At 43.7% G+C, this 144,179-nt stretch overlaps 1 protein-coding gene across 2 annotated transcripts; it reads right to left on the bottom strand.

Moving 5' to 3' along the window:
- Positions 1-26,283: 26,283 nt before the first annotated feature.
- On the bottom strand, positions 26,284-120,013 carry KIF26A (kinesin family member 26A). Of its 2 annotated transcripts, XM_088539614.1 has the most exons (16): positions 119,767-120,013; positions 117,569-117,814; positions 85,867-86,361; positions 68,923-69,089; positions 49,503-49,686; positions 40,865-41,074; positions 39,270-39,363; positions 38,525-38,787; positions 38,105-38,288; positions 37,659-37,818; positions 35,847-36,009; positions 31,923-35,307; positions 29,300-29,490; positions 28,820-28,840; positions 28,309-28,459; positions 26,284-27,747 (listed from the first exon to the last, which is right to left on the bottom strand). In XM_088539614.1, exons 1-16 carry the CDS (start codon positions 119,899-119,901, stop codon positions 27,569-27,571), a joined length of 6,228 nt encoding a protein of 2,075 aa, XP_088395740.1. In that variant the 5' UTR covers positions 119,902-120,013; the 3' UTR covers positions 26,284-27,568. The 2 variants fall into 2 exon arrangements, with proteins under 2 accessions (XP_088395740.1, XP_088395741.1); XM_088539615.1 differs by lacking the exon at positions 28,820-28,840.
- Between the last annotated feature and the right edge of the window lie 24,166 nt (positions 120,014-144,179).

The following is a 144,179-nucleotide window of genomic DNA, read 5'->3' on the forward strand; positions in this document are numbered from 1 at the left end:
TCTTACTTCCAAGATCAGCAAACAGTGAGTTACCAGTTGCTGCAGAATAACTGCATAGTCTAAAAAACCAAAGACCTCCAAGAAACAGCTGATAGAGGCCTGAGAAGTTCTTCACCATGGTAGAAATTCCTCTGTAATCTTCATTCTAGGGTTTATGACTACTTTCTCTTTAAAATCAAAAAGTCTCAGATGCACTTTGCAGCTAGCTTCTGACATGTACGCATTTTCACCTTAGTAAAAAGGCAAGATCAAAAGAGCATAGCCAAGGGGTGTAATTTTCTCCTCTTTTGTCACAACCCAAAATGTTAAGTACACCTTCCTTTCCAGCAGTCCTCATACAAAAGGATGAAATGAGCACCAGTGAACTTCAGTCTATTAAATGTCACCCCAAAATAGGTAATTACCATAGGCACATTAAACAGATACAGTCCTTTCCTTACAAGGTTCCTTTTTACTATCTAATATATTACTGTACCTTAATTGGTGTGGCACTGAAATCTCTGGGAGCCGCAATTCAAAGACCTCCAAGACTTTATCCAGCAGCATATTCCAAATAGCATCAACAAAGATATGCAGTATTTTTTAATAATATTCCCTTGGTAAAGACATGTACACAGAATATGCAAGAGCCAGAGTCACAAGCAGATCTTTAAATTCTGTATCTTTACCCGTTAGGATCACAATAAAGTACAGATCCATGAGCATCAGCACCTTATGCAGAGCAGGAAGACAGGGTAAAGGAGTGTTAGCAACAGGCATCAGTTGATCACTTCTAACCAAGACTTGATGTCTTGCCCACATATAAACTTGGAGACTGTGCATGAAGCTCTAGCACTTGATGCATTTACTGAGTAGGGAAAAAAGAAAACCACACATTTCCATTCTATATATGACTTCTGTCTCTAAATACTGCTGGATTTTAGCAAGAAGATGATTTAAGTTTATTCCAAAGTATTTTGGATGGAATCTTTGCTGAGATTTTCTTCACCAACTATATGAGAGCACATGAAAGAGAATGATCCAACAGTAGCTGTGAGAAAACTCTTTAAATTAGATATAAAAGAATGGAAAGTACTCCAGTCCAGACAGGCCAAAGCAAGAAGCCATATTACGTCACATTCTTTCAGTTCAAGATGTCCTAGCCAATTTTGCTTGTGTATTAAATGACATAAAGCTCATATGTTTCTGCTTATATCATTTAATAAAGTAGAGGGTACTTATAAAATATGCTGATGTCTGAGAGGCTGAACAAACACTGGCATGTTCGAAAGCAGGTGATCCATCACCTCCAAATATTCAGCTTCATCCTTCCCAAGAAGGCAGCTGGCAACTAACACGAATGATAAAGATCATTCTAGAGAAGTTCAAGAATCTGAAGCTGTTTTGAAGCAACTGAAGGATACATCTATACATATTCTGATATGCGTAAGTATCACTGATCAGTTCACACAAGTTTCCAACAAAAGCAGGAAGAAAGCCATAAGAGTAGGCTCTGTGTTAGCATCTTTCCAGTAAGGTTCCTGAATCCTACATCCTTCCGTGGACTCAAAATATTCTCTGATGCTCAGTACTCAAAAACTTGTAAAATTATTCTCCCAAGCCCACAGCTTTTTCTGCTTAGCTATGAACCTTTCCTAAAAGTGCTTGTGTAATTACCTCTGCACTCCGTGGGAAATGGGTCTCCCCACTTCCTCATTGTATTCCCGTGTAGAAAGCATTCACCTTGGCCCCCAAAACATGTGAAGAACAAGAAAGAGGGCAAAGAATTTTAACTCTTCAGTGTTCCTCTATAGCTAGAGGATAGACTGTTCAAGAGCCTCTGTTGGATCTGTGGCAGAAGGAGCTACAGTGGAGTGCAGGAAACTGAGAATAACCCAAAACACTGGGCCTCTTGGGAGACTTGCCACAAAATTGACACTAACATGGGGGAGGTTTCAAATCTAGCTGCAGCTCACAAAATAGTCAATACAAGAGTGGATCTTTCCACTTCTATTCCCATTTGACAGCTTATTTCTCCATATAAGTCAAAACAGGGCTTGGCCAGTTCCTGAGAGCAGACCACGTCCAGCTAGTACTGCTAAACTCAGGCTTGGTGCACCAGGCTGCTGTCTTTGACATGAGCTATTATCCCTACTCCACAGACCAACTTTCTGCAAGAGAAGAGATAAAGTGCACCACTAAGTAGAGGGCTTTCCCTTTCCCACAAAGTTTTCAACACAAACATTTATGCAGTGGAGTAGCCCCCACCATCATCACAACGAACTCGGAAAACTAGGCTTGCTGATCCACAGCAGGGAGTAAAGAGCAGAAAGGAGCATAATAAAATTAAGCAACAGCAGCACAACTTCACACCCAAAACTTTCTGTGGGCCACCTCCATCCCAGCTGCCACAGCATTGCTGCTCTCTCAACACAGGCACGAGGCCCTGGGCCCACACTGCCTTCCATCTGCTCTAGCCTGTGGGAAGCTTGGAAATCAACCATGGATCAACATGGATCTCAAGCATCAGTTCCAGGTAGTCCAAATTTCACAGCTGTTCTCAAGAATGTGAGCCGCAACTCAGGAGCTGATTCATCTGGGGATGTCTTGCCAATTCCCACACTTGATGCTGCCTGAGGAGAGCAGCAGCGGCAATAAAAGAGGTCATGACTACCACTGTTCAGCACACGCGTTTTCTGTGCTGGAATAACACATTTACAGGAGTTGCACAGGCAGAAAACAATCCCTTTCTCCAGGATGCTGGCAAGGAAAGTGGTTTCCTCTACCAGGGTGCTGGCAAGGAAAGCTTTTACACGCCAGTGCTTTTGAATTGGAAATTTTCCTTGCATCAGGATGCTGGCCAGCATAACACAGCACTTAAGTACCTCAAGGCTGACTTTTTATTTTGCCAGCAGTAACACTGAAATCTTCCAATACCAACTTAATTGTACAAGGTAAGTATTATTAATGATTTTTTTAATATACGCTTTCATCTCCCTTGCTCTTGCCTTCATATAGGCAAATTTTTAGGCATATGAATCATTCTACCATAAGGTTAAGAACACAGGCTGAGAGAGCATAGATTTAGTTTTGTTTTGTGCTTGTGCAAAGAGATTAATCTAGTCAGATGGAACTTCTAATGGATTTGTTTGCAGTGTAAAATTTTTTTTCATTCCACCTGAACAGCCGATGCTCCCACAAGAGTTCAAGCAAATCATTTATACTGGGACAGTACTCAAGGGTCCCAACAAGTTAAAAACACCTTTCTAAGTCATGGAGAAGCATTTCCCCCAAGCTTTTTCTCCTCTTGGCTGTACCTCACAATTGAACTCCAGATACATTGTACCATGCCCAGTGCTGGCGTAGCTGAAGTGACTGAGTCACTGCAGTTCTGTTAAGACTTGCTCAGGAGATGTGTGCTTGTCATTGACTCATGCTGCCCATTGAGACCAATCCTCTTTTCCAACCCATAACTTAACTTTGAAGGAAGAACATTCTTAGCTTTGCTACAAACCACTAGACATAGATTGAAGTAACATTTTTTTTTAAACCTCTACCTCATATTATATTGTAAAAAAAAAAAAAAAAACAGACCTACAAGAGATAACTCGCATTCTTCTAACAGTGCAGAGCTTCCAGTATATAGCATATACATTTCTACAGGATTATGGATAAAATACTATGGAAGTGAGAATTGGCCTGTATTTTTTTTCCTGCCTTATAAGAAACTGAAGCTCATGTACTTGTAGTCTACCGCCAGCTCCAGAAAGTCCCTCCACCCCACCACATCATGTGTACTGTACACTGCTTCTCAGCAGGTTTATTAGATTAGGTTCACTGACATTTGCACTGCTTTTACACAGCAGCAGGCTTGGTACACAGGTCCATTACTGTGCAGACCACACTGCTGACTGATACCTGTGTGTACAGGAATACAAACTAAAGGCTCTTTCTGATTTCAAGCAAGGCAGAACCACACTGAGTTTAACAGAAGACTTTTACAGCCAAGATCTTCTGCAGACAGTTACTTCCTGTGAGATGAAAGCAAACTCCCCGGACAGCAAGGAGCTAACTCCCTGCAGAGTTAGTGCTCTATGCCCTTTAGATTAGTGAAATCGCAGATTTGTTTTCATTATGAGAAATAAACTGATTAGCAGATGGCTGTTCATTTTTCCCCCCTCTGTCAACTCTAATGTAATATAAATGGAAATCTTACTTAAATGAACATTCAGAAAGCTCTCAGAAAAATCAAAATTCCTGTACATTAAGTGTCTTTTTTGCAAGTGAAGTTAATTTGTCTTTTTTTAAAAGGGAGTTTGCTTTCATATTTGACTAATACTAAACAATATGATCAAAATATATTGACCTGCAAGCTTTAAATAAATACGACTTAAAATTAATTCAGACATTAGATTCACACACTTCATTAGCTGGGCTCTACACACTGAATGGATATCCTTCAAGTTGTGAAGCTGCCCATTTATCTTGGTTTTGGCTCAGTGTCCTGGGGTGCAAGGGACTTCACAAGCACAAGACAACGAGGAAAACAACTCTGAAAGAGACTGTTATACCACAGGGTGAGCTAGTCAAGGCAGCACAAGTTAAGCATCATGACTTGCTCCTCAGATGAACATCATTGCTTTCCTTTCCTTAAGGCTAGCTCCACAACTCAGGCAACCCTATGACTGTCTTGGTGCCAGGGAGTTGCTAGTATCTTCACTTCTGTGGATGTGCCCTCTTCATTTTGCAGAGGAAACTGCAGCAGCAGCTCCCAGGGTTCGGTTTGTGCTAAAGAACTAATCTGGTCCTTCATCCCTTCATTAGATCTGTGTTGTGCTCCTACAGCTTTACATCTCTACACAAAATAAGTCTTAAAAAGCCTGCCAGCAACTGCACCCTGCAGAATTCAACTGAGTGATGTTACTCCTGTGACAGAGTTCCACCTTTTAATAGGGTTTTAAAACACAATAAGTTCAATATTTTTGACAAATATTTAAGACAATTTCTAACTCATGGAAGGGAATTCATTTATTAGAGTTGCAGTTCCAGCTTAAAAACTTTGCAGCTAAGCTAAGGCAGTAAGCTGAGTTCTGCTAGTGGGTCAGCCTGACTTTCTTTAAAAAACAGATTTGCTCAGTCAGCAGCTTTAGTCTGGGAACTGAGAATATGTTGCATCAGACTGACAAGTTTTTTGTTTTTGTTTAGTTGTTGTTGGGGTTTGTTGTTGTTGTTCCCCCCGCCTCCTTTCCCAGAGAGGGGGCAAATGCTGCACCAAAGAAGGAAGGGAGGAAGAGAAGTGCAAAGCCACTGGGTATGTCAGCAAATACCAGCCATAGACTAAAACTGTTCACACACAGAATCAGAATAAGACCCTGTAAGCTACCACAACAGAAGCAGACCCCATAATCAGTAATACCAGAGGGAGAGAGAGAGGCTCTCTCCATGTCTATGTTATTCTTCTACACATGGCCAGGGCCTAGCAGTTCCCAGGACTTGGAGAAGCATCAGAGGTCCACATTTTTCCAGAGATACAGGGACCTGCTAATGCCTCTGAGATCCTTCTGTACTGCCCGACCAATACTCTGGTCTCAGCAAGGAGGTGAGAACAAGCAAACAATCACTAAGACAAGAGATACCACTTACACTTCAGGTCACAAGGGATCCTTTGGAGACAAAACCAGTTTGGTACAAGAGCTTCATGCTGACAGTGTGATTACAAAAGCTCCCCAGACCATGAAACAGGTATTGCTCCTTTCACAAGGGGATTTCCTAAGGGTATGAGGTTGTGCTTTGCTAAGAAACTATCACTGAAAAAGGACAATATCACCATTATGCTGATGTCCTCTGCTATCTGATCAGTAACAACAAGCTCCAGCTTCGCTGTATTGCTACATGCTGGCTGTGGAATGTTGTGGTATTTTCATATTTCTATCATGCTTTCACCTAATTTTTGCCTTTTCCATCCCCAGCTATCATACACAGAAGGAACTGTCATCAGATACATTCTCCCTGACCAATCTAAAATATTAAAAGTTTTTATACTGTAGTAGCAAGTACAAATCTGGACCAGACAGAAGACCAGTGAGGCCAGACACCAGCATGCCTGTCTCTCATTGGGAATATACCTCTACTCAACAAAGCACTTGCACACATGTGTAAGTCACACTGCAGACAGTGAGCCTTAAAATGATTAAGTGCTTTTTCAAACAACAGCTTAAGGAGAATATAGTAGAATTCATTATTTTCTATCAGAGAATATTTCAGAAGGGCCCTTGATTGAAATAAGACTGTTTGTTTTGTAACTATTTGACTCATGGCTTGAATTTCCTGCTGTATAACATTTCCCTAAAGAACACCTGAAAACAATGAAATATAAAGATTTGTCTTAATAGTTATTTCCAGCCTTAGAGTAAGGGCATCAATAATATGTTTCCTCAAAGTCAATGAATGAAAAATTGGCATCTGGGAAAAAAAAAGTCAGTCAGCTGTTAAAACACTCTAGAGCAGAATAAGATCTAGAGCTGTCAGTCTAGCCCAGGATCTGGGAAGGAAGTGGTCCTGAAGTCCTCAAGAGCTCTGCAGGAGCAGACAGGCCATACAGCCTCACAATTCCTCCTTCACTCCCAGTATCTGTTCCTGGTCATGCTCCTGTAATCCCCATGGTGAAAAATGCAGTTGCTGTGCCCCAGCTGACAAGATAGGGAGTCTAGACACCCACTGCTTCCCACTCTTTCACCCTACTATCCCCAAGAAAATTTTGAACTCCCATCTTAACTTGAGATCTGGAGGTCTCTGGAAAGTGAAAAACTAGGGAACGCTTGATATTTAAACTCTAAAGCAATCATCTACGTGACTGTTTCAAACAGGCAGGCTTGGCTGAGCTCAGCTCTGAACAGCAGCACTTGTCCCTCCCCACCAAGGAGGGTGTGGGCTCAGAGTCCAGATCACCTCCAGCCACCCACATAAGGGATGCTGGGCTGCAGGACCTGGCACATCACCCTCATCCTGAGGCCTGTTCCTCATCGTGTAACGTGGGCCCCTCCAGGGTGACATTGTCTCCCAGGACTTTTATGGCTTCTTTGGATTCACATGGAGTCAGGCTGCTAGGAAGGCCTTAATCTAAGCCTCTCTTGAATCTAAGAGAAATAAAGAGTTAAGAAATTTTAAAACCAAGAAACTGGATTTTCACTGTGTGGGATGAATTCAGTTAAATACACCAACTCAGTGGATTCCTGAGACCTCTAAGTCAGCCCCTACGGCAGATAATCTCTTCTTAATCTGTTCGATGCTCTGATAAATCAGCTCCTGCTTCTTAGCAGAGAGAGAAAAGTAGCAACTGAGTCAATACTCATTTGAAACACAATATTCTGAGATAGGAATTATTTGTATATGTAAATGCCAGAAAGACCCTAATTTATAAACAGGCAATTCACTTCTCTGGCAGCTCCATAAGTCTGTTTGTCTAATCTTGGAGCCTTTTGAGAGATTTGATGTTGCCCACGTGCATATCATCCCACTCGCCTGCGCTGCAAAACCCACTCAAGTGTACAAAACATATAGCAACTTGTTGGGCTAAGTAGGACTAATAATCCATCTAATCACAGTCAATTCAGCTGCTGGCTGCTTATGGGCATATTTTACAGATTAATTTCAGGACTGAATAAGCAAGATCAGAGCAGCTATCCAGCAAAGTATGGTTCTGCTTGCCTTGTTTACATAGCAGGTGTCAAGCCTCCTCCAGCAGGTGTCAGGAGGTGGAGGAACACGGAGCAGCTTCTGCTGCGCTGCTCTGTGGTGTCACCTCAGAGCGGCTGCTGTGTCCTGCAAGGTGACTGCGCCATGGGCCTTTGAGGATGTCTGAAATCCCCTCAGGGTGGCTACCCTCAGACATGAGGTGACTGTGGGCCATTGTCCCCTCATAGTCACCTCTTCCCAGGTGTGGGGTATCTGCAGGGTCTTCAGGGTAGCTGTGCCTTGCACTGCCCTTTCCAGAGCACCCACACTGCTGGCTGACCACAGTCTCCTCTGGGGAGGCCACATCTGGGTGCAGGGTACTCATGGGTCCCTCAGGGTGTCTGTGGTCCCCTCATGGTCAGCTCTTCACAGGTGTGGGGCACCCACAAGCCCCTCTGAGTGGCTATGCCTCAAGTTGTCTTTTTCAAGACATCTGCACCTCAGACTGTGCACAGTGTCCTCATCCTCTGGCATACCCTCTGCTGAGGTACCCCTGGGTCACTTAGGGGTGCCTGCAGTCCCCTCAGGGGTTTCTGTGCCTCAGGGGAGGCCATACTGTGGGCCATTCACAAGCCCTTGAGGGTGCTCATAACCCTGTACTGGAGCAGAGTCTACTTCTCTCACAAAGGTCCCCTGACCTCCACACTTAAGGGCACCATATGCTACTCCAACCCACTGAAGCTCTGACACACAGTGGGTTCCTTTTATGTTGTTGTTTACAGTTGCCTCAGAGGTGGCCACCCTCCCCTCAGCTGTGAGCCACACACAGCCCTTCATGGCCTGCTCCCACTTAAGTCACCACAGCAGCCCCTGCTTTTTGATCCCACTTGTGTCCCTCACACTGTCATACCAGGACAGCCCATAACTCATGGACTCAAGGATGAGTGGGGAAGAAATAAGGGTCAAATATCACCCTCAGAGAAACAAGTCGCATGAGGTCTGGCTTTCTGCAAAGGTGTTGCCACAGGCAAAGCAGCCAGAGATGGTCAGTTAGGCCCACTTGAGACACAGCCATCTGACTGCAGGAAAAGGGGCACCCTCACTACTTGAGCCATGGCCTTTCTGGTATACACTACTAAGATAAGTCAAAAAATAAGTCAACAGGGGTTCCTGTGGAGACATGAGTGAATATACAAGGCGCTAAGGACCACTAGTTCACAATGAAATCTCACACATGCGAAGAGATTCAAGACATGTTTCCCATGACTTTTAGCTTTAAAGGCAAAGATGGTGAATGCAAAAGAAACAAATTACAGTGATCAAAAATAGATATATGACAGAAAGCAAGTCAGATGAGTAACCATGACCACAAACCTCTACCTTTGCACTGCAGCAGTTTCTAAGTTTCTTTAAAAGAGTTCCTGGAAAGCACTCAGCAATGAGGCATTCAAGAAACAGATTTTTTGTTACAAAACTAAAAGACTACTACTTTTTACTCAGGAAGAGAATTTCCAGTCTGTTCACACTCAACTATATGGCTCTGCACAAGTAACATATCCAATTTATACAGAGCTGTTCACAGAATAAGACTTACTTACATCTGGCAGGTGGAAATGAGAACTTAGAATTGAAACTCTGATTGGAGAGGAGAAGGGGTGAAGGGGAGGGGGAAAAAAAGCAGAAGTAGTATGGGCCTAATCCTTGAGTGGCACAAATCCTTGTAATTTCACTACTGTTAATACACTGGTTCATACCAAATGAAAGCTTGGTCTAATAAACCTTTTTTTTCCCCTCTCTCTCATTTACATTGAGAACTTAACCTGAACTAAGTGGGCCCAGCCTTGATCTCACTAAACATTCTCCATTGAAATCCATTTACATAAAATCATAATTTTACTCTTAAAGTGAAGGGCTGAGGCACAGCACCAGTGCTTGATCCAGTTACCCAGGGGTGACACTTAGTACTACATTTTTCCACTTTTTAAGCATCCCATTGGGCATGTTTAGACTCAGTGGTCCCCATTGGGCATGTTTAGACTCAGTGGTCTCATGTCTTTTGGCATACCAAACTATAAAGGGACTGGATAAGGAATCATCAGTAGGTAATTATTATTCAAACACAGTGCAGGTTTCATCTGAAACACAAAAAAGCACCAAAGCAATGTAGAGACTAGGTTGTACTGCAATCTACATAACTTCATAGAAAATGGTGCAATTACTTACTGTACAGAGAACTTATTCGTGTATTGCTAATTCTGCTGTCTCAGGCTGACTATGGCAGGTTTCACTCCTGCTGTGTCCTCGGTCAGGCAGCTATTGTTTCTGATGCCCTTCTGGACAGGAGACAGGTGCATCACATGCCTTTCTGCAAACACTTGTGACAGCAGCTCCCCAATGCCTCTCCCTGTTTGAATCAATGCACTGTACTCCAAAGCAGACACAGCATCTGCTACTCAAAAGTACTAGCTGCAATGAGCAGAGGAGGAGGAAGGGAAAAAAAAAAAAAAAAAACACAAGAAAAACAACAACAACACACACACACACGCTATGCTCATCATCTTAGAAATGCCCAAAGCAGCCACACCAAAGTTTAGCAAGTAACAGAATAAAATATTAGAACTATTTACTCCAGTGTGTTGCCAGACCTGGCTCTCAGAGTAGATGTTGCAAAGACATTCTAGGAACCTAGACTATTTAGTCTGAAAACATCTACAGGTTTGACAATACAAACCACTTGCGGAGGAGTTGCACTGCACCATCATGAAGTTCACCACATTGCTAACTTGTCTTATAACACAGCAAAAGGGGTAAATCATGCCAAAGTCAGAAAATGCCACTAATCACACTAACTGGGGAAGATGGAGACTTGCCACAGTAGATCATTGAATCTCAATTTTATGAGAGTTGGAATGAAAAGGTAGAGAGATGATAAAGTGATATTGGCTTTGGCTTCATAATCTATTGAAGCTCAGTACTCAAAGGACTTATTATATAGTCTCATTAGAAGCAAATTTTAGATGTATATGTATAATTTATATGGATTTGTAAAACACAAGGTTGGTGTCAGCCTTTGAGATGCTTCCAGCACCGCTGCAACACCATTCATGTGTGTTAGCTGCAGCCTTTTCATTGAATCAGCTATCAAATGCTACATATTTTGCCATATATTGAGATCTTTCCTTCTTCTCTACAAAGCAAAATCTTAAGATTAGAAGACAAGACGCTCAGGTCACACTTGAATAAAAGGACAGAGAGATGATTCAACTTTTCAAGGTTTCCCCTATAGCCTATATGTTCTTCTACAGCTCTCCAAGTGAGTAAGCATCAGTCTGTTCATCACAGGGGAAATTACATTTGATAGCATATTTAGTTCACAGGACTAGCACAGTTACATTAAACAGAGGCTGCTAATAAAACATTACATCTCTCTCTCCCTGGCACTCCATTTGCCATGATGTAAAAGGCAGACACCCCATAGAGAAATTAATCAGAAAGAAGGAGAATGAATCTAAGGAGTGAAAATTAAAGACCCCATGACATCTACATTTATGTCCTACATTCACATGAAATGCTGTTCCTCCCAAGACTCAAGGATGTATTAAGATCCTTCCGAGAGATGGAAGTGGTTGTAGAATTGAGCATATTACCATCATCAATATAAATTATAGTTATTTAAGTAGAAAGATTCCTCTTTGCTCATCACTGAGGCTCCACAGAGAATGCAGTATCTCTTAGATGAAAACACACACCTGTTTTGCTCAGAAAAGTGATGCAAAGACCTAAAGCTGGAAGGCAAGATCCTGCAGAGACAGTGTTAGTCCAACTTCAGTTAATCTGTGCTCCTTTCCCACCACTAAGCACACAGCTTAAGCATTTGCACTTCTCCCATAAAGGGAAACTGAAAATGGTCTCTGGTTTTGAGAATGGAGACATGATTGAGTGTCCCCAAATCCTAATACTTCCTCAGTTGCTCTATCTGCCCTCAAAGTTTTCAGTCAAAGAATCAATTTAAGGTGCTTCTCCAGTGAATGTCAGAATTATTCCAGCATAAGAAATGCCTTAAGGTCTTAAGGCCATCTTTGCTTTCCCTTAGTCCCTAGCAGACATTTAGCATCCATAGGAGAGAGAGGAGAAGAAAAAAAAAATTCCAAGTCAGTCCCTCAGAGTCACTTGAACTCCTAGATGAGTCCATACAGAGAAGGGAAGATTAAAATAAATATATAAATACTTACACACACACACACACACCCCAACACGCACCCCTTTCAGTACCTTATGTCACCCAAAAGGGTGACTAGAAGCACATCAAAAAAATATCAAGAAACTCCTGAAACTGAGTTTTTTAATCAACCCAGAACTTGAATGTATATTTTAATATGGGGAGGATCACAAACATCTGGGATAATAATTTGGCTGAAACATTGGAATGGATGAACCTGCATGAACTGAAACAGAAGTATCTTGGCTTTAAGCACATGCACAGCACTAACCTTTGTCAGCTTGAACTGACAGTTTACTGTACTACTTGAACAGATAGTAACTATCTATAGTTACTGCACTAATAGTGCATCTTTACTCAGCAAGGGACATAGCAAAACTTGGGACAAAGGGCAGGTGTTCTGCATCATGTACTTTACTGCATGTTGTAATCCAGCACACAAGTAGGCAGTGTTGTTAACACCCTAAATATTGGGATCTTAATCTACAGAATGCAAACAGAGGTATAGGAGAAAACCTCCTGAGCCTTAGCTGTTACAGGCCCAGGGCAGGGTACTGTACTAGGTTTATGTAATGATGCTCTGAGCAGCCTGGGAATCGTTCTTCCAGCAAATCCTTTTCCCATCTCCCATTGGAAAGAATCTCTCACAGCTAAAACTTCCTTGGGAACATCAAGCTGAAAAGGATACAGAAAGTCTTCCTTCTCTGCTAGAGTTAAGCATCTGGTTAACAAAAGATCAGTACCAGAAAAACAGATTATTCTTAGTGCCCTAAGTGACCTAAATAGAGCACTAGGTTTTTTGATAGTCTGAGAGGTTTCTTTCCCCCAGTCTCTTACTTCAGAGATTTTACACTTTGCATAAATATATGGGCCAACCAAATAGACCACTGAATGAGCACAGGTGGTGAGGGGGGGGACAGGGGAAACACACACACCCACACACACACACCACAGCAGCACCGCTCACATCCCCTTCACCTCAAGATCAAGTCTTGTATAAATCAGGCCTAAAAAATTTGAAACATCTCACACTAAGGAGACTCCACTAAGTCAGTATTCTTCCAGGAATAATAATTAAAGAAAAAAGAAAAAGAATACACACACAGAAGACAACCCCACAAAAAAGGGTTCCTGGTGTAATTCAGGGACAATCTGTAAGAGCTTGGAGATATTGAAGAGCTTTAAAAGGTGGGAAAACTATTTTTCCACATGCTTCCATCCAATATTGTATCTGGCTAATAAAGCAGCAACTGTTGGACTGAAGTCCTCTCCCATTTGGCCGTAGATATTATTCTGTAAACTAGGGAAGTAACCAGAGCTGAAGCTATAATCATCTCTCCCTGCTATAACTGTAGGACCCCCTTGTAAGAGGTGTCCCCATGACTAAGCACTAGTACAGTTGCAGAGTGTGATTTTTCCCTGTATTGTACATAGCACTCCAGTTCCTAGAGCTTTAGGGTCAGACTGGAAACCTTCAGAAGGTTGAACAGCCTACACCACACATCTTTCATCAGCCCTTTACTGCAAAGGCTCAGAAAGCATCAGAAGGCATCATCATGGTCATCGTTTCATATTGCTTCTCAGGTAACAGTCTAGAAAGTTCTAGACTGACAGAAGACAGCAGTCACTCCTCTTGGATACAGATTGTTCCACATCTAGGCAACCTTTGCTGATAGCTGCTATATTTGGCTCTTCATGGGGTTGTTACGCCAACTTTCAACCAAGGGTGAAAGAGGCAATTCTATCAGAAATGACAACTCTGGGTACAGCTATTTACTCCAAGCGTTTGCAGATTAATTAGGCTGAATCAGGTGCACAAGGCTAACACATTTCATTTTGATTTATTTTAATTTCTACTTAAGCTCACCTCTTTTAGAGGTGCATAGCAGCCTTAACTTGCTTTAAGGGAAGCTGCAAAAATCTCAGCAGGACAAGAATTTCTAGTGCAAAACTGCTTCTGTTCTCGTCCCCCAAGCTTGTTCCAGTTTTGGCAGTCTGGGGTCAGAGATTGCAACTGGACCCCAAAAGATTATTAAATCAGTATTAAAACATTAAATCAGTATTAAAACAATGAGGACTATAGTGAAGATTCTTACTTTCTATTCCATAAGTTGTTACTTTTCAGCAAGTGGCTGCATACCAGAAAAGATAGATATGAAATAGCAATTTTAGAGTTGACTTTCAAAAAATGTCATTATTTATTCAGAGTGAGAAATGCTGCTCTTATAATTTGCTGCCTTGAGAAGAACACGATGATTTGGTCTTTCTCAGGAAAGACGATAGCATTGGATTCTTGCTGAGGGTGGAAAGAGCCCTACCTACTTGGAATTCCTGTTCATATCCAGATTCCGGGTCATATCTGGATTCCATGGTCACAGCAGAGACTGCGGTGACATAACAATAAAACAGGCTGTGCTCCCATCAACTCTTACTGGGACAAACCAACTACTGCTTTTTAAGGCAGAAAATTTCAAATTAGTTGAAAGTCCAGTGGGTCTGTGTAGTTTCATCCACATGCCTCCAAAACCGTTTTCTAGCAAGACAAATACCACCATCTTCAATGGTACCAACCCAGTACTTTAGAGGAAGAGGAGAGAAGGGGGGGGGGGGGGGAAAAAAAAAAAAAAAAAAAATCAGATCACCTTCCTGAAAACACAGGTAGCAACAGAACTTAATTTTCAAACTTCTGCTTTTAATGACATTTTCAAGAGGTTTAAATCTTCTAAGCAGTACAGAAACTGAAGTCTCCTCCCCCTTTGTTAAGCAAAATCTAACATATCTAACATTCAGACACTGAGGATTACTAGTTACACTCTGTATCTTTGTACACGCTCAAATGGCCACTATCCACACAAATCAGCCAAGAAATGTAAAATATGGCCCGAAATTTTAAAAAAAAAAAAAAAAAGTGTCCCGCAGCAGCCACAGTTGGTAGAGAGAGGAGGAAGAAAGAAAGAAAGAGGGGAGGAAAAACAAACAAACAACAAAAAAACATGTCCCATGATTATTGCTGATTTTGCACTGCCTCATACGCAGTGTAAGGGAGGAGTCCTAACGTGCATTGAACCATATCCATGAGTCACTCCTACTTGCCTATTAGAGTCAGCATCTCAGTTAAGACCGCCACTGAGATTACTGTCACAGATGGACAGACTGCAATAGAGCGACAGACTGCAATAGAGCATCATGACTATGGCCAAGACTACTTACCTCTGTGCAATGACATTTATTTTTGGTTCTAAACATCTTCCTGCAACGACACTTTCAGTATCAAACCTTATTCCACAGTACTTGTAGCTGGGCACTCTCCTAGTTCCATAGTAGAAAGGAACAGTAAAGAGGGCACATAAAGGTAACACCAATGAAGTTATTCATGCCAAAGTTGCTTTGGGAGTTAAACATCTGAAATGCATCCCATAAACCTTGCATTACTGCCATTGTAGGAGAGGAGCAGAGAAGTATTACAGCATGCCCGAAGTGTCTTGCCTCCCATGAAGAGAAGGGGGGCAGTTGTAACAAGCATCGTAATGAGAGGTGAAGCTGAGATGAATGGCTGTGCTTAACTGCCATTTGAAGGATGTTTTATTTTCCTTTTTTTCTTTTTTTAAAAAAAGAAAGACTGAATCTTAAAACTGATCAGCACTACTGTGCAAGGAGTCGGCAACATATTAACCAAGTGAAATAAAGTGAGTTAGAATTTGTCATGTGCTTACAAAAATCTGGCATTACCCAAAACAGTAAGTTAACTCTCACTGACTTACTTGACCCGTTCCCCTTACTTATTTTTCAAAAGATATTTCAAACCAAGCATTCATTACGATGTTCAGCGATACCATTACAACATACTCTGTATGGCTTTTGTATCTCTTAAGAAAATGGTATGGCCTCATAGACCTTTTCTAAAATTTACGCCTTTGGCGTGTGAAATAGCTCCCCAGCAGAGCAGGCATAGTCAAGATAAAGACTTAAGTATATGAATAACTTTTACCTTATATAAGGCTGAAGTGAAGGGTAACTTCACAGAAGGGTTAATAAACTGCCCAAGGTTAGAGCCTATGTGAAATGTCAGTTTTTAATCTAAAGCTATAAGAAAAACTTGTTCCAGCTTTCAACACCAGCAAATAAAAAAGAAACCCTTATTTTAACTAGTTCACAGAGCGTAGCAATTTTGTCGTTACACAGTTTTCTGCCTGAATGTACGTATGTCTGTGCGTATGCAATAAAAGGAATCACTTAGTTCCCATCGGCTTTCCTAGAAATGTGACAATACGCAATTGTGGAAAGACCAAACTCCTACCTGAGGCAAGCTGAGCAGAACTCAGATTCGCTAGTTTTACAGTGACGGGATGAGCATCCCTTTCTCAGGAGCTCCTTTTTTGTCCTTGCGAAAATTACACATTTGTTTCAGCATGTTTGGACAGGTCCAGGGAATGTTAGAGTGGGATCTATTTTCTAGTAGCCAGGGAGAGGAAGAGGGAAGCCGAATCCCCTACCTGTTGTCCTCACTCTCTCATGGGCCTTCTCTGTGCCTCAGCTTCCCTATCGATAACACTCTTCTAATAATCACTTGCTTCCTAAGTTTCAGTGGTGTTTAACAAGCGATAACTGGTATTTGTAAAATAGGCTTAAGTACTAGGCACTTTGCACCATAAATATAATTCCTAATAATTTGTCTTCAAAGCAGAAGACACAGCTCGGGAACTGACAAGTATATTAGCATGCCAAAAAAAAAAAAAAAAAAAAAAAAAGAAGTTTAACTGGAGGTGCCTTCTCAAACTAAATGCCTCAGTTCAGAGCTACAACTACTCTGGGAAAATTATCAGCCACTCCAGGCTAAGTGGTATTTTGAACTAACGTAGCTTTTTGCACTTTGATGAGAACAGACAACCCCAGTAGGAAACACACACATCAGCACTTTTTCTTCCCCTGTAGCACAATGCAAGCTTTGAAGTAGCAACAAATGAGAACAGGTGTATTTTGTAAACATTTTTTACATCAACTTTCAAGTGTAGATTACCATGTAAAATGATTAAAAGGCTCAATGTCTTCCTTTCTGCAAAAGCTACCATAAATAAACAATTATTCCTTTTTTGCAAAGAAATTAAGTTGATCAGTTAAGTCTCCTGCAGAAAAACTTGAATCAGTCTGATTAGTCTCAGCTACTTAAATTCAGAAACAGATGCCTCATTTTGCAAGCCTAGAGATGAAAGGCTGCATTCACAAAAAAAAAAAGAAAAAGAAAAAAAAAATTGGATTACACACACTTAAGACAATCCCTAACACTTTCCAGCCCTCACCCTGCAGCAGATGGCCACTACAATTAGCGACTTCAAAAAATTCTGACTAAAACTCCTCCTGAGCTAAGACATGGCTGGCCTCACTTCAAGGGACAAAGGTACATATGAGCCAAGAGAATTTTCAATGTTTTTGTCACATTAGGACTTGTCATACAGGTCAAGAAAGGCATTCAGTTCATTTACATAGGAGTGTAAGTCAAAATAAAGTACTTACATGTTCCCCGAAGAGTGACCCATATGGCCACCAGCAGCACAAAAGAGGTAAAAGACTAACACAGCTCACCAGACAGTAAATAAAACCCACAGCTCACCCTCATAAGGCTCTAGCCAGCCAGAAAGCAGGGACTCAGAGGCACAAAGTAACTCATTATCCACCCCAGAAGGCACTGTCCTGCCAAAGGGTTCTTCATCAAGCCCTTAACAGGTGTAAAATTAGCACTCCTTGTTAAGGACAATGGCGTTACATGCATTGCCAGCAGCTGAAGGAACGTGCTGGAATTGTTTCCACCTCCAGTTAATTCACTACCATTCAATAAGGAGCACGAGGCCCGTAAATTAGCGCAGTGCTCGTTGTGGTGAGTTAAGGCCGTGTGTAAGCAACTTTCCCAAGAGCAAGTGCCACACTCCACATCACATTTCCATCCACGCTGGTATAAGTTTAGATGAGCTAAATTCACTTGAGTGTACTTTTTCCAGATCGGCACTGATATAATCTGTAACCAGGATCTAGAGCTATAAAAATCCTCCTAAGCAAACTCTGCCACAGTTATTTTCAGCTTTTCTATCCCTGCTGAACATAGATCTACCAGCTGCACCAATATTCTCTCAATTACTTTCAATTCATTCCCAGAAGTGGTGAAAGGAGTTATTTACAGAGAGAAGCAAGTCTCTATCAGATGTATCTCATTACAGATGACGACCTCAGGTTTAGGGCTAGAAGTCCCTGAATCACTCTCAGGAGTACACAGCCTCATTATATATTTTTCTCTTTTAATAATGTGCTGAGGTTTAAAAGCAAATTATTTAGACTCCCACAGTGCGTAGGAGCTTCTCCAACTGCTGAACCATTTTTATTCAAGAGCACAGTGCGTCTCACCGCTCTCCCCATTACCCCTAGCAAGCTGGAGAACACTGCCCAACATCAAACAAATCTGAGGAAGGGCAGGAATCTCAGTGATAATTACGTTCCCACGGGGTTTCATGCAAACTGGCAGTGAGATAGAGGAGGAAATTAGCTGCTCCACGAGCGAAGGGCGGGCACAAGTCAGGCATTGCACAGTCCTTGGGCAGCCAGACAGCACCTGAGTAGCTCTGCACCAGCCACAGCCTGTGTTATCTTTCATCTGCCAACGTTATCGCAGGGAAGCTGTCAGGAGCTTGCGTTTAGCAGGAGGAAATGGAGGGAAGGTGTTTATAAACTGGTAGGAAATCATGCTGTTTTGTTTCCGTTGCCAGACACCGTGCACAGCCCAAAATCCAAACCATGGACAAAGCTCTCTTGCATTAATATATTCTGCTGTGGCACTGTGTGGTAATGGCACTAAGCAAGAACAGTGAACTCGGAGAGGGTTAATAGCCACAGGTTCTCTTCTGTTATGGTTGTTTTGCAATTTTCCTATCATTGTTTTATGATGCAGTCAGAACATGTCTGAAACACCCAGTACAAAAAGCAAACTGTTACCGTGTCTGTATTCAAAGGCCTCTGAACAAGTTCAAGACTGGACAAAATTGAAAAAAAGTTTGCTGAGGTACAAAAAGCTGATTGCTGCTGGTGGTTCATGGCACACCTTAGAAAAGGAAAGTTAAAAAAAAAAAAAGGCAAATGAAAATAGCCATTTACCCTCACACAGAGCAAGTCTCTGTCCCTCGTTGGATTGGTAGTGAGTTGCCAGCAGACTGCACGGCCGTGTCAAGCTGGCTGCACCCGATCTGTGTCCTTCCACGTGGCCACCGCTCCTTCCTCGGCCTGTGTACAGCAACGAGAGCCTTCTCAGCACTTGTTCCAAACACATGGCAAGGTCTGTTACTTCTTCATGGGTCTCGCCTCGCTCCGGGCTATGGGAGTGATTGCCATTTGGTACATGTTAATGCTAACAAAACACCCATTTTGACATCAAGCTGTAAGACACAAGTACAGCAACTGTGGTGCAATAGGGACAAAAACTGGAAAGGCTCCAGGTGACCCACAGAGCGCTGCCACACTGGAACTGAAATCAGGAACACTATTTAAACAAGGCCGGGGTCTTTCCAACATAGCAGGAGAACTTGAATCATAGTCTAGTTACCACAAATGCTTCCATCAACCAGGGAAGCTACTCAGTGGTGCACTGATCCTCTCCTGTGAGCACACACTCCATAAATAAAAAGCAGCAAGATGTCCTTTAGATGAGCGTATGCCAATGCACTGCAGGCTGGCAAAACCTGTCAGTCATTCACTCTGATACAGTGATAGCACGAGAGGCAAGGCTGATTCAACACATGTGTAAACACACAGCCACACTGCCTATGTTAAAGTATTGACACATTTTTAACTTATATACAAATAGTAAAACTACTGTCAGTGCAGCCCGTTGCTGTGGGTGATTACAGTTAAATCACACCTGTGAAGTAGCAGGAGCTCCATGCAAATAGCAGCTCAGTGGAAGCCACTTGAAATGCACACAGCAACTTATATGGGTCCTGGAGAGCCTGGGAGCAACCCTAGGAGATCTCATTTACCATCAGCTAGAAAATTATTAACTAGCTGTTAACTAGCAGTGACGTTGGATTCACATTTTCCTAAGGAAGAGAAGGGAAGGCAGCGTTTCCAAACGCTCCCAGTTAGTTTGTGTATGGTGCTGTGGGACGGCTGTGCTCGTACTCAGACGGGTTATTAACAGATATGAACACTGCTAACAGGGGTGGACCCTGAAGGGCAGGAACTGCCCTCCTGTCCCCACCTGCAGGGAGGGGGGCTGGTCTGGAACAGCCTGGTACATACAGAGATGAAGTCCCTGGCCATATTCCCTATAGAAACTGGCATATCTCTCATATAAGTAATCTTACAGCATAAAAGGCTCAAATGTCACATCCATAACCTCCATAGGGAGTATGCAACTCATGCTTACAATTTATACATGTGAGAACGGATCTTCAGTCTCTATGGCAAACCATTCGGTGTGCTGTCAATACATCTAGAAATCTCTCCTGACACCGCAAATCCAAATACCTTCCAGTAGTTTCTGACTTAAAGGAAAGAGAAAAAAGTATCATGGAAGTTTAGTTCTTTGGTGATGTTTCAGAACTTAGTTTGTGTTCAATCAGCTAGCTGTCAAGAACAAGGCCATCAAGTAGCTTCATCATCTAGAATGAAGAAGATAAAATTTCCAAATTCATCAGTCTTCTGAAGAGAAGTCCAGGGCACCCTAGGAATGTACCTGACCTTAGTTTGATGATCCTCTGTTTCCAAATACTTTTTTTCCAAAGAGTGGCTGATAAAGCAATTTAATAAGCTCCAAACTTGTAAACCAACAAAAGCAGTAGGTTTCCACATTCAACAGGCAACTGGTATCTTCCAGAAAAATCCCATATCAATGAGTAGTTGCCTTGCTGGTGCTCTTTGGAGAATATGTGGTGCATATGCATTATTCAACAGTTGCTTAAAAATCTCTAAAAAAAACCCTAATGGTTCAAGCTTCAAGCTTTGTAATTTGGATTTAGTAATCATTACAACTCGATGTCTATGGCCCACAGTGCAGTGAAGGCACAAAACTCTGAGCAGTTCTCAGATGCAGGTTGAATATACGCATAGGTCAGAGGACTTCAGGCTAACAAATCCCAACCTGTAAAACGTGAAGGTCCCTGGTAGATGTGTCTGCTGTGCCTGGCAGCACTGCAGGTGTGATCCCACTGGCCTCAGCACTGCCAAGTGTTTTGAGTCCTAGATGTGATCCCTGCAGGACTGTTTTCATTTACCAACCAACCCTTGACTTGTGATGCTGAATGTTGTCCTGGCAGGGGCTAGCTCACACTTAAAACCTGCATAGCACCTAATGGTGAAGTGCATTTACAGCTGGAATGCTAGCAACGGATAGCTGGAAAGAGACGTGACAGCACTTTAGATATCAAAGAGGAATTCAGAGACTGAGAGAGACACCCAAAGAAGTCACAGCAAGAAAAACAGAAGATGCCCAAAAACAAAGTAAGGACTGGGAAAAGAAAAAAAAAGAAAAAACAGGGAAAACCTGAATTTGCAAAATAATTTTATAAAATCACTGCATCAGAGGTACACATAGGCCTTGCAAAAGATTCAAGTGGGAGGAGGCTGAGCAGTGATATGAGCAAAGATAGAGTTTTGCAGGGGGCAGCACGTGCCTATGCTGGGTCCTTGGCACCCCTTTATATCTGCCCAGTACGTACACAGCTTCGGCAAAGAAATGCAGTCTGGCCTCTTGCGTTTTCCTTCCTAATGAGAATACATCACTACGTTTTTCTCTACGTGTTTCTTTTCCCAAAAGCTGAAGGGAAAGCTTTGTTTTCTCTCATTTCCTGCCATCCAGGTAAATAACATTTTTTCACTTTGAAAACTGAGAGGTTTGAAAATGGGACCCAATGGAGCCTGTGTAGGGTGCTGCAGCTACCAGCTCGGGAGGTTTCCCTCAGCACTGTTATGTGCACAGTTTGGAGGGAAACACACTTTGTCCTTCCCCTTCCTACCCTGTTTAGATTTTTTAAAATTGTGTTTGTACAGCGCTTAGCCCCATGAGACTGAAGGCTTTAGGTACAAATGTAACTCATTTAAATGGTAATGCACAACAAAATGAGTGGCACCCTTCAAAACAAGAGACGTTTATAAGTGTATCAGGGCCAGGTGCTGACAAATGGAGTGTCACTGTTACGGATGCAGGCAGAGCTCTAGGTGAGCCAGTGTTTAAAAGTCATTTTTTCCAGGCAAAGGCCAAACTCTTAAAATTCTGCTGGTTTCTCTGCTGCCTGTGCCCTGGAGCGCTGCACGTGCCTCCCAGAGAGCAGCACATTAGGACACTACGGGTAGTTCCCACACAAGGTCAGATCAATTAAAACGTGTTTTAAGTCCAGTCACGTGAGCAGTGGCAAGAGCTCCGCAGATGTGATTAGGTCCCTGGTGCTCTGAAGGGCAGAATCGGCGGCGGTCGGGTGCCCTTGGGTAGGAGAGGCCGGTCACATGCGGGCACGAGCCTGGTCTTCCAGCACGCTGAGGCTGAAGGCTTTGCCCTTCTGGCCTCCTAATACACAGACTGCTGCAACATCGACCCTGCCAGGGGTTAGCTGGTGACTGCTGCTTCCCTTACTGAGGTCAACAGCAAATGTCCATTTAATCTCAGTAAAAGACAGGCTTGTGATGCCAAAATCTGGGCTGAGCTGCATCAGCTGTCCCAGGGTGACCAGGCAGCACGTCATGAGCTGATGTATTTCTTTGCCAGGCCCAATAGAAAGCTCCCATAGAGATGGTTACATAAAAAATGAGCAAACAAAACAAAACAAAAACCTTTGCAGAATGAAGCTGTGTGGGTCCATGAAGCTGCCTGTGTGGGGTCCATGCCAGGATCTGGAGGCCATTTCGAAGACAAATCAGCAGAACAAAAGCCAGCAAAGAGAAAGCTCCCTACCAGGGGGACTGGAGGAAGATTTTATTCTTTAGAGCACACATCAACCTGAAGTGTACAGCCAAGTGAATTAAGCTAGTAAATCAGTGTTGATACAGTGTAGACCAGGCAGAAGCACTATTTGGAGTGGCTGTTTCAGATGTGAGCATCCCTTTAGTGCTCATCCCCTGGTGACCTGTAGCCAAGGGAACACTGCCCATCCTACTCACTTGGGAGCTGCAGGAGGAAGCCCAGGAATATCCAGTCTCAGGCTGAATGCAACAGCCAAAAGCAAAGGATGTTGAAGAGACAGGGAAGACGAGGCTGCTGGGGAAGTGTGTGGTCGTTGGTTCTGCAGGATTTCCCTCCTCAGCACCACGCTCCCACAGCTCCCTTGGCTTGTGGGAAGAGTCCTAGGAAATGAGACGTGAAATACCGCGTTCCCAAGTAAGCTGTTGTAAAGTTACGGTAGTGCCATACACACCCTGTCATCAGGCAGTCCCCCGCAGGTCTGATTATAAATCTCTGCGAACATCTACGCTGTCAAGAGTTATGTCTCACTCTGCATATTTCACAAACAGCCTTCTGTAAGTCAAATTCTGCATGAAGCCGTGAAATGCTACATATGGGAGCAGCCTGGGAACTGGTATCTGCTTTCTAATTTGCACTCCTCGTTGCACGTCAACAGACTTATTGTTTCTTTTGTCCCAAATACCACCAATAAATTTTTTTTTGAGCAGGATCTTCATCTGGTGAAAGTCAGCAGAGCTCCACGGAACCACTGCTAAAGCAGTTATTACCAAAATCCAAGTCAGTGGGGTATACACCAAAATTGGAGTGTTTTGCTGGATATAAACCATGTTTATTTGCTTGTTTAAGCAGGTACTTCAATGATCTAACGAGCTTGGGCCCATATACACCATCCATTTTTTTATTTGTGTCCAATGCGGACATCTGATACAGAGGTCATCTTATAGCTAACATTTTTGCCTTAAACCCTGCCTGTAGCCACAATATAGAACAGCTGCCTGTGGAATTATGTTCTGCACATAACTTTAAAAATAAAATGCAAGTGACTGGAAAACATGGCTTTATAACTAGGAACAAAATACACGAGCATCTTGAAATAGAAATAAATGAAACACTTTCCACATGCTGAAAAAAGAACAAACAATCTCGTATTTCTGTTGCATTCTCTGTTAGTACTGATGTTTCAAACCCACAGTTCAGAGTGTCCTAAAAATGTCTAAGCTGGAACAGATTAGACCAGAAGCACTGCAAGTGGAAAGATTTTACTCATACATTAAATGAGTTTTGCATACACACTGTAAGATTGTTCTATAGCAAACCTGTTTGTATCAACTGCATTTCCAAAGACTTGAACCAATATCCCCACAGATGTACATTGCTTAGTACGTGGTTAGCAGAAACACAACTTAGAGCAGTGCCTACTGACTGACTTGTCTGTCAAAGCCTGCAAATTCTGACAGTTTCCAGGAGTAGTTTTATTTACTAGCCCATAACTCTTGGGTAGGCAGATGCAAAACTAAGCTTGGAGGCCATCTCCAAAATCCAGGACACTTTTGAGGGGACCCAGTCCTGCTGCTAAGTGTGACATGAGCCTGTTCAGCAGCCTGGATCCCCAGGGGACCCAACAAGTGTTCCCCAAGGAAGGAGGAGGAAGAAATTTTATGGGAAGATCTGCAGCCAAGGGAGGGAAGGGAGCATTTTGGGGCATGTGGAAAAATGGAGGCCTTTCCAGTGGGAATGAGTCCTGCAAAAAAGAATTCATGCAGTGCTCCAGTGCTAGTGCATTTAAGTTTTTGTTTTGATACCATAACAAATTCAAAAATATAAATTCTTCAAGTGTGTGATTTAATGACTCTCTTAAATCACTAAATCTCAGTGGAAAATTAATGAAATAAGGCATCCAGCCTCATTTGGCAATTATCACTTAAAACATTATATAATTAAGTCTTTTGCAAAATAGACTTGAATCATATGCTAAGCATATATTTGTATAAATTTTAACTGGATAGAATTGCAGAAGTAACTAAAAAGGAATATTACAAGATCTGAGAACTTCTCTTGATATATGGAAGATAATTTACTCTCCACATCTACAGATAAAAAATAAAATTTGCATAGGGAAAAAAGTGTGTTATTTCATCCACCAGTCCCTCATCTGATTTTGTATCCCTGGCTTGTTTGTGCCACTGAGCCAGAGGCCAAATGCATTTAATTTGTATGCTAGTGACGTGTAACCCAGCAGCCCTGAAATGTCGCTTTTGCTACTCTGTGGAAAATATAACCATAGCTAAAATTAAGGAGAAAGTAACATACAATGCAGGACTGATCAACAAACATTATATAGCTGAGCATTTCAGCAAATTGCCATGTTCATATAACATGGGGCAGGCGATTAGTGGCTTCATTTTTATTTTACATACTTTAAATATTGCCAAGAGGGGACATAACTGAGATCTTTAAGAAGAGGCTCAAGCCTCTTTTTTTAGCATAAAAAAAATCCCTTGTGTCCATTCAAAAAAATGTATTAAACTGTTACACGGGTTTTTCTCTTTGGAAGAATTATCTGTGACTTTCCACACGCACACAAAATAAAACAGGAATTTAGAATGTTCTAAATATGTGGCAACCAGGTGTATGAGCAGGAGGCTCCTGCAGAAACGCTGGACACCAGGTTCCCACGCTCACAACGCAGGGCAGTTCCAGCAGGGATGGGCAAAGTGAGGTGTGCCCCTTCCCGGCACAAACCTCACAGGGATGGAGCAGGAAGCAGCACATGGCTCCCCGTGGCAGGATTCAGCTCAGTTTTGACACCTGAGGGCAGGACTCTCTTAAACACTCCTTGCTGTGAGGAGGCACAAATAGAAGACCAGAAACAAGGACAGCTGAGGAAACAGAACTATCCGAGGGCCACATAAAAGAGAAAGAGGGAAGGAAAAACACCATGTATTACAAGCTATTCAGCCAAATACCTTGAAGCTACTCAAGATTACACCATTACCAGCAACAGCTTTACATGAAATCTGCCTGGAGTTACAGCAGCTGGCAGCAGTGGGAGATGAGGACTGGGCACAGCTACCTTCCATCCAGCAAATGCAACGCTGAAGAGGAATGAACCTGCTGGCTTGTTATAATGGACCTATCCATGGATGGCTGATTCAGTTCCTGAAGTTTTCTTGTCTTTCTAACCCCATTTTTAATTGCTTAGTTCCATCAGGGAAAACAACTATCGGAGCCTCAGGTCCTTTTTCTGTAAACTCTGTGAAGTGCTAAGAGAATATAAGTATTATCATTGCTATTTATTTTACCCTTTGGTGTTTCATCTCTCTTTCCTGATTGGTTTATTATGACTAAAGTCAAAATCCAGTTCACAGTTATCTCTCTTGGGCAAAGAGATAATATAATGTGACACTTAATACTCTGTACCACAGGCCATCTTCTCTCTTTACAGCACTAAAATCACATAAGTAGCACGGAGCAATCATAACAATAGATGTATCTTTTATTCACAGATAAAAACTGAAGCAAGCTGTTATAATACATATTTGTACAAAGGATTTGAAAAAACCATAAAAAGGAAGATGATCAGAAAATATGATTCATTATGAAATGTGGTATTACATACACTATCAAACCTTTTCAAAAGTATCCGTTTGGCAACAATTTATCAATAGTTCCACACTTAAGTGGCCTCCTTCAAAAAAGCACAAATCTCATGCAGCATGTATAAACTTGATCCTGAGGGTTTGCCTTCCTTAGAAAAACTGTAAAAAGATATACTATTTGTCTTAAAAGTTCAAAATGCAAATGCTATATTTATAGTCAAAACTATATAAAAATATGGACCTAACTTAACATTTACAAAAACTTTTTGTTTCTTTTTTTGCTTGTTTTATGGTTTTGGTAATAAACGCAATTCTCAATTCCTGCAGTCAGAGAGGAAAACAAAACAAAACAAAGCACAGTGCCCTTTGTAGACTTCCTCACATTAAGTTAATGACTCCAAAAAGACCAGGTCTGTGATAAGTGAGGTTAGTAACCAAAGAAGTAGGTAAGCAGTTAATATATATCTATATATGTATATATAAAATGGAAAACAAACATTTATTTTGATCTGAAAAAGTAATAATACAAAACCTGAAGGTAAAAGAATCATCTCAAAATGCCATAATACAACTTTTCAATAGATAAATGTTCATAAAAATATCTTGAATCCTAACCAAGAAAACAATTATAATACAGTTATAATCTGCTACATAAAACAGCTTTTCTATGAAACAAGAAGGCAAGTTCAGGTATGAAAACATAATTTACTTATTGCTTTTGCTACAATGTTGTTTGTTTTTTACATATAGTCATAAATACACTATACAGTATAAAATATTTCATAGGAATACATTTTGTGGTCTGCTTAGGTTTGCTGGCTTTAATTCTAGCACCAAATACAAAAATGAAAATCAAATGAACTTTAAAGGCACTTCCATTGTTTGTTTGTTTGTTTTTAAAAGTCTTGGCTTGTTCTCAATTTCTTCGCTTCCCTCTGTTAGAAGCAGTATCTGTTCCTTTTATCTTTGTACAGTTCAGGTCACGTTGAGGCACCAAATGATTTATGAACATTCCCATCCCTCAGCTGTTTCATTCTCCTACAACATTCATTGTTGCTTTTTAGTCTTCACGTTTCCTCCTTCACTTTCTAGCTCCGTACTCTCTTTTCTTCCTCATATCGGACGATTCAGCTTCACTTCCTTCGGTCCCTTGAAAATCTCTCTTCAAACCTCCACTTCCCTTACTCCATCTTGCGCATCTGTTATCATTCCAATATCAAAACACGTCACTATCATGATGTGCGACTTGCACAGATTAACACACTGCTCCAGTTCCTCTGTCACTTGTTCCAGTGCCTCCAGGTACTCCTGCGACTCCTTATCGAGATCAGGATCCACTTCAACTGTCAACCAAAAAACAGTGGGTAAGAGAAACAGCTCAGCGTAAAACATTATTCTACTGATCAAATTCAACTTGTGTCTCATCATAAGGGAGAAAATTATGTGGAGCACAATTTCATTTCTGTTGAACTACAGAGCCTCATCATGGTGTTCAGCAGAAGCAACGCTCTACTTTGAGGTTCCAGTCAAGGACAGTACTCAGTCTGCGAACAAATCTCACAGCTCAGTTTCCCAGCTGTAACATGCACATGAGAATAGTTTTCCCTTCTTTGGAAAGAAGGAAAATCCACTGTAGTGGATTAAAAAGGTTATATAAATATTTATTATTTATAATAATCACAGGGAGTCCCTGCATTGTTTCTACTTCCTCTCCTGTTTGAGTTTTTCGTTCGTTCCTGGTTCATTCCCTGAAAGCAAAGGCTGTATCACAGCAATGCTCATGCCGTCGCAGAGCTCAGTTCAGCCAATAATCTAAACAAATGCTCACTTTGCCAATGGGACCAGTCATATGCTTAAAACTGGTCACATGCTAATAATGCTGCTGCTTCTGTAAAAAGACTTACAGTCTTCTTTCCACTTATTTGGATCCATCATCAACCTGCACTTCGTCTCCTCCAACTCTTCCTTCAAAAGTTCATGCTTTGCCTTTACTTCTCTGATTCGTTGCTGGCGCCTTTCTAGTATCTTCAGCTTTGTATGGAAATACATCAGCCCCTTTTAAGACACAGAAAGACAATTTCATGAATTTGTGTGTTATGAACTGACCTCCGACAGTTTGACACAAATTGCTCCCAGCTCATTGCTTGTTAGCAGGTGGGCTGTTTGGTTTGGTTGTGGTTTTTTGTTTTGTTTTTTGAAGTGTACATTAATGGATTCTAATCTAGAGGAACAGCATGCTACATCACTTCAGCATTTGTTGCACTTTACTGAATTAGCAAACATCTCTGCTACATTCTGTAATTAGTCCTGTTTGCAGAGGACTTTTTTTTCCAGCAGTACTACACGGCCTAATGATAATTAATAATATTTAATACTAAGCCATAAGAATTTTGATTTTCTTAAAAGCACTCCTACCTTCTCAACATCCGGGAAAGGCTATTATGAAAGAAACAGGAAAAAGGCATCAGTAAAATATAGAATTCTGGTCTCCAAAATAGAATTAGTGGAACTGTTTTCCAATTAGAAGTAAATTAAACTCAGTGCATCCCTGATGTAATAGAATCTTGCTATTTACATAAGGAGTTAATGACCCTACAGTTGAGAGAGGCTGTAGGTTTCACCAGACAGGCAGGCTACAACTATAAAGTCTTCTCATAATGTATTCACTGGTAACTTCCATTCACACCATCAGTCATGTTAAACACAATTAATTTTAGGCAGTAATCATTTTCATTTTCTGTGTTAAGAGTACCCCAACATATGAAATGTAAAATTAATAATTATAGTACTTTAATTGCAATCAATTTCCTGAACACCAGTCCTGCATTCAAGCAAGGATTCTGCCTATATACTGTAATTTACATTGTCTTTACTTCTTATAAAATATGTGCTGACCTCAGTTTCCTCTTGTCTGTGTCGCTGCAATCGTTCCACATCATCAATCTCATAAACTTTAATTTCAAATGGCTCTTTTAAAGTGCCTGGCAAAGGTGGTAGATCAACCCATTGGCCAGTGACACTGGGTTTTCTACCAAGGGAAGCAGCATCCGGCAGCGGAGCAGGAATCAGTCTACGACGCTGGAGACCTGAAATACAAAAGATAAGTGTTCCTCAGACTCAGAGGACTAACAGACTGCAGAAGGTACTGCAGGAAATCAAAGATCTAAATTCTCATGATGCTTATGGGGAAATGCTTCCCTTGATCTTTTCCTTTTAGTAAAACCCACTCAGAGAGCTAACTGAATTACTGTCTTGATGAGGGATGTTCCTCTTGGCTTACTGATAGGAAGAAGAGCAGTTCTTCTCCAAAAGATGTTGGAGCATCAGTTCTTTATTTTACCCTTCCAAAAATATTCTGCCTGCATTATGTTCTCTTTGGTGGGCAGTAATGGTATTCACTGACTTGCTCTGGCATTGAGATAGCAAAGAGATTTGAAACCAGTACTCATAACAGCAGAAGACTCTGAAAATCCCCTCCTCCTCCTGCTAAAGACAAGCCAAAATATCTGGGCTATCAAGTACCATTGCTAAGATCTCATTGTATTACCTCTTCCCAAAAGCAAACAGCTCCTTCCAGGACCACTACATGTGCTTTAAAGTGCTAAATACCAACAAATTTCAATTACTTCATGGGATTAGGATGTATTTGGCACTTCAGAAGGCAGTAACAAGCCAAGCTGCAACTTGCGTCACCTCTCATGTCCACATATCACTGCCCATGCAGCAGCACTCAAAAGGTGAGCATATAACCTCATCTGCTCCTAAACGGCATGACTCCAGGTTTATGAGCCATAAAATCTCATAGCAAAGCAAAAAATTGTCACCATGATGCATCTGCTAGCATTCAAGTTTCCTGAAACAGAGATTGACTTGTGTCCTTCAAAAGAGTTGGTAATTTTCTTCATAATGGTGGGCACAGAGAGGAGATGGTTTCCACTGACATTTCTAGAAGTAGGTTCTGTCCCCAGGATGGGCTTCCCTTCCAAAGCTTCCTTCAGTTCAGAGACTGCAAGTCTCCCACATGACTTGACAATTTAAGCTACTCCAAGAATATGCCAACACTTTACAATAATGACAATATATTTTAGGTCAATAATGGGTCTACACAAAACCCATCTGGTAAGAAATATTTAATGAAGCTCCTAAGAAAGCTCATTTCATGTATAAAATACGTTAGTGCGTCAAAGTGTAAAACGCTGAAAAAGTAATAGATAATTTACTGATTCAGAGCAATTTCAATTGAAAAAAAAGAAACAGTTTGTCATTTTTAAATGTGTAATAAGCATTTCCCGGGGCAAAAACAAATACAAATCCATCATGGGTAATACCTTCTCAATACGTGTGTAGCTTATACAGTTGTTAATATTGATTTGTAGGAAAGGTTTAAGAGGTTGATGTCTTATGGAAAGAAAACTATAGTAAATGTTGCAGTAAGTCTCCAAACTGATTTATCATCTGCTGAAGCAACTCAGTCAAGCCGGATGCTGAAGCAGGTTACAGACAGCAGCACTTACAGCGTTAAAGGAGCACAGAAAGGCACTGGGGACCAGGAAAGGAGGTCTTGGCTTTTGCATCATCACTTTGCATGGTGCAATTGGACATGTCTACTTCAACACAGTGCAGGAGTGGGAACCACCCATTTTATGCAATTTGCCCCGAGTTTTCTGTTGCTCCCAGGATCTGTGTGTCCACTTTATAATTTCCTCACAAAATTGCTATAAAAATACAATAATTTTGTAATTGGCTGGTAGCGTTCTGCTAAGCTTTGCTGCATCCTGCATATGCACCCTTCCTCCTACACCTTACCTTCTCTTTCTTAATCTTTGGATAATCTATTGCAAATTCAGCAGTCCTCAATGATTCACAAACCCTCTTCTTCAAGCCTGTTCCCCCATTTCCGAACTGAAGTCCCAGCCCATCTCACTAAATTCCTTATAAATGTGTAGCCAACAGCATTATTGCCATTCTCTCCACTTCTTACCCAGCCTGCAGACCCACAATCCTTCCTCATAAAAAAAAAGAAATCACCAAGGTCGTCCCAGAACCGTAATTGTTCCCCTTTGTGTGAAATAAAAGAAAATAAATAAATAAATAAAACGTTTCCCAGTCCTGCTGCACGATGCTAAGAAGGCACCGTGCGCATGCTGTGATCGCCGCCATCCCGCCGAGAAACGTCCTCCCGCCTGTCTCCTGGGCTCCCCCATCTGCCTGCAGCCATCTGCGCTCTCCTCCTTGCAGGGAGATGGAAAGTGCCCTGGGGCGCGCTGCGCTTTTCCTGCCTCCCGGGACGCAGCACCTGGGTCACACCTGCAGCCGCGAGGCGGCTTTGAAGTACAATAAATGACAAGTCGGTTCTGCGCTCGCGTACGCGGGTGCCTCTAACGCATGCCGGCGCACCCAGCGCTGCGCAGCGTCTACCCCCAGCCAAACAGCCCTGTCCTCACTGCACGGGGCACCAGGAAAACTCAACATCCCCAGGGACATTTCTTGTGTGTTTTGGGCAGCTCAAGCTCCTTACCTGTTGATCTCTTCTTGGGGGACTTCAGGCTCCTCATGCGGCCCGGTGACGACATGCCGCTCTCGCTCATGGAGTCGTGTGCCGAGGAGGCGCTGCCCGTCGCTTCGCTGTCCCGAATCATGCTCTCGTAGCCGCTGCTGCCTCCGCTGTGGTAGAAAAGAGCTGTCCTTCCCATGGCCGGCGGCAGCTCCCCGCTCAAAACGCTGCTGTTGTCGCTGCCGTGGCCGCTGCTGTACCGCTGAGGCCTCCGGGGCGCCGTTATCTTGCTGTAAGGAGACGGCAGCACCGGGAGCGGCGACTTCTCGTCGCTGAGGTTGATGCCGCTGTCGTTGCCGCTGTCGGAGTCTGTGGAGCCTCGGAAATGCCCCATCTTGGCAGAGCCGCCCGACACCAGCTCGTTCACGCGGCTGTTGGCCGCCCTCATGGCCTGCTTGGTCCCCATAATGGTGCCTCGGCCGGGTTTGCTGCTGACCGCCTGCACAGAGCGGGGGGCCGCCTTGCTGCTCGGGGCCACACTTGAGCCCTTCCCAACGGGCTGCGTCAAGGACTTGACCGAGGAACTGAGGGACTTTGAGCCACTGGTAGAGAGGTTCCGGTTTTTATTTCCATTGGTTTGGACCTTCGGGTTGGTTGTGCTTTTGGCCTGGCTGTTCTTACAGGGCAGAGGGGTAGTGAAGGACTGTGGTAAGGTCACACTAGAGGCAACAGGAGGGACCCCCAGCCTCGGGACAGAGCGCCCTGCCCTGCTGTTATTAGCACTCACGTTTTCCCTTGCCATGTTTGCTTTGGACCCTACTGATGTGAGGCTGTCGCACCGTTCCAAGGACATGTGACTCCCGTAGCGGTGGACGGCTTCGCTCTTTGATGCTTTTGTCTTCAAACTTGAGGTCATCTTAGGCAAAGAGTGGTCACCCTTCAGGTTCAGTTTACTGCTGGCACTTTCAGTAGCACAAGATCCAGCTTTTAACCGCCAATCTGCTTCATCTTCAGCCTTTGGCGTGGCAGCTCTGGCAAAGTCCAGGCCTGCAGCTTTACCCCCACCATTACCCAGACCAACCGGTTTCTGCTCCAGGCTCGATTTGCGTACGGGAGGTGTTGGAGGTGTTGGCCCCCCTGGCCTAGGTAGCAGGCTTGATTTCTGAGGGGTGCTTTTCTTTCCCAGTGACGATTTCAAGCTGCCAGCTGCCATGGGAGCATCCACATTCCCTCTGGTCGTAGCCTCTGAGAAGGTACTGTTAGTGTGTGATACTGGCATCACACCCAGCGTGGTGGCTCCTCTCTTCAGCTGGGGCATCTTCATCGGAGTTTCTGACTTCTTTGGAGCTCCACTGGAAGATTTGCAGGCCATTTCGCAACCATCCACAACTCTCTGAGAACAGGCTAGCATAGTCTGCGACTTAGTCGGCCTGGATGCTGCACTGAAATACTGGGCAGCTTTTCCTGGCTGCCTATCAGTACCAAATGTGTGAGATTTTGGAGACAGCACTGAGTCTGCAGGGTTTGTTTCCAACTGATTATCCGTGCGCAAGAGCCAAGGATCTTCAAATATACAATGTGGATTCTGCAGCTCTTTATAGCTGAGGACAGTATTATGGTGGATTGCAGACGAGGTAGTTTTTGTTTTCCTAGGAAGACTAGAATGTATAGTTTCTATCACAGGTGTATCTCGAGAATTAATAGATTTTATTCTTATGGGCTGATCAGTGACACAAAAAGCACTTTTTATCTGAGATGCTTTGGTAGTTTCTGGGGTTTGGGGGCTTTTGCTGATGCCTGAGGACAGCTTGCTGGAACTCATGCTCTCACTCTCTATCTCAGAGAAGCAAAACCCACTGTCATTCAGAGCACTTTTCAGTGGTACGGGTACATTAGGTGAATCCAAGTTGAATAGTTCCTCAGACTTATTACAGCTGTAAGATGACTGTGCAACAAAACTGTCACTAGAATGTGCTCCATCACTTTCAATTGTACAGATGCTGACTTCGCTAAGCCATGAACTGATGGAGGAGCGTCTGCTGCTGGTAAAAGGATCCTTAGCAAAGGGCACAACAATATCAATATTTACACCAGTAGAACTTTCCTGTGAGGTATAAGCATCAAACTCATCATTTATGCTGCTGATAATACTAACGGGCCTGGAGCCTGAAGCAAGGGCCTGAAGGGAGCAGTCGCTGTTAAAACTAATGATACTGGAAGGTCTTCCATTATCTAAAATCCCACTAATGGATAGTTCTTCCACCACCGTGAAAACAAGCTCATCCTCTCCATTCAGCTCAACAGGCTGCTGCAAAGTCACCGTGGTGGTTAATATATCCCGATCAAAGCATTTCCCTCTGAATGCTGACCGGAAGCTGTGTACCTCTATAGCACCCGACTGATTCTGGGTGTTGCCACCAACCAGAAACGTGCTTCCCGTTGGGTTTTGCTCTGGTTTGTTAGCCATCTGCTTGCTCATCCCCACGGGAGGAGCCCGAACTGCATTGCTATTGTCCAACTCTGAATTCTCGGCCTTGGAGCTCAGCACTTGCTCCTTCTGCTGTGGAGGAGGGGGTGCTGGGCTCGGCAAGGGTCTCTTCACATACGAGGACTTTTCTTTAATGACCGGTTCAGCTGTGGATTTATTCTGCTCGTGATTCCTTGAAGAGTTGCACCTTGAGGACTTTGGAGAATCTGTGATTGTCTCTCTCTCCTGTTCTCCCTCCAGTGCTGAGTCTATTGTTTTGCCATCAGCTTTGCTCTGCTGCTTGGAATGCTCTGTTCTGATGTGGGGTGTGCTCTTTTCATGATAATTGCCATTCCTCGGCATAACAGCCTGGAAAGGAAGATTATATCCTTTTTTTGAAGATGCGGTTTCCGGTGGAACTGGTTTCCTAAGTCCTCCAGAAGGAGAAGATATCTTCTCCTTTATCAGTTTAGTCTGTGCATTCTCTGTACCTCCAGGGACTGGACTACAACTGGATGCAACAGAGTTTTCTCCACAAGCGAATTTCATGGGTTCCTCACTTCCATCAATGCACTCTAACCGTTCTTGCAATTCAGCAAAAGTGTTGCATTTAAAATGATCCTTGTCAGAACTTCTACCAATAGCAGAATTGTCTTTACTTCTTTTTTTGTTTAGGGATGGGATTATGGGAACAAACTCTGGGGGACCTTCATTATCTGTCAATTCCCTGTCAGACAAAGCTGCACCATTGGGACCAACATAAATGACAGTATCACAAGACTGTTCACTGCTGGAAGAATAATCAGGATCACTGGATATGCTCAGGACAGGAAGGTCAGGGTCAAGGGCAACAGTTCGTGGGTGAAATGGTCGCAAATGGGGTGGTCTTCGGACATGTCCTTCTTCACATGAACTCTCTCCTCCAGATGAGCTGGATGCATACTGCAAGTGATCAGTAAAGACTAAGTTATCAATATTGTGGTATGAATGAACGAATGAAAAAAACTAAGGAAACTAAGGTATCCAATATATACTGAGCTTTGCGTGCACAGTCACAACCACATCTAGTGCAAAACATTACAGTGTGAATTAGAATAAAAAGTCATGCTACATACACTTTACTATATCAATGTAATAATCACACCTTTTCACATAATTTTCATTAAATATTACACATCGTCTTCTCCTCAACAGTTTTCCTTTCTTATAGATTTTTAATTAGCACGAATTGAAGCCTTTGCAATAGTTCCACATATAAGCAATGAAAGAATACGTGTTTGCAACAAAAAGAAAGAGAATTTCAGGATTAATGATCAAGGGGAGGGATAATGGCTCTGTGCCAAGCCATTTGTCAACTTCTCTCCTGAGCTTTTATGCATTTTGTATTACTTCTTACTGCTGAGAAATCCCACGTTCCCCCACCAAGGGGTTAAGAAAACTCATTTTCAAATGAATTAATCGCAGCTTGTTTGTGCACCAACCTTGGATTTCTTCTTTCTCATTCGGTGGATTCGTGATGCAAGCTGAATGGTTGTGAGAGTTTCTGCATAATTGGCTGGGGAGTCAGAAATATGCGCAATCATGGTTGTTCTGCAGTTGATGTTCCCAAGTGACTCCCTCAACAACATTGTCAACTTGTTGTCCCTGTGTAACAAATGAGAACACCAGAAGGGTTTCAAGAAATTACAATCTTTTGCAGATTTTTTGCACCACATATTGTGCTTTCATTATCATAGGATAGATGCATGTATGTGTACACATACATAAGAAATATGCTGCTATTATTTGACCATATTTAAAACATGTCCAAATGCACCATACAAAGATGCTATCATTTTGACAATTTATCTGCATAAGTAGTTGCAGTATGACAAGTCATTTTATTTGTTACTTTGAAATTTAAAACAATATAAATCTAGTTTAGTTATCTCAGGCCTAGCTGGTATTACCCAAACAGCACATGGGTGCTAGATTTCTATCTGAGCAGACTTAGTCTCTGGACATACAAGCTCCGAGAGCTATACACAAACAATTCTGATATGAAGAAAAGTTAACAGAAATGATGAAAAGATCCTAAACAAACATGTTGTTTGATATCAGAAATTTATTATCAGTTCCATCCCAGCTGATTTAGTTTCCCTTATGCCTGCTGACTCTCCTCTCTGAAGGCCTCTCCAGAGATGCGAGTCTTCATCTTCAGACAGCAAAACTGAGAAGTCCTCTTTGTCCTGCTTTGTCCTCTGCTGTGTCCCAAGACATCTCTCCAGCAGAGACCCCACAGCACCCTGGAGACTGCTCATGCCCACTCCTCTGAGCTGGCCCATGCACATGGGAACTGTCACCATGTCTCTGCTCTCCAGACCAGCTCAGGTGACAAAGGGATCGCTCCTGAGGAACTACTCTTCTCTCTTCTAAACACCCACCCGTTCTCTGCTGCATCAACAAACCGAGCAACTAGCCTGAGAAAATTACCTATTTTCTGCCTCAAACACAAGGACAGGACACCTGTTTGAGATGCCACACTAGATAAATATGTGAAATGACATGATTGATAACGAAGGCCTTAAGTTCTAACGCATCAAGACAAGAAGCAATTAAATTTTTAGTACTGCAAGCCAAGTTCTGCAGAGGGGTTTACAAGGAGGATGCTGTCTTCAGGCCGGGCTCCTCACAGGTGTCTTTGACATAATATTACTGTCAAGCACATTCCCACGAAGCAATACATCTACATGTTCACTTTTGTGGTACAGCATGCTAGTGAATAACACAGCATGATAACTGAAAAGATTAGCATGTGTATCACTCAAAAAGCCATATCGATAAACAGCTCTTTGATAACAATACTTCATAGAGCTCTTTGGTATTTTCTGAATTTTTAACAGAATTAGGGGAAGTACTATGATTTTTTAATGAAAATATTCACTGCATTCATCCAGCTGTCTGAGACTGGCCTCCAAATCCAGGAGAAAGAGGAGGAAGGAGAAAAATCCTTTTGAAAATTACCCTGTTTTTCAAACCACAGTCTCTCCTCTACATACACACACGTTTTCAGCCAAAATTAAGTATATAACAGTATCCATAGGATTTTTAGTCAGCTGAATAGGAATTTTATATTACTACAGGACTTTCAAAATATACAATATAATCGTAAATGATCTTGAAAGAAGATCAATCCCTCTCTGATCAAACTTTCCTTAAATTCTAGTTATGTGAAGAGTACACTGTTGATGCAATTCATTGTTCCTGTAACACCAGCCACATATTTAAGGTAATGCATGCAATAATTCACTTACTTATATGGCACATGCTTAGCACCATTAATTAAGGCCAAAATTACATTGCCCAGGGCAGAGAGAGACAAACAGAGAGAGCCTCCTCCATCTCGGGTCTTGCTCAGCACTTTTTCACAGCTCCCTAGATCAATGAGATGCAAGCGGCTGCGTCCTCCAGACACTAAAACAATAAGGGGAACAACAGTTGTACATCACATGGTTGCAGGGACCCACGCCAGACTGAGTATTCAAGACACATTCAAATGAGAGAAATAATGAATGCAGCATGGGATAATGCCCAAATTAAATATTAATGCCAGGGAAGCCAGATATTAGCTACAGCTATCCAAGTTCACTGGCTTGAGGGTTCACCTCATTTTTTCTTTATAAGTTTATTGCAAATTATTATTAAAGTAACCCCAAACCAAGTCATTTAAAAACAAGCAATTTGGGAAAATGATTCATACTTCCTCCTTTGCCACTCTTCTCCATGCGATACTGGTATATGTGGAGAGTGAAGAGCATATGTGAATTCCTCCTGTCTTCTTCCTCACATTCAGGTTTGCTGGTACTTCTGGCAGCAATTGCAGCGTCAAGGAAAAAGGCAGCTTTCTCTGCTGTCGGGGCTCTTAGCTCACTTTGGTTTTGGAGCTAGAATATAAAAAGGAAAATGATTAATTAGTTAACAAGGGATTTTTTTATTTTTTTTGTTACTGAAATGGCTAAATCTCTAGGGCACTAAAAGAAACAAATATGTACATCATAGGAGCAGGGCTTACAAATTAAAAGCAATAATTTTTTTACTGTCTCAAAAGTTGTTATAATTGTAGTCAGTAAGATGGAAGAAAGTCAGGCTCAGAAAATCTGTGTTCTGATAGGCATTGTACCTGGGTTCCACATATTGGATCTTCTCTCAGATAAACCCCGGGAGATTGGCCATCCTGAAGGCTGCCAGTGGCTACTTCAGCTAACAAATCCTTAAGGTTTTCATCTTTGCCACTGATCTCCACAGCAGATACTCTAATAGAGAAACGAGTCCCAGTTTTTTCTTTACGTTCATTGATTAATTTGAAGAGCCAAGAAATCGCACAGGGAATGACACCAAGGCTTTGTGTGGAATTATCTTTTCCAATCATGGTGTAAGATTTTCCTAGAATGGGAAGACAAAAGTGAACTTAATTCACCTTTCATACACAAAACAGTTTCTCTTCATCCTATCACCACTGCACACTCTATGTGATGACATGTGCTGCACAGATAACGAGAAGTAACAGACGCAAAAATGCAAACTATTCAATTATGAATCCATTACTATTTATTCAATTAGCTTTGCCATTTTTGTAACTGAGATCCAAAACAAATTAAATTTTAAGAACACCCTTGATTTTTAGATTTTCATCACAATACACCTATATAAGCTTGCTCCTGAATAAACTAATCTGATGCTCCGTTTTACCTTTACAAATTAAAGCTTAGAATTCCTGTGTAGAAATAAACCATGATAAGTTTGCAAAGCTAATTAAAAAGAAATTCTAATCTATTCATATACTCCAGGTTTATTGTTCCAGAAGCTGACAGCATGTAATTACCAGGCTGACATAGTAATTAACTGTAACGAATTTGGGAGCTCACCAAGCTTGACATGACCAAAGCAAAATATGCAGCCATCTGCACCATTCACAACAGACTGGATTACTTCTGCTACTGTTCCAGAGCAGACCTCTGCCTGAAAGAAAGAGTGGAGACAAATAAGTAAGAGAGCATATACTGCTATGGGCTTGCTATTCTTCTGCATGAAAAGAATGACTTAGATTTTTTGAGGCACAATACTCCCCATGTTCACGGCATCAGTTGCATTATTTTAGTAATTATGCTATTTTAAAAAAATAATAAAATCTGCTGCTATCGCCTAAAATAGTTTTCAGTTCTATTAAACCAATTTTCTTGCAATATTGACTAATGCAGCAAACTGCATGCTATCCAACCAGGCTTCCTGCTGCTATAATAGCTTAGCCAAGGGTTTTCACCAATAGTAGCAACTCCATTGAAATAAAGCTACTCAAGAGTGCTCACAGAAATTAAAAAGACATTCATATTGGAAAAAATGCATTAAGATCCTTGAACAGGATTTCACAGTATTACGTTTTCGTTTTCTAAGGGAAACATCATTGTCACTAAAGAGAACTTGCTAAAATACCTGAGTGTACTAAAACCAGTTTATTCATGCCCATGAAAGTTTCAAATACAATAGCATATATTAAGAATGGTAATTGGGCCAGGGAGAAAAATATGCAACTGCGGTGAAACGCTGAGGCTCTGTTTGCAGGTGCACAGTGGGACACGTGTCCTGCGCAGTGACGCCTGCACCGATGTCCCTGTGCTGGCCGGCATCACTCGGCCACACCATGAACAGGCCCATGGAAGGGTCCATGACAACCTGAAAGAGCCCAGCCCGCACAAGAGTCAAAAACCTAGAGGACTGGTGTCAAAACCAGCACGGCTGCACACTGCCCAGGGCCACCGCGCAGCCAGGCTGGCAACGGGACCTTCAGTAAGGGTAAGAAACAGCCACGTCCAGTTCCAGACCAAATAGACATTTGCAGGTATCAGATTTGGGAGCCAAAAAGAAAACAAAGAGTAAAAGACCAAATGATGGGTTTCTGAATTTGATCTTGTCTTGCTTTATCAACTTAAACAAACCATTTTCACCTTGAACGTTTTATTTTTCTTTCACCAACCCTTTTTTTTCCAGGCAGTTTAAACTTGAAGACTTGAAGTGGTTCTCCACACTCTGCTCGATTTGTTTCCCTTTTTAAAGCTGCTGTATGTTTTTTTTTTTTTTTTTTTTTTTTCTTCTCGGCACCCCAATTTTGCTTAGAAGGGAATTTTAGGCATCCAGTAAATACACCCTCTTGCAAGGTAAGAGAAACACATGCACCACCAGCACCATGAAGTGAATTTCATATTCGCTGTGTGTTTTTCAATAACAAGAGAAATGCAGGAAGATAATTCAGTCAGCAAATCCATCTCCCCAGCTATTACTCCTTAATTTTACATCTCAGCTAAACTGAAAACTTAAGAATTTATCCACTTGTCTATTAATTACTGATTTTTTTTCCAAGCATTAAGGCAACTCATTCAAAATTCCCCAGAAACACGGCTCCTAAGGCAATCAAATGCAGTGGCCATGAGAAGACTCAGGAGGTTTATGAGAGTTTCTGCAGTACCTGTGAAGCATCCTGGGGGAATACTGCATCAAAGGCAAACATCTTGGGGACAGCCACGACGCCCCTCCTGTGACCTATATTGGAAGGCCCACTTGTAGCTGGATCGTAGAGCGTGATTTGCTTTTTTCGTGGGTCTACCTTTAGGAAGGACATGGATTCAGATGTTTCATGTGCTCCTTGAGAGGGACAGATCCTCACCATCACCTTCACCTGCAAATATTTAGAAGGAATTGACAACTTCAGTTCCCAGCTACCCAGGCAAAACATTCCTCCCCAAACCCCCTCCCCTCCCGAGACATGATCATTTGTAATATTTAGGTGTGTCAGAGCACCAGAGCCAGATTTTCCAGACTGGCTTCCACCCTGGGGTCTGCACTGAACTCGCTTTTAAAGGTGCGTGTTTGCCCCTCCAGTTAGCTCTTCTGCAATCTTTCTACTTCAATTTCTAAGTACTTGAGCTGCGGATATAATCTTCTGTAGATGCAGCATTGTGCCTAAAGAAAAGGAAACTCTAGCCTCCCACCTTTCATGTATTTAACGTGACCAAACATACAAACTGTTCCACACTGAAAAGCAGTTCGAATAATGCAAAGCTCTGAGCGAGCACATTCACACCAAACCAAGTCTGGAAATGTTCGATTCCTTGCTCACAAGCTGCTTCTCTGAGGGCCTTCCCAGGCAGGCAGGTGCATCTATGCTGTCACTGCTCGGCTCCTGGTGGTTAACTGACAATTTATGGGAGTTGCAAGGAAGGGAGAAAAAAAATTACAAGTCCCGAAGCCTGAAAACAAACCGCTTATAACGTTCATTTCTATGGCAGTACTGCTACTGCTTCCGTCCTACACGTGGCATTTTGACACAGTATTTCTAGAGAGCTCCGACACATGGACTGTGATTTCCAGAGCCGCCTACAGAAGCCAAGCGAGCGGACTGAAGTTCAGCAAGGGCTGCACATCTGCTTCCTTCAGCCTCTTGGAAATCACGCTCTTGTTTAGGAAAACTGTGAAACTTTGCCTCACACCCACTTATGAGCATTTAGCCTTATGAAATGCTCCGGGTCAGAACCAACATAATTTATGTACCTGGCACTGAAGTAAATGACTATTCCAGGCGCAAGGAATCACTTTACAGATCTTCAATTCTGCACTGGGATGAGGTTCAACAGCTGTAATCCACTGCTGTGGCCAACAGCAACCCCAAATGTGCTGGGCAAATCCCGCAAGCACAAAGCGTGCAGCAGACTGCGTGGAGTTGCATAGGGAAGCCAGGCTGGAAAGCACGGATTTGTGATGGAGAAAGATCCTCCTTTTCAATAGCACCCCTGCACAGTCACATGGGGTATGGCTGAGCACTGCCACAGCAAACCCTTTCCAGAAAATGATCCATACAAAAAATTCCCCTCGTTTTTTCAAACAATCAGCCCTTCCAGCCAACAAGAGGCTCCACCAAAGGTAGCACCAAATTCTTCCAACTATTTGACTCAAGCAGTCCCCTGATTTCAGCACTTTTCTTTCTCTCCTTTTGACTACTGATATGAATATGAAAATACCATCTCAGAAAATACATGAATCTTCAGATAAATGAAACGACTCCTTCAAAAGCTAAAGTGCATCAGAGGTGACAGGCTCAAGGCTGTTTCCCCATAAAAGCTCCACGAAGCCAGCTTTGTGCGGCGTTACCTCAACCTTGACATGCCACCAAGGGGCATGTCAAAAATAACCTTCTCCGGGCAAAATAAATAAATATACAAATACCCACTTCAGGGTCACTCAATTAAAATGAACGTTTAAAATACATGCTGTTTTCAAAGCGCGGCTCTAAAAACTCCTTTCTTTTCTCTCTTATCCCTATTACTAGATTACAGCAGAGCTACTGTAAGAGGAAAATTGGTTTGTTCCTAACCTCAACAGCGAGTTACCTCCATCATCAGGGCTCCCCTTAACACAGAGATGCCTTCACCCCCAGCAAAAGCCCATATGTCAAATCAGCTTTCGGAGCCCATCTCTCTGAAGCTGGGGGACACTAAACGCTCTGCCCATAATGGATCAGATTCTAACTCTTACCAGGCATCAAAGGTCATGTTCATTTTTTTCCAGGGAAAGTGAGCTTTCAAGGGAGATGGGAGAGAGAAGAGAAGGGGGGCTGCAGGGAGCTCCTTTTTAGTGTTTTGTATATAAAAGATTATTTGCAGTGTAGCAAAAGACCCGTTTCAAACCTAGTTTCTGCGCCAGCTAAATCTGAATCTAAGTGATAATTTCTTCTTATTATCCAGGCCATTAATGTTTAAGGGTTATCTACCAGAAATGGTAGGGTTATAATGTGTCACTCTTATTCACGATGCTGGGCTGGACGCTGACTTCCCTTGGAAATAAAGTGGAAATGCCCATGAAGTACTGCAAGAAGGAAAGATCACTAAAATCTCTCCTTTTAGAACAGCAAAATCTATGTTTCTCAGTATGCAAAAGATGATTGCATCAATACTGCATCAACATAGGCTACTGGTAAGGCTCCGTGGCCAGTGCTAAAAACATGAGATAAGGAATAAAAATGAGAGAGGGATTGGTATATATACATTTCTACATGCCTTGAATATTGGATGGAGGATGAATTTTAATGAGTGTGTTGACAAAGAGGGGAGGTTTGTACCCAAGCTCAATTTCTGCAAATAAAACTAAAAGAAATACTAGCATCGATACATTCACATTATTAATATTTTTTTCAGTGCCTGAAGTTATCTTGAATCATGCAAATCACTCAAGTATCTCATTAATTAACTGGCTCTGTAATCTTGTGGGTTTTGTACGCTGGGGGTTAACACACAACTGCTGAACTTTCCAAATTCCTGTTTCTGCAGGAACTAGGAGGTCAGCGGAATCACTGAAGGAAATCCTATTAAAATCAAAAGAGCTTGGGAAAAGATGATGGTAAACACATCTTGAATATGCCATTAAAAAAGATAAAGAATTTAATAAATACATATATAGCACATAATTTGGAAAAGCCATGGAAAAGGGCATGAAGTGAGAGGCCCACCTACCTACACACACACACCAGTGGATGTAATTTTAACTGTAACTGGCAAGATAGGAGAGATTCACAATAACTAGGGATTTTTTTCTTCGTAAGGTTATCTGTCAGCCCATCTTTATATATGTGTGTGTGTTTACACATATATATGTCAAACCACTGTTTTAGAACACATCACTGGAATCCTAGGGCAGACAAACTGACAAAAAGCAGATTTCTGGGGAAAAAAAAATGTAACTTCCAGAATCAGAGAGAGAAAAACTCTTTGTGTAAAGAACAACTAAAATGGTCAGACCTTAATTAGTTTTTAAAACATCCAAGGGCACCACTGGAGAACCACTGATCTAGAGAGTGCTCTCAAATATGAGGAATTTGTGGGAAACAGACCCAAGCCCAAACACTATGCTTGGACATCTTTAACCCTTCTGAGAGCCAAATCTAGATAGATGCTTAGCACCTAGACATTGAAACCTCTCAGGAACAAGTCCGAGCTGCTACCACCCTGTCCTCTGCTTACAGGTCTTTGCAACAGGTCACATCTGGTACCTGATGGTCACCAAGAGAGCCCTGGCGCCCCACAGGACTTGCTGCTGCTGCTGCATCGGGACAATTTTAGCTGACAGATCTAAGCAAAGATTTACACACTGTAAGGGAAGATTAGAAATGATCTTCTGTACTCTTAAGACCAGGTCAATTACCACCACGTAATCAAAAGAGATGGAAGGGCCATCAACCCTGAGACCAAAGAGAGAGTAGGAACCATCACCCAACTATCACAAAGAACCTGATGAGTTGTATTCTGTGCCTAAGACTATCACAGACCTCTTAGCCATTTTTTTAGACAACAATTACAAAAACTATTACATGCGGGAAAGCTGGTCATTCACCTTCCAGTGGAGTGAAGGATGCCAAACACACTGGAGAGTTTAATTTGAGGCAGACACACAGACAGAAAAGGCTCCACTAATTCATTAAGCAATGACTAGACTCCGTGGCATTTTGAATGCTGAGGAAATTAAGACTTTGACCCAGCCAAATATGTTAGCACAGCATAACTGCAACATATGGTACCTTCTTTAAAATCAATGCATCTTCAGGACTCATGTGTTTACAGTGATGCTTTGTTAGCATTTGATGCTTATATAGTTGTCAAGCTTAAAATTAAACAGAAGGAGAAGAAAAAAATAGAAGGCATATATTGAAAAGCATGTAAAATTTTAAAATGCATAAGCTCAAGCCTTCGTTGCTAAAATAAACTCTGACTTTGTCTGTATTTTGGGAAAGTCCTGGCACTGTACTGGAATCCATTCTAGAAATGCTGGTCATATACTGTGTTACAGCAGTATCATAATCCTTAAATGAACAAGCAATTTGGTCTTTAGCAATAAATGTCATTATATCAAATTTGAATGGACACTAAATATTCCCTGGAAACACATATCCTTGACAAGCATCACCCAGCCAGGAAGCTAATTTTGTCCAATGTTCACAAAATGGCACATAACAGCAGGTTAATTAAATAACTGTGTTTAGACATCTACCATTCTGAATTAAGATTTCTCACCAAGAAATTACAAAGAATTCACGTTCAATTGAATAAAGGCTCTTTTCCAATGAAATCGCTTATTTTTTCAACTACAGTGTAAATCAAATTACAAAAGTCCTAGTTCAGAGCCAATATTTTTCATGGATTTAATTGTAACTGACAGATATATAACCCTTGGTAAATTGGTTTACTGTGGGTAGTTCTTACAAGCCTTTCATACACTGCCACTACCAATGGATGGCAAATTTATATGCAAAATTGCTATGCTAGTATAGACCATCTAGCTCCCCTGGGAGAACCTAAAAAAATCACTTCTGTATTGTACTCTATTAAGGAAGAATTGATTCTCTGTTCCCAGCAGACACGAAGAAAACTGATTCGCTTTTAGAGGCAGAAAGAGTAGTGGAATTCGTGTATTTTTATCATTTTTTTTTCTATTTTTGTTTCAACTGTTCAAGGTATTTCAGCAGGCATATATGTACCTTGGATTAGAGAGGCCTGCATGCATGGATGGAGAAGTACTTAGTATGATGCATGATTTATATCAGATATAACACTCTAGTCATTAGGAAACAAGCAGCCATAAAGATGACAAAATTAAGTACCTATTTGTTATCTGCCATCAAACTATCATAAGAACCAGTGAATGGGACATACAACACAGTTAAGAAAACCCTGCATGATCAGTAAATCATATTAGCAGTATCTTAGCTATGGCCTGGAAAAAAATGAAAATAAATGTTTAAAACAGGTAAGTGTAAACTAATATGTATATACCTGTCCAAGAAACACATTTGGCAATTCAGGTTTCCTCTAAATGCACCACTTCAGCTGTCTCATATAGAAGGCTCTGTCATTCTGACATAAAAAAAAAATTGACAGGATCTTCGGAAGAGGCAAGCACTTAAAGTTGCTCTTGTAAGTGATGTAGTATTATAAAGAGCACTGAATAGAGCTCTAGAAAAAACATTTTGCATGAAAAAGGCTTCCTACCATGCGAAGAAAAATAGCAAATTGGAATGCTACACAGCAGCCACTGTAAAAAGGATGTCTTTTTTAATAACACAATATGATAAATTATCTTAAGTAGCACATTAATGTCAGAAATTGAGCATAATCTAACTTCTTTCCAGTGACAATATTAAATGGCTTTCAGACGTCTTCCTACTATTCTGACATTAAATTTAATAACACCCAGAGAGACCACAAAAATGATTCAGTTACAAGAATCATACTGCAGTGGATCATTGCCTTTTAAGCAATTCAGCAAAATGATTTGGACTCTGATGTTTTTGGCACATTCAAGAGAAAGGTATGACATTTACTACGTAACATTTATCAGTAGTATGCAAAATTTCTTTCAATGTACAGTTTGCCAATGGCACTGGATTTTTTCTTTTGTGCATGAGGATTTGGTAATTGTTGGATACATGAAGCAGGCCCCAGAGAGCTCCTACAGCCCTCAATTGGTTCCAACCTTTCCCTCCTTGGTATCCCTGAATATTGAAGCCTCCATGCTAGCATCTGTTGGAGTATTTAGCATTTTACACTCCTTGTGAAGAAGAGTAAGCAAAAGGCTTAATTAGAAATTCTTATCACAGGACAAATCCATGTGCTCCTGCTGAAATTCTGATAAGGAAAAAATGGCATTTGTGAAACATAAAAGGAATTAATGAGACATTTATTTTCCACCTTCCCAGACAGTACAGAAAATAATCAGAAATTTTAAGTAGAAATTGCAAAAGATACAGAGAGACTCACTGCTGCAGTAAGTGGCTATTAACAAAGGTATTCAATACCCATGAAGGCCAGATGGCAATTTTACCAGCAGAACTGCGTGACATGCAAGGGGTTGATGGTGGTTAAGCAAAAGCTCATTGGGCTCAAATCATCAATAACTGCAAGAATTGGCTGACTACAGACAGTTACTGTCTTTGCTATGGCCAAGAGCATAGAGCTTAGTAGAAGTAGGAGTCAAATCTTAGTTTTATCCTTGGCACCTCTGAATATTGAATGTGTTGATTCACCATCTTGTCCAAACAACTTTGGATGACACTGAACAGCACGGGACCTCCATATGACACCACTGCTAACTTTGCTGCATTGTCAAATCTGACCTTTTATTTCCTACCAGTTATTAAATCACTAGAGGACACATGACAGCTTAAGGGCTTTTTTTTTTTTTTTTTTTTTTTTTAGAAACCTAGGTGAGGGCACTTGTCAAAAGCTTTTTCAAAATGCAAATACACTCTATGAAGCAGACCAACCTTATTCAAATGCTTGCTGACTCTTCCACAGAGCTCTAGCACATGCGTTCTGCCAACAAAAGCAACAAAAGCTCTGCCACAAATCCCTATAATATCCTATTGATCCATATGTCTATTAGTTTCAATTTTTATTATTGTTTCAACCACCTTACTTGGGATGAAAATCAGCCTTACTAGACTGTGAATCAGAAAAGATGCCTAATTACCTTCTTAGAGCAAGACTAAGAGCCAGCACTCCCCTCGACATTTGCATAGTCTAGATCTTAACGAACTAAGTAGCAGCAATACTGCTCTTATCCCCTGCAGCACAGCACAGTGGTTTTCTAAACAGTGGTTAACAGGCATCTGGTGAGAAGTCCACAGCTCAAATCCTAGGCCCAACAAACTTTACCTTCAACAATGCTTTCAGTTGAGAGCTAAACAAGAAATTTTTGAGGATCCACAGCGACCCATCAAATCAAAAATCCATGAAATCCTCCCTGCCATGTGTCTGGCAACAGACAGATACCACCCACGTTGTCAAAATGCTCCATACGTCTCATGCTGGACTATAAGCTCCTTCAGGTGAACAGGTTGCGGGCACAACCCTGGTCCCTGGGTTGGCTCAATGTCCTACCATGTTCCCAGGCATTCCAGTAGAGCTCTTCTCTTTGATCAGACCTCAGCTGTGCTTACTGATTAAAAATGTAGGTAGACCACACGATCCAAAACGTATAATTACTTGCCATCTGGAACCATGCACTTGATCTATATTAGACTTGGTTAATCTATCTGAAGACATCAGATAAACCAGAGCTTTCTATGACACGCACATGCAAACTGGCTCCACAAACCACCCTGAGAATGTAGGAAAAAGGCCAAAGTCGCTTGGCTACACACAGCTGTAGGCACAGAAGTGCTGTGACGTGCAGAGAAACAGTTCTTTGAACTGCAGGCATAGGGTGATGCAAACACACTTGAAGAACCTCCTTAAGACCATTCCGTAGTGCGAAGACAGAGCAAATGGTCTCTTCTAAAACACACGTGCAAAAAAGGTGTTTCTTATTCAATGGTTCTGGCACATTAATATCTCTAAGCCACTGTTCCATGCTTTCTGTATTTTATAATATTGCATCCTCCTTTCTAACATACTAGAAAAACAGTGGCAGAAACCGTATTTTCACCTGTGAGTTCATAAAACAATGCAGTGACTGTTTTTCCATTCAGCACAAACTCACCAACTTACGAGAATACAAAGCATTCTCAAACAACAATATCAGTTACAGGTATTTTGGCTGTAAATTTCTTTATTTTAATGCTGTGCGGTATGGTTTGTGAAGGTGCACATTTTAGCTCTCCTGTGCATATTAGGTACCTCAGTTCCACCTTCCAGTGCTCATGCCAAATAACCTATATAAGTAAGTATTCAGCCACACATACTCAACATGTTCCCTCAATTCATACGAGACAGCACCAGTGGCTGAGCTTTGCAGGCAATGCAGAGACTACTTCTGCCAAAGGTGAAGCCCATACATGTGCAATGGGTTTGGATCAATGAAGTCAAAGCAAAATTTTTGTGCTTTCTTCAACAGCAGGAAAGTCAAACACCTTTTATTAAAACCATTGCTAGTGATGCCCATCAGCTCAATGCAGCTGACACTTGCTCAGTGAATCTGCTGTGGGACCACCAGCTCTTGAGTCAAAGTAACAGCCTCAGGCACGTTCACAGATGTGTCTGTCTCTGTCTCGCAACCATTCCCTTGAGCTGTTGAAATTAATCTAGAAAATTAATGTTAACATAACTGAAATCTCAAGTTACCTTTCCAATGCCAGGGTTGTCCTTGATTTTGGACACGGCTCTCAGAAGGCATGGTGGTGCGGGGGGCGGGCAGAGCTGCAGGATGCCACTGAAGTTAGAGCCATAGATGGAGAAGTCATGGGTGTGTGGCAGGGGAGGATGGTATTTCTTTCTCTTCGAAGACAGGTTAAGCTTCTGGGCTGCTCTGTATAAAAGTAATAGCAAGAAAGGACAGCATTACTGAGCGTCAACCGCAGTCTGGGCCAGATAACCAGATATTCATTGTCACCACTGTCTGTTTAACAAATCAAGTCATTTTATTTAATCAGCTTTCAAAGGAACACACCATCAGGAGACTATCAGAAGGAAAAACGTGTAGAAAAATTACAGGCAAAATATTCAATTAATTTCTCCCCCAACAGAGTTTCAATTATAATCTAACTTCCCCTTCTTCCTCCAACAGCTTCGCAGTTGAATCCTAAAATGCTAAAATCTCAGTGACATCATAAAAAGTTGTCACTGTCAAGACCAGATGGACTATATGTTGGCGATATTATTATAGAAGTGATGTTTTGTATGCTACAAGTTACTCAAGACAGAGAATGACACTCCAAGTCAGCTGAGCTCAAGATACTCTATTGTTGGCTGCACTGAAATCATTAGGTAATTTCCTTCCAGACAGATTGGTTTTTCCTCCTCAATTCCATTTTTCCACATTAAAAGGGAAAGCTATTAAAGAGACATGCTTTAATGTTCTAAGTGATAATGACGCTGCTTTTGAAATGCAGAATTTCAAAACAGAAAAGATGAAGAAAAAATTAAAATATGCTATTATAATTGCAACATTCTTCCTTGTGAATAAAAATAGCCATGTAATCAGTGTTTCTGCTATTTCCCCACAGCAACACTAAACAGTCTAGCAAGAAACAAAAATAGAATCTCAACTCTATATCAAAACCTGTACAGGAAAAATCAGCCTGCAGAGTTAAGCAGAAGAAATACATGTCAGCAACCATGCGCTGGGGAACCACCATCAACTGGGTGGAGGAGAAATCTCAGCTCTGCCAAAGCCAAGGAAAAGTTTTGTCAGCTGAAATAGGGAAGGAGCAATCTGACCAGAGGCAGTCAGTAGATAGTCCACCCTTGGATGCTAACCACGAAAGCATCCGACATCCCATCATTGAGCATTTCTTTGAATGACTGTAAGACCACCAACAACTCAAAGTGCTACCCCGCCAGCAGCTGTGACCTGAGACCATGGCACTGACATCAACAGGTTCAGTGGGTGAAAACACTCTTCTGATCCGTGCTTGCAACACAAAGGTTTGTCGCTTTGGATACCTTCCTTTATGTTTATGTTTACATTAGTATATATGACCACAAAAAATATCTTTATACAGGAGATGCTTTACATTTTTATCACGATCTTGAGCGCAGGATCACAAGGTACTTCTTAGTCAGCAGGAGCCAGCCTCAACAGCTGGGAAGTAATTACTGTAGGCAACAGACAGATGGGGAAACTAAGGCAGTGCTGTCACACCTAATTCAGAATAAATCTAAACCACCAACCTTGCCTTGAATCCAGTAATCAAACAGCCTCAGACTGAGCCAACCCACTAGGCTGATCAGACAAGTAAATTATTCCTTTGCTTCTTTTGGGGGGATAATAGAAGCAAAATGAATGTTGAGAGCAGGAGAGCAGCATGGTTTCTTCCAGCAGCAGTACTTGCTTCAAATGAGTTACAGTACAAAGCACTGGTTGTATCCCAAGGAGCAAAATGAGTCACCCGGCTTGAGATTACACAAGTGGGCAAGACTTACAATACAAATCTCCAAAATTCATAGTTTTCTGCTCTAAATGTCCAAACCTATGCTTTAAACTCCTGAACACCTTCCTCCTTCATTAACTCTGAGAGACACAGACCCCCACAGACTTCCTTCTCCCTCTGCAAGCACGGTGGTATTTAGAAAAGGACAAAGACTCAAGTGAGCAAAAAGTCAGGCTCTGGTTCCAATCTCAGAGGGAGCCATAAACCACTGACTTGTGATGGACGAGCAGGGCTCTTGTGTTTAAGGAAAGCAGCAGCATTTTACTCCTGCTGCATCCTGAAATCAGCAGGAACTGTATCCCACAGAGAAGGAAAACACTGCAAGCGTGGACATACAGAGAGCCTTGGAATTTCGGTGGCAATGAGAACTGACTTAACTGCCTAAATCCCAAATCGCCTTGCTAAAGGCCCATTCAGTATCAAAACATACACCTGAAATAGGACACCAGGCAAATCACGCACAACTTCACTATGGTTGCAGCTGCACATTAAAACCATAATGTCTCCTAAATATGCAGCTTTATTATGCAGAAAAGAGTCTCTACCTGTTGGTACTCCCATTCTGGAACTCAAGACAGTCATTACTCTCTATCTCCAAGTACCAATTAACGGTTGTGGTTAGTATTTAATCATCTTCTTGATTAATATGAAAGATAATGTTTATTTCCTTGTTTACATGCTATGATTCCTTGTTAAAATGATAAAAACAGCTCAAGAGAATCTCTTCAAAGTGCAATCAAGATATATATTAAATCCTGATGAAATAATTATTCCTTCAATAGATCTGGCTGAAGGAGCTCCTCTGGGAAGCATATGTGGAAGGGAATAGGATGCAAAGAACAAATTTACTCAGGCAACGTTTATTCGAGTACCTAGACTAGGGCTAACAGTCAGTAAGTAAATGCACTCAGAAAGGCCAAGATGAGGAAAATAAGTCAGTTATACTCAAGCATAGTAGTTTTCATTTCAAAAAGGAGGTGGAAGTTAACAGAAGCACTAATAGTTTTCTTAACTTCCCCACCAAGACAGACCAACTTTCACCCTGATTCACTTCCAACAGTATTTGCACCCTTTCTGCATTTCCACTGTTCAAAGGACAGTGCCATATGAGAGCTAAAGCAATTAACTGCTGCAGTGCTGATAAATCCTCTTCCTACGTGTTTGGAGAGCCATGACGTATTAAGAAATTTGGCAAAGGGACTGCAGATGTCTGCATGGGATAACAGGAAACCGAAAAAGCAGAGGAACCTGTTGTAGAAAATAATCAGTGCTTTGATGGGCAACGGGCCAGCTGCACTAATAATGATGTATGTGGTTCACATTTAAAAGACATCTTTTCTCAGATTGCACTAGGCAAAGCTTAATTATATACCTCTTTGTGTGTTTGCATGCAGGAATCACTTTGCCCGAAATTGAAAAGATGTGGGTTCTGTAGCAGGAACATCACACACAGCAAGAGCAAATAGTTCAACTTCTCCCCTTTGAGGAAAAAAAAAACTAATGAAAAAAAATGGGCAATATAGGCAACTGTGAAAATACAGACTCTGAATACAAGGGTAAGTAACCTGCATGCTCAGTTCCTACAAACATGCAGGCAGTTCTCCAGCCACCCGTCCCGTGGTGCACGCGGGCTCCGCGGGCAGGGCGCTCGGCAGCAGGACTCACCAGCCCTGGTGCTTCCCGCTCCTCCAGCCACGCGGCCGTACCCAGCCAAGCACTCACGAGGCCAAAACAGAGGCCAGGCGCCGTTGGCGACAGGCCCAACCAAATAAAACAAAACCTGATTTCAGTAAAATTTATGATGGTCTGTTTATTTCCAGGGAGCCATCTGAAATACTCAAGAGCACTATATTTGCTGCAGTCCTTATCCAACAGCTCATTACTGAATTTACACTTAAGTTTTCAGTGCCTTTTTCTCTCCTGTATTCTTTTTTGTTGTTATTTTGTTTTGTTTTTGTTTCTCAGGTGGAATTTGTCCCAGGAGAAAAAGGGAGGGCTAGGCTTTTGTACACTGGGCCTTTTTTGACTAGCAAGGCACCAGACAGATGCACAGCCTGTATCAGAGCACTTTCCATAGATGCCTAATTAGGTGCCCTGCCTATTTTCTCATTTGCTTCTCCTTCTCAAATGGAATCTTGCCCAGGGAGCCCTTACATCCTTCTCCAGTGCCACGGTGGCCTGTCTGTCCCTCACCCATCTGGACTTCTGTTTCCTCACAGGGAAAATTATTTCCCCTAGGGAATACGGTGTGAAACATCATAGTCATTTATTTTTCTGGGTATTTTCCAAGTATTTTGGCAGGGCTTTGACAGAAGGGTCTGTTTTCCACCTATCTTCATTTTCCCCATTCAACTTGTGCCAAGCAGTCTAAGCAACGTTCTTGCAGGGACCTCCATGCTCTCACACCTCTCATCCAATTAAAGCTTTAGTGACACCCGTGTATATTATTTTCACCTCTAGCTGTGAGATCTATTGTCTGCATTTTGCTTAACTCTTTTCATCTTTAATAGAAGTTGTCTTTTAAGATGCTCTGGAGAGTTCTTCCCTCATAGCTAGGTGTCATGATGGAAAATAAAACTAATATATGGCGCATACAGGAGCACTCAAATATCAGATGGCAAGGGACAGTCTCTAACCTGCTCTTTCCTCCATACAATTTACAGATTACTAGGTTTTCTGCCACACATGGATGAGACTAGTGAGGAAAAGCATGACTAGATCAATTATAAAAAGCTCAGTATATGGGGAATGTGACTATGCAACAGCAGCATCTATAAATTCTGACCATTAAAAGATCTATAGAATCATTTTTTTAAATGATGTCTATGAAGTTAACCTGACATTTCAGATATTCAGTTGTACTGCAAGCTTCTTCCAGCCTACATTCACTACATGAAGTACACAACACAGCTGTGAAAGTAAACAGCACACTTTAAATCCCTTAAGAAACACTTCTTCTGCACATAATTTCTTCAGAAAAAAAGAAAAGCAGAATTGAAACTTTCAGAATCACGCAAAAAATATATATTATAAAATGCCACTAAGCAAATATTTATTAGGTTTTAGAAGAGTGACCTGAGAAATACTGTGGGATACATACTGGAAATGAGTCAACTGAGAATTGACAAGGTGGGTTTACAGACAAACCACCACCAGTAAGAAACAGAGCTGGGAGTCTTGCTTCCTATTAGTAAACTCTGCAGACAAAAAATTACAACAAAAGAAAACACAATTACTGCATATTCATTTTGACATGACTCATTACATGTTTAACACACTTTCAGCATTATTAGCCAGCCTTATCTTTCAGAGATCTTTGTTATTACTTGTATTAGCAGAACGGCTAAGGGCTTCACTAGGAGTATCAAGGCCAAAGTTTTAAATACAGTACACACTTTAAATACCCTACGTTTTTGGAGGTCTTATTCAAAGGTTTTGATATGATCCTGACTAATACTGCCAGGAACACTTTTTATGGTGATTCTGAACCCTCTGCAAAGCTTGGAAAATTCTGGATGAGGGCTTGCATTGGATAGCTCAAAAGTCTTTATTCCAAAGTAAGACTCTCCCAAACTTTCCCAGTTCCCAGCCTGCAAACTTAGCCACGGCCGCAATGTTACATAACCAACTTCACCAGCCTTTCCCACTGCACATCAGCTTGAAAGGAAGCAGTGGGAAAGTCACATAGTCTGTCATTGTATCTGCAGTTCCAGTTATTGTTTCCTTAATTACTCGTCAATACAGACAACAAATAGACGGATGTCCTACAACACACCCTCAGCACTCTGCCCTGAGCCTGCCCTACCTCACAAAATAAACTTGGTTGGCATTATTACTTTTATTATTACTATTACGGTTTGATTTGTGGGTTTAAAATTAGAAACGCAACACAATGAGGCAGCACAGCTGCTACCAAAAACCTCGTGAAAGCTTAAAAATACAAGGTATCAATTTCCATTAACAGCATTGGATTTAGAAAATAAAATCCTGTTCCAAAAGAACCATTTGTAAATGGAAAGCTGGGAAGGCCTAATTGTATCACGGAGGTTTGAAAAGGGCAGGCGCCACCCAAACTGCTGCAGCAATTGTTTGCAGGCAGGAGACCAAAAGCTGAAGGGAGATGCAGTTAAACTGAGGGACACTGTTGGAACTGGGGTTTTCCAAATCTCTTCAAAGCCAAACTCATCCAGCCTGTTCTTACGACACTTCCTGCAAACTGTAAGTTTCCTGAGTTTAAGGCCAGATTCTCAGAAATCAGCAAAGTTGTTCTGGTGTCTCTCACTGGCCTGTAATTTTTCTTGCTGAAGATCTCGAGGCAAGCTATTACGCTTTGAAAGGACAGGCCCATCCAACCCTGCTCAGCAGTCTTCTGGACTGCTCCAGCCCAATCCCTTGGCTTGAGGGAACTAAACCTCAACAGTCTTAACTTAGGATAGTCGCCCTACCTCAGCTCTCATACCCTGACTCTATTAACGTGGTTGTCCTCCCGACACCACTGAGGCATTCAGGTATTCAGAGTAACAGTAATCTTGGCCAAGACTGAACAAGTCGTCACATATGAAGTATATGTTATATTTGGAGACTATGGTGTTTCCCTGCTAGGACAAGCTTACTAGGCTCTTGTGTTGCACATAGAGCTTCTAGAAGTTGTTAAGGCTTTCCTCTCTTTGGTATTATTATACAAGAACAGAACAGATCCTTTGGTTCCTTAGCTGACTCAGCAAGCTGTCAAGAATCACTGCCAGGAAGAACAAACAATTAAATTTCCTTATTTCAGTGGTTCACCTTCCTTGATAAATTATTAGTTAATCTGGATCACAATGCACAGCTTCATACAATGGCTTTTTTTGTTAATGGCTGATGGTAGTACAGTTCAATAGAAAAAGTTATTCTGAAACATTCCAAAATGTCAAACCACATTTAATATTGTGGAGATATTACCAAGTTAAAATTACAAGAGAAAGTATCTCTAATATGAGATTAAGTTCATGCTTTTCCTATCACACATAGCATAATCTTGCATTTCAGGCTTGAATTTCAGCTCTCGCATCAAGTGACCTCTTAATTTTCTCTTACTATCTTTTATTAAAATCAGCAAGGCAGAAAAGAAGCAATATTGACATATTAGAAACATCATCTGCTCACAGCTGATCAGAGAAGATGGGATTGAAAGGGTTATCTACACTTTCCCCATTCCCCATGGTAGGATGAACTTTATCTAAAATATTCCCAAAACATATTTGTCCAACTTGTTCTTAGAAACCTCCACTAAGAACAGCTCCACAGCCTCCCTAGGTAATCAATTCCAGCTTTTTACAATTCCTAGCGTTAGAAAATTCACACCTAACGCCTTGTATAAGCCTGTCTTGCTGCAATTTATGTTCGTCATTTTCCCTCATCCCCCAAGCAGCATGTAGATGAGTTTACTCTCTTCTGCTTGCAGCAGCTTTTATCTACATAACAAGACACGTTACCATGTCTCCCCCTCAGTCTTCTCTTTTCCAGACCAAATAATCCCAATCCTTCCAACCTTTCCTCCCAGGTCAGGTTTCCCAGAATTCCATCATCTTTGTTGCCCTGCCCGTGCTCTACTCCTCTGCTCTCCTGGTCCACATCTTTCTTCAAGTTTCATATGTAAGATCAACCACAATTATTTCAGTTATCAGTTGTGTCAGTATCAAATTTCTTGTTGACCAGAGCAGTTATAGAATCAGTCCCTAAATCTGTGAGTCTGTTTATACATATGGTTCTGAAAATACAATAAAAGAGAGATCATCACATGTTGAGAACGTACAGAATTAAGGCTTAATACATGGAGGAACAACAGTTGAGTCACCTGAATTCAGGGATCAGCTTGAAAGATCAAGCAGAACCACTTTGGGACAGATTCAGAAAGACCTCTGGAAGACGACAAGTTAAAATAAACCCACAGAGCACCCCTAAAAAACAGAAGAATTTTCTCATGATATCCCGTCCAACAGCTGATCCTGTCTCTTGATTACACATTAGGATTTAAATAGAAACAACCAACCAAATCCTCCATAGGATTTGCAGACAGGAATCTAAGAGAGAGTTTTCACAGTTCTCCTTTACTTTTCCCCGTGTTTAAGAAACCCCAGAGGGCGGCTCTTCAGGACTACTGCCTGCTGCACTCCTGTTGTTTTTCCTGCTCTCCCAGATCCAGCAGCCTGTGAAGTCACTGCTACAAAACTGTCAGGAGTGATATCAGCTCCATATTCTACTCAGCTTGCAGAGTCAAGACACTTTTCTGCTCAAAGAAGTCTGCTTCAGCAGCCAGGACCGAGTCTCAGGAGCTGCCTTATTTATTTATATCCCAGAATATCAGCTAGTCACCGCAGCCCGGCACATACCACTTGCAGCTCTGCTCACTAATGATGTTAAACTAAACTAGAGCGGATGAACATATCGCTGCACTTCCACGCTCGCTGTTTACACCTGCACTATGACAAACTGCTGAAAACCTGCGGAGGTTAATCTTTATGTAAGCAAGACTGTCAACACCTAATATAGAAATATGTCAGTTCCCGGGCTGCACACAGCACAGATAGCTGCGTACTGAAATCAGAGCTACCTGAATGCCAGCAATATTTTCTCACTCTCTTTCACGAACTAACTGAGCTAAAGCAGGCAGAACCTCATCAATCTAAGCACACTCCTTAGGCTAAAAAGTTGGGCTTATTTTCCAGCAAGACACAGACTCGTGAAACAGGGAGGCTGAGGGAAATAAAATTTTAGTCTCATTTGTATTCTATCAGGAAAAAGTAATAAAGACATTTTTTAAAATTACAAAGTAATGAAACAGAAACAATGGTGCTAACTAGCCATTTATTATTAAAGTAATTACTTAAATAGATCACTTAACATTTTGCCCTGCAATACCGGCTCCCAAGATACAGAAACAAGCCAGTATTAAAATGACTTATCAGGCAATACATTATTTTTGTTATTAGGAATATTACACTCCATGCTATTTATCAAAAACAATCTGCTCTGAAAAGCAAAGCATTCTGCTCATGCAGGCTGCTCCAGGGAAGAAACAGGCACATTTGAGAGGGGGAAAGAGAGAGATAAAAAATCAGGACATGGCAAATACAGGGTTCACCTGGTGGATGGGGTTCAGGCAAATATCAGGCAGGACAGAGGGAGACTGAACTAGGGGGAAACCCTGGATTTTCATGTGCTTAGTGGTCTGAATACAAGTTAGGATCTACTTTACTGTTAACCTCTAGGCTTCATTCTGTTTTCCAGTTACCTTCCTTTGCCCCAGCACAACATCCTACAGACCTACCTTTCCCAACACAACTCCATGGCTCAGTACCACATTTTATCATATATCTAATAAACCTGCAGAGGGCCCATCCCTGCTCCAACCGGGCTTCAGTTCAGATGCTTAATCCAAGGCTTGACACCTATACTGCCAAGCAAATCACTTTGCAGGGGCGACATTCACTTATTGCTAGTGTTGCTGAGTTAAACGGGCACTGACAGCATTAAATGTTGCAATGGAAATCGCGTCAGTACAGAAGTCGTATGCCCACGTAATGAAGTATTTTTAAACAGAGGTGGAACACACAGGTTTCTTAAAGCCTGATGTTCCTATGATTTATTTAAGTGACATCAGCTCCATAACAATTCTTCCCAGAGGTGTAATAGGCTGAAACTGCAGCACCCTTTAAAATGGTGCTCAGCAGGAAAATGCACGTTCTGCCATCACCAGGGACAGCCTGGGAAGGATGCAGCTCTCAGACGTGGACCCTGTTCAAAAGGCTCTGGGAGGGAAGAGAAGGCTCAGCTCCCCCGCAAGGTGAAATGCAAGCAGCTCGCAGACATCCCTCTCCAAAGCCATGCCTGCTTCGACAGATGATTTTTCATGTTTTTGACCCCAAAATGCTAAGTTCGGATTTCAGCAGAAACGAGCACCTTCTGAAGACCTGCTCAAGACACTTGACCAAAGGATATTCCAAAGCCTGCCATGGACTGCAACTAGCTTCACTAATAACACTAAAATTAGATTCATTTTATGCTGATTAACTTCCATTGAGTCATTTCATTCCAGTAAAAACTCCATAGGGCAGTATTTCTTAATAAGTGAGATCCACCACTGAGCAACACAAAAAATTCAGCAAAGCATAAAGCAGCCCCAAAAGCATCTGCTACAGTGTACACTGAAGCATTACCTGATACTGAGTGAGGTGCGGGCTAAGCTGCCTGAAACATGCTGCCCAAAGAAATATTTTCCAACCTCGGACAGGAAAGATGAGGGAAGTTTTAGCCAAAATTCACTATATCAAATAAAATTTAGAAGTATATTTAGAGCAATCCTGCAGCTGGTCAAGCACTGAAATTATAATGCTGATGTATTACTCTGGGTTGACATTTCATTTTTTTGTTACAAATGATAACATGAGATGTTGCATTTTGTCATTATACAAGCAAGCAGAATGGGCCAGCTCAGAGTATGGCCAGTGTCACTTAAAGGTCCATCTGTTCTGCAACCTGCAGATTCAGATCAGGACACTAAGTGTTAAGTGACTGCAAGTCAGAAGCGAGAACGAACGACTCAATTAACGATCACTTAAGTCTCACTTTCTGACTTTGACTGCTAAGTCTGTCTGTCCTAACAAAGCATTAAAATAGTTGAATATGTTATTGGATGAGTCAAAAATTCAGCAATGAAGTTACGGGAAACAGGTGCGAACTGTCAAATTACAACCCTGTAAGAGAGTCGCCGTTATCATTTTACCTAGGGAATGCTTCATTCCTCCTGCAGCGTCACCAGCTGCAGCTGCCGCTGCCCAGGGACCCTAAATAGAGAGGTCAGAACCAGCACTGTTGGTCAGGAGTCCATCAAGAACCGAAAAAGCAGCCAGCCTGGGAGGGCTGCAGTGGGGACAGGAGTTGGGAGAGGCCCCTCAGGGAGTTGGGAGAGGCCAAAAGACAGGGAAAAGCCAAAGATGGGAGAGACACCAGAAAAATGCCACATATTCAGGAATGCAGAATAAGAAGAGCTCCAAACGGATGAGAAAATACAGAAAACTTAATATGAAAAATGCCTAAAGTAAGGGGCACAATAATAAGTTGAGGGAAGCAGAGAAGTAGAGAGGGTAAAATGAGAACTAATATCCTCAAGGCTGTGGACTTCCCTCTAGTTCAAAAACTCTTCTGCTGACCACCGCATTGCCCCCCACAGACACGTGCAAATTCAAACTTGAGCAGTTCCAACAGCTTAGGAACTCCTTTTTCACAGAAGCAGTGTGTCCACAGTTACAAGTGACTCTGCTTTGCTCTTCCTCCTGGACATGAGGAATGTCTCAGGATATAAAGCTGTCGCCAAGGCACAGGGTCTGCAAGAGCAGCGGCACTGAAAGAGTCACTGCCTCTCCCTGGGGCTGCTCCCGCTGCTCCACGAGCTCCAGTATCCGGCTAGTCAGCACGCAGGTGCTGAGGGGAGTCAACCTACCCAGGGCTGGGCTTACAGGATAAGGATCCTTAAAGCAAATGGTTAGACCAAAATGCTGCAAATGTTTTGAGGTGCCTTGACTCTCCTTTTGCTATGAAACAGAAGATCTAGATAACCTCCCCTTTCTACCCCCAAAGATGAAGTCTCAATCATGACAGCCATGAGATCCCCTACATCACTATATCTGCCTCCCTCCTCAATCTTTCACTGACTATTTTTCAGATTTCCTGCTGTATCTCTATTTCTTGACTGGCACCAGGCTCCCTCCTGGCTTCATTTTGCCATCTCCAGCATCACCCTTTTGCTCATCTTGCTCCTATACTCCTCCTGGGGCCTGTGCCTTCCAGGTAAGACTTCCTACAGAAATCTCTGCTCCCTGTCTCCCCAACACCAATGCCTTGCACAGTCTCTTCTTGGCTCTTACCTCGATCCCTAACCATCACACTGGGTAACTTCATTTTCCAAGTCAACAGCCCCAAGACAACCAGTGCTGCTGCTTCATCTGGTTACCACCACCCTCATTTTCTCGGTCTCTCAAATCCTCACCGTCTGCTCTCCAGCAAGGCTGATCATTCAGTGCTCCTCGACCTACTTAGCCATTTCCTGATCTCAAACCTATTAACCCCTAGGCCTTTTTTCATGATTTCACAAACTCAAATTCCCAGGGCTGATGTCCAAAACTATGCCTTCCCTCTCAATTATTCCTACTTCTCTACCTCCTCCCTTTGCTGATCTACAGCTCTGCGTCTGTTCTGGTTTGTCCCGTCAGTCTGAGAGCCTTCACAGACGAGCTGTTCATAGCAGGGAACCTCACTCACCATATGCTGATAAAGCACTGTGTAAACGTACGATGCAGAACTAGCAATGATATCAGTAATGATGTTCTGCTCTTAAATCCGCTGTCCTGAGAGTCATGTCTGTCTCCAAGAACAAAGCCTACTAAATTCAGGCTTATCTTCTAATTTATCCTCCTTATGGGCTAACACGAAATGGGATATATCTCGAGCATACACTGCTTTGTTTGTCCTTAATTATAGGCAATATTATGCTGCCACAGCAACTAGGAAAGCTTAAGCTGCCCTAAGATGATACCAGATACTGCACTAGGCTCCGCACCCCGCCGGGCCGCTGTCCCCGCATAGCGCTGCGCTAAGCCCCTGTCCTGCTATTCCCGTGGGGACAGTCAGCAGCCGCATTCCAGCAGCCCAGCCTGGCACCTGCAGGACAAGGCAAGGCCAGCGGTGCCCCCGCTCCGCCTCCATCCGCGCCTCTCCGTGCAAAGCGCCGACGGCTCCGGTGCTCCCTCCGCTCCATGCGGAGGGGAGATGGGGGCTGGGGGGGTGCCGGCCTCTCCAGCCTCACAGAGCGGCACCCTCGAGCAGCCACGAAGCTGCTCCAGCCCGTTAGGTTCAGAGGAGATGCAGAAGGGGCTAATGAAGCACCCAGCTGGATGCTTCACAGCATCACCTCCACCTGTGATTTCCTGGGTGTGGGAACTATGCCTAAAGAAGAAACCCTAACAACTGACTCGGCTTCTTCCCTTGACTTGTTTGCCATTCAACAAGAATTTACTACAGCTACCCTTAACTGAACCAAGCTTTTCTGTTTCAGCCTCACAAAATAGCCTCACTACCACAAGTCAAAACAAAAAGGTCTAACTCAGGATCCAATGAGTCACAAATTTTCTTCACCTTCTGGTGAACTACTTACTCATAACCCAGTTACCTATTTTATCTGTCAAAGAGATTTAAATTAGGCCAGCTCTGCACAAAGCCAGGATACCAGTGAATCCCAGCAGGGTAGAGGGTAAAAGTTTATAGCTATTAAATGCAGAGAACTGGTGAAATACATTATGAACTTAGTGGAAATATAATTCTTGCTTTTAACAGAAAAGAATGACAGACTGAAGCGATTTAGCTAAAAACATCTTGAACATGGCAACTTAAGAAAATGTATGCTTTTTTTTTCCCCCTGCATTAAATTCTAAAAGTACTGATAGTCATGGGATAATCAGGTTTAACAGGTTAGCATTAATTTCTGCCTCAAGTGTTTCTAATACATCATAATCTTCTTTCACAGAATTTGCATCACTGTCAAAGCGAACTACAGATTTTTGGTTGATGCTTTTAACATGTTTCTATGGTTACTTTCCAAGGTCGCATCACAGACGCCTGAACAGCAGTTCAGAAAGACAAAAGGCATTTTGCATCCTTCACTATATTAAATAATTTATGGAAGTTAAGGCATCCTCATGAGAAAAAAACACACACACACATTATAAAACAGGTTCTGAGGTTATTTTCTCAGCAACAGTTTAAAGCACAGTAAAATCAATATCTCTACAGCAGCCTTCAAGAACTAGACTATTTGACTAATGTTCCACATGGTACAAAAATGCCAAAGAATACATTTTAAGTTTAGATCTATTCGTACAAGCCTATATGAACCGCATGAATGGATCTTAAAGCAGAACATGTAGATATCTAATTTGCTCCTGTCAGTTTTATCTTTTAAATGAGGCATCAGGCTATTGTTTCAGAAAGAATCCTGAGTCTAAAAGATGCAAAAAACAAAAACCGAAAAAATGAAGCTAAAATGGTAATGACAGCCTTTATTATTTCCATCATTTTTTCATGCAAAGCCACGCGGATTTCATCTGTCCCCAAAACGCTACAAATTCGGACGAGTGTAATGAAAGCTCGTGCACAAAACATCTGAATCCTCTGCCTACCGCTACACTAGATCACAGTTTATTGGAACTAATTGAAGTGTCTGAGGCTTGGAACAAAAACACATTAGTCATTTAGTGGTTGTGCTAATATTGCTATGCCTTTCCTGCAGTTTCATTAGATACAGACTGCTTCAATACCCTAATCATATGCTCAGTCACAGCACAATCAGTACACAGAGTACTGACAAGCTGTCCCACCATGCCTAAAGCTGATAAGGTGTCTGCTCTATGAGTAACCTCAATTATTGACTATATTTTATGGTCAATCTAATGGCCAAATGCTTATCAGTGAACCATCAGGTGCCTGTAATAGGATAGTGACCCTTAGTTTATATGTACCATTACTGCTCATTAGTGAATAATTAGATTCTTTAATCCACAACTCACAGGCATTAAAATATGATGGAATATCCTGAATCTAGAAAAAGACCACTATGCTCATTTTAACTTTAAGATGTTCAATTACATTACTCAGAGATTGTGCATTATGTCTTGTTAAGAAAAGCTGCTCACAGAAAGTGTATCACGTGTAACATTTTATGCCATGTCTAAATTGACAGAGCTTTCCTAAACACTCTGGAATATGAAGAGAGTGGAGATATAATAGCTCCGATTCACCATTGTGATTCCTCAGATTTATTAACTTAAACAGTAGTAAAGTAGCAAAGGCCACCAGCACACTACTGCAAATAATTCAGACACCTAAAAATCTTTCCCTTAAGTGCTATGTTTCAAAGAGCAACTGCTCCCACCACAGCAGCTGGATGCAAGGGAAGTGGCTGCAACGACACCTCTCTGCCCAGCCTGTGGAGGCTGTTGTCCTAGGGCAGCTAATGCCACCCTGCGACAAATTGGTCTGAAAGAGATTAAAAAATTAAATGAGGGAGTTTGTTTGACACATAACTCTGTTGGAGCAGCTATGACTTCCCGCACGTCCCTGACACGGCTCAGATCCCAGTCAAGGCTGGACGCGCGCTGGTGCTGATGCCCCAGCCAGCAGCACGGATGCTGCCACTGCTGTCACAAGGCACCAAGAGGGGGAAAGCACAGACTGATGATGAGAGCTTCAGTTTTTAGGGGCCTCTCAAGGGAGTGGTGTTTCCCCTTTTGGCAAATGGACAAATATCCACTTCCCAAAGGCATTCCCATTCCCGAGTTCCTCCTCTTCCTCTCTGCCTTTCTCCCTCTTTACTCTTAGAAGCAGCATTTCCTCTTTTCCACGGATGATCAGGTAACAAAAAGCCTAAGCCCTTTGCTTTTCAGCTTTTACAGCTTTATACCAGCCTTTTTTTTTTTTTTTCCTCATGCATAAGAGGATGCAGCCCACAGTATGGCCCTATGACTACTATATTCCCAGTTATTTTCATTTAGGGACATGGTTTAGCAGGCATGGTGGTGATGGGTTTACAGCTGGACTTGATGATCTTGAAGGTCTTTCCCAACCATTATGATTCTATGATTCTATGATTATTAATCTAAAGTTTGTTAAGAATGCATATATAAAGCCCCTGGAAACAGGCAGAGAGTTTGGAGTTGTACCCCCAGGTATGGCTCGGTCCACACCAATGGCCAGCATCAAGTTAATCTGAAAAACATGAGACTAAGCTGCTCCTGCATCAGAAGGGCAATTTGGGAGTCTCTTCACAGACATTAACGCTCACATGCTGCACTTTTTGCTCTGGCTTTCACATTCTATCAGTGACCTACCAGTAAGATGCATTTTCTGCTAAATCCTGTAGATCTTAGGTAGCATGGCCACTGAGCAATGTCTGGCAATTTGCTTGTGTGGCACAGTCGTACGTTAATGAAAGCTTTCTTCCTTCTATGACAGATCAGAGTGAGAGGGAATAAAAGCTTAAAACTGATTTAATTTCCTAATCTTCTACCAGTTTATAATATTTGGCTTTGATTTTGAATAGTCAGCACTTCCACTCCAGACTCTGTGCATTTCTAGGTAATGAATAAAATATTATTTTTCTTTTTTTTTTAAAAAAAAGAAGAAAAGCAGAATGCAATTAAGCTTGAAGGAATTAAATAAGATATTCAAATGAGAAAGCGCTTTGGATGAATATGCAGATTTGGGCTGCATATATTCTTAACAAAATCAATGCATTCATTGCAAATACCATCTTAAGGATCTCCACTTTAACCATGGGTGCATCTTACCACCAGACAAACATTTTGCTGCAGCTCTTAGTTATTATTTTCCAGGTGAGGACACGATCCTTTCTGCACTGCCTTCTGAGCCTGACATAAAGCTATGATTCTTAGTGAGGAACAAATTAGAGTAACAGAAAAAACACACAGCTGAAGCAGAAAACCCATAGACCTCCTCCCTTCACAGGCACAAGACAGCACACAAGTCAAAGGGGGCCATTTCGCTGAACAAAGACTCTAGTTTTAATGCGAAACAACAATGTTTATTTGCTGCCAGGAAATAACACAGCAGCCCCAAAGCTAAGTGGTAGGACCTGTGTAAACACCCTTAAAGCTGTTTCCCCCCAGAACAAGACACCTGGAAGCATTTATTCGTGTGAAAAATTCCTTGTCTCCAACTGCTGCCACTAAATAAACCAAAGGTGCAATATCCACAAGGACCCCACTAAGCCTCTAACTTCCACAGTTACCAACTCTCTACATCAATGCACTAAAAGTTAATATACATGCCTCTCTTGCCTGGCTGCATCACTTCTATGACAAAATAGACTTTTCCCAAGCTTAACTCCCAACTACAGCCCCTCTCTAAAAGAACTTATGAAAAAAAAAAAAAGAGGTATTCAGGAATTCAGAAGAGTCGATCAAAAAGCGGAGAATGATTTAGAAAGTATATACACATCTGTGTATGTGTGCATGTGCACACACACGTGCATAACTATCAATATCCTAGTTGTACTTACTCCAGCAGGCAACAAGAAGCAAAATTCTCTGCATTTCAGTCTGTATGTTTAATCACACTCATAACTGAACTTGTTTTTTGAATGCTTTCTTTTAGGGAACATGGGATTCTTAGGCTCTGGAATATTGAGATGAATGTGGACAACACATGAAGCAGCAACATAATAAAGCATCATGAAAGCGCTACAGAACTAATCCACATGATTTTCTTTTAACAGTTATCAACTGTCATTTCTTGCTTCAGTCTCCCTCCCCAACAACAAGCACACACACAAAAAAAAAATCAAAGTGCTGTCTGCAAAGAAAAATAAAACTGTTGTTATTTAGTTAAAAAAAAAGAAAAAGAAAAAAGAGAATCAATTTTGAACAGAGGAAATACGGGTAGGAATAAGCAATCTACTAATGGGTTGTAAAATGTTTTAGCTGGCACATAGCTGCTAAAGCTATAAAACTCCAATTCACTCAGGGCAAGGACAGATTCATGAGAGGCAATTAGGGCCTGATCCAAAGTCCAATGATGTCATCTGCAGCCTTGCTGTTCACTTCAAGGATCTTTGAATCAAACCAACGACAATCTGGATCTGCCAGAAAAACTAGAACAGAGTTTCGTGACAGTGGTCGAAGCATAACTGTGAGGAAAAGGTTTTGCATTTTATTGCAGATTATTAAACACTGATTTCTTTCTCTCATTTCTGTTTTTTGTTGTTGTTGATTTAGGGATTCTCCAGGGAAAGCCATAGTCTTTACATTTGCATAAAACATACACTGAAATAAATTCAAAGTAGATTAAGCTAAATCAGAATAAGGTATTCGTACACACAACCTAAAATACAATAATACAAGATGTGCTGCTATCCAGTCTAGATTCTTTGGAGTGGATTCATTTATCTTTAACCATATACGTATAAAAAAAAAAAAAAAAAGATGTCTAACTGAGCTTCCCACTCTGTCTTTCCCTATACTTCCACCAATCTCAGATATCTGACTTAAAATCAAATGTATCCTCCCCCACAGGTAAACATTTCCCATTGCTGACAATAACCTACGGGACTTAGCTCACACATAAAATACAAACTACACTTGGGGCAGTTATTGCTTCATGTGAAAAGCCAGCCTGAGCTACATAGTCATATAACGTCACAGACTCATTGCACTCTGATCTTCTGAAAACAGGACTTGGGAGTTGAGCTCCATCTAAGGCCAGATTACAAGTTAACTTCTACTAAAAGCCATTCTTTTAATGTTGCAAACAATTTGAAAAGATCAAGGAAAAGGAAACAATAGTATTTCTACATAATTACATGATAAGAAGCAGTCTCAGTGCATAAATTTTATTTTAATGCCATTCCCAGACATACGTTTTTCAATATTGTCTCCAAACATGTTCCGTTACGAAATAAAAAAGGGAGTTTGGAAAGCAAGTACAAAGCCCTGTATTTTGTTGTTTTAAATACCATCTGCTTGACAGTGTATTGCATTTAATCAACATTGCTAATTATAACAAACATTTCACAAACAAAACTAACAGATCATTTTCATTATAAGACCCAAGAATGAAAAAAAAGTTCTAAATCCATTAGAAATGACTGCTTTATACTGTTTTAACTGTTATTACCACCTACAGAAAAACAAACAAACAAACAAGCACACACACACTTCTATTTGCCCATATAAGCCATGCTACTGGATAAAAAAAATAAGTAAAAACTTTTTATTCCTCTCAAACAGATCATACAGCAGTGACAGATGATCATCTTTGACCCCCCCCATTTTGAATAAATAGGAAGGAAACAAGTGTCTAAGCATGCATGCATCTTTTTGATGTTGCTTAGCAGGAAAGTTTTCCTAGGCAGTATCTGTTCACAGGGCAAGGGTTTGCTTTGTGTATTAAGTGTCTTCCTCAAGTTAGAGCAGGTGGAACAGCAAAATAATCCTCTGATTGCAGAGGAGAAAGGACAGAAAATGCAAACAAACATTTCACATACTCATGCTATAACTGCACTGGTAAAAGAGAAACACTAGCTGCAGTCAAGTCAATCACTAACAAATTAAGGTGTATTTAGTGTTTCTTTGGAGGGATTTCTTCTGAGAACATACATGTGCCAACTGCACGTGGACAGACAGCTAGAAGGATGTCTGTTCTCGCTCAGCTGGTACGGTCCTGATCTGAGTGGAAATACCTTGTTATTTTCGTCCCAGCTCCTGAATGGTAGGTTTATATACTCCCTAAGAAATACCCCTGAAGGATCGGGGGGACACCACCACACATGCTGCTGCTTTATGGTCAATCAAGGCCAGATGAGGTCTTCAGAGGAAAAAATGCACGTCACCAACACAGCTCATCTCCCCAGGGGAGGTGGAAATCCAGAGCCAAGGCAGAGGGACCAACTCCACCATCCACTGCCAGCACATGCGACACACCTGACCCAAGGCAAAGCCTCCAGGGCATTTCACAACCACTTCACACCCACCAGCGACTGCAGAAAGCAGGAAGGTGAAAACTACCTTATGAAGAACGAAGCCGCAGCTGAGGTACCTGCGGAGACCGCGGCAGGAGCGACCAAACTCTGCGAGGCCGGAGAGCCGCCTGTCCCGGCTGCATCCGAGTTGTTCTGCCCTGAGGTGACTTGCGCGTTCAGACCGTCCCATCCACTTTCTGGTGCTGGTTCTGCCTAAAGAAAAAGAAAACGTATGTATAGGTGGATACACTTGCTGAACAACTACAATCCCGTAGAGCAGCGCTTCCAACAAATGTCTCTGCAAGGGCAAATACAAAGTCCAGCTACAACACAGGGGTTATCCCATGGGACAAGCACGACACGGTTGGCCCAGTAGTTGGGAAGGCAAAAACCACAAGCGCAGCAGGTACGTGGGATGGCGCAGAGGCCCTTTCTGATGAGCACCGTTAGATAGTTTGACAGACATGAAGGAATAGAAAACAGTAAGCAGAACCCTTTGGTTTTACTGTGTTATTTAGTGGCTGGCAGAACTGTTTATCTGCTTCAGTTATAACTGTCAGGAATTATTTCTCAGCGGCGCATCATCTACGAGACCTATCTGTTTAAGAGGAACTAACCAAACAGTTGCATTTGTAACATGTTTCCACATGAATAACCCCAAGAACCAAATAAAAAAAAAATTGATTTTTAAAAACGTATATACAGGCCTGCTTTTTACCATTATCTGTCTCAGTAGCTCAAGCACATGGCATTTTTGTCTCCTGCAAACAGTTCCAGTGGAAAAACAGGAGTGACTGGAGATGCATCTTTTCCATCTGTGGTATCCGAGGCAGAGTTTGGAGGGGACAATTGCTTTGGGATTTTTGCCAAAGTATCAGATATCTGCATTGTGAAATTGTGTCAGGTCACTATATTCACGGTTAGGCCATTAACTCTTTCAGTGCCAAGTTCAAGTAAGCCACATCAGTCAAATATTCACTGACAGCGCTGGAAAGGTCTCCTTTTAGGGAAGAACCTGCTCTATGTTGAAGAGCACTGAAAACTTAATTAAAGAAGACACCACAATAAATATTTGTCAAAAGAGTTAATTGTTCCATTTGTAATAATATATGATGTTTCTGGCATCTGAAATACTACTCTGACATTTCCAACTAATTAGCTAAAATAAATTCCAGAAAAGGAGACAGCCTTGTAATGAAGCACAAATGCAATTAAATGCTTCCTGGGATTCCACCAAGTTTTAACGTTTGTGCTGCCATAGGTAACATTTTACAACTACAGATAGGCAGACATAGTATTAGGGCCATCCCAGTTACAAACACACCCTCAACTTTCTCATAGACTGAAAACCTAAACACAGTTATTCTCCCAAGAACTGAGGCAACTTGTTTATTAGGAATTAAGTAAAATAAAATCCTGCCAACCATGCAATGTTTGACTGAAATATGATAAGCTGTCTGGAGTCTCCTTGGACTCATTCCCACAGGTTCTGTGTGCTGAGTTTCCAGGTCCCAGGGAAGCCAAGAAGAAAGTATGCTCAGGTCTCCAGGGGTCTGCTCTTTAAATATTAATATTACTGTCAGTGTTATGAAGTGGCTGACTAATGCTCTCCTCTAGACTTTTACACACACACACAAAAAAAAAAAAAAGACCAAAAAAAAAAAAAAACCACTTTTGCAGAACCTCACCTAAGAGATTTGAGGCCATGACATAGGGGAATATTCTTAAAGACTAACTTAACCCTAGTGAAGGCTACCCTCCCTGGAAGTCTAACTAGAAACTTTGACAAACCACCCACAGAGAACCTCTTCTTTGTAATACTGAAGTTTCAGGAGACTAAATTTCTTGCACTATGTGGACAAAAGTGTAAAGGCCAGCAACACTAGAGGTCAAGACTAGTACAAAAATTGGTGCTCCAGCAACACAGACTTAGAAAACAGGTGAGCTTGTCTACTCCAGCTGCAACCCACGAGCAATGACACAAATAGCCATGGACTGGGACATCTGGAAAAAGATCTGATGTGCTTATGTGGTTAAGTGCTTAAAACTAGGTGATGGAATAATTAAGAAAATGGTAGATAAAGTGATTACTTGAGCACTAACAAACTGAAGCAGGAAACATACGGTCTGACCTATTCCAGCCAGGGAAAGTGTACGGTACGGAAAAATAACACAGACTCAGAAGCATCCAAATGTGATGGATCCAAACATCACAACACTAATGATAGTGTTAAGCAACGTCCTTAAGCAATGGACAGATCAAGAAATCTACAGCAGACGCATAAAAGAGAATAACTGCCAGAAGACTGTGTGACACAATGTCACGGAAATGATCAAACACCCATGAGGAAAAGGCGGATTTACGATCTTTGGCCTAAGCTGCAGGATCAGCTGCAACGCCACGCTGCCCGGTGTGGTTATCAGCACTCAGGGCTGTGCTTCACCTCATTGAGAAACCCAAGCGACGGAACCAGAGTCAAACCTAGCAGAGTGACTAAATAAAGCTGAGCCAGACTGGTTCTCGGAGAGAAGCCAACAGAAACCCTCCGGGGCAGGAACTGCAGCTCACAAGACGGCCCCCAAAGGGGCGACCGCGCACAGTGGCCAGTGACATAGTGGCTGTAAGACAGGGGAGTTCTACAGGCAGCCCCAGTCGGGCTAACATTTGAGTACTCTCATACATCCTGCCAAGATAATGATCATAGCCCCTCGGGTCAAGTCCCCGTTGCCTCATATTAAAAATCCCACGATGAAACTAAATTCTCAAGACATATTTTTCCATTCACTTTCAGCAGGACTCTGTCAGGATTTTGAAACAAAGAAAACCATATATTGAAGTGAAATGTTGAACAAAAAAGAGAAGAGGGTTTCTAAGCAATCATACTCCACCATAAAAACCTCATAATCTAAAGGTAAAGGTGAATTCTGTAGAGTTAACATGATCCTACACGGAGTTTTACAGCATAGCGTAACAGATTTGTAAGAACTCACTGTAATCTGTCACATGGACCGTTTTTTTTCTTTGTAACCATTCTGCTCATCTTTTGGCAGCTGTACTCCCTTAATAGCTATTCCCGTTTAGTAAAAGAATGAGCAATGGACAACACACATGTTTTTTACTCCACTTTCTATTCCCATAGGAACATAAAGGCCTGCATTTCTAAAAGATACTAGTAGTTTTGGACATAATATCAGGTAGCTAAACTGGAAATACCCAAGCCAAACATGATCTTTCAGATGCTAGAGGCTTAATACCTTCCAAACATCAGTTTTCTACCCAAGCTATCTCAAGGTGGATGTCCATAAACTGCCATTCCTAGAATCAATAATCCCTTTGAAAACTCAAACTGCAATTCCTGGATGAATTCAGAAGTTTTACTCTCAGCTCTGTGCAAGATACACACCAACAGATGATGAATGGAATCCAAAGAGAAGGCACTTGTCCTTGGGTAAAAAGTGCAAGTGTCCTTGCACTTAGAAAGGGAAAAAAAAACACAGCATATGAGACTAATAAATGAGACAGCACAGGTACAGACAATCCCTCTCTTTTACATTATCCTTCAATTCCTCAATTACCATTCTTAAACACAGAGGTAGCCTCAATTTTGCTACATACTGACTAGCTGGAAAGAGAGCTGAAAAAGTTCTTCCAAGTCGAGGATTCATTTCAGGGACTGCTTGCACCATCCAAAGTGCAATCCTTTTCTGGTACAACCATCTTCAGCTCTGAGACACCTGCCCTTCTCCGCTGATCAGGAGGGCAGGGTCGGAACTCCTGCCTGCATCCCTAGGCAAGGCAATACATCAGCGTGGCTCAGTAATTTAGAAGCTCACATCAGCTTTCCTGAAGTGACTCAGCAGATGACTACATGGTGAAGTGCCACCATGTTCCCTTTTTGCCCATTCTCTTAGTGTCGCTTGTCAGTCCCAGGTCCGTGTCTCCACAGGTGGCTTCACCGGTGTACAGCTGGGGCCTAGCAGGCACACAGCCACCTGCCCTGCCCAGGGAGACGTCCAGGGGCACCCCTTGACTCCTAAGCTCCTAAGCTCTTACAGCACTGCAGGAAAATGGGATTTCTGGCATCTACAAGTGCCTACGATGAGGCACCAGCACCATCAGCCTAGAAGCAGAACCTGCAGCACCCCGAGAGAACGGAAAAGCAGAGACAATTCTGGGGACACAGAGAAACCATGAATAACAGAGAAACAGGGATGAAACAAAAGCATCAAGACGGACGGCTCTATCCGCCTTTGCAGTCGCAGACCAGAACTGCTGCTGGTTCAAGAAAAGCCAGTTCAGGTATGAGGAAGTTTGTCAGGTCCAAGTCATTTGCCCTGAGGTAGGAAAACTAAGCACACACAGTGGGACCCTCCTGGACGCTCCACTTTGCCACACAGCAGTGTCAGCTTCACTTATGGCTCCTGAAGGGTAAGAATAAGACAAAAGGGACTTTGTTTTAAGGTTTAATGCAGGAATTGCCTCACGCACTTCCCTCATCTCAGTCCACACCACGTTCTCCTGGGGATTATGCATGGAAAACATAACTCTCCAGAGGAATGGGAGCAGCTTTGCAGGGCCTTTTTTATGTTTTGAAAAATAAAAATTAAGAAAAGCTCGCAAGTCTGCACAGGGAGCAGCCACCAGAATGCTGCTGAAAGGGAACTGTGCTTCACTGTTTACTACATTTTCATAAATCACTCATGATCAAATGCAGAAATCACGACCTTGCCATTATAAAGTGTTACTGACTGCATTGAATATTTTAAATGTCATAGGCCTCTGCATGCGGAGATTAATGGTTCTTAATTTTCTAAGAAAAATGGGGAGGGTGGGAGGGAGAGAAGTCATTAACCCTCTGGAAACCGGTTAATTCTCAAGGGGTGGATTTCCAGAACTACTTTATAAGGTCTCATCCCTGCTGTCCCAGGAGAAGTCGACGGGGCACTGCATCCCTGCATACAGGTGCCAGGAGGTGCGAAACAAAAACGCTGGGAGCTTGACAGTCCCTGTCCCATCTCCAAATCCCACCGTGCAGGCTCCCCTCCATGACCAAGCAGCAGGAAACATCTGCGCAGGTTTGGACAAGTCGGGCTTGTCCCAAATTACACTGCCAATAAATTTGCCATAGATTAAATCTCCAGGTACACAATGCTCTGTCAGGCCGTTCCCCTCCTAAGGGGCAATTACAACCCGAACAAGCTCTTAACAAGTTGGATGTCCAAAGCCAAAAATTGAGCCATAATGTTTCTACTTTCCTGAATTTTTCTACTCTCTGGACATTGACCTTTGCGCAGGGAGCCAAAAAAGCCAAGCTAGTGCCCTTAATTCATGCAAAAATGAAGCTTGCTGACAAGCAAGCAAGCAAAAAAAAAAAAAAAAAAAAAAAAAAAAAAAAAAAAAGGAATATAAAAAATTTACAGAGAGAAATAAATCAATCCATGAACACCACTAAAATGGTGAAAAAACGAAAACAAAAAAAAGGAAAAGAAAGTTGCAAGAGTTGCAAAATAGTCTGATATGATGGCTAAACATAAGCATAAAAAACATCTTCAGAGAAGAGGGGATGGAGAAAATTTCAAAAGCATCAGACTTTATTCTTGTTTTGATTAACATCCATGAAGTTACAGCCATATGTCTAACACACATCTGCATAATTAGTCAGAATGCAATATGGTTTGTTTCCTATACATTGTCCCCTAACAAAAGCATTTAGCAGAGTTTCATTGGAGAATTGCACATTAAGTTGTAGCAAGACCAAGCCTCTGTACTAGGGCTTTTTTTTTTTTTTTTTTTTTTAGTACCATTTTGACTAGCAGGAAGAGATACAAAATTATGAGGATTTGCTCTAACTTACCATTGTTCACTTTCAAACTAGAATATCACAGTTAATTAAACAATAAAAATTGCTTGATGCAACAATTATACAGTATATTAAAGCTATAGTTTGCATATTATATGTTATTATATAACAATATATAACAATAAATAATTTTCTACCTAAATGATTCATGTTAAGACTCTATGCCCCATTCCTAACTGGAACAAACATGATGTAAATCTCTACCTCGCTGATGCTCACATTAACCACTCTCCTTTTCCCAAGTGGGGATGACATCCTGCATATACCTCTTCTATGTTAAATGTCCCCTTCTCAGACAGAACAGCATTATGTAAAGCTAACAGAGCAGTATAAGCCAGGCTGAACAGAAACATGTTCTGGATAAACCTTTTACTACCAGTTAACGACGTTTCTACTGGGGCTCATGATAAAATATTGGGACATTTTATAACTACAATACACTACTGTAGTCACTTTATAACTGTAATGTGGTAACAAGAATGCCATGTCCAGTAATCTGCATATAAACCTGTAGTTTCAGACATTTGTGTGCATCGCGGGTTCGATGCAAGTCAACGGCTCCATCCTTTTCCCCCAAAACGGGGTTTCAGCTGCAAGAGCTACTAGTGCCTGGCTTACTGCTGACCTCTGAAAATGGGGCAGATGGAGAAAGCTGTGGGAAGGCAGAATCTCCTGCCACATAGGAGATTCACAAGCAATTTCAGGGCCCTTGCTTTTTGAATTAATATGAGGGTTCCTACCATAGGTTAAGGGTTTGGATCCTCATTGCCAAAAATCACGAGAGCACGTGCAGCACGCACACATTGGGCCTTATTCTAAAATTGCTCTCAGACCTCCCTTCTTTCTGCTCCTCAGTCCCCAGAAGATTCAAGAAGGTTGTGGGCAGGTCTTGGTCAGGCAACCTTCATCCCTGACATGACATGCCCATCCCCTCCTCTAGGCTGCCAAGATTCCTGCACTGGGAAACCAGGGCTCTGGCTAGTGCAAAGATGCCGTGGGGCAGCGATGAACCTGCTGCCCCTTTGCTGCCATTTCACACATTTACAATGACCTTGTCCTCTCTGATTCAATGGGTTTCGCCATCCAGAGCTTCTGCATCAACACAGACAACTCCAGCCACCTGAGATGGCAGCAAGAGCTCTTTCACCTCCACCTTTTCTCCTTCCCAGCTACCTAATCACACAAATTTCTCCCTCCCGGCTGCACATGTAAGCCCACCAGCTGGAAAGCCAGGGAAACATGAAAAAGGACTCGCAAAAAGGTAGTTCTTGCCGCACGCAAGCACTCTCATATCTTGACATTTTATGTGCTGTGGATTTAAAACAACCAGAGTAGAGGAACTGTTTCTTCTAGTGCCTCCGGGCAAGCATCAGAAAATGCTGCTCTAAACCCTCCCTGCTGACACGTATTACAACAGTTACAGCTTTTGAAGCCAGAGCCAAAAAATATAGCTGTGTACTGCTTAGGGTGTTTCAATTTACCATTGTGGTCAAAATTAAAAATGAACTGTTTATTCAAATGGCAAATATACAGCTGAATCCCTGCTTTTTGTCAAGCACTGATAGGAGCTGGCAAAGGAATTCATTAGCAAGCTCATAATAATGCAAATTTCCACCAGCTTAGGATTTGTTTTGCTACAAAGAGACAAATGCTTTCTATTAGGACAGTTTCAAAAGGCCAGATGTGTCTCCGAACAAAAGACAAACAGTGGACACGAGCAGAACTTTGAACAAGAAGAGTTTGTGTTGCCTTCCTGATGGCCATGAGATTTCTCTAGAATTTTAGGCAACTCAGTTAAAATCTCACTGTGCCTTGCTTTCTCCATTCTGCCAAGTGGGCTAATCACATTCCCAAGGATTACGGTCCTTGCTATTCTAACTTTACTATAATTATTATATTGTAATAATTGTAATGTATTACCAGCAAATAAAAGGCAAAGGCAGATGGAGATTGTCATACCTAATTTCTATTTCAATCATGCTCAGACTTTCTATATATTAAGTACAGCTACTCTAAAGATAACACCCTTTGGGACCAATATCCCTGTCTGCTACCGAGTGCAAGGTATCCCTTGACTAGTATTTTGCTTTAAAAGGTGTAAGCCCTAAAGATATGAAGTGTGAACTGAGTCTTCAATACACCCAAATCTACAGCACGAGACTCAGTGATAGGTGAACTCAAGGGGCTGTGCTAAATCTGTGACAGGTCAGACCATATGATAACTGCTGAAAAGCATCAAGCCTGGGAAGGAGCTGAGTTGTGCTACTCCTTTTCCCTGCTCATGTTCACTGCTGACTTGCTGTTTACTCCCCACCCTAAAGTCGCGTAGCAGTCATGATTCACTGTGACTAGAGCAAAAAAGTCCAAGTTTGCAGATGTGCCAAAGCTCTTTAAGGTAGTCAAATGCCACACCAATGATGAGAAATTCCGGAAGAACTTCTCAAACTTGAGCAGCCAAAAAAATGTCCACTCAGGGTTCAACATAGATAAGGATCATATATTTAGGGAAAAATAATCTAAACCACACCTAAACGCTGCTGCAATCCAGGAAGGATCTAGGAGTCAATGACAGTTCTCTGAAATCATCAGCTCAACAGGCAGCAGCAGTCAATACCACCAAAACAAGCCTTGGGCACCATGAGGCAGGGACTGAAAACAAGAAGGGTGTCCACATATTGAGTACCAGTGCAGTTCTAACCCAGCGTCTCAAAATGGAGGTAGTGGAGAAGGAAAAAAACAGAGACAAGCAAGTAAATGATCAAGGGGATGGAGCAACTGCTTTACAGAGAGAGACTAAATAGGCTGGGGCTCTGAGTTTTCTTACGTTCTTATTATTCCCACCCAATCTCTATGCTGGAGTTCTAGCTTAATATAGTAGTAGGAAGTTGAGCTATCTCTGTAGGCCCTTGCAAGTACTTCAAAGTCACCAGGAGAAGCTGGTAAGAGTGTGAAGGGGTTTCGCACATAGCTGCTCTGCACAGAGCTACCCTGGACACTTCACAAGTCAGTCATTACATGGATCTCCACTCCCCTTCTTCAACCTTCCACTTTCTTTCTTCTCTCTCACACTCATCACTGTGAGTTTGAGAAGTGGAAGGGGGAGGTTCTGGATGGTAGACCCATTGCCCAACAGCACCAATAAATAAATAAATAAAATAATCCCATTGGTGGCCTCCTGCTCAATGGCACCGTCGAACGCTTCTTTCAAAGATCAGGATCAGAAAAGAACAAACTCACCCAGTTTGGGGGCTCTGCCAGCTATACAAAGTCAGGGGTATTAACTCCATGCACCTTTAGTAACTAAAAAGCTGGAAAAGCCCTGGAAAGGACCAAACTTAGAATAAATTTAAATACTGTGGAAGTAGCTTAATTGGCAAGTTTGGAAAATGCCTAATCACAACATCAATTTCTACAATTTATACAGACTCACTTCCTTAAAAATGTTTTACACTTGAATCTTACAAGTTCTACTTTAAGATTCAAAGCAAACCTCTAACTATTGATCCTTTCTTATACTGGGAAATTACCTCATCGTAGTCTTAAAGTTCTATTTATAACTCTAATAATCTCATCATTGATTATGGTGACTGTATTCTAATTATAAATCCATTACCTTCCCAACAATGAAATAAAATCAATAGTGCATATAAATGAAAAAAAATGAATTTAAATGCATACATTAATGCCTTTTCAACTAGCAGTATTTTATGCACCATCTCTAACAAAACTGTGTCACATCATTAGCAATAATGTGAAAAATCTTTTTCAATTAACAGATGGATTTGATACTATGTTCAGTAAAGTGGCAATCCATTTCCATTACACACACACATATGAAGCACTTGAAACATCTATGAACTCCATCTATACATCATAAATTCTCACTCAAGTGCTGAAACTGAAATATAGACATATTTTCTATCGATAGCTTTAAAACATCTTTTCAAAGGCTACACTCAGTGGCGATTCTAGTGTCAATAACACAGAACATCAATATTTGCCACATGCACAGCCGTTCATGCCACCAGACAGCTGGAGGTGTCCCAGCAATGGGCACACTGTGCCCAGTCTGCTCTTCTGACTGCCCAGAGCCCCCCTCTCTGGACATGTCACAATTCTAGTACTCAACCTATGTAACAAATGTTAAATTTAAAGTGTTTTTCAAAAAAATGGACGATGTTCAATCCCATTTTAACCAAGCAGGGCAACTAGGCAATTTTCATTGCAAGCGCAGCCACATAGATCAATTCTTCCCATTTGCATAGACAAGACTGTTGTGAAAGACTTTTCCTCCACCAACCTACATATGACCAAGTGAGCACATCTGTCTGGTTTCCTGTTGCACTGACTTCTGAAATCACAAGACATCATTCTGCTGGAGTCCACCAGCAATACCCAAGGTTGCTGTTGCAAAGTAAGCGTGATGAAAGTCATGAAAGTTTTTCTGAATTAGACAAAAAGAAAAAAAAAGACCTTTTCTCAAATGTCTAACAACTCTTCTGAGGTCCAGACAAAAACTATGACCATTTCCAAAAGGAAAAAAAAAAAAAAAAAAAAGAGGTGTGTTGATTAATAGTTAGTTTACTGGAGAGTTCAGAATGGAGCATAAGAATAGCATAAATGGACTAGTGGGAAGTAAAAGAAATTGAAGTTTCTTGGGTGAATGGATAAGACCATCAAAAAAAAAGGACAGAATGCAAAAAAAAAAAGGTGGCGGGGGAGGGAGATTTTTCTATGTTAAGGTATATCTTACAACATAGTTGGTGGATAAGAGAAAGACCCATGGACCTATCTCCCCCTGCTACTTTGTATGGAAAAGTTTGCACTCCCATGGTATTTTCAGGGCATTGCTCAGGAAGTTACACTAAGCGTATCTGGAAGTTTTGAAGGCAATTAGCCTCAGCAACAGGCCTTGAGATAAGATGAGACACAACAAAGCTCACTTCTACAGATTATCGTTTGCAAATAACCTCTAAAGTCTGCTTGTCTTAAATCTACCCTTGATGAGTACAGGTGAAGTCTGGGCCAACATTCTTCATTATTGCTTGTTGACTTCGGTTGTCAACAAAGACTAGTTTGGACTTGCCTCCCTGTGAGAGCTAGAATAATTACAGCTTAGCCTGGAGGAGTGAAGGATCAAAAGAGCTGTGTTTTCAGGTGGTAATTCGAGCTGCACGAAGGTCTGAATCCTGAGAATACTCCTTATCCTGTTCCATAATGGTAAAACTGACCCAGTAGCACAAGTGTCAAACATACAACATTAAGAGATAAAATCCACACCCCCATCCAAGAAAATGCTCATTTTCGTCTTGCTTACAATGCCTCTTATGCCAATCCTAACTGTTTTATCCTGGCTCACTGGGCTGTACTTTAAAAAAAAAAAAAAAAAAAAAAAAAAAGATGAGGAAAGATGAGGTTATCTTGACTGTCAGGATCTTACACTGGGGGTAATGTTAAAAAAAAAAAAGGCATTTTTAGCAACTGAACAAAACATAGGGCTATGTTTTCATATGCACATTTGAGGTGGCAGGTCTAACCTTGCTTAATTGCAGACTAACTTCATCTGCTAAGTTGGGGCTGGGTGTCACTCATGGACCTGAACGCAAGGAGGTGGCATCCCCGTCGCTCCCCACGTGGCCCCCTCCTCTCAGATTGCTAAAGCTGCACAGTGCTGGGCAAGGCAACAGCCTCAGGAAGGGTCCTTTAGGTGGCTATAAATTGGTTAATGGGCAGTAGGATTTAACAACTTGGATCAAAAGTTTTCCTGCTGCTGCTTGGACTTGTTCATAAGAATAACCAACACCAGTTTGGAAGATTTTTTTCATGACATCCCCTTCCTTTACGTGCTCCTTCTGTAAGAGCAGTAGCAGCAGCACAACTAGAGCTAATGGGATAACAGGAAAACCCGTATGGAGTCCCAGCCCCACTGGTAGCGCCAGGTTTGCTACTGTCTCCTGCAAAGACACAGTTTTATATATGGAGTTGTAGAAACGCCCCAGTGGTCAAAGCCACCCAGTTGACTCATGGACAACAGCAACAGTCACAGCACCCTGTCGAATGTGTTTCGTTATGGGATCCCCAAGTGTATTTCCCACACTGTACTAACAAAAGGTCACAAAAAAAGCGATCAAGAAAGATTCTAAAAATTAATTTAAAAATGTGACTTTTGTACAAAGGTAAATGCTGGGAAGTAACTTTTGTCATTCTTCCATTTCCCACAGTCCTATATCTTTGCTTATATCTTCTAAGCAAAATGTAAGTCATCTTCATTAAAAACAAACAAAGCAGATTTGGAGAAATTTAACAGGGGCTGAACTGTATCCTCAGACAAATCCCTCTGGATTACATTAGCTTAAGTAGAAGATTTATTCCTAAGAATGACAAGATACTTTGAACTGTGACTAAAATAACTTCCAAAGATTTTGCACATAAAAATAAACGACCATAACTCCTTTAATTTCAGAGTATACACACCCGTTTACATGTATCAGGATCCCCACCCTGACCTCCGACACTGAATCAAGTCATAAACATATATATAACTGAAAATTTTTGAGTAATGTGAGGGACACACATTGGAATACCCATAAGTTTACAATTTTAGATACATATACTTTAAAAGTTTTAATGCATTTTTTCTAATATTTTCTAATATTCCAACTTTTTCAATTTCCTAACAGTGCATTTTTTAAGATTTGAAAGCAACTTAGAAACTGGCAAAGAGCTAAACAGAATATTTTGCCTTATAACCAGTACCATTTGTTTATACGCGATTTAGAAAAATAATGTGGCAAGGATTTCTTTTGCATAAGATGAAAGAAAAAGCAATTTGCAAACAAGCTCTATTTCACTGCAACATTTTTCCAGCACGAGAAACATTTTTCCAGCACGAGTGGCTATGCTACCACTTTTATTAGTATTCAGTACTACATAACACAGTCAATTGAAAACATACTGTTGGACCTCTTTTCTCCAAAATAAGCAACACATGCAGATACTTCTAGTAAGTGTACAATGTGTTTTCAGTCATTTTAATATTTAACATCTCAGCCAAATTCCAATGCAACTAAGAAGCAACTCTGATTTTGTATTAAACTGAGCAGTAATGCTGAGCACTGCTAACATATGCTGTGCTTCATTTGAGTAGTAACCTGTATTCAATGATCAGGTCTAGAATTAAATGCATTAATGCTAAAAACAAAAACTGTTCATTAAATAAAGTTGTCAGTGGTCCACTACGAATCAGTTGTCACAAGAGTCACATCAGCTCTCTTCCCTTTACAGCACTCGCTGTCTGGTCAAACTACTTATTAGTGCTACTGGTTATTATCTGTATTTTTTCAACCAGAAGCCACATGGGTAAAGTAGCTGATTACACTCTTCCCCTTTTGCACTTTGGATGCTTTCCTCATTTTTCCCCTCCTGGACCTTCCCTCAGATCTTCCATTACAGCTGTTCTCCACAGCTCCTGAAGCCCACAGTTACTATTCTGATTTGAGCAGCACCCACACTACACTTCAAAGACACATTCCTGTTCCAAAAATGTAGAATCTATACAACGTGTTTTCAATCTTGAGATCCAAACATGGATCTCGAAAAGCATGCAACGTTCTGCATTCCTGAACCAAAGCACTCAGCCCAGCTGTGGCTTTGCAAACCTGAGTGACATTAGGAGGCAATACATGTAAGCTTGGGAAGGAAAATGTGAAAAGAAGAAATCTTATCTCTTTTTTTTTTTTTTTTCTGTCAAACAATTCCAATACCTTCATTGTTAAAACTAACCATATATAAAAATATGGTCCCTGGAGAAATGGTAGCACATGCTGGGTCCTGTGTGGTGTGGCAGACATACACCACCGTGCTGCTTCTTGGCACCTTCATGGCACCTTCAGCAGACAAGTCGAGCCAAGACAGATGTCTTGGAGAGAAGGAAAAAGTGTCTCGTGGAGATGGCTGTTGCTCTCCCATAACTATAAAGGAAGCCTGGGTAATTACCTTTGAATAAACATCTGTCTTTTTGGCATATAAAAATAGCTGAGACGAATCCCAGCCTTTATCTATGCCTGCCTTCCAATCTTTGGAAGATGAGTCATGCTTACTCCACCCGGGGCACCGAGTTAAACCACCAAGACAGACGGGAAGTACTTGAACTGTTAGGTGGGAACGACTCATTTTGAGAGGAGATCTCTCATAAGGAAACAAGGGACAGCTACAGATTTTTGAATGAAATAGCAGTTTTTACAGAGTACTCAAAATAACTAATATCACAACTGAGAGTATAAACGCCCTGGGGCAGGGGCCATCTTTTTTGTCCACAGTATCTTGTTTAAAGGAGTCAAGAATTCCCAAGATGCAATCACATTACACATAATAATTAACATTCTTCATGAGTCTGCGTTAGCCTTTTCATCATTTAGGTTTTCCTTGTTCTAGCATTTTCTTAAAATCTTAATAATCTTAAACACCATCTCCAACTTAAAGAATGTCCAAAATCATGTATGTAAGCACAGATGGAAATAAATAGACTAGATTATGTTTTCACTGACTACACTGGTGCTATATTTTGAAGATCCGCTGCACAGCTGCAACACTGAGGTTTTCTTTGATTTCAGTGAAAGGCCAGAGTCTGAAGAATGACTCTCTGGGGTCATCCACCAATCTCTTCATTTTGGTGAGACCTCATCTGAACAACATATCCAATTTGGAGTGCCCTGCTAGTTAGATGGGTATGTGCCAAGAAGTGACAATTCAGAAAAAATTACAGGATTGATCATAAGTCTATAAGCATGACCAACAAGGAAAGGCTGAAGGTTTAGATTTTTTAGTGTTTGTTCTTTTTTAATGCTAGAGAAAGACTAAAGAAAAACACAATAATCAATTTTTAATACATAAAGCTTAGCTATTAAGAGGAACAGAATAAACTCTTCTCTGTGCCCACCAACTGGCAACTGCAATAACAGGTTTAAATTACAGCACTAGAGATTGGTTAAAAAGGAAACAAGAAAATCCCTCCAACAGGAAAGGAAATTTAACATCAGAACTGGCAATCAGCAGAAGTTGGGAAATCTTTGCATAACTATTAGCTGAGACAAGTTTTGAACAAGAATGCCCTGTCCTGGGTAAGGGCTAGACCAGGCAGTGCCCAGGCTGCTTCTTCCAGCACTATGATTCCTCCTGTGAAAAGCACTGGGCAAGGGAAAATGTTCTGCCTTACACAAACAGCTTCACCAGACACGAGGTTCCCGATGTAAAAAGTCAATAAGACAATTCAAAGAGCCAGAGAAAGCAGAATTTGGGCAGAGATGCACACAAGTCTCTAGCAATCACATTTGAGAAAAAAAAAAAAATCCTAGCTTCTCTCCAGAAACTGTTTGTAAATCTAAACTGACCTTGTAGCTACCTGGATCACATCCAACACTCCAGTATCCAACACTCAGTCTAAGAGTGTTTGTCCTTAATTAAAGGTCACTGTTTATCAGGTTACTGATTTTTGTACATTTCTAGATGATACTTAAGCTCTGTTGCATTATATACATGTGGTTTTTCTTCACAGGGGTTAGACGAGGTAACTCAATTTTATTATAGAATAATGCAGTGGTTAGGGGAAACCACATCTATCAGTCAGCATGGTTAAGCAGGAAAAAATCTGGAGCTGGGTGCTAATGAAATATTTAAGACAACAGTAAGGGCAGACAAGGAAAACGAAAATACTGCTCATGAAAAGTGCAGGCTTTTTAAGCCAGTAACTTTCCCTTTTTTTTCTGATTCTGTGATAAACACAGAACTTTAAAGATACAATAATGTCACCTGTTTCACAAGGGCAGTGATGCCCAATGCATAGAGAAGGCGTTTTACAGAACAACACTTGTTATAGACATTCCCCAAATACCATTAAGAATTGAACTGGCTAGGCTTTTTTCTCCTTTTTTGATCAGAGAGCAATGCGACATCTGTGAAGATACACTGGGTTTACGTGGGGATCCTTCAAAAGCGGGCTATATATGCCTTCACATATTTCCATACAAGTGAGACATACCAGAAGGAAGAATTAGTTCCCCAAGCCTTTACTGGAAGCAAAGGCAAGCATTACCCTGTAAAAGTAGTTACACAACAGCACTCTTAAATATCTTGGACGATCTTGGAGCTCAGTCATCTCAAAGCCATGAAGCAATTTTAGGTATATGAAATTGTATATTAGGTATTTATATCAAATTTAAAGCTGCCTAGCACCAATGCTCCTGGTGTTGCAAAATGCACCACAAATGTCTAAAGTGACAAGCTGAGAGCTGCTATTTGTACACATCATCTGCCAGCCATCAACAGCAGCAGCACAGTGTCTCTTTGCACTCCTCGTTCACTGTCAAGGGGAAGCAGATTAGGAGTAAGTCTCAGTCAAAAAGAATCACTATATCCTCTTCTTCCTAGCAGCCTTCCAAAGATCTGCACAGAAAATCACAAATCCGTAATGAATTGCTTCTTAAGGTAACATGCCATCTATAAAGCTTTTTGCTTCCCCACAGGGATGATCTGTGTTTTAAAAGCACGCAGTGAATACAGAATACCCTGATTCAACATTCACAGCACTTAACAATCTAAGTGCAATGGCATTTACAGAGATATGCCGTTGTAGTAACCTTTTGAACATCCTCCTTCTTTAGAGCCAACTGTTTTGCAACACATTTAACCTGAAGATTAAATTTCTCTACCACAGCGTAGAAACAGCATCCACCGACGAATTCAACACAGCCTTAGAAATTCAGCCTTAGACTTGAGGGTCGAGTTCACCTTTGATGTAACTTCCATACAGCTCCCAGAGTTTCCTGTGACAAACCTTTCATGTTTTCTGAAGTGGTCACCAGCTACGGGACAACCAAACAACATCACCTGCATACATGAAGCTAAGAGGTGCAAAGGCATCTGAGGGAAGGATCTTACCACCCGAGATAAGAAAGCCAATTCTCTGTGACACCTGAGAGAACATCATTCAGAGCGCTTTTACAGCTCCTCCGTTCTTGAAACGTGGTTTAAAAGAGATTAGCTGATTCCCGCTGAGATATATATGTACACGTACAAAATCTTATCTTTGTCTCTCAGTATACACGCGCACACACGTACATAGGGCTACTTACTAGACAAGCCTGAGGCAGGAAGCTGTTCACCCTAGAAATACTCCACATGCCCTCAAGGTACTGCTGAGCCTGGATGGTCACAGAGCTCAGGGCGCTGCTGAGACCGCTGGGGGCCACCGTGACTTGAACGCTGGAGTTGGGAAAACTGCCCCCGCCTTGAGGCCAGCCCAGGCCCTTCTTCCTCTCGCTCCCAGAGAAGAGATTCGGCGACTTCCCAGGCTGCCTGCCCACGGGCCCAGCCACGAGCGGCAGGTCTCTCTGGGACGAGACGGCAACCATGCGGGGCACCATGCTGGTGACGGCGGCGGCACCCGGCTCGGGCGCCTCGGCGTGGCCGGCCTGGCTGAGCGCGTGGACCATCTGCAAGGCCTCCTGCTTCAGCTGGTTCAGGTGAGTGGCGCAGGTTTCACACCGGCTCTCTCCTTCATTCCTGTTTTTCTGTAAGTAGTCAGGCACTTGAAGCTTGTCGAAAATTAAAGCTGATAATCGTGGGTCCTAAAGAAGGGGCAAGCAGAAAATATATATATATACATATATATGTATATTTATACATAGAGAGAGAAAGAAAAAGAACAATTTTCAGTGACTTGATCTTCGCCCAGCAGAGTCCTTGCAACTCTCAGGTTTCTCTGAACACCCCCAAAAGATTTGCAAGTAACAGCTGATTAATAAACCACGAGTAGACTCATTTGTATGAGGTCCTGCATGGAAATCATCAGCAGAACTTACCTGTGGGGCTTGCAGTGCATTCACTAATGAGTCACTCAGCTAATTAACCCTTCTTTTGAGACATCATACCTATCCGTGTGCTTCTCGTGCACAGGGACGTTAGGGCTGATGCTGACCCTACAAATACGGTAATGCATCTCAAAGCCAAACCACCATTTTAAACCCATATTAGATCTCAGAGTATTCAAAAAAAAAAATCAGTGCATGACCCAGTAAACCTTCTGTTATCCTCACCCTCAGAGAGGACTAATCAAGTGGCAGGAGAAACAGTTTAGGTGGCACTGCCCACAGCTGACTCTTTGACAATCAATGTGCCTTATTTCTGCTCTTTGTGACCCAGAGGGTGGCAATATTCCCTTCTGCCAGAGTTGCTTTGATGAAAAATAGATTTGAGCCTCCGGCCATGTGTGAAGGTGTGACAATGTGCACACCATGAAGCTGATTTAAAAGCAACACCTATTTTGTTTCCACAGAGCAATTTCTCTTCCCCTCCCCTTTGGCTAGTTCACTTTAAGGCTGCCCAAGCACTTTAAAACCCAGCACTGGGTTTCCATTTGGGAGATAGAGTTTCCTATCTCCTAAAACACACAAACACCTTCCCATCCCCAACCAGCTACTGTAGAGATTAGTCAAGAGATTAAATCCAGCTGTGTTGTAAATCTGCTATCAAGACTGATGCCAAGCAGTAAAACTGACCAACTTCACACGCTCTCGTTGAGCTCTCCAAACAATTAAGGTTTTAATGAAATCACAGGGCAGCCAAAAGGTTTATTTGTTTAATTATTTTAAGTGAAAATATTTAATTTGCTTGTTAATAACGAGGGCAGGCACAGCTAATAAGTCAGCCATACTACATATGCTCGGTATCCCCTGATCAGCCCTCATTTTAAAAAGTGTATTACTTTATGCCAAACTGCAATTGCTCTCTAGGAAATGAGTATCCTATTAGAAAACTAACTAATTCTGGTTTTAATTATAACACACATCAATAAAACTCTTAAAAAGTCCTGGCACTGGTGCTTTGGCTTTGCTTATTATTCTCTTTCAACTGTGCTATTTCCCTTTGCTCTCAATTTATAAAGTCCTAAAACACTCCCACCTTGTCCAGAGGATGCATGGACTTTATTTCATTTTCAGCTCCTGGACTACTCCTGCAATAGCTTCTTAAACCTGCCTCCCAAAATAAAGACCTGTTCTGATAAAAATCTTTAGGGGTATATCCAGCATTACATCACTCCACCAGCCAAAAATCATTAACAAGAGTTGCTTTTTTCACAATAGTCTAAATTAAGGTCTATTTTATGACCCTTTTTTTTAATAGTCTTTTTTTTAAAAAAAAATGACTATTTAAAGTCTCAACTTAAAAAAAATAAAATAAAATAAAAAGGGGGAGGTGAAAGCAAGCTAGTCCTGGCTGCTGACTGAACAGTAAGTTGCATTCACATTAGTGCACTGACTTACAGGTCCAAATAAAAGGCACAGTTTAATTTTTGTTTCTTTTCTCTTTATTGAGGTTTAGACCCCTGTAAAACCATCTTTGAAGTTGTGGCATTTGCTTCTAGTCCTAAGCACAAAAGTTCATTCCCTCCAAATCTCCCAGAAGACGGTAATACGAAATTAATTAATATTGGTCAGGCAAAAGTACTATTCTAGGAGCTTTTTCTTCTAACTTACTAGCCTCTGAGGAGAAAGTGGCATTAGTTAGATAGAAAAATGAAAGTATCAGTGCTGCAAGCACTACTGAGCCTGAGGCAAAACAGAGACCCAGCAATCTGTCTCCCAAGAAAAACAAATAGCACCACAGTCCGCAGAAACGTTTCCAAGAGGGAACCCTCGGAGCAAATTCTTGCAGATGTTGACATGCAGCATCTATTCAAACAGCCCCCAAAAATGCTCTTTTCCTGCTCTTAGGGCCGTGCCACCCTGGCCGCAGCCAGACCCATCACAGGGCTCATTCCCTTGATTAAAGCTGGGCACAGGAGGAAGCACCTGCAGGTCCCGGCTGCAAGAGGCTCATCTGGCAACGTTTAAATTGCTATCAAATGTCGAGAGTTTCAAATAAGCAATTAAACTGAATTACTAGGTGAAGCAGGCTCCTCATTTAAAAGAAACAACTCCTTTTGATGTAAAGAAAATTAATGACCCCCAATTCTAGTTCCATAAACTGAGTTTACAGCGTAAGACAGATCAGAGTCAGGCCCATGTTGCAGACATAAGGAAACAGGGAGGAAACCATATTAAAGGGAATATATATATATACTTACTTAAAAATATCACAGAAAAAAAAAGTCATATAAGCACAGAGGTTTAAACCACCCCCTAATTTCCAGTGCTTGCATTCTGCCAAGCAGTTACAAGAAGCCATTCAAGCCACTCATCCCATTGCTGTGCTTGCCTGTTTGCATCCATGGCCATTCCCCTCCAGCTCCTCACCAAGGGACCAGCTGGGCACTGAGACTACTTGAACACCTGGCTAATGGCTAGGCATGAAGGGCAAAGGAAACACAAGGTACCGCTAAAAACATTAACCGTAACTTTAAAGCTAACGCCAGCCCCATTAAAGCAGTTTTAGTACATGGTGGCACTGCCCGGCACTGGGGAAGGCCTGCTCTGGAGGCCCCACTGTCCAGAGACCCTGGGGTGGACATTACACCCTCGTATTTTACGGGGGAAAAGAATAAAGGCAAGTGGCCAAATGTGCGGCGCACACTGGTGGGAGAGGGGATGCAGTTCAAGCGATCCCTGCTCCAGTTCTGCTGATGGAAAGGCAAGGCGGGCGCGCGGGATGCTAGGGGATGGGCACCTCTGCTGAAACCAGGCATGCTACGTTCAAGCCTCTTCAACCTCGTTCTGCAGCTCCAAGATCGCTGCAGTCTGTTCTGCTTCAAGGAGGATGCTTCCTTTGCTCCTCTATAGCTGTGTTCCTCACACCTGCTTTCCAAATGCTGCTCAGAGCAAAATTCTGTGACCATGCAGTAATGGCTACAGAACCCAAAACCCTAATTTCATCCTCTTTTTATTAGTGGTATACAAGCTGTAGCCATTCAAAAACTGCCAACCATGACTCAGAAGAGTAAAACAAACAGTCCTGCCAAGGACAACCACTCTAGGGAGCCCAGCAAGCCTCTCAAGAGGTCAAGGCAAGAGACAATACCTGCTTATATAAGCAGAAGTTTTCAGAAATGTCTGAATTTTCCAGCCTTTTCAGTGCTTCTTACAATGCACGAAACTTGGCAAACCCCTGGGAGATTGTATTTGTGTGTGCAGACAACTTGCACGAGCATGAGCATGGGGAAGGGATGTGCACGCGCTCCCGGGAGGATGGCAAGCTCGGCACGCACGGCAAGCTCGCTCCTGCCACGGCATCCGGCAAAAGAGCCGCCCGGTTCCACGCGGCACGGGCTGCCTGCCGTCTGCCTCGAGGCTTCTCCTTGGAAGCCTGCAGTGGGAAAACAACCGGCTCAAATTGGAAAACACGGACAGCGACTTATAATCGAAAGAAGAAAACGGTCATTTTAATTCACATGTCTCTATCTGACAGATAACCCTGCGGCTGCCTTTCCTCACAGGGAAATCCAGCAAGGAAAAAGGCAGTTTTCCTGCTGTTCAGTAAATACTGATGTGGTGCCTGTGTAAAACCCCACATTTCACCGCTGCAAAATACTGTGACCTGAGACAGTTGCCCTTGAAACTACAGACATATCAGTGTCAACTGTGATGTGCCCAAAAGCCAGTATCTCAGAAATGCCCCAATCCCGCTTAGGCACCAAAATAATATCCAGGTTTGCAAAAGAGTCCAATGCCAAAACACTCTGCTGGAGCTGAACTCTTCTGATATGCATTTAAAAAACAAAACTTAGATTTTCTGGAAATTTTATCTCTATTTATGAATTCCGAAGTATTTAAAGTTTTCCAGTAGGGTCTTTTCCTTACTTAATAGTCTAATAGAGCTCATCTCCACTGCAAAAAAGAAATAAAGGCAAAAAGCTTTAATCTTACCTGCAGCTACTGACTGCTAACTCCCGAACTCAGCAAATGGAGAGGACAGAGAAAAGCATCTGGATTCTCACTTAAGTCGGTGAAGTAATACCCACCCATCTGTAACCTAATCCTTTCAGCGAGGAACTATCCACAGAGTGCGAACAAACGATGACGAACAAATGATGAAAAGTCAGACCGCCAGCAACCACCCGCAGTAATTGCCTGCAATTCTGCCTGGCACTAGTCTGTGCAATGCAAGTATATCTGAATTAAATGAGATTCTTGATATAAACATAGTTGAAAAGAATGAAATAAAAGCTAAATGTTACACTGAAATGTTTCCTTAAGCATGGACATGGGCACACAACATTTTTACAAGATGCTTTGGAAGAAAGGAACGTACTTTCCCAGTGCAAAAGGATCGATGTTAATGATTTTTTGTCTTAATTGTCTTTCCAGATTTCTGATGTGCTGCTTACAAATTAGTTTTTATCCTACATGACATTGTGGAATATCCACTAATATCTTCTATATTGATAAACATTTTGAAGGCTGGTGCTTGCTTTCAACTGTCTCTGTTGCTGGCAGAAAGGAAAAGAGAACATATTATGGAGCAAAACTAGACACTTATCAGAGTAATTAGGGAAAGAAGAATGCTAACAGTTAAATTAGACAACAACAAAAAAGTTGCCATATAGCTAACTATCTCAAGGGAATAAAAATATGAGCTAAATGCCTTAAAGTAGCTCATGCTGTATATTCGTTTGGTTATTGACCTGTCTCTTATCAGAATATAAACAATTCAGAAAAAACAAACATGCAAAAGCTTTCACAGAAACAGCATTCGTGAGAAGTCCCAACTGATTAAGTCTAAGAGCAGCTAGGACTTGTGATCATAACTTAATTGTGCTGGAAAACAGCCTCTGAATAAGCAGGAGAGCACAGAGCATTCCACGTTTCCACAGCGGGCAAAATGTGCATGAATTAGAAAACCAACACTGTGTTTTCGAGGCCAAATTCCATCTGGCCTCCTTACTTGAATGTTTCACTACATTTAAGCAGAAAATTAATTTCAGCCAAACCCTGTGGTCCTCCTCCCATGCTGCCAGCTAGTAAAACTCCTGAAGCCCATATCTTGCTTTATCCATGTCCTGAGTTGGAACACACAGACACATTCCCCATTAACACCCTAGCTGAGACCCAAGCCAATTTCTTTTCATCTTTGCTATCCTAAAGAGTCAGAAAAAATATCTAAGCCATTTTTTTTACTTAGTTTGAAAGCATATCACATCTCTTTTAAACAGGGCCCGGCTTTACAACAAAAATGAGGAAACACGGCAGATCTGCTAAAGAACACATGACCCCACACTAAAAATGACTGCAGTGTGTTTAGCTATTCTGAAGCCTCCGCTGAACTCTATTTATTTCCATTTCCTGCCCACTTTAATGTACTTCAGTGGCCCGCAGTAAAGTTAAAGCAATAGGTGTCTGTCATAAAGATGAATAGTGCTATTGGAATGCATAATACAGTGGAAAGAGGAAATGAGAGCAATCTGGTTTATTTACATCCCAGGCTCCCATCAGCACCTCAGCCCACCTCCCAATGGCTTCACGGCCTTTCCTGTTGTCTTGCTCCATGGTGCCCTGCAACAATTTGGCTTTTAACCTCTCAGGACCAGACGGGACGAGCGGATCTCCAGGATCAGTGCCCGGGAGCCGGCAGAGCAGCGTCGCGAGCAGCCACGCGGCGCGCACGGCGTACAGGGAAGCAAAATAAAGGTAATGGGAGTGATTTAAAATAATTAGAGGCACAAACAAAACAAAGGACCCCGAAGAGATCTGCTATCACGTTTAAATTTAGATCAACACACAGGAACGTGACTACTCCTGAAAAATAGTAATTACTGTATTGCAAAATATTACTTTTAATCTCCTTTCTTTACGATCTAATTAAATAGATATTTTACTTGCATTAGGAAAATGTTTTTCTTAATTTGATTCAATTTTAACATTCTATATATTCTCTAAACCACACATACAAAATAGTATGTAATTTTGTGCTTATTTTAATAGTGGCTGACTTCATTTAAAAATGATGACTTTTAATTTGCATGTTTATCGTTGGGTTTAAGTAATCCTTTAATTTTCCTCTTGGTTCTGCAGCTTATTGTAATATCACAAGGCAGATGCAGTAGTGATTTTATTCATATGAAAACATGGCCTTCCAACACCTATTACATTTCTTTTTTTTTTTTTTTTAAACCTTCATCACTGTATTATCATTTTGCATAGCAATAACTGTTTGGGGAAATAGTTGCAAAGCTGTCATCACACAATACTTCAGTGTCTGAAAAGCTTTTGTTTGCACATCCCTTTCACAGAAAGGGAACTAGACAAAAAATATAGAAATTAAACACTTTTATTTAAAAGATGAATAGTGTTCCATCTTTAATTATTTCTTCCTTTGAAGCTGGAGTTTAAACTCTGGTTAGGCTGTGAGCATAACTCAGATTACAGAAACTCTGCTTGGACTGCATGAAAAGTTCTTCTTTTCCTGTGTAAAGCAAATTCAGTGCTTTTGAAAAGTGCTAGAACGACTGTTTCAGAAACCGATGTCTTGAAGATCTTCACATTGAAGGCCGCCTACTGCACATACAGACCAACTTCAGTTAAACTGCCTAAGTAATCCAGTTGCCCTGGATCTCAGCATCGGTATGAAAAGCTGATAGCAGCAGCCACTATGCATAGAATATCTTGTTGAAATGCCACAAAGCCATCAGTTCTTAAGATCATTCCATCAGGAATAAAAGGTTGCTTTTATCATCACATTTATTCAGGAACAGCCCTTCTTTCCAGGATCACATTTGTGCTGGTAAGCCTTGAGAGATGGACTCCTCCATAGACAAGTTTGACAGAGACCAAGGACCTAACTCAGACAGCCCAGGGACCCAGGAGGAGAGTAATGCTCCAGGTGAGATCCTCGGTGTGTTTAGATAGTTGTAACTGCATTTGTTTCAGCAAAACAGTGCCTGATAGTATGAGACAAACCTTTAAGAAACATAGGAGTTCAAGAAATCCTGGATCCCAGACTCAGTGAAAGGAGCATTGGCTTAGAAAAATTGGGTAGGATGATCTGGGAAAAGAAGCACTTGCAGGATATCTGTATATAAACCCTAGAGCTGTTTCAGTCCAACCATCTGAATGCAATTTAAAAAAAAAAAAAAAAAAAAAAAAAACACTCAGCAGCAGAAGTTAGGGAGTGGACAATTTTTCCAAGTGAACACCATTAGCATAATGTGCATTTAAAAATCAGCCATGAAGACCGGTGCTTGGCACTGGGTCACACCCTCTCAGTGTCTCTTTCACTTGTTCATTTTATCAATTATTTGTTTAGCAAATGAATACTTGAAGACCATAAAGTAATGATATTGCTTTCAGAACCAAGGGGCTGCCCATTGTGTATTCCTGCTCCAAGCTACAAATTGCTGCATAAAGCACGCAGCACACCAGGCAGTCTGTCCCCAAGAACACAGTGCATTACATTTATTCTTCATCTTAATTAAAATGCCACTGCTTCAGTTTAACTGCTTCACCAAAAACTGTCTTCCTGACTGAAGAGTGTTGGTCTTGCATCCGAATTTAAAGAGCACTGTAGCAGGTTCAAATTCTTCCTCTTCCTCCTTGCTTGGGCTTAAAAATGAGGCTTTGGGGAGGGAAGGGAGAAAAGAAGAAGAGAAAAAAAAGACATCTTCCAAATAGGGTTGGATAGAAAAGAAATTATGGGTATTTCTAACTCCTTAACCACAAGCAGGCCATACAATGGCTTTAAATAGTTTGGTGCAGTTCCTTGACCTACTTGGTGGTACACATATAAAATGCCATCTTTCTCTCTCTCTCTCCAAACTGTTCATCTCACAACATCTGTGTTAAACTGGAATCCAGTTTCATTTTATGCTACTCCACATGAAAGAAGCTTCAGCAAGCAAATTCAGGCATTCACCATAACTGTATGTTGGAAACTGAGGCAAAGTTCTTCTTTGGTTTCAGGTGAGAGACGGTGCATAGAAGTAGATGGCCCCATACTGCTGGCCTCATCTCATTGCAGAAAGAAAAGCAGAGCCTAAGGGGAAACCTGCAGGTGGGCTGCACTGCGTAAAGCATCAAATAATCCTCCTATGAAATCTTATTAGTGATTAAGTATGATCTCAGCTATACAAATAGGAGATGCAGACAGACCATTTGGAGAACATCTAGAGGGGGGAGAAAAAAAAAAGCAGTTTAAAAAACAAAATTCATGTAGGAAGCTTAAAGGATTGTGATTTCATCAGTTTAGAAGACAAGACAGAGAGGAGATTTGAGGACACTCCTCCAGTACACCAAAGGTAGTTGTAGAGAGACTAGACCAATTCTTCTCTGTCTGCTTTGGAAAGGACAATGAAAAACTTTCAAAGATGTGTAAATATTGGCAAGGATTAAAGAACGATATTGCAAAATCTCCTTCCTTCACTGCAGGTTCTTAAGAGCAGGTGAGAAATGTCTGTGGGAAGTGATCTGGAGATAGGTGATCCCATCTCAGTGGGGGATGCTGGACTACCTTTTCAAGATCTGAAGGTTCTTTCCAGGCCTACATTCCTTCAATCTTAGTGTTTGGAAAGGCACGTATAATATACTCTTTAAGACTGACTCGTTGCTTGGATTCAAGTGTCACAGGCAGACAAAGAAAATAGGTCACTGAACAATCATTAAGGAAAACAGTATTTGCAATCTATGCTGTCTTAATGCCAGCAAGCTTTCCAACCTGCATCTTTCCTGTATTAACTCTTGCACACTTATCCTAGTAGAACCTCCTCAAATAACTCCTCTTTTGCCAAATACTCACAGCCCATCATCATTATCCTTCAAACATTCTTTATGATTACCAATATATTCATCTTTCAATTTACTGTTACAGATTGAAAGGATAATTTTAGTAATCTAAGTGAGGTACCTAGATTAAAAAGCATTACCCCCATTTGTCCATGAATTTCTAGAATTAAATATCAATAATGGAAATCTCAAAAATGAGAAAAAAGAGAGAGAGCGCGTGCACGAGAACATCAGCTGCATTACAGTTACCAGACTATCATTTTCTGCAGGTTCAAAAGAACTCATTGCAAAGCCAGCCAAAGGGAGCTGTAAAGAAATGAAAACTAACCAGACCAGATTATGAGCGAAAGACATCTCAGAGTTGTTGATGATATACCAGAAATGTTGATAATGGGATGGCATGAGAAAAAATAATCCATAGCTATCTGCAGGCTTATCTGCCCAGATGCTTCTAGAGACCCAGCTATCAACAAACTTCACAGGCTCTTCAGAAAAAAAACTGCCTATTAAACCTGTTGCTCCTCTGACCTAGAGATATATCTATGGTGGTAGCAGTGTCATAGTAAGCACAAGATTAACAGTAGTAGTAAGGCGCTCTTATTGCTTTTGTTGTTGTTCTTATTGTTTTTCATGAGCTATTTACCTTAACAATATTAAAAAGCCCCTTTTTTTTACCTAAGTACAATTTCTTATGTCAGATCAGTCATTTGCTTTGCTCTTTCCTCCCGCAGGTGAAGAAACTTGGGAACTGTGCACACAAACCATATAACCAGCCTTGAATTCTTACAACAACCCAACCAGGGTGGACAGGAAGGCCTTGGACATCTTCTAGGCAACCTAAACATCAAGGGATGGCCGTTTTTAAGCGCGCAGCTGGTCACGTAGGTGAGCAGGACAGGGACTGTGATTAACGCTCCCGTGCGGTAGTTGCTATGAGAAGAGGAGAAGCCCTGCAGCGATCCCGCGAACCCGCGCATTGTGCAACCTCTTCCTACGCACAGAGCTGCTGTAATCAAGGAGCAGCGACTCCCGTTGCCCAAGGTTTCTCTTCTGCCAACATAAATCAATGTAGTTATGCCCGCAGGCAGGCACAAACCCACTCTGTCCATGCTCAGAGCACCTTGAAAGCCATGTTAATACGGGTAATAGAGTTGGCTATAACGCAGAACATAAACACATTATAAACACAGGCAGAGTAAGCTTGCTTCTCCTCTAATACACATACATGTAGGCCTGCCCCGAAATGGTTGCTACAACACCTCTGTAAACTCTTTCAGCCTCCTCACAAGCCTCCTCTCCTAAAACATGGGAGCAATCACATACCTGGCAACAGCTTCCAACACCCTTCAAGTCAGATGCTACTAAAACCAGCAACTGAGAGATGAAAGGCTTTGTCTCGCTCTCATCACTCTTATAGGGCTTTTAAACCTTTATGGTGTCTATTGTTCCTTCTACAGAAGTTTCACTATGGTAGACAATGCCCAACATAACAGCAGGCATTTATGTCTCCCTGCAATTGAAGTTATTACATGAGAGGTTGTTTTCATTTTGTGTCCTGGTTCTTTGGAAAAGGAGCTGCCTCCTCACGTGCTGGAAAAGGACAAGCTGCTGAGGAAGAAAGGGTTCTTCTAGGAAGAGAAACTACAGCCCCTGGGTGACATTCTGGCCTTAAAGATATCCATGGCAAAATTCAGACTGAGTGCAAAGTCAGTATTTCACCCTCTGAGTTTCAGTATCTCCACTTCTAACTTCAAACCAGCAATGAACATTCATCTTTCACCTCCTTGTCTCTTCTTGTATCAAGTGTCCATGAAGGCATATCTGCAGTTGTTAGGTGATGGAATTAATATGGAAATTTCCTCCCACATTAAAAATGAAATTTTGCGGCACTAAGTATTGTTTTAACTTTGCAGTAAATAACTAGGAAGAAGAAAAGGCATGTGATCCAGTGTTTTTTTTATTGCTATTATAAATGTAAATATTCATTCAAAAGAGAAGAAAAAAAAGGAAAGAAAATAGGGTGCAACCATGCCTTGCTAACATACTTTAAAACGTGACAGCAAGTCAAACAGCTCCAGATGTGGATGGTGCTGAAGTGGCTATACAGCTCATCAGGTTAAGGCCAACAAAACCAGCCATCTTGTTTGGCCTCCCGCAGATCTGCTAACTTCCATGAGAAGTTAAACCTGATAGGCTTATTTAATGAAAACAGATGCTGTAACACTCACTTCCATTTGACATGTATCTTGCAAAGGCGATGTACTTCTGAAAGGATCAGGTTTTTAAAGTACAGGTATATGAATAAAAACATACAATCAAACTTACAGCACTTTGGATGATGTAAATCCAGAGCTGACATGCTCTGTGCTGTGCTCCTGTGTCAGTTTATATCAACTGTGCCAGAAACTTTGCTGTCTCTGATCATTTTCAGAAATCAGAGTGGCTGCTTCCAGGACTCAACTCATGAGACAGCACCCACACGCTGACTCGACTGGTGAAACACCATTTATGCTTGGAGTGCTAGTCTCAGAGAAATTCACTATGCAAGATATGCTCAAAATCTGCCTGCTTTATTTCACAAGACTGCCACAAGGATGCCACAATTCACAGGAAAAACCTGCACAGAAAGCACAGCCCGGGATGCTGCCGCTCCAGCTCTCATCAGCACCTTGTCACGGATACAAAGTCACATCAGCATTTCATGGAGTCCCTGCGTGAAAGATTTTGGCAGGATTTGCTCAAGACCACAGTTGCAGAAGCGATTTGTCACAGTCGTAGGTAAGCCCAAAAATAAACAAATAAAACTTGAACCAGCTAGAATAACAAAGTAGCTCAGCCGAGCCAGCAGCCGCATCACAGCCAGAGGCACCTCCAGAGCAATCCGAACAACTGTCCACAGATGTTGCCAACGAGCCAGATGCTGCTGCTGGAAGAATGTGTGTGTTGACATAAACTCTGAGATGCAAGATGCTTAACACCAAGGGCAATCCATCTTCCCTACGACCATGTGGCTGCCAAGCTTCACTGTCATGCCACCAAGGGGTGAAAACAAACTCCATAAAACACATGCATGTTCTATACGACACCAAGCTGCCCCCTCCTCTTTGCCACCTCTACTGAGCTGGGTGTAACTATAAACGACCTGATGCTTTTCCTGAGTTAACAACAGAATCAGGAAAGAATATCCTCAGCAAAACAGCTCACTGCACACACTGCCAAAAAAACAATGAACTTATCATACTGTATAGGAAATTGCTATCTTCCACACCAATTAGTGACCCAAACAGTGATTGATTTTATAATCCCAAACTTGACTTACAATGTGACTTCCTCTGGGGCCAACTTTCCATTACCCAACACGCGGAAAATTGCATATAGTCAACGCACTATGAAAACCAAAGAAAAATAAGTGCTTTTAGACCCCAATTCTTCCATGCCCTCACATTCTTGCTTTCCTAAGGGAGATGCACTTTTGACAGTTACTTCCTTTCCCTGCCCTAATATCCTATCCCCACCACACACAGGCTGGGCCCTCAATCAAAACAGAAACAACAACAGGAACCCGCAGTTATTCATTACAGTAGGAGCACAACATTTCTAGTCACTCACACTTGGGCCGAGTCCTTGAAGACCCTGCCATAACCCACTTCTTCCCTCCCACTGCAGATGCTGCTACTCAAAGTGTCTGCACTTCACCCTGAAGCACTGCATATTAAAAATTACTGCTTTTTAATCACAGCCCACTCCCTGGAACATAGTCACATCTTGGAACTGAAGGACGCAATGAAACAGAGCAGCTGAAAGGTGAGAATTTACTGGCCAACAACCCAGGCTGATGTTTATCCTTTGTTTTAATCAAGCTAACATAAGCTCCACTCTATAAAACCAGAATTGCAGTGCACTCTAACTACCACCGTAATCACAGCAACAGTACCACAATATGATTACCGGACACTAATTATATCTTATAAAGAGTTAAAGACAATCCAGTACTTGTAATAAAGATTTATATGTGGTTTTTCACTGACCTGGAAACAGCTTCATATATTAATAAGTTAACATTATTGCAAGGAACAAAGCAAGCAGTTACATCTACATGACAAAATACACGGGGCACAAGAGCCAGATGTTGCGTCCTTTCATCAAGGAAGCAATTATTTAATTCCGAGGAAAAGATTTTCTCTTTATTCCATCAATACATAATATCACTCATAAAAGGCTCAGTCCTGGCTCCGTGGCCTGGCTTGGGTCCAAATCCACAGTGCAGCAAAGGGACATGAACCCAGGGGTCTTTTCTTCCTACCATGCTGTTGTTGTGAGCAGTGAGCACAGGGCATCCTCCAGCAGCGCCCACATCTGCCCCACACCACGTTCAGCAGCACAGTCCCCAAGGTGACCCTCCAGGGAGAGTAGGCCACCCTTGCACTCCTTCAGGCAAGCCAGTTCTTGGTGAATGAGTTGTAGAGGTGACACCAAGGGAACAGCAGCCAGCTTCCAGCTCTGGCCTTCCTCAGACAGCCGATGCTCCTCAAAGGCAGACGCATGTTAGCCACAACCAATAGGCACACAAAGGCAGAACGAAACTTCTGCTCCGACTCTGCCGCTGAAGCCAGAGACTTGCTGCACACCACAAGGATGCCCTTCCTGTGCTTGGCCGTAGGCCAGAATGACTACAGAGCCAAGAGTAAATATTTATATGCTGGTATTATTCACAGGCCCAACTGAGATTGAGGCCTCCATCTACCAAACTCACAAATCTTAAATAAATAAAAAAAATATATTTCAATGAATTTACCAAAATCACAAATCACAGAGCTCTGCACAACATATAATTCAGCAGTTCTGTAGTTACGCTGCCCCAGGCACTGGAGCCAAAAAGTACTTCCCTCTGCAAGGTTATGTAGAGATTGTCCCTAGACTAAGGAGACATACTTAGCCTGAAAATATAATATCTAAAACAAGCCCCTGTATATGGCCTGGCAGATAGAAACACTTAATAAAAGATCCATTAAGTAGAGAATATACTTGCAGCAATTCAAACTTTGCAGAGTACTACATTGTACACCTGGTTATTGCTCTGACATCTGCTTAGGTTTTCTATCTGCTTGTAAGTTGGACCAAAGAGAAAGATAACCAAGTTTATAGACATATCATAACAAAAATGGCAACATGTTACTGTTAACTGTTCACCAAAAATGGCATAAAACACAAATAAAGCATGTGTACTCTTTGAAATGCTTCAAGTTACCGCATCTATAATGAACCATATATAATCAAATGGTGTTTTTCCTCCTGCTGAGGAATAGTTTTAGTTTAAACTAAGGATCCCATCATAAGATGGGAGGAAATTCAACATCTGAACAATCACAGTTGTGCTGAGCACATTTTTAGGCATATGGCAATTTTACAATGGTCATTGGGAATGAAGAGCTAAAATTCTGATGCAGCCTCTGAATTTAAGACATTTCACATAAAACTGCACATCTCGGGGAAAAAAAATAAATTGGTAACCATGCAACCTCATAACCGGTGGCCAATACTCAGCATATGTAAGTTCAACCAATCCAAAGTGTGAATGCCAATTACTTTTTAAAAGGGTCAGGAAAAAAAAAATCTTCTGTCTGGAGACATCATTAAAAGGAAACAAATATAAGAAGATCTGTCTTAGTTTTATACTGTTCAGGTTACCTCAACACCATTCAACTACAATATTCAATCCAGTGTTCCCAAGCAAATGCCCTGATTACTATTGTTAAATATTTCATTTAAAAAGTTCCTTCCTGTTTAAAATATAGAAAGCCAAGTGTGTTTTCCCACCACTAAGCATTGTGTAAGATTCCTTTTTATTCCAACAAGCTGCCTGAAGATGGATGAGCTTCCAAACTGATATCATTTTTAATTATGCGTTTTTCTCTCGTTACTAATTTCCTAAACATGTCTCTAATCTTGCAGTGAAATCTCTGACTGCAGTAGGTGTATCCACATACATCACGCTCTAGAAAATTAATACAAGATAACAATCAGGACTGCCATCACAACATAACCTGAAACAAGCAAGATACATGAGGGGTGATACATACTCATTAGACTCTAATCTCAAGTGTTTCTGGAAAGCAGCTGTTAATGGGTAGTTTCTCTCCCTCCTACATCTTGAAACCATGGACATATGGGGGTCCAGGGAAGGGAGGTTCTCCAAGTCCACAGTACAAAGTCTCTTCCCATTCCCACTTTCCACTAGGCAGTTAAAAACACGCAATGTCAAATTCATATGCACCCTTTGCCTCCTCATTCTAAATATCCCACCATGAAGCACCTTTTGCGTAACAGAGACAACGCGACCTGCTCATCCACCAACATGGCCAACCCAACTCCTTCACACCATCAGGGGCTCCCCCACACCAAGGTCTCCTAGTTGGGCTGCAAAAAATACAGGAGAGAAGAAATGATGGAGGTAGCTGTACCCCTGGTAGAGGCAGGAGGGCACATGCCCATGCACTGGAAGGGGGTCACCATATAGCAGTTCTGTGCATCAGATCCTCTTCCAACAGGGCAGGAACCAGAACCATGCAGTGACCCACAGGTCAACCAGATGCCTGCCAACACTTCACATGGTATCTTCTCTTGTTCCTCAGGCATCTTTTGCTTCCTGAAGGGCATTTCACAGGTAAACATGTTGTGGCATTGAAGCAATGGAGCAAGATGGCAACTTTTAGTTGGGGGAAAAAAAAAGTGAAACCCAAAGGGAAAAGCCAAGGGTAACTGTCAGTGCTTTCTCCCCAGCTAAACTCATTATGCACCCACTCCTTCAGAGAGCAATGTTTTCCGCACACCAGCTGGCTTCTCTTCAACAAACACTTCCCAAAGAAAAGAGACAAACCTTGGGAACTTTTAAAGTGTCTGACATTTAAGGAATCAAAAAAAGCAAAACAAGACAAATCACACTACTTAAAGAGGTTTATGTCTTCCAAGTGTTCTTAAAATATGGCACAAGTATGACTGTCTACTCATTCAAAGAAAAGTCATCACTGCTGTTTAACAGTCAAAAATAAGGATGGTACAGGAAGACTAATGACATAATTAAGTGTATGCAGTGCAGTAAAACACATAAAAACAGTGCATATATAAGAAAGGCCAACAGGAGAGCTACGGGTTATATGCATGCAATTCACCAGTCTGTAAAGGCATGCCCAGCAAAATGTATGTGCTAAATGTAATGCTAGTTGGCTTGTGCTAGGTCCCTAGGGAAGTCCATAGCAGAAAGAGTGCAGAAGCATGGGGTTGGGATACTTCACTTTACTCCTGCATGCTTCCTAGGAAAGCTGGCTGAAGAAAACAATGATGTCAGTAGTTGCCCACAATTGCTACAAAATTTCATCCTACTTTTTTACTTGCGATCCATCTATTGATCAGGATCAAAAACTTTAAATCCAAGCTTTGACTTCCCAAAGAACTTGATAAAGAAATTCGACCCTCTATGAGAAAATTGGTACTTCTTGAAAATTGCTTCATATCAGCAAAGGGAAGGGAAAAACGGGACACCTTCATTTTCTCTTCCCACAGCATCTTGAGAGAAACATCAAGACGATGGATACAAACCTGATCTTTCACCAGTTTGACCACACACACCACCCACTGCCTCCACTAGAAGCAACAGCCGTCCTTGGATGGGTGACAACCCACCTCACGGAGCTACGCAACCCTCCACCTCAAACAGGAATCAACCACTGAACTCAAGGCAAGTCTTTCAACTGACTTCACTGCATTATGACAGGACTCTGACTTCTTTTTGATTCTCCTTAACACTCGCTGACAGCTCCTTTACAACCAGAGGGACAGGTTCTTTGTGAATCGCAGTTTTGGCTCTTGTAGCTAATATCTTACCCCACAGAACGAAGCAGGTGAGATTATCTGCACGTATCAAAGACAATGTCATGCTTCATAAGCTGTTTTTTCTGCTTTGGTAAGGAGTAAGCGCTTTTTTATTTGTTACTATGTTTACACATTACCTCACTAAGGGGCACTATTGTTATCCCGGCTGAGGCTCTCTTAGAATAGGAACATACAAAGCAGGATTTCCTCCAGCTCTGCATACCTAGTTACTCCAGAGTCATTAATGACATAGGACTGGATTGAACAAAGACTCAGCATCAAACGAGCATTCAAAGCAGCCAGGAAAAGAAAAAAAAAATCTCTGCCTGCTGCTCTGTCTTCCAAAAAAAATGCCAGGGAAGCATATATTTGCTTTAAACAGTATTTTCATACAGATTTCATGAGAAGAATGGAGAGCTAAGCACTTTTATGTGGAACATGTTTATACTTCCCAATTGGTTCTAAATTAAATTTACTCTAGGTTTTACATAACAGTCTATACATTAAATTGCCCTTTGTATTGCAGATCAGAAGTAACTTGACAGCCATCAAAAGAAATCCTACCAATGGAGAAAAAAAAAAAAAAAAAGAGAGAGAGAGAAAAGTACCAAGTCTCACACAAAAATCCTCCAAATATCCAAACCAGCTGCATATTGTCCTCCATGTGATTAGCAGTGACAGATGAAATACCCACAGTGAGACAACTCTGCTCATCTCTTCAGATTTTAAACAAATCCAACTTGTCTGTGATTGTGCACTTGTAAAATTTCTCTAAATAACATCTTAGGGAAAACTTATAGACGTATTTTTATAGGAAAAATACAAATGATACTGCTCTGAGATTAGTAGAGGTTGTTTTCTCAGGCTTTTATGCAAGTCAGGTTTTGGATGGAGGCCTCCTTCTGCTACCAGAATGCGCTTCCCCAGAAAACCAGCACTACGCAGTGACATCCACTGCACTGTCCTGAGGGACACACTGCTAATAACCCCCCAGCTAAAAGCAGGATAGCAACCTCTTTGTCCCCTACCATCTGTCTCATCCCATAGACAGACACTAGAGGACACTAACTCAAAGGCCCACTTGCAGAAGCTGTCCTGCAAGGCCATCTTCCCTGAAAATTTGACAGTAATTTGGACAAAAAATCCAGGAAAGCAATGAAGAAAATAAGTCAGAGGCTAAACCCTGTCCACATAATTACCTTGTAAAGACTACAGCTGCTAGGACATGGAAGAAATAACATAAGAGCTACAAGGATGTTGCTTGGGTTCAGCCTGTGCTGTCCAGAATCAGCTTGGCAATCTCTTGCAAACCGCTGCAGAGGGTGTATGAAAGCACGGGGCAGCGTTAGCCAGGCAGGCACCCGGGTGGGAGAATCACCCCTGCAAGCAAGGAGGCTCTAGGAGCAACTCTAGTGGTCTGTTTAATGCTCTCAGCACCTGCCTGAGGACATTTCCTGCCTCTACCTACAAACACAGCGATTCCCAAACCATTAAATAAACATTCTTTGAAGATAATGAAGCTTATTCTAATCCCACACTGATTTCACTCCTGTATTGTACTCTGCTGAGCTACAAGACTTCTAGGTTAAGTCCTCTGTGAGATCAGGATTACCTTAACTCTTGTGCTCTTGCAAAGACTTAAAAGAATCCCGTTGAGGCAAAGAAAGCAGCTGATTTTTCACTTGGTAGGTTTACATTTTTTCTTCCCATTGCACCCAATGCAAGTCCTCACACAGTAATGAAAAGCTCAGTGAAGAACTCGGGCAGGTCAGAAAAGCCCACCCTCCCTATAACATATCCTTGATGGCATGAAAAGCTTTGTCAGTGAGATACAGCAGCCCAACTAAATTTCTGCAGCACAAATCAGAGCTATTTTGCTCCTGGGCTCTGTGTCACTGGTAACAGCCACAGCCAGAGCAGTAAGGACATGTGACACAAACCTTGGAGACAGGATTCAATTACATGCTATGAGCACTGCACAAGCCCCCGACTGTCCTTTTATCGCCTTCCCAGGTGAAGGCACCAGTAGGAAACCACTTCCTCTCATTTCAGTTGTTTTCAAATGCCGCAGGTTGGTCCAAATATTCAAGCTCAGAGTCAGTCCGAAGGCAGATTTATTTTGGAAAGTCTGAGTATTATTGGTCTGGGTTATACGCCTCACAGATAAACTGCTGTTAGATTTGGACAAGCTATGTCTTAGTTGCACCAAATAGAACCTGGCATTATAATTTTTTTCCACAAGCAGATGATCATATTCCCAGGGAATGGAAAAAATAAGAGGATGTGCTTGGAAAAAAAGCACACAGAGGTAATGCTACACCTATGCAGAGAGAGGTTGGAAATATGCTCCTGGATCAAGTGCTGCAGTCTGATTTCCGCCCATTTCACCAGTGTAAATCAACTGAAGCTATATGGAGCCAACAGCTTTCATTTTCCACCTGTTAACACGGGTGTTCGATTCCATTTTCAATAAATGAACCATGATGCAAACCCTTGTGAAATGAAAATCAACTGCTATGTGTAACAGAAGACAGAAGTAAAGAGATGTACAGCCAGATTCAGGACTATATATCATTGAAAATACTCTTCCCTAAATGCAGTCATGGCTCCCTGAAGAGTCGTTACCAAATACGTGGCTATTTTCCACTGCCAATCAGCCCACAGGGAGCCAGTAAGGCCATAGGCTAAGAGGAGTCAAGGTGCTACTCCAATTTACACATGCAGGAGAACAAATTGGAACATACCAAACGCAAAGTCCATCCCTTCATGCCAAAAAACAGCAAAAGCTATTCACAGTCTATATTTCATACGCACCAGACACCAGCCTGGGAAACTCTTTAAGTTTTTTTTGTTTTGTTTTGTTTTTTAAAGTTTTTAAAAGTTTTGTAGCCATTTAGCTCTTTGTTAAAGTCCCAAAGCTCTTGAATAAAAAGCAGCTTTACCAGAGGTCAGTCAAACAGCAGTAAGAATACACAACTGCAGGTTAAAGTAGCTCATATTTATAAGAGCATAAGCATGAAATTCAGAAAGGGCCCCCAGGGATCACAGTGCAAGACATGAAGGTGTAATTAAAAACCATAAATCCATCAAACCCAAAATATGTAAACTTCATACATTAAATCATATATTTTTCTTTCCTCTCCACATTTGTCTTACTCTACACTCCTTTGGAGTCTACAAATAAAAAATTAACAATATCAGAAGAAATATTTCTTAATATGTGGAATGTGAATATATGTGAATATCAATAATAAATGCTTTTTATTTTATTCTTGTAGGTAATTGCTGAAAGCAGCTCTCTCAGCAGACTGCTGAGACTCCATGCATACTATAAATTACTTCAACTGTATCTCCTCTTTACAAAACCCACAAAAGGACAATATCTTACAGTGTTTCCATGCCACTCAATCATCCACACAAAATTACCCTTGTGAGAGCTTGTTGGAGGAATGTCAAATGCATTCTCTTTTCTTTGCAACAAAATCTTCAGAGGAAGAAGCGAAATAGCTGACTTCTGTGTTCACAGTTATGAAGCTACACTAACACCTGAGCATTTCAGCTGGAGAGTCTAGCCTTGTTTTAATTTTATATTTAATTGCAAGCTACAAGCAAAATTTTGCCCTGTGTTTCACCCACAGCACAGATCTCAAGATATTTTAGTTTATAGAAATTCTGCAACAACCAGAGTTCATATTAAGGCTAAAAGACACCTCATCTAAAAGCAGTATTTGTGATTAAAAGTGATAAACTAGTGGGATAAACTAGTCCTCCCATCTACTTGCCTGCAGCTCAGCAAAGGAGAAGGGGCACTGCCCTGACAGGAGGGTGGGAAACACAACACACCTGCACCTCCATCCTTCAAAGGCCACTGTGGTTTCCCACCAGGAACACAGAGCACATTTGTTCCCCACCACTCAGAACTGTTTCCTCGGGATCGGACAGCTCAGGGCCAGGCAGCAGCGTAAGAACCCTTGTCTTGCGCAAAGGGCACATGGCCTTAGGGCACTTGTGGACAGCTGGAGGGTCTCATCACAGGTCCAGCTCAGCTCTCTTTCCTGCCCGGGAGCCCAAGTTCCCACGATCAAAGCAGGCAGCTCTCTCCACAAACACATGTGATGCAATAACCCAACACAGCTGACACTTCTCAAGTAATATCCAAGTCAACCAAAACTTCCCTTTTTCTAATGCCAGGCCAAACACCAGCTGCTGCTCTGACGATACAACAGAGTGCAACACAGACAAAGGTTGGCATGTTCCATACAGTTATCCAAAGCATTCTCTCCACATGGGAAGCAAAACGATTTCCCTTTGCCCTGGCCACCTGGGATTAACTCACTCAACTATCTCCATACACTTCCTTCAATCATCTCAATGCCTAGTGATCAAGAATCACAAGTCAAATCTCAGCTGCTGAAAACTGCTGAAAAAATCTTCTGCTATCATGAAACAAACTGTGCCTGATGAACCCAGTTTGGGCTGGGTAAGTGGCTGCCCAGGCCTGGTGCTGCAAGCTCTTGGCTTCTGGATCCAACTCAACACCAAGGTCTACCAAAGCCCCCACAGAGAACACTAAATGTGTTTATTAGATCTGGCTCTAGTTCATTTTCTCCTGGAAACTGGGCTGTTGCTCGCTATAGCTGGCTGCAGTTAGCCAGTAGATATGCTATAGTCATGCCAACCAATTTGGTGCTAAAGTTAGGGTCTGTTACAGCACCAATGCTCAAAGAGGGCCCAAACCTTGCATTAGAAAGAGCTTGAATGCTTTCACCATACCATCTTCTGGCGAATGCTTTCACCTTCTGCACAAGCAGTGCAGAAGGACCCAGAAGTAGTAAATTAACTGAAAGAAGGACGGCTAGATTTCCTGATCATGAGTCACGTCTGTGTCTTCATATTTTTGACAGCTGCTCCTTCTTGGGACAGAAATTGGCTGAGTACCAGGAGGACCCTGTGCTGTTGACACCAGCCATGGTGCGGAATCGCTCTCTCGCATGGAGACACGGAGAGCTCAGCAGGATGGCTCCGATGAGGGCTGCGTGACGCACCCTGCGCGCAGCTGCTGCATCTGAACAGGCCCAGAGTCATGCAAGAGGCAAAAGCAGTCCAACTCTGGCAAAAATTGTACTTGATAAAGCCACATTTTATGGTGTAAGAGACTGCTGAACTCTGAGGTCTAGGAGAAGAGCAATTATGCTAAAAACAGAAAATACATATATTGCAACACCATGTGTAGTAGGAACAACATCATGCAACAACAACAAAAAAAAATACATAAAAATTGAACATACCTAACTTCCCAAAAGATTGTTAGAGCACAAAGCCAAATGCCACCCATTCACAGTATAATCGGCACTGATCGAGACACTGACGGTGACATAAACCACGCCAGAACAAATCGCATGATGCAGTAAAATAGGGAAAGACATTTAAGCGTAATCTGTTGAATGCTGCCACAACTGGGGCTAATGCTTTGCTACCGCTGCGAGCCGGCAGCGCTTGGCCGCCCTGGAGGCGGCATCTCCCACGTTTGCTCCCACAAAACTTCCCACCCTGCACACAGAATCCCTTGGCAGCGGCAGGGGAAGATTTGCTAGGAGCTAAATGAAAATGGATCGTTTTCCCACAGCCGTCCAGCATTCCCATCAACCCCACACAGGTATTGACATATGGTAATTCCCCCGCCCCGGCCGAAACTCCGAGCGCGCTGCCAAATTCCAGGCACGCGGATCAAAGGCTCATCTTGAGGCCTGACTCAGACGGCAGGATAATTGTGCATCTGAGCCTTTTTGGGGAGCAAGCGCTGAGATTTTGCTGATTCACCATACATTAGGGAGATACGTGCACTGCAGCCAGACTCCAAGTGACAAAATAAACATGCAACGACAGCATTAAGCCGCCTGGAATAGATGGTTATATTTATAACCAGTTAAACATTCCTGTCTCCAGCATTGAAATGAACATCTGCCACTTGGATGCCTTAAAAGTTCAGGCAGCTTCAAAGCAAAGTATTTAGCCAAAATAACTGTACACCAAAAGTTTACATTCACGTTCACATACCTTAAGGAGGAATATATTACTGCTGCAGAGTGACATCCTCCCCTTCCTCGGGATAATTGTTTGAATAGTTTGCTTTTGGCTTTCTCTGCAAATTTTTCTCCTTTATTCCCATTTAAAAATAATACACTCTTAATGAAAAAGCAATAATCAGCACACTTGGGCATATATTCAGCAGCAGCATGAAGGACTGAAGACGCTCAAGAGCTCCCAATTTACCCCAGGGACCCACCACACTGCCACAACGCAGCTTTCCAGCTTCACCGGACGATCCTAGACGGGATCATTCTGGCTCTCATCCACCCTTCTGGTCATAAACCCGCTGCAAGCGCAAGTTCGCATCACCTGGACACCCTCTGCAGCACCTCAGCCCCTTTTACCACCTCTCCACATCGCCTCCTCGGTAACAGGTTTTGGGGGCTATTTCTATTTTCAAGGATTATCCCAGGTTCCCAGCAGTCAGAAGGACCAACTAAGATACACCGTCCATGATGCTCAGTGCTGTCACATCCAATAGCAGGAGAGAGTCTCCACCACACTTTTGGTGGAAGGATTTTATCTTTGCTGGCAAAAGGAGGAAATAGGCACAACCACCCACTTGCCCAAATCCACGCACAAAGTCTTTGACAGATCTAAGGATTAAATTCAGGTCCTGTGTCCTTAACCAGCACCTTCACAGGACACTGCTCTTCCTGTTGCCAAAGGCAGAGGGAGATGTGACAGCTCCCAAAGTAAGGCCAACTTTTCCCTCCTTAGCTACTTCTCTGAAAGACCTTACAAAATTAGTAGCCACTCGTGACAGAATCCAGCCTTTTCCCAACCATGGGTCCAGACAGTGGCAGACAGCAGACTCCTGCCTTCCCCCAAGCACCTTCCATTTTGGGATATACTGGCAACATAAATACAAAACAGTTATTCCAGTGCTGTAGCTCTGAGGTCAGAGGACACAGAGAGTATTCAGACAAATCAAATTCCATAGGTATTTTTTGGTAAATAAAAAATAACGAGGATATGATACTCCCAAACAGACAGCTGTCTGCCACACTTGATATGAGCAATATCCAAATAGGTATGTAGCATGAAGGTAATCCAATTTCCAAGCAGCAGAAAAGCAACAGCATCCTTATGGAAAAGTATTTCATTTCAGACACACAGACAATTTCAGACAGAAGCGTCTCCGGACAGGGCGAAGCAACATCTCTGCTCACTATGCAAGACCAAATGTCCATCACTAGCTGAGTAGTCAGGTGCTAGCTGGCTCCTCACTGGGTCACTGCGGAAAAGGATGCGGACTCGCGTGGTGCAGCTTTTGGGGGCAGCCAGGCAGTGGCAGAGCCAACAGTAACTGCGTACACGGTGGGCGATCCCGGTTTCCGGAAAGAAAAATCTCGTGGCAGTTTCGGCCATTCCGGCTCCGATCCGCACCCCGCCAGGCCAAGGGGGCCTGTCACAATCAGCTGCGGGGGGCAAGGAGGATGACTAGTGCCTCCCACAACCGCGCGCTCAACAAGTCAGAAGCTGGGATCACTGTAGGTGGAAACTCTTGGCAAAAACAATAAAGCAGCTACTACATCTTTCAACAGGTTCAAAGCAACCTCAGATGTTAGGAGCAGATGCTCTTTTCCACCCCCTGGGATTTTGAAATGGTTTATGTGTTTCCTCCCTTTTCCCTAATAGGCCAGGGCGCTGAAGGAATTAGAGCCGGAGCAATGCTAATTACGCTCAGCTACTCGGCAGACCACACGACCTGGAGCTAATTGCACAACCCCAGCTCCCCCACTTCAGATCCCCCAGTGAGAAGGTCTGTTGCCTCCGGCACCCGCACTGCCAGATAATCCCGCTCACCTGTATTTTAAAAGGGGCAGGCTTGGAAATCTTAGCTGTCCAAAGCAAGCTCATTACAATTAGGTTGTGCAGCCTAGGAGGTAACGCAGGGACGGCCGCGCCGACTGGAACAAGTGAAGTGCTCGTGTCAACACACCTGCTGCAGAGCTGTCGCCAGCCCCTGGGTGAGACCGCGCGTACCTGGGATCCACATCTGAGCTCATAGCCCGGAGCACTCCACAGCCAAGTCTCTGCAAGACTCTCCCTCACGGAATTAAATATTAAAAGTGCATCGCGAAAAAAATGCCCTGTAGTTTCATATTTACTAACTAAGGCATTGCTTTTCCACTTACATGTTTTTGAAATGTTAAGTATAGAGCATTTTCAGGTACATTGAGCACTTGCAAAGGGCCCTGAAAAGTTGATTTCTCTACAGAGGCATCTGTAGAAGGACAAGATTCTCTCCTTCACCTTATATACATCACCCAACTATAGAAAAGTCTCTGATCAAAAGCAACACACACACACACACACACACAGAGTAAGAGAGGACCCCGAGGTCCAAGCCAAGACTCAGCACAGGGATGCTAAACAGCCATCTGGATTCTGCTGCTCCAGGTGATGGTGCCACTGAATCAAGAGGGTTGTCTCCAATGGAGAACTATGGGCAGGCCAAGAAAACAAACTGCACCAGGAGTCAGGGCCTGCTTCTAAAAGCTTAGGTCCATTACCTGTGCACTGCCAAAGTTGACAGCAGCTCCTGCGTGCACTGGACCTTTGCTCCTTTGGAGAAGCAGGGGTCTGCAAGTGAAACCTTAGCAAATAAAGCCCACTTCCTTTCTCTTGTACATTCAGCACAGGCTGACTTCAGAAGCACACAACAGTCCAAACATCAGGAACAAGACACTCACTGGCAATTAGACATCGTGCAGAATCTGCACGTTCTTCTAGAAGAGCCATTGACACCAGGCTGTCGGAGCAACCAAGATGGGAATAACGAAGCGCACCTGGCCCTCCAAGAGCCTTCACTCATCAAGGCCACAACCCTCAGTCCTGTCCTTTTAGCCTGGTTTTCTAAAGCAATGAAGACTGTATTGCCCTCCTTTGTCCTTCTTGCTGCCAGACAGCTTTAACTTACACCCATCAAAAGATCTAGAAGTGAGACAGAAAGCTCAGAGTAGGTTCTTACAATTTCCAGAAACCAGCAGTAAGATTAACTGGACAGGACCCAGCCATTATTAGTTCCACCAAAGCCAGATTTCCAGTATTGACCTACTGTCAGCTAAACAACATGTGTGTAGCTCCCAATGACCCACAGAATGGGCTGTCTCTTATTGAGGGACAAAACATCTGGGAAGTATCTGGGATTAATGAAGTGGGATAGAGATGACAAAGGAGGTGAGCTAAATGTTTATCCAACTAAAGCTTCCATAGAACACACAGGGAACTATTTATTGTACATGTGAAACCCATGGGAAAAAGCATGTCATGCCCAAAGCGTTGTTCTTCATCTCCTTGGCACATCAATGGCATGTGCAGGCCCACCAAGAGACCATTACTTTGGTAAGAAATGTGTAGGGTAGGAGTTCAATGCATACAAGAATAGAAACAGCCAATCCTATACCAAACCCCCAAGGGGAAGCAACCACTGATCTTTATGGATGACTGGAAATGTGGAGTAGTATTAGTTTCAGCGCATTTCCTTGATAACCAGACATTAACACCATCCACCAACAAGGAAGTGGTACTTTTCTCCTATTCCCAATCCACTCAGGCCAAGGCCTCATAATCATCAGTATCCTCTCAAATCAACCTATACTCAGCCTAAGGCAGCCTGATTTAAGTGGAAGGTTACACAGCCCATGGGTAATGCACAGCAGTTTACAACATCTGCACGGTTGAGACACGTCCTGCACCAGTCGGCACAAACAGTGTGTCTGAAGTCGACGCTATCCTCCTCGTTTTCCGGAAAAGCCAGGTTTCTTCCAACTGGCATAATGCAGAGCTGACCTACCTCACCAGGAAGAAGAGCTGCCAAGAACACAGCAGGCTGCTGCTTGCTTCCCTCCCTCAAATGATTCATGGCTTGTTAGCAACTAATGCAATGACCTGTGCTGGGCACCCGGACTCTCCATGGGTCAGGACCAGCTGGAGGTCTTTTTATACCCAAACACCGTTTAGAGGGTCAACTGGAAATACAAGGAATACTCTGTTTCCTAAAAATCAGAGAAAAGCATTCTCTATGTGCTTATCCTCAGATCACAGCACATCCCATCAGCAAGACACAGCGCACACACTCACTCCTTTGTTTCTCCCATTCTCTGGAAACCTCATCTCCTTCCAGTGGTGTCCCTCACGCAACAAGCGATGAAGATGATGATGTGATGGTAGAGGGGGAGAGGGAGGAGGGGCGGGGAGGGGAGGAAAAGATTCTTTCAAAAATGAGGACAGCAAGAACTCAGTTGAACTCAGGTTATATATAATACATTATGCTTGGTTTTGACACGTGCCTGCTTTGGTTGTACATACAAGACAAAGCATCGGGCCACTGAAATTAGGTACTTGAACTCCTGAGCTGGAAGAAACTGTTCTCCAATTTTTATCACTTGCAAAGTGAACTTTCTGATCTTGGCCTCTTTTTAGCACCAAGAAAAAAAAATGCTTATATTACAAAATAAGCAGGAATGATTTTCTGTTAAGCCAAAATAGCTATACCAGTTGCAAACCCTTCTTGCATATACTTGTATCAAGTGCATATTCCTCATACTGAGAGAGCTTTTTCCTCTGCTCATAAGAGATTAGTTAAAAACACCCTAAACTAGCCATATATTCTTATGACTGTGCCTGCAGTAGAGAAAGTTCGATTCCAATGATGCAGCTACAAAAATACATCTTCTCTATAGGACAGTCCCTGCCTTTCTCTTTTTGTTTTTTTCCCCGAGACACACATACCTCCCTTTGACATATATCTCTATAGAAATGACAGCATGTTTGGGCTTACTGTACAGAGGCATCACACAAATTAATTAATTAGCATTTGTGAAGCACTGCAAAGATTTTAGGTGCTAAGTATTATTATTACTAATTTAATCCACATTCCCATTCAGTCCTCAGCCTCTCTTGTGAAACTGCCAACAATGATGCCAATTAGTGATAATTGTCGTGGTGGTTTTGTGACAAGGCTGTTTGCCAACTGGGAGCCAGGCAGGGACCACCAACTCATTTCTCATGGATCACCCAACAGCTGCCAAACAGGAACAAACTCCAGGCACTAACAATCAGGTCTCTGCTCCAGCCAGAACCCCAGAGGTAAGAGATCCCATATCCCATTACTGATTCCCCAAGCATAGAGCCTGCAAGACAAATACAAAACTTTTAATTAGCAATAAACCAAGACACCCTTTTTCCCCTCTCCACTATTTCAATACATGAACCGCTGACTGATACTGATGCTGCAGTACAGAAATGCTCATCTGTAGTAATTTTGGATCAAACTTTACTTGTTTCCACCCCGCCTGATTAAAATTACATTTGGATCCACGCACAGGCCTCACTGTGGCAACAAACTGTAAAGACAACGGCAGTAAAAGACAGGAATTGACAGTGTAGGGTGCAGTAAATCGTGTATAAAGGAGCCTTATTCAAGAGTTTCAACATAAGCAACTAGGTGTATCTCTATATCAACGGTCAACAGAGATTTGAAGAACTTTAGAGACACAAACAACTTCTATAATCAATGCAAATCATCTGAACACCGAAACTTTAGATTATTTATATATTTTAAATATGTTTAATTGAAAAGACAGCAACACATAAACTGTATGAATCATAGCCCTCTCGCGCAATTAGATTTGTTATCCTTGCAGACAACAAACAATATGTTGGGTTTTTATTCTAATGGGAATTCAATCCCCTGTCAGCTGCCCCACGCATAATACAACTTCTCTCTTTCATCAGTAAAGATATCAACAGCAGGAAACTAGCCCTTCTTTCATCTCCGGGGCACCCACCCACCTTTCCAAAGAGTTTTAAAGCAGGTGTAGAAGTCTCTCTGAATCTCTGCTGAAAGATCCTTTAATTATTATGGCAAAGGACACACAAATCCTTTGAGTGCGCAGCAGTAGCCTTTCTGGTGTTTACTCAACTAGCTGCTTGGTTTGACTGTACATTATAAAAACTTCTAAGTTGACTTTTAATTTATGGGCATGAAACTCTTATAGAGAGGAGCTGCTTTTTCAGATGTCTTGTTATATTATTAAGAAAGAGAAAAACGCAAGCTGCTGCTTTTCTGGCACCAACATTACACAGCGCTCAACCTGCCAGCACATTGCATCAGATTCTCCCTGCAAGGCCAATTCACAGCCGCTCAGTATCTGACCTACTGACTCTTATCTCCCACTAACTTATTTTGCACTCAGAAGGCAACAAGCAGGACTGTTTATTGCATTTTCCTTCCCAAAGAGTGGATCACTGCACTAGAACTAGCAGGGTTTGACCTTGCAGTTAGGCTAGGAGTATCACAACCATTTGAAAACTTTTAAAAAACAACAATAAAAAAATCAATTATCTCCTAACTCTACTGTATGCTACTCAGCAAGTAAACTCTAGGTATCTGTTACCCTGTGATCAACTCTGTCAAAGTTTTGTCACTGTGATGACTACTGTTACTTCTGTAGGCATGCTTTGAAACCCTGCAGAAAAGGAGGCTTAATTTACCCATCATCAAGTGCTTATCAAGGAAGTCCCCTGCGTTTTGCAGAAAGGAGACCACACAAACGGACCTTTGCGTCCAGGTTTCCTTGCCCACGCACCTGGGCAAGGCTCTCCTGCACCCGCCGGCTGTGTTCCCAGGACAGAGATCCACTCGCAGATAGGACATTATTCTTCCCATTAAGGCCAGGACCCACTGGGGGATGACAGCAATGTTTTGTGTGCTGAGGGGCAGACCCCACACACCTCGCCATGGGAAATTAAACATCTCTCCAACACTCATGGCAACCCAGAAAACAAAAGGTCCAACTGTTGATTTCAGTGAGAAAAGATATACGTGACCTTTTACACTACACAAGTAAGGGCTCACTCCAGACCTAGCAAGTCTGGAGATAAACGCCTGGTGATCTCAAAGGCGCAGGGACCAGGCCTGGCAATGCAAAGCTCACGGTTGTGTTCTGACACCGCTCCACAATGCGCCTCCAAACAAAACTATATTTAGATTCAATGGGAATTCTGTAGATCATACAGGAACTCTTTGAATGAAAATGAAGGTCAATAGGGTTTGGCTTCCTCTTCAGACCCCCCTCATTCTTGCGGCCCTCCAGATAAGCATTGTTTGGAAAAACAATACGTTACTTCCAGCCACTATCAAAACCCTCACACACGTTTTGTGAGCCGTGACACAGAAGCTCTGCAACTTTCTCTTGCATTTTGCTCTGTCAGCTGATCTGTGGGATCTCGGAAGGTGCCCAGTCAAGACAGTGCATTTTTTTTCCACCTATACTACCTTTTAAGCGTTTTGCTTCACGTGTTCCTACTAAAACAAGAGAGAGAGAGAGAGAGAGAGAGAGAGAGAGAGGGAAGCCGTAATAAAGACCTCTGACTGAAGAGAAGCTCATAAAGAAAAACTGCACAGAAAATACGAATAAAGCTGCACATGTGCTAAGTGCAACCTCTGGGGCGCTCACACAGTTTATTCATTCACTAGCAGTTACGTCCAACTGCCCAGCACAAGGCACAAGTGCAAGGCAAATCATGCAGCCTTATCCAAGTGAGACAGAGGCTGCAAGCAGTTCACAGGGCATTGCTGGACGCTCGGGCATCCCGAAAGAAAAAGAAAAAGAAAAAAAAACAGCAAAAGCATCCTTCCCAAACCATTCCACGGCCAGAAAACAGGCATGGCCTGGACGTGGGATGTGAAAGGGATGAAAGTGCCACAGAGCCCAGCTGCAGCCTCCCAAACTGTAGCACTGGGGCTGCAAAGGCCACTGCGAGCAACCTCTGCAGCGCGGGATACGGAGCCGCCGGGCGCTCTGGCTCCTGCGCGCGTTGTGCTGCGCTGCGCGGTCCCGTGCGCGCGTCCTGGACGGCGCTCACACCGCGCAACCCCTGCAGCTCCTGCCCAGGCGCTGCCTTCCTCCTCTGAAGCCCTCCGGCAGCGGCGGGGACGGCAGCGGGAGGTGCGCGCAGCTGCCGGCCGGGCTTTCGCTTCCACCAAACCTCGACCTTCTGCGCGACCTCTCCGCAAATCGCCCTCCTCCGCCCCAAGGCAGCGCGGAACTGGCGCTGAGCCCCGCGCCGCAGCCGCGCGCCGGCTCCTTCTCCCCGCCGGGGCGAGCGCTGCGCTCCCCTCCGCGCCCCGCTCCGCGCCGTCCCGCGCACTTACCGGCAGGGCGTTGGGCGCGCAGCCGTGGGCGGCCAGGCGCGCCGCCTGCCTGCGCAGCTCGCCCAGCTTGGCCTGGCAGCCGCGGCACCAGCCGCCGCCCGCGGGCCGCTCCAGGTGCGGCGGCTCCGCGCCCGCGCAGGCGCCCGCGCCCTCGGGCGGCGGCCGCCCCGCGCAGCGCTGCTCCTCGGCGGCGGCCGGCGGCCTCTTGCGCGGCGAGAGCTCCCGCGCCGCGCTGCCCTCCGCCACCTGCGGAGAGAGAGAGCAGAGCTCAGCGCCCGCTGCACGCGCGACAGCCTCCCCACACCTCCAAAAAATGTGTAAAAAAAAGGAAAAGTTAAAAAAAAATGTCGCCGGGGAGGAGTTGCGAGGGTTGTGCGGACTTTAAAAAGCCGTCACCGGGGAGGAGTTGCGAGGGTTGTGCGGACTCACCCCCAGCGCGCGGGGCTCGGCGCCCGGAGCCTTCCTGTCCGCGGCCGCGCTCATGGTGCGGGGGGGATGCGCCCCGCTCCACGCTCTAGCGCGGGCTGCGCGGCGGCCCCTCCGCGGTGCCCATAGCGGGGCGCGGAGACGAACGGGGATGGGGGGGGATGCCGGGGGTCGCCTCAAGTTGAGCTGCTCGCGTCCCCCCCGTCCAGGCTGCCGCGGAGGCACTAGGTGATGTTGCCTCCCATGTTGCGAGAGGAGTAAAGTTTGGGCTGGGAGTCGGGAGAGGGGGTGGGAGCGGGAGGCGGAGTGCGCTCCCCACGCCGCCGGGGGAAGGAGCCCAAGCCCCGCAGCACGTCGGAAAAAAAAGCAGCCGAGGCGCTCGGAGTGTGGGGAGGAGGGGCCCGCGGGGAGGTGGGGTGAGCGGGGCAGGGGCTCGGCCAGGGCGGGACGGGGCTTGAGGTTCGGGGTTATTCTGGGGGGGACTTTTCCTAGTGACCCTAACAGCTGATCCCGAAACGCAACTCCTCCCCTCCCCGCCCCCGGTCCCCCCCCCCGGCCTTGCGCGCCGTCGAGGGCTGCGCCTCCCCCGCGGGCAGATGCACGGGGCTGCGGCCACACGTGCAAAGCGACCGGGATGGAGAAATTAACGTTGGCAGCTAATTGCCTGCTTGGCTGCGGCGCCTTCACCGAGCACTTTTCCCCCTCTCGTCCTTCTTGTCCAGCACAGCGGACGCGCCTCTCGCTCGCGCTACTTCCCGCTCGCCGGTCCCGTGTCCCCTCGCTCGGAGCCGGGCGGGCGGAGCGCGGCCCCGGCCCGAGCCCCGCGCGGCTCCGACGCCGTCGCCGTGACCAGAGCGACACCTGCCGGCGCCGCGGGGACCGTGCGCGCCCGCCCGATACCGGCAGCGGACCCGGCACCGGACCTGGCACCTCTGTGTTCCCTCCCCTTCTCCCCCGTTGGGCGAGTGGGCGCGGGGCTCTGCGCGCCGCGGTTTGAGCGGCGATTTAGGCAGCGCCGAGCACAGCGAGCGCGCAGTAATACGCGCATCAATAAGAAGGGCGCATCAATTCCTTCCTCGGTCGCGTTAACTCTCCTGGCCCTCGGGAGCTGCCCCGCAAACCGTGTGTGTCCCCATGGGGGGATGCGGCTAGTGCCGCCTCCCCGTCAGAGCTGCGCGGGGAGCGCAGCGGGCAGGACCCCTGGGGACCTCAGGGCTCCGAGCCCGACCCCTAGAGCCCCATAAAAGTTTCGGAGAGCGGCGAGGTGGGAGTGGAGCCGGCTGCCCGCCCCGAGGCGCCCTGCGGCTCCCCGGGAACTCCCTTAAATACGTCGTACCCGGAGTAAACTTCTCCAAGGATCAGGTGGGACGAGGGGGAAGAGGGTAGGATGTGCTCCCTCCCTCCGGCGCCGGGGCGGAGGTCCGAGCCGCGCGGCCGCCCTTTTCTTCCTTTTTCTTTTTTTTTCTTTTTTCTTTTTTTTTTTTAGAGGGAAAAATCACTCCTGAAAATACCGGGGCACGCAGCCCTCCCCGCGCCTCCACTCCCGTTTCCGGCGTTTTCCCCGGCGCTTTTGAGCGCCACCGGACGCGTAGCTCTTGCGCGGCCCCTCGCGCGGCGCCGCGGACTGTTCGTGGTGCTGAAACCTCCCGCTCGGCACCGGGCCCGGACGGCCGCGGCGTCCCGCGAAGTTTGCGCGGCCGCTTCCTCCGCCTCCGCGCCGGCAGCAGGGCGGGCAGGAGGCCCGGGCGGCCCGGGGGACCCGGCGCCCTTACCTTGCCCTTCCTGCGCAGGAGGTGGCTGGTGAAGCCGAAGATGATCTCCGAATCCAAGCACAGGGCTCCCAGCTCCAGCAAGCCGGGGTTTTTCCTCGGGCCGCTGGAGGCATCGGGCGGTTTTTGAAAAGCCATAGTTCGCGCTTGAAGAATATCCGGCTCCCTGAGCGGCGGCGATGTACACCAGTAAAAAATAAATATATATGTAGAAAAAAAAAAAGACAAACACCCGCTACCCCTAGGAAAAAAAAAAAAAAAGCCAGACGACGCAGGCGAGTTACTCCTCCATCTGCGAGGGTGCTGGGGAGGCAGCGGATCCAGCAGCCTCTGTCTGCCTCCCTCTGCCTCTCCCCGCCGCTCTGCCTCCCGTTTTATCCCCCTCTCTATGCCGAGGAGCCCCGCTCAGCGCCCCGGGGCTGCGCGGGGTGCGCGGGCTGCTCCGCCGCGGCCGGCCATGAGCTCGCCGAGCGCCGGGGCTCCCACTGCCCGCTGGCCACGAGCCCGCAGCGCGAGCCGCCCGCCTGCCCCCATGCGCGGCGCGGGGGTTAGGGCTTCGCTTTTTCTTTGCTTTCCTTTTTTTTTTTTTTCCCCTCTCTCTTTGCCTCCTCCTTCTCCTCTGAGGTGAGCGCGAGGAGGGAAGAGCTGCCAGTGGAGTCGGTTTAGGAGAGGAAAGAAGACACGCGCAGAAAAAAATAAATGTGTGTGTGTGAGGCGGCGGGGCGGGGGGGGGGCGGAAGAAATATATATAAAAAAGGAAAGCCTGAGGGAGCAGAGCTAAAGTGCTTTCCAGGAGACGGCCGGGCTTCGCTCCTCTAAAGGGATCCCCTCCTGATAGCTTTTTTATTATTATTATTTTCGCATAATTTTAGTGCAACGGGTGAGTTTTGCAAGGAGGGGGCGAGCTCGTCCTGCTCGGGAGGGCAGAATCGGGGCTGCGACGGCGCTGGGGGAGCTTCCCCGCCGTGTCCCCGCGTGTCCCCGCGTGTCCTCGCGTGTCCCAGCCCGCCCCTCTCCCCGCACCCTGCGCAAGCTGGGGACGAGCCCCGGCGTTGGGGGGCGCGCGGAGGGGCGCGGAGCCGCCGCTCCCCTCGTCCCGCCCCGCGCTGCGGCCGCGAACGCGGCCCTCGGCAGGGGCCTCCAGAAGAGGAATAGAAGAGGAAGGAGGAAGGGAAAGGGAAAGGAAAAGAAGGGAAAGGGACAGAAGGAAGGAGAGAGAGAGAAAGAGAGGAGGGAGGGAAGGGAAGGGAAGGGAAGGGAAGGGAAGAGGAAAGAGGAGAGGAGAGGAGAGGAGAGGAGAGGAGAGGAGAGGAGAGGAGAGGAGAGGAGAGGAGAGGAGAGGAGAGGAGAGGAGAGGAGAGGAGAGGAGAGGAGAGGAGAGGAGAGGAGAGGAGAGGAGAGGAGAGGAGAGGAGAGGAGAGGAGAGGAGAGGAGAGGAGAGGAGAGGAGAAAGGAAGGCTACCCAAGGATGCCACAGCTTCCTCCCTCATCTGGGCTTTCAGCACATGAAGTCTGTGCTTTAGACAAGAGAATCCAATGAATGTGCAGCTCCCTACCATGGATCCAGGCTCCATAGGAGGAGGAAAGCTAGAATCACAGAATCACAGAATGGTTAAGATTGGAAGGGACCTCTACAGATCATCTAGTCCAAGCCCTCTGCTCCAGCAGGGACACCCAGAGCACATGGTACAGGGCGGCATCCAGGCAGGTTGGGAAGATCTCCAGAGAAGGAGACTCCACAGCCTCTCTGGGCAGCCTGTTCCAGGCCTCTGTCATCCTCACAGTAAAGTTGTTCTTCCTCACATGAAGATTAAACTTCCTGTGTTTCAACTTATACCCGTTAGCCGTCATCCTGTCACCAGCTACCACAGAGAAGAGCCCGGCCCCATCCTTTCTACAATCACCCCTCAGGTACTTGAACATGTTGATAAATCTCCTCTCACCCTTCTCTTCTTCAGACTAAACAGGCCCAGCTCACCTAGTCTTTCCTCATATGACAAAAGCTCCAGTCCCTTAATCAACTTCGTGTCTCTATGCTAGACCCTCTCTAGAAGCTCAATGTCCTTCTTGTCCTGGGGAGCCCAGAACTGCACCCAGTGCTCCAGGTGCAGCCTCACCAGGGCTGAGTAGAGGGGCAGGATCACCTCCCTCGACCTGCTGGCAACATTTGAATGGAGGAGGAGGAGGAGGAGGAGAAGAAGAAGGAGAAGGAGGGAAGGTGAGATACTAACAGCAAAGGGGAAGGATTCACCTGGCTTCCTTGTCGCCTCCCTTGCTGAGAGATATCTCTAAAGCCAGCTATGAGCTGACGTGTAAGATGGGCCCTGAGCCCACTTGGGCATGGAGGCTGCAGGAATCATCTGTCCTGTTCACTGCCTTCCCCTGTACAGGTGGGACTTGCCCCTGGCTCTGGCAGAGCTCCGTGTTGGGAAAGTGCCACATTTCCAAGAGTGTAGGAAAAGGATGGTGAGTGGGAGGGCAGAAGGGAAAGGGGCATCTCTCTCTCCTGCGTCTTGCATCCAACCCGAGTTCAAGCCCTCAGCTTGCCCTGGCCTGACCCAAAGGGGATCAGGCTCTTCCCTGTCCACAGGGTATCCAGCCCACCAGTTCTCCCTTCCCACCAGCCCACCCTAATCCCAGGCTCCCCTTAAGAGGGACCCTCTGGAAGGCCCAGATCCAACATGTGCTGTGCAAGACAGCACTGTGGGGCCCAGTGCAGCCCCCCGCTTCCCTCCTCATCCCAGAAAGTCTCTTCCATAGTGCCCAGCAAAGCAAAACATCTGCTCACCCGCTGCCCTCAGGTGTCCTGCTGATAAAGCAGCTGAAGGGAAAGTTATTAGCTTTTATTCATGGTGTCTAAAGTAAAGTAAAACATCAACAGGGTGACTGTACATAATAATAGACTAGATAAAGTCCATTTTTCTTGGGCCCTCTGAAAGCGATCCCCAAGCATTAAAACTGGTCTCTTAATAAATATCTTATCTCCTCGCCGCAGAGCCCTGGCTGCAGATAACCAGACAGCCATTACTGCACCTCGGAAATGACCCCATTTCCATCAGGGCCATTTCAGACAGGCTCCTCTTTAAGCCCCACTGCCTGCAAAGAGGGGTGAGGGGCAGCTTGGTGGGGGGCCGGGGCTCTTGCTGGGGGCTCCTGTCCATGGGGTTGTGATCAACGCTGGCAGGAAGGTCACTGCATTGCAATGTATCCCACATCCCAAGCAAGGCTGCTGCTTTCCCTGGGCTAAATTTGGGGGCAGAGATGGGCCAGGACCAAGGCTTGTCGTCCCTGGCAGTATACCCTGCTGTGTTATGTGAGGTGGCTTGGGTCACACTATGCAAGGTGACTTTTGGGTGCCCTCGCTGCCACCCTGGGGCACAGAGGTGGCCACTCCCTGCAGGAGGGGACCCACAGCCCAGCCAGGGGTGCAATTTCGGGGCTGATCCCTGCAAACCAGCCAGGCCCTCCCTACAAGTCAAGGGGCAGCTGAGTAGCAGAGGACAGACACGCAGCCACCCACTACGTCCATGTGGAGCTGCACAGGTTGCACTGGCGCTGGTTTATTAATAACCATACAGGTGATAGTGGTTTTATTAAGTATATTGCTGTGATTTCACATTTAATTTACTAAGAATACAATGGTTTGGGCTAGAGGACCCAAGGGAAATCTAGGCAACAGTGAGCAAAAATCCATGAAATTCAATGTAGCACACTAATCATGGAGGCATTATAGTATTAATTGCTATAATGATATACTTCTAATCCACTCTTACACCACGCCACATAATTTCATTGGGTGAGAGAGAGAGAAAAAAAAAAGAATTAAATTTAGTTCAATACAGGCAAGTGTGCAACTTAATAGGGTAGTTTGACTCCTGCACACTCGCTGGTTTAGGGCTAATGGTATTTAGTGCCGGCTGTAGCAAGGAGGCAGGATGGTAAAACGCCTTGGAATCAGAAAACAATAAGGAATATCTGGAAGCAATAAGGAAAAGTGTTAGATTTCGGCTTTTTCGAGAGGCAATCCAGCCATAGAAAGGATAATTAGAATCCGTTGTAAAGATGATTTATCATGTCTATCATTGTGCTTGAAAAGACTAGGTCACCCATGAATGCTGATGAAATTTCAAAGATCTTCTCCCCAAGGACCTCTCGCATCTGCTGCCCTCTGCGATGAGGAAATAGCCCAGGGCAACCTCCTCATTAATAGCGCAGAGAAATATAAGCATTTTGTCAGACATAACATTTTTCTTCAGTATTATACCTGACACAATCCGACCTTTAAATAACGGGGCAATAGGGCTCTCTGTAAAGTTCTTGTGCTTATCTTCCCTGCTCCTTCCCTCGCCAAGTTTTGGTCTAGCAGCAGCTCCTCGCACACAGGCAGCGCTCAGACCCCAAACACTCCTTCCCTCCTAGCAGATACTGAGCGGGGTGGGCGGAGGTGCTAAACGCGCCTTTTGATCCTGTTTGTGTAATCTGCAAAGGGACATCAAAGCGGGGCGGGGGAAAGCGGGGAGGGAGAGCGGGAATAGCCCTGGATGCTGCGGCACTGAGGAGCTGCTGAGCGGCTAAATGGAGCCTAATGAGGGGAGCGCGGCCCCCGGGCGAGCCCCGCGGAAAGTCCCGCGGGCCCCCGCGGAGATCCCGCCGCTCCGAGGCGCCGTTTTCCCCCGGCCTGACCCCAGCCACCATCCCCTCCCACCCGCGCCCTCCGCTCCTTGCCCCGCACTGCCCTCGTGGTCCCGGGAGGGGACCCCGGGCCTGCGGGGCTGCCTCCCGGCTCCCACCGGGGCAATTCGAGCCACAAGTGAAGCCGGGGAGTCTGTGGCAAAGCGGGGACTTAACCAAGCGCCAGGTCGTGACCTGCCTTGTAGGGGCGGGCTAGATAAGCGACCCCCGCCGCCGTGCCCCCCCAGGGCTCTCCTCGGCCAGGCGGCTGCTGCGCTCCGTCCCTTGTCCCACTGCCCCCACCCAGACCCTGCTCCCCGCGCGGGGAGGCTGGAGACGCCTCCTGCCAACCAGCGGTGAGGGTCGGGAAGGAAAGGCTGACACCGCTTAATGAAGGCTGTTGCGGGCGATCTTCTGCTCAGTTGTCCGTGGCTGGGAGGCGGGGGCAGCTCTGTGTTCAAGCTTTTTTTTTTTTTTTTTTTTTAATTTCCATTCTAATTTGCAGATCATAAAGACAGACAGGATGCAACCCGTGGGCTCCCGCTTCATTCCTGGTCACCCTAATGGGGCCAGTTTAACCCGCGCTCGCTTGCTCGGGGGCTTCCAAAGCTCGGTGCACGACCCCGTGCAGGGCGCTGGTGCAATGCCCTCTGCCAGGCGCCTTGGAAGAGCAGCCTCCTCCTGCTCCTCCTCCTCCTCCTCGCCGTGTGTGCATGCTGGGGGGTTGCTCGCTTGCTCCCCGGCGGTGCCGGCCGCGGGCTCGAGCTCTGCTCGGAGCGAGCGCCGCGACGGGGCGGCCGCTTCAGCACCCTGGAGAGCGGCGGGGGCGGCCGCGCCGCCGCGCGCAGCCCCGCGCTCCCGCCTCCGCCAGCTCCTCCGATGCGTTGTCTCCCTAATAAATGGCTTTTTCCTTTCTTGTTTTCTTTTGCCCCATCAGATCTGACTACATTTTTCTTGCTGCCCCACTTAAAAGGCAGTAATTCAACTTTTGATTTTTTTTTTTAACCAAGCAGAACGATTCCACTTCCTAACTTCAATATTGAAACGTACTGTATTGGCAAGCGTATGTTTTTCAGCTAAAATGAGGCTGCTTTGTTGCGGGAAGAGACAAAGAGCTGAGTTGGTGCTCGTTTGCACCAGCCTCGCGGCTCTTCGGAGCAGATTTCACTCCCAGCAAGAGGCAGGAAGGTTCTGTGCGTGCGGTGCTGCTGATCCTGGGGACTGCAGCAGAGGAGTTTGGTGTGAAACCTCCAGTAAATACATCACAAAGAGCACGTATCGGTGCTCAAGCGGCATCTTCCGCAGCCCGGTTCGCGGTCCGTGCCTCGCGCTCGCAGCAGATGGCAGTGCTCAGCCAGGAACCCCTCGCCCTGCGCTGCTGCGAGGGCCAAGTGGGAAACCGACTGCAGAGACTCGAACAGGGGCACCACGGAACAGCCAATTGCCAAGGAAATTGCCTATTTTGCGCATTGGAAAAGGGCAGAATAAAATACAGATTGCAATAACCAAGTGAAACAACCACCCGTTCATGGCTCTCCTTTATTTCTTTTTTTTTTTCCTCTTTTCTTTCTTTCTTTTTTTTTTTCCTGCATGAGAGTGCTTTGTAAGGGAAGTTTTGAAATCAAGTGGTTAGACCAACCAGTTCACTAACTGATCCTCTTTATTTTTTCCCCTTCAGAAAAAAAAAAAAAAGAAAAAGAAAAAAAAACCTCATTTTCAGGTTATTCTTCAGGTTAACTTTTGCACAGCCACTTAGTTATATTTTGTTTATCCAGTGTGCAATGTGCTAGGATATAATGAATGCAGCTCTGAAGCAGTGTCAACCTGAGAAGGCCAAGCAGGACGAATGCAGTTTTATGTGAAGCAAGGAGGAAAAGGATTTGAGAGCATCAGTGCTGCACATGGAAACCATTGCTTGGGGAGCCGATGACACAAGGAGCGATGACAGGTTCTTGCATAATATGACACTTAAGCTGCAAGTGGTTCACTAAACTGGAAAAGCTGCTCCTCTGTACCCATTGTGTCCAGAGATTTTCAGGCTGCAAAAACATTTCTGGTACATACCGTTGCACTCCTGGATTTGTAACTTTTGGCCCTCCTGACCCAGTGGGCAACAAATAAAGAGAAACAAACTGTAAGATCAGCTCCAGGAACTGTCAAAGTAAATTTTTGCTTGGAAAATGAACATGGCAAATTGTCCATCAGCTTCATTGCCTCCTTGGCCTTTGCCAGAGCCAAGCTGGAGGCTCCGGACCCTCCTGTGTGTGGAGGGAAGTCTCTCTCACATCTCCCCATAACAGCAGAAACACGAAGCCAGAACCTCTCCCCTGATCTCTTTCCTTCTAAAGGCAGAAGACACCTGGCCCATACCCTTCATTTGCAGGGCAACATATCAGATTTTGGCTGCTTTGCCTGCATAGCTGAGAAACCTGGAGCCAGCTCTGCTGAACGCATCAAGCTCAAACAGCCCATCACATGCCGGATGCAAATTGATCATTCAAAACAAAGGGAAAAAAAAAGTTTATTTCCAGAGGGAGAGGAAAGAATTCAGAAATATCTTCTTCGTAAGACTAAAACAATGACCGGGAGAGGCAATCTGCCCAGCTCACAGATCCTGCTAAATAAACCTGAACAGGCACGTACCTGAAAAACACTAGCACTGCTTTTAGCTACATAGGCTACTTGCTCCTCTGCTGATCCTTCTGGCAGGTGGGATAGGACAGGAGCTCAGAGCATAGCAGGGTTCTGAAGATATAGTCAGGAAGAAGAAAGGAAAAGAGAGGGAAAAAGGGAGGGTGAGGAAAGACTGGTGCAAGTAGAAACACAGTATTCTCACACAGAAGACGAATCCCCACTGGGAAAGAGATTATGGATCCAAAGTTCACTGCAAAAGACCCAGAAGTGAATGAATACCTGAGACATTCTCTTTTCTACCCCTTTCTTTCCGTATTCATCCTACCCCCAGCAGCACAGCCCCCCCACCCGCCCTTGCTTGCCTTCATTTCAATTTAGCCTCTTTTATCAGACCCACCCAGATGCTTAATCTTAGCACAGCACAATAAACACATGGGCTGGTTGCCTTCCTAGGCCAGCTCCTCACCACTGCTGATCCCACAGTGAGATACCCCGTCCACCCACTGCAGAACCACCATTTCTCACCTTCATGAACAAGCAGGGTCGCTCAGCTCCCCTGCGACAGGGCTGCTCTTCTTCACTGGCTTATTTACCTCTCCTTGTCGCCCTTGTTCCAGGCTGCATATGCTCACCTCAGACTCCCCAACTACTTAAGAGTCAAAGGACCAGATTCAAAGCTAAAGACAAATTCACAACTATAGGAAATGAGACAGCAGTAGAAAAGTCCTTGGCCATACTGTTGACCTTAGAATTTTGTTTTCCTGCACACGAACATGACGCTTCTGTCTTGGTCAATACCCGTGGCACAGCAGGGAACAGGATTGAAAACACTTTCATGAGCAAAAAGCAAAGCCACCAGTTTCAGAGCCTAGGTCATGTGGACTGCAACAGCTCTGTGTTCTCTGGGCATATATGATAATATGACATATACTGCCCTCAAATGAATGGTCCTATTTTTATTTAAACTCACAATTTATTTACGAGAAGTGCCCTTCAGGATTGTTCGGTTTGCTACAGCACTTACGTCTCTTCAGGGTGTGTTTTTAGCTGCCACAATTCTATCAATGCTACTGGGTCTAAATGTGACAACACACTTTCAGGTAGGCAGGTCCCAAAGGCCTAAGCCCCAAGGAAGCTCTAATGTGTCTCCTTGAGTGTCCTAAGGATTTTCTGTCCCAGGACAGAACTGTTATTACTAGCAGTGAGATACCTCTTCTACAGAGCTTAGCAGTCCTCAAAAGTCAGCTTAGAGGAGCACAGACAACAGCTTTTTAATACTATTTTAGAAAATTTCTTAAGAGGCATCTTGAGAAAAATGAGGTATAAAATTACAATCTTAACATATCCCTTTTCTGAATTCAGCAGTAAATAGAAATCTGTGAAACTCACACTCAATAGGAAGTACATCTGAGGCCAGATTAGTTACTTCTTCTGCTATCCCCCAAAATATGCTTTTACACAACCACATTATGTATTTGATGTTATTGGTCAATACATATTGAGTATTAATTACTTATGGGTTCAAGAAGTCATAACTAGAAGCTGAAATTCATGTGATAGAAATCCCATTCATTGACTACTACAGCAGCTGGCACCTGAAGCCACAGCAGCACATCTGGGCACGAGCCGAGACCAGACCACGTTTGTGGCGACCACGGGTGACCAAGTGACCGTTGGTGAGCAAGGGAGTACGGGCACCGCCTGCGTCCCTGCATGCCGACAGTCTGAAAGATGCAGTATCTGGCATGTTGACTTTCTAGACCACTTACAATTAACTCTAAAAATGTATTTGGAGCTCTGTTTAGGCTTTGGGGCTGGAAAGACACGGCTCTGCAAGCTGCTGGCACCCTCTGGAACATTAGGTGCTCAATATACAGTCTGAACAAACATAGAAAGCCAGGGCCTGTTTTTAAAATAGTGTGGTCACTCTGCCTTTTCTTCAAACCCTCATTACAAAATGGAATGCACGAAGAGAGCCAAGAAAAAAATATATTCATATTTACTACGGAAAGAAAAATAGGGAGAGAAGATGTGAACAATATTATTATATTCAATGGATCTCCTGTTTATTTTACACTCTGGAAATTACCTTGTTTTTTCAACTAGACCACAGGTCTTCCTCAAAGATGAGTGCACTCCAAACCACAAGCATTCCAGGGACATCCTGTGAGCAGTGTGGCACAGGAGAGGGAACTAGCCCGTCCCTGTGGAAGTCACTCACAGCACCTACTTACATGCATTTGGTTTAAGGCCGTCTTCTTTGACTCCCTCTATAGCAAACAGAGCTCTGTCCAGAAGAGTCACTACAACCCTCTGTCCTTCCTTTGGAGATGCCTGGAGAAACAAATCTCTCAGCCAGGCTAAAATTAGTGTCATGTGAATATCCTCCTCTGGCCTTAAAAACTTTTGAGTCTACGAAAACAATAAAACACCATTTTTTTAATTTGACACGAGCACAAGAATTGCCTTTTACAATTTTACATGTGATTCTAGTTAGAGGGATCCTGGGAGGCCACCGTTTTGACCTTCAGTATTTAGCAACGCACTTTGGAGGTAGGAAGGAGCAGCGGCCGCGAGGAACCTGCTCAGCTCCGCGGGCTCCTCCTCAGGCCGGGCCCTGTGCGGGTGAACGCGGGTGAACGACGGGACGTTACGGACACGATGCAGTAACAGTGCAAGGAACTTTTTGGAGTAAAATGTCTCTGGGGCTTTTCCCTTGCAATTCTAAATCACCTTGTAGATCCCCATCTATCAGCAAGGCAGATCAAGGCGCTCAGAAATACATCCCACAGAAGCAGCACATTCCCCAGGAAGCTGCTTATCCCGGATAGGAGATAGATTCAGGGAAAAGCTGTGGACACACTGCAAAGAGCTCTGGTTCCAAGAGCCACCTCCTCCCGCTCCAGTGTCTCCATTGCCTGGAATTCTCCCTCCCTGGGCAACAGGGGCATTTAAAGGAACCTCTTTCCAGATCTCCTGCTGCCAGAATTTAAATGGACCTTCTCAACTGCCTTCCACATTGTTTTCCCGGCTCCCTTCTGAGTTTCACAAGCCTTTTGACCTGCCATTGACCCAGCATCAACAAAATGCAGGTTGGGACAGACAATATTTGGCATGGGAATCACAGGTTATACCTGAAAAAAAACCCAAAGCGTGGATCATTGCAGCACTTTTAGTATCTTCCATTTGTTTATTCAGTTCCATCAGCGTACACAAATAACAAGTTTTCCTGGTTTTATGCCCATGTGAAAGAGAAAAGATTTGGCTTTCTGTCTGAGTGTCATAATATTAATGGAGAACATCTTTACAGACTTATTACAATGTGATATTGCTAGTTCCAAGCATGAAGAAAATAATAATAAAAAAGAAATAATGAATCATTCATCGCTACCCCACAACAAAAATCACAAGTAGAAATGGCCTTGATTCCATTTGTTTACCAGTTTCTGAGCATTTCTGGTGCCTTCACATTACTATTTCAGACCCTTCTAGCACAATGAGAGCTACAGACCTTTTTAAAGAAAGTTTTCAGTTACCCTTGAATCACATAAGTCCTGAAGCTGGAGCTGAAGGGGAAAAAAGTACCTAACAAAATAAGCTACCCAGAGATTCCAGATGCAATTACGTGACCAGTCAATGAATTATTGATACTGAATAGGTTCATAGAATTGTCTAGGCCTCAAAAAGAGGGTACATTTGGCAAAACAGAGCTGAACTACCTAAAGGAAAAAAAAAAAAAAAGAAAAAAGAAAAAATATATTTCAGGTATTAATCCAGATGAGCTACTTACAGTGTTCCTCACAAACAGTATGCTGACTCTTGGTCTTGGGCCATTTCTCCTGCTCCTGATTTCTTAGGAATCCAGGAATAAAAGCATCGGCAAAAAGAGTTCTGTGTAAAATGCATGAATTGTGGTAACTAAACATTTCTACAAATGTATTTCATCTTGACACTGGAAAGACTCTACAGCTGTTTTATGATATTGTGAAGGTTAAACTACTATGGAGCAAGAACTCCTGCACATGCTGCTATTAAAGTGCCACTGAATTATTACTAATTTTAGTGACCGTTGTTCTAAAAATTGCTTCCCACTGCACTCCAGGAAGCAAAAAAAAGGTAATTCAAATAAACCCAGCAGCTGAGGGACAACATGCATCTAATTTAAGAGGCTGAGCGGCTGCTTAAGGCTCAAGGCATTTGCATTGGACTAGTAACAACTCAGTATTCACTTTGAGTCGGGTGAATCACATCCCGGTGTCCACTAAAAGGTAAGCGGCAAAACCCTAACTCCAGCTTCACACTTTGTGACGCCCTCCCTTCCCAAATTTCTAGGGCATGCTTGTAGAAATACCAGCTGTCAGCTCCTTCAAAAGTCAACAGAATCCCAAATACCAGCAAAAAACATTATCTGGGAGCCGTGTCTGTCTAGAGGTATCAGAGAGTGCATATAAAACCATGCAGGCCAAAAGAAGACACAAATAACAGGCCTCTGTGTTGGACAGAAATAGAACAAAAATTAATTGGTGAGATCATGGTCAACGCTCATCAGTTATGAGCATGAATTGATGAAAATTGTAACATCTTTAAAATGAAAGTCATGCAAACTCTAAAATAATGAGTTATTGTATACTTTTTTTTCAAAGAAGAAATCAAAAACAAATTAGCCAGCAAAAAATCATTCCTTCATAGCAACCAGAGAAGTTTTGCCACCCCATTTGTCTTATCTGGATGCAGTCACGGCAGATATGGACAATTAACTATTTGGAAAATACATTTTTCAAAAATCATCTGCAAGTCTACATCATCACTTTTGAGCACAAAATCTTTTGTGGGAAGAAACAATTTCAAGACCTGTGTCTTGGGGTAAATCAATGCAGCTACACAGAGATGTGCTTCGAAGACATGGTCACTAATACCTGCCTATCCTTTGGAAGCAGCGAGCAGTGAATGTCTCTGCTCCCTCTGCACTGAACAAAGCAAATGGCCACACCTGACCGAAGGATTTCTCATGCTAAAAGGAGTTAAAACATAACCATGTCTGGTCTCTTGGTATGGAAATTATTGGAAGAACGACACTGCAGGTGTCATCCTAGATGTAAAACACAAAAGTTCTGAGAACCTTGACTACTACGGGCTAGAAATAACAATTTTCATATTAGCTCTTCACTATTTTAAGGGATTCTAGAAATAAAACTTCATGGACCAGGAAGATGATGACCTTTAAGATGCCTTGATCACACCATTACTCTCTAGCTGATGAGCATTAATACCTAGATTGCCCCTACACGGCCTTATTTGATAGATGGCAAAGAGCAAAAGGAAACACACCTTTCTTAAGTCATACATGACTTTGATGTGAGAGCATACTTTACCAGGTGTTACCTCCTCCATCTCTGACCAGTTGGTATCACATCCAACATATTTGTGTATATACTGAAACTACCCAATGCTGCCAAAGGATCAAGCAGCCTCCAGAAAAGGGTGGGGAGGCAGGAATGTGCTTCTGCTTCCTGTTCTTGGGCAGAGCAGACACGGAGAAATGCCTTCCTAGGCCTGGGCAACCAGAAGGTTTCAGCCACTCATCTTCCAGACTGACCGTAATATCTTCGCTAGTCATTTAAAAAGGGAGCAAAAAATTAAATGTTATTATACAAGGGCCAAGATTCCAGTGATAAGGCAAAATGGAATATTGTCTGAGATGCTAATTGTAGGAGCAAAAGGCATGCTCTGCAACTGTGGGGCAACATTTTACTCAGTTTGGCAGAAGAGAGTCTCCTCCCTTCATACCCTCAGGCTTTTGCTTAGCTGAGACAATATCACAAGGAAAGGCTGCCTGCCCAGAGGTTTTCACTGCATATTTGCTGGGGATTTTTGTTTGTTTGTTTGTTCATGCACGCGGCTTACTGCCAGCTTATGAAAACTGCAGGCCTGTCATCGGGAGTTCACCCGCTCCAAGCAGGGAAAAACAGTGGTTACAAGTCAACCTGATTCCGTACCTTTAACATGTCACAGAAGAAAACACACATTAAAGCGGCAGTCTAGTAACGCTGTGGCGCTCCCTGATTCCACCCGAAGATTATAATGAAACACCAGTTTCTACTGGTAATCACTACAGGTTTGCCTTGATGTTGACAACCTGGTACAAGAACATTAAGCCTTTTTTTGCTTGTTCATTTGCGCACGCAGAACCTCCCTTGCAGGCTCACTCTTCCACAGTTAGAGGTTTTCTTTTTAAAACGCAAAACTCTATCCCTGTTAGGTTCCTTTCAAACTTTTTCAAGGTACAGTGGACTCAAACACAGGAAAAACAAGTCGCATCACCTCTCGCTGTGCACTAAGCAGCACAGAGAGGGTTCCCTGGAGACAAGAAGCCCCACTTTGCACAGTTCATATTGCCACTGAGGTCAGCAGACAGTCCAGGTAGAGCCAGGTGAGAGGTATAGACTCATCAGCTGGAGATGGGATTGAAGAGGAGAAATATCGGGCCAAACCCCAGTAAATCAGTGCAATCCACTCAAGGGTTGTGCCAATTTGAGCCAGCTGTGGATCTAACCCACAGTGTTTTGCAAGGCTATTTTCAGCTCTTCAGGGCTCTGCTCTGCTGTCTTTAAACATTCACAACACCCACTGAAGTTAATGAGAACTGTGTGTGCAGAACACTAGTGTTATTTCTTTTTAAAATATTTGGGAGGTGCTCAGAGACTGTGATAATGAGTGCCATATATTAGAACGCAGACAGAGTAGTATTGAATCATCAGACCCTTAAGTGGGACAGGTCATTAATCTTTTCCTTGGGAGAGTATTTCATTTTCTTTTGCCTTGGCAAATGAGGAATCATCATTAATAGATGTGGGGGTTCTACCTTTGCCAAGTCCCAGACAAAATGTGTTTTTCCATTTGCCTTGGGCTTGTGTAAGCTTGCCCAAGGAGGCCAGCCTCGCAGTTTGAGAAACACTGCTAGCAGCCACCATACCCTCATTCCCAGCTAAATTAAACCCTATTATGCTGTAATTAACCTTGCCTAACTTGTTCTGAGTTACAGCAGTTGGTAAAAGTCATGCTGTTTCTAAGCTGTCCCTGAGCAGCATTTTTACATATCAGGCTTGCCTACTCTTCAAATATTTCCAGCTTCTCCTGGAAGCTCTTCCTCTGAAGATCACAGCTCGACTGCAGGCAACGTCAGAACTCTTCTCGACTCCAGCGAGGCCAGAATTACCTGCAATTACACTCACACAGCTCATGTTCACACCAGACAGCTGTTCACGCCAGACAGTTTGAAGCAAACAATACCACAAAAGTGATGGAGAAAAATACATACCTTGTAGCTTTTTTCTTTTTTTAATACATACATAAATACACACAGAAAGAGAGAGAGTGTAAGGAAAAAAAAAGTCAAATTTAGACTAGTAACATTCCATCTTACATTTTAGTCTGTTGCCTATTTTGTTTAGGTGCACACGAAACACATACACAAGAAAAAAAAACACTAGAAATCTTGTATGTTTCTAGTTCTACTTGACTCTTGGGGAGAGCAAGAGAGAAGTAAACACAGCACAGGAGAAGCTCATTTACAAAACTACTTAAAAGATAAATATGTTATTGGCAGAAATGCTTTTTCAGATTTAAAAAAAAAAATACATATTGTATATATCTATAGTAATTCTTCAGAAGAGTGCCATATTTTGAAGGATCAAGTTTTATCCAAGCACAACCTCCACTGAGTCCAGCTCTTTACCTTGGACAGTCAGTGTGACGGTCTCAACTACGCCAGACACCCACTTCAACTAAGGTGGGATAGAAATGCCTGGATCATCCCTTACACGCCCAGAATAAGCGTGCACATGGACTCAGCATAAACCGCCATAGCATAAAGGTAACACTGTGCTAAATAAAAGGGCACTTATAAATAAATAAATTAGTGCGATCACTGAGTATATATTGCATATATTAGCAGCAAAAGGCTGCAAGACTTTGAAGAGCACAGTCTTGAGAGTCAGCAAACTGATATATATATATTTAATCTGTGTGTATGTAAGGGAAAAATATATATATACACACACACACACCTGTATACACGTGAAGAGCAACAGCCTGCCACAAACAGCCAGCCAGCAGTTGTAGCAGCTGGGCAGCAATTTATCCTACCTGTTTTCTCTTCCTTTTTTTTTCCCCCCCCCTTTTTTTTTTTTCTTTTTTTTTCTTTTTACAAGATTAAGGCTCTTAAAGTCCAGGCAATAAACTTTTTCTTTTGCCTTTTCCTGTCTTCCCTCTTTTATTTTTTCCCCCCTCTAAATAACGCGCCCCTCGCGGGGAGGGCTCCCCGCGGCGGCCCCGCACGCGCCGCCGTCTCCCGCGGCGCCGGGAGGCCTCGGGGATGGGCGCGGGACGGGGAGAGGGAACAGGTCGCTGGTCCGGCGCGATGCCCGGGCCTCGCTGGTCAAGTGGTCCTAAACATTTCACAATTATGATAGAGAACTGTTGAACTGTTAAGAACCACTGCACCAAGGAGGCGGAGGATCCGCGCAGGGAGCAGGGCGGGCGGTGAGGGGAAGGGAGGGGGGGGGCAGCGCACACGCGTCCCGCTCGCTCCCGGCCCCGGGCTCGGCTCTTCCTCTCGCCACGCCGGACCTAGGGACGAGACAAAACAGACGGGGCGGGCGGGCGTGAGAGGAGGAGGGGGACACACAGCGCCCGTCCCGCCCGCCCGCCCGGCCTTCCCCCCACCTCACCCAGCGCTGCCCACTTACTCATGGCCAACGTCCCGCCGGCGCCCGGCGAGCTCGGCGGCGGCGGGGAGCTTCGTCTCACTGCGAGCGAGGGCAAAAAGAGGCGCCATTCTCCTCAGGGCACGGGCGGGCTGCGCCACCCCCGCCGCGGCCGCCCCTCTGCCGCGGCTGCCCGCGCCGGCCCCTCTTATACCCGCCCGGCCGCGGCGGGCGCCTGAGCCGTCCCCTGCCGCGGCGGCCAGGAATGCAGCCCTCGCCCCTGACACGACCAGTTTTTCCAGGCTGCCCGCGCACTGACGGGGCGGTTTTTGTTTCCAGCGCTCGCGTGGGGCGAGGGGAAACGTCAGCAGGTTCAAAAAGACAAAAAACCTGTTCCCAGGCGGCGCGTTTCCCTGTTCCCTCCCGCCCCGTCACCACCGGCGCGGGGAGCCGACCGAGCGGGGCGAAACGGCCCGGCGGGTTTCGCCGGAGCGGGAGGCAGGCGCAGCCTCCGCCCTGCGGCCCTCGGCGCCCTCTGGCTCCCTCGCCTCCCTGACGGCACCCGGAGTTAAATAAATGAATTAATCGCCAGCCCCGAAACGGCCTGTCATGCCGGCTGTTGCCAGGCCGCCTAGGCCAGCCCAGCCAGGCTGTCCTCATGCCATGGCGTTGCGGTGCCCAACGCCTGTGGCGGCCGCCCGACGCTTGATGTCCCGCACGGGGGGGGCCTCGGCCTGCCCAGCTGGCTTGCCTGCCCGTCACCGGCAGCGTACGCGGGGTATATTCACCCCCAAATAAGTGGGTTTTGGATGGGAAAGGGCGCAAGGTGCCGCTGACCGCACTGACACACAGCAGAGCCTGGCGCCATGCGGAGAGCCACGTCTGTCCCGTCTCTCCCTGCTGCGCTGAGGCCATTGCCCCCTGTAAAGCACATAGGGAGAGGCCACTCTGAAGCCTTGCGACGCTTCAGAGCTGCCCTGCACTTGTTTTCTGCTACCCAGGGTTTCCAGCAGCGTGAAAACCATCATTTCAGAAAGGCGGGGACATGACAAGGACAGAGAAATGTCAGAAAAAGGCCTGATTTTTGCGCCTTGCTCCTCTAACGTGGGATTGCCTCTGCCGTAACGCCCCCAGTTTCAGTGTCTGCATCCACGAGCGGGTGCAGCAGGCCACCACTCGCGTTGCCTCACCGCGCGCTGCTGCTCTCACCAGCCCCGCAGAGCCCATTTAGGAAAGAGGCGGATGGCAAACCCTGCTCTGCCAGTGACTCAGCCTGTGGCCTCCGCCAAGTCACTTCACCACACCTTGGAAAGGAGAGATAATGCTTACCTACCTCATCTTGTGAGGCTTCACTAATGTTTATATAGTGCTTTGAATGTTTAAAGGGCTCTCTAAGTGCTGCGTATGGATTTTGGCGCTCCAGATCCTGTGATCTTTGGCCGTTTAAAAAAACTCCATAGGTGACACCAGCCAGTCCCAGAGGAAATGCCCTTAAGAAAAGGCATTGCAATGGAGCAGGGAGTGAGAAGCCCCTGTGGCGGTGCCCTAATGGCTGCAGCGCGGCCTCGTGTGAACCAGGTGCTTGCAGCAGGAGCAGGAGCAGACTGGTTGCTCTGGGAGCCTATGCAAACTCATGCCGGAGACGCTGCCTGGATCGAGGCTGGAGGCATTGCGGTCCACATGGGTAAAATCAGCTCCATCTCCTCTTCGTTGCCCTCTCTGACTCAAACCCACAAGTTAATTTTGTCCCCTTTCCCAAGGACCCCAATCCATGGTGATTTCCGGGAGCTCCCTATTTTTGCGTGCATTAACACAAGGGCACATCTGTCCTTGACGTCAGCGGAGGTCCGTGGAAGCAAGGCTGCTCCTGACTCCGCGTAAGAGCAGTCATTTGGTTAGGAGTGTCCTAGGTCTCCCACCGGCCGCAATGCGCGTGGCGTGATCGTACGAGCTGTATATAATCCCTCGCTAACTACACTGCCAACTCTCACCTGCCCCTGACAAACACGCGCCCGCACCCACAGCTCTGCAGCACCACCAACCCACAGAACAACCTGCTGTCAGCAGCGAGTGTCACAGCCCTCTCCGCCAGGCCAGTCCTGCCTGTCATCCCCGGGGACCCCCTTGCTGAACTGGTTCAGGTTGAGGCGAGCAGAGATGATGGCCCCGCTGTGGGGAATTATGTGGGGAAGCCAGTGGGAGCCGAGGTAGCAGAGCATGGCTGGCTCTGGCAGGATGAATCATCACGTGCTTTGTATTTTTTTAATAAAGGTCAGTGGTTTTATTAATTGAAGGTTTAAGGTTGTTTCTTTCAGGGGAGAGTAAGATAAAAGATAGTAAAGAATCACAGAATCACAGCATGGTTGAGGCTGGAAGGGGCCTCTGGAGATCACCTGCTCAAGCAGGATCACCTGGAGCACGTTGCACAGGATCATGTCCAGGAAGGTTGGGGATATGTCCAGAGAAGGGGGCTCCACAAAGGTCCCCCTTAGTGCTTACTGAGGGGTGGTAAGGTGTAGCTAGAATGAATGCTATATGCTTGAAGGGATACACTTAGCAAGTGTACAAATTCCCTGTCATCACTGGTATGAAAAATGTACTTTTTTTTAGTAACTTACGTGTTACAGAGCAGTGGATAAAGATGCAATTAGCTTATTTATTTCTGTAAGTATTCAGCAAGTTCTGCTTCTCACTCATATACCTGTACTTATGAAAGAGAGCTCTAACATGTGCATCTCCATTAGGCAGCGAGAGCCGCACGGAGCAGGCAGAAGGCTTGGAAGGAGAGATTAGAGCTGCCTGGCAGTAGCAGCAGATTGATGCTATATAGCAATTCCTTACTTAGCAGTATCCAAGGGATAAACCATGTATTAATTGCTCTTCCTCTGTGAAGACTTGAAAGGAGATTGAAGCATTTAAAATAATAGAATTGGTTCTGAAACTGTGCAGAGAAAAAAAAAATCAATTGCATTAGAAAGAACAGCAATGGTGAAGCATTTATATCCCTCACTTTTCAGCTGCACATATATGACCACAGCAGTTACGTGCTTGGTTTTTAATGGACCGTAGTGCAATAAATGGTCTTGTTAAGGAAATGTCCCCCCTGGAATCTGGAGTCCAGGGGCACAATCCCAGTAAACAGGGCGGGTGGCACCTGCTGATGTGGATTTATCCTGCCAGGTGGGGAGAGGCCTCTCATTGCATTGACACGCTTGAAACCTGGAGGAGTTCTGTGTGCTGTGGCAAGGAGGGTGGTGGTTCGAGTGCCTTGTGTGGAGGGTGAAGTTTCCTCAGAAGAGGGAACCAAATACTAATCAGCTCCTGGTGCCGAAGAAAGAGCAGCACAGAAAGAGACAAAATGCCAGGGGTGACTCCAAGAGACAAAGCTGGCCAGGGAGGAAGCTAAGATGAAGGGTAAGCTTAAGGGAGGAACATGAAAGGGTGTGCTCTTTGCATGGGAGAATATGGAGCAGAGAAGATCATGAAAGTCTGGTAAGGAGAGAAGATTATGTTTAAAGGAGCTTCTGCTTTGAAAAAGTGACCTCAGGCACCTTCTGGGAAAGGTCTCAGTGCCTCCCTGCCCATCCCTAGCTCCACAAGTGCTATCGTGGAAGAGTGTAGGACAACCTGAAGTGCTAGTCCTTGCACGACAATGTATTTTATCCAACAACTCCAAAGTTAAAAAATAAAATCCATTGTGCAAGCTAAACCTGGTCTCTGAGTTTACTTTTGTTTTTTCCATTCCTCATCAGTCCCCTCCTGGCTGGTTTTGGTCATTATGTCTCACCTAAAATAACGATGGAAATAAAGTTGGTATGGCCTCCATGGGAAATCAGCACTCCAAATGTTCATGGCAAACACTTCATGGGTCACCTTCTTGTTTACATTGGTTGGTTCAAACTGATTTGCCAATACAGCAGCCAATTACGCGTCACATGTGGGCATAATAACAGCTTAATACTACCTAGTCTTGCAGTAATAAACACCCTGAGTGATGGCCTAATGCTGCCTCGTAAATAGGAAGTATCTTCAGATTATTGCCTAATAACATGAAGTGATTTATAGAGAACTGAGGTGCAGTGGGACATTTTTCCAAGCAGGAACCCCACCAAGAAAGATGGTGGGGTACCATTTGACACTTATAAATAAATAAAGCCATGCTAGACATTGAAATATGGATAACAGCTTCACATGAGGTTAAGAATTCACATTTTATTGGAATAAGCCACTGTTATATGCACATTTTGATTAACCACAAAACTATTATTTTAGCAGGAGGGGCATTTGTATCTCAAGGAGATACATAACTCAGTCTGCATGTGGAGGATACCTATCAGTTTGGTTTGTAACACTGCATTTCTGCATTTTCACTGGGCTTCTGATTTAACATCTTGTCCATTCCAGCAGTTTAACCTGTGTAAATTATGCTCTACAAATTAATGTTCTTTTTCTCTCTTTGGCAGAATTTTCAAGCCCAGCTGTATATGTATACAGTAGCACACTAGCTAGCAGTAAGTTAACACTTAAAATTTACTCTTTTCTGCTTCAAATTTTCTATTACATTGTTAAACACATCAGTTCTTTTAACAATCAATCTGCAATAAGAAGGTGCCACCAGGGCTTGGTCCACTTACAGACTTGATCAGGGAGTGCAGCAACTCCCTGTGCTTCAGCAGTGGTAAAAATGGATGAGAGATGATCCTTGTGCTGCAGGAGCTGTCACATGGACATGGCCACAGGGATCAGTCTTTATCAAGAGCCTGGTGTTACAGTAATAAGTTTTGAGCTTATCAGTGAGAGCACTAAAAAAACACTAGGAAATCAAACCAATCCATGGGCATTTTTGCAGTCTTACCGTAGACGATATTTTACCGTGCCTTTCCAGTGGAAGCTTAGGAGTCACAGCAGGCCTTTCCATCCAGACATGAAGCTGATACAAGATGTGCATGTGGGAAGTGGAAGCCACCCAATCCTGTTTTGAAATCAACCCTGGATAAATAATCTCTATTGTATTTTTACCAAATTCAGGAAAGTTTGTTCTCATGGTTACTTTTTTTCTCTCCTCACGGTCAATTCTCTTTTCTCTTCCCTTGCAGATTTTTCTTGTTTGAAATAAATAGTCAAGTCGATTAACCAATGAAATTATGGCAAGGCCATTAACACTGAATGCCTCACTTCCCAGCTTCCTGCCTTTTTCTAAACAGAGATGATTTTTTTTCAGAAATCTCAGCCACCTTTCACTTTACCAGCAAGTTAGACCCTGGAAGTTGAGACACTTTAAATCACTATTTTTTTTCAATTTCAATCCAACAACTTGTATTTCAGATTAGCCGCAGTACACCAAGTACACTTTAATTACTTTGTTAATTGCCATCATCATCACAAGTCTTGTTCTAACTTTATTTTTTATTTTAACCAACCAGTTGCTTTTTCTTTTTTTATGAGTTGGCAGATTTCTGTGTTATGTCCCACAAAGCCACTAGGAAGAAAACCCTTATTAGCAATCTGACCATGTATTCAGCTTTCATGGGCTTTCTGGCTTCAGCCTTTGAAGATCCAGATTCAGTGGGACTGCATTGAAGCAGCATGGTCATTTTTGGCACATCTCATATTTCTGGTTTTATGTCCTTGAATGGAGAACTTTCCAAACAACATAGTAAATGGTGACATGTTTGTGGGCAAAGAGCTCAGTCAAGTGATCCAAGTGAATGAATGGACTTATTTCACATGGTGCTCTGTCTGCCAGCAAAGACAAGAGACTGGAGCTCTGCCGTGTTCAGCAGCACCCACCTGGGCGCCTGCCGTGAAGGTGCTGAGAACCCAGTCACCCAAAACTGGCCCTTTGGTGGGAGGCACAAACTCAGAGGCGCCCAAGGAAGAATGTGATGCATCCAAATTCTTCATTTCTTCAAACTCTTGGATTCTATGGTTCTATGAAATGGCACTTCTGCGGGGCCAGAAGGTTTTCTTGCAGCACGCGTTCCCGGGAAGCAGGTCACACACCCTGACACACCAGCAGAGTCATTCGGGCCCAAAGATCACACCAGGGAATCCCCCCTGCTTTGGCTTCTTGCATATGACACAATTAATTTCCAATGTTCGGCTCTAATTGTGCTAACTCCTTGTCAATACTGCCATTAAGGTCCTTTCTTCTTTAACCTGCAATTTTCTTTGCTATGTTTGACTGTTGCTATCAAACTATCATTGAACTATTTGAAACTATTGTATCATGCCAGGCTATCATTCCCCTTATGTGCTAATAACTAATCATTTAATGTTAAGGTGTTTGAAACCAAGGTGTAGAAGTAACCAGCCTATGTAAATGAATGTTATTGTCATTCTTTTACACCTCTTTCCCACCTACTGCTTCCTTCACTGCGTAGAGACATCATTTCGCTTGTGAACACTTCAAAACAGGATCTGTGACTGCCAGAGAAGGGAATCAAATACGATCCAGAACAATGAGTGCTATGATAAGACAGATACATTTGTTGTGCATGCAAACATATAATTAACAGGGCCAGTAAACGCTGCTTTGGAGGTGGTTCTGGCCACGCACGATCTCCCCTGCCGCTGTCCTGCTGGCCAGGAGTGGATATACAGCTCACGGGGAAGCTGCGCGGGGCTGGAGGCTGCAGGACTCATCGGTGCCCAAGTCAGAAGGCTCCCGGGCTCCTCCTGCACCAGGAGACGCAGGCCCAGCTCCTGCGTGGCCCTGCAGCAAGTCTGGGCAGACATCAAGACACACATTGGACATCAAGGGCCAAATCTTTTAACTATGAGATTTACACCAACTCTTCCAGCTAGAGACAGATTGAATACTGTGATTTTGTGCTGTTTAGACAAGACCTGTTTAGTTTCATTACTAGGAGTCAGGATCCTTGTCTCTGCTGCACTTCTGAGATGCAGGATTCTGCCTCTTCCCATTCAGGTATACAAATGGGATGCATAATTAACTTTCTAAAAGTAATTTTCCAGCAGACACTTTGCACAAATAACACAGCTTGTAGTACCAGATTTTATTCTGACTCATGGACTATCTAAGATGGCAACATTTGAGTCCCACAGATTCATTTGTATGATTCTGTATTTTAAATATAAGCTTTCTGCATTAGCAGCTTCTCTTGAACAGGCAGTAATATGAAAGTGTTGTTACAACCATGCAGTCAAGCTGCACGCTGTCATAAAACGTTGGTAGAGAAGCATGGAAAGACGAGTCTTGCGAGTCTAGGAGATGATTGCACTGCTGATAGAGCTCGCTTGGAAGAGGCAGAACTGCATCAGCAATGCTTGTGATGACATATACCAAGCACAGCTGAGGAGTTCTTTGTAACTACTTATTCTCATCCATCATATAGTTATTTCATGCATTCGGTAGTGATCTAACAAACTGTGATGCTGGAAACTTGAAAAGCATTTCTGGATTTCTTACAAAACTGCACGTTACAGCTGGATTTCACTATGCCCTGATTCCATCAGCACTTCCCGTGCAGGCGGCTTTGCGTGCCCTGCTCTGTGTTCCCTGCACGAGGGAAACACTGCACCATTAGACATTCCACTGCGTGATCCCCCCTTCAAAAAAGGGAGGAATTTTCGGAGCAGATCACTCAGTCTTTTTGGAAGAATGCTGATAGATCAAACTATTCAGAAGACTGCAAAGAAAAAAAAAAAGGAATATGAAAATATAAAGGGATTTACTTCCTTAGCCTGTGTTGCTATTATCACTCATTGCTGAACACCAAAGTTGATGTTTGAGACAACTGAGACACACGATAATAGAATAATTCTAGGTTAGCACATAGAGAACTGGAGTTGTTTTGGAATTTGGGAAGAACGAGCAGGTATTGGAGCCCTGCTAAAGAAAAACTGACTTAGTTCAGTGTTCACTGATCAGGCACAACTAGCCAACCTGCCAGCGGGTCAGCCATCCTTGGTCGATGTGAAGTTTACCAGTAAGAGCAAGCACATGCTGATTTTTCACATAATTGAGAATGCCTTTCCCTCACATATTTTTTATACGAGAATCTCTAAACAGAAACTTAATGTTTTCAGACATCAGTAAAAAAAAAGCAAGTGGTTGCATTTAGGAAAGGAAAAAATATAACTCAAATCAGTCAGGAACTGTGCAAATCTCTGCTCTCTTCAGCATTCCAGAAGTGCTGACATTGGCCAAGCAGTTCATATCCTTGACGATATTAGCTGGATCATTAGGAAAAAGAAACAAAGTGGGAGGTGGGTGTTGTCCTTCAAGTGAAGAAAGTTGTAGGATTGATGTAACGCTCGGCCTCTATGGAAGGCTCTGACGGAGTCTCCTGCGTGCAGAGGCAAGGGAGCTTCAGCACCAGCGCTCCTTCCAGCAGCATCCCTGCAATGCTGAAGATCCAAAGGTGGGAACACATCCAGCAC

The sequence above is a fragment of the Tinamus guttatus genome, unplaced genomic scaffold, assembly GCF_059628265.1.
Source record: "Tinamus guttatus ecotype Peru unplaced genomic scaffold, ASM5962826v1 Tinamus_guttatus_pri_ptg000048l, whole genome shotgun sequence".
Lineage (NCBI taxonomy): Eukaryota > Metazoa > Chordata > Aves > Tinamiformes > Tinamidae > Tinamus > Tinamus guttatus.

Excerpts from the sequence above, each read along its gene's own strand:
- KIF26A (XM_088539614.1), bottom strand. The coding sequence starts at position 119,901 with ATGGCTTTTCAAAAACCGCCCGATGCCTCCAGCGGCCCGAGGAAAAAC. Across the intron at positions 38,289-38,524 it reads ATCCAATATGTGGAACCCAG|CTCCAAAACCAAAGTGAGCT; the intron begins GTACAATGCCTA and ends TTTATATTCTAG. Across the intron at positions 27,748-28,308 it reads AAATAAGTGGAAAGAAGACT|TTGAAGTGGATCCTGATCTC; the intron begins GTAAGTCTTTTT and ends TTTGGTTGACAG.